This window comes from Juglans microcarpa x Juglans regia, chromosome 1S, assembly GCF_004785595.1.
Source record: "Juglans microcarpa x Juglans regia isolate MS1-56 chromosome 1S, Jm3101_v1.0, whole genome shotgun sequence".
Taxonomy (NCBI): domain Eukaryota; kingdom Viridiplantae; phylum Streptophyta; class Magnoliopsida; order Fagales; family Juglandaceae; genus Juglans; species Juglans microcarpa x Juglans regia.
In genome coordinates this window covers 4,552,733-4,696,911 of record NC_054595.1, presented here as the reverse complement: position 1 = coordinate 4,696,911, position 144,179 = coordinate 4,552,733, and the positions used below count along the sequence as shown (strand labels likewise).

Here is a 144,179-nt window from a genome sequence, read left to right as displayed (position 1 = left end):
TTTTTTCTAAGCTCGCAATATTTATTTTCTACTGCTAGGTGAAAATGCTATGGCCGTTGGATCGTGAAGACAAGGCAATGGACTTCTTAACAATCATTTCAAGACAAAATGCAATAACTATAATCACCCGGGCCCATGGTCATGAAACTACAACTTCACTCCCGGATTGTATAAAATCTGTCACTTTGTGCAACTCCCTCTTAGCAGGAAAGGGCATGAAACATTTATTTGTTTTTAAGATTGAATTCTTTTTCTTTTTATGTAGTGCTGCATTAGTTAAGAAGTAGTGTTTGTCGAAGTCTCCCTACCCTTTAATTATGTATTTCTATATCCCTTAATTATAATATATCGAAGTTGCTAGGGAAAAAAAAGATATGGCCGCAATAGTTGATTATTCAACGGTTATGTTTGTGGTCAATTCCATCCGATTAATAATTGTGATGAAATTTCGGGAAACTTTACTAACACATATACACTTTTCCATCGTTAAATTGTCAAATATTTTTAATAGAAGATCTATATTAAAAACCCACTTGTTTTTTAGCCGAGTTTTTTCACTGCATAATAGTGATCATTACTGTGTTAAGACACAAACTCCAAAAGCAAACCATAAAATGAGATTTGGTGTTTGAAAAAAAAAAAAAATTATATTTATCATCTCTACACATCACACACCATACATAATTTTTTATATATTTTTTTTTTCTTATCAAATATATTGTATGTGGATTATGAGTAAAAAAAACCCAATTAGTTTAGAAATAATAAAATAAAAATATGTGTGGTGTGTGGTGTGTGAGGATGATAAGTAGTTAAGCTCCAATTATAATAATTAGATAAAAAAGTTAAAAATTTGAAATTAAAAAGTGTTTGTGTTTGTAATATTTAAATATTGATATGAAATGAAATGAGATAGAAATATCTCTATCTAAATCGAGAGGGCCTCGTTTGTTTTTACAAACCATTTCATTTCTTTTTATCTAATTATTACAACTTTTCTAAACTTCTACATAAAATATAATAAATAATTTAATTTATTCAAATCTCAAAATAAAAATAATATTAAAAAATAATATTTTAATAATATTTTATTCAACTTTCAACTTTTATCTCATCTCATCTACGTAAACAAATGAGACCGAGCTACATCTTCTTCAAAAAAAAAAAAAAAACTTTAAATTGAAATCAAAATTCAACATATAAAATTAGGGAGTGGGGATTTTTCCAAAAATATTCCAATTGGAGCAAGAAAGGAAGAGGAAACTAGAGAATTGATCCAAGATCCAAACATATTGGCAAACTGAGATCAGCAATATTTGAATAGCTAAGGTTGTATACAGGTCCTATATAGTACTTGATGCTCTGAAATGACCTGTCATGGCGTGTAATTTGATGGAGAAATCCACTGCTTCCTCATCCGATCCTCTAAATTCTCAGCTAAGATCAAAAGACAGTTTTGAGGACACATATCCAATACACACAATGGTACCTGTACACCGCGTGCATGGAGCTCAAGCATTCATAATGTACGTACGAGTAGATAAGTTGGATCTAAAAGATTTGACATTATAGGGTAATGTTGTATATAATCTTAAAATGTATAATCAGCGTATATTTATTTGAAAAAAAAAAGAATTATTAATAAAAAATAAGTTTCTATATGAATTTCATATTTATTCAGGCGTGCATTTTTCCAACCTAGCTTATAGAGGAGAAAAAAGAACAAAAAAGAAAAAAAAAAGTAAGAGTTTATATATATATATATATATATATATATATATATATTATAAAATATACATGGAATAATTATGATGAGTTTGTTGTAAGAGTTCATTGCGAATTTATATTATTTATTTATTTTGTTGAGAACGTGTGGTCTTTGTTTAGAGATATAATTTATATATGCACCGCACTAATTAAGGCATCGTTTGGATTGAGATATGAAATGAGATAATTTGCGAATAATAGTGAGATTTATGAGTTGAGATAATTTTTTAAAATTTTGTATGTTTGGAATGGAAGTGATATGAGGTAGTTTTAAATTGTTGGAGAGGAGATAGATGTGGGTCCCACAGATGATTGCATAATATTTGTAATGATTTTGTTTTATTTATAACTATATTTATTTGTTGGAAAAATTGAAGGCATGAGCTGTGTTTTTGTCGTATTGTTGATTTGAAAGAACAACTGAACTTTTTTTTTCCTTTTTTACTGGTCTTATGAAAAGTTACTATTTGAAATTTTGTCATCTTGCAAAAGCATCAAAAACCTTTTTCAAATCAGCACGCAATGACCATTTGGATAAGAATTTATTTTTTCGTACTGAGTGACTCCTCAATCCAAACCACACCTAAGTATGTATCGTAGAGATTCGAACTCGCTAATTAATGACCGTAAACATAAGAAGTAAAGATGAGTTGAGATTAGAAAATTAAATAAAATATTATTAGAATATGTTTTTTTAATATTATTTTTATTTTAGAATTTGAAAAAGTTGAATTATTTATTTTATTTTATATGAGAATTTGATAAAATTGTAATGATTAGATGAAATGAAATAAGTTGAGAAGTGTTGTAAAAACAAACGAGACCGCAAAATATCTCATTTTGTTTATATTTCATTACGCGTAATGGTGTGATATTATTTATTAAATGAACTTACTATTATAAAAATAAGGACATATTTGATGTTTAATAAATAATATAATACAAACACAATGAGATAAGATTAATACGAGAGTATAATATATAATATAACTTAATTTTTAATGTATGAGGCGTTACGACAATTTATCTTTCAATAAATCTTGCTTGCCGTACATAATCTTACAAAATGGGTGCTAATTAAGATAGGGAGAAATGATATTTGCAGTTGTGAGTGTGCAAGTGCCGTGCAATCGCTTTGAAAAAATGAATAAATATGGGACCCACTTGAAAAGAAATTAATTTTTTAACAGTAAACCCCACTCTTTTTCAAAACGACTGTGCGATATTTGCACATTCCACGACTGTATGTAGCATTACTGTTAAGATAGGTATTGCATATTATCTGCCAATGACAACAATACTCTTATGAGTTATGTGTTCAAACGATGAGTTTGATTAATAATAATTTTTCAGCAATTTTTTCAAATACTTTTAATTTTCAATCCAAAAATCATTTATACTCTAAAAAAAATAGATCACTCAAATCTCTTCGCCTATTCTTTTATAATATATAAAAATCCAAAACAATTTAATGTTTTGAGTTTACCGACCTACTTATAAACAACTCAATAATCAATATATAAAATATATAACGTAAACACCACGTAATCTCTTAAAAATAAAGTGAGTAAATATGAAATTTATATATAAAAAATTAATTTTTAATAATGGATCTCACTTATTTTTAAAATAATTACACGATATTTATATACTTTACGATTGTATATAATATTACTCAATTTATTTTACTTATTCACTCTTACAAAACTCTTCGCACGCATAAAGTGACAATATTGACGTGCAATGCTAACAATGCATTTTTTTATTTTTACAATGTTATAGTGTACACGTTTTGCATATTTTTTTTTAAAAAAAAAGTAAAGTCTGTCATTAAAAAAATAAAGAGAATGTGCATAACTTAGATATTCTAAGACTATAAACATCAATTTTCTTTTTACAAAGGGTTCAATTTAAAACATCACTATTATCACAAGATTTATTCAAATTTTTTAAACTAAAGGTACCAATATGAAAAATGACAAAATTATAGAGACGTGAACTGTAATTTAACCACACGCCAAAAGATTTGGCAGTTTTTTAATTAATTTTCAACGGAAGTTTTCTTGGGAAAGAAATAAACGAATAAACCAAATAGGTGGGCCACCTTTGGGAGGAATATTCTTTTGATCCTCTCTTTATACCGTCCCCTTGGAAGCTCTGTGTCCACCTCATGTCCACGTGGTATTGCTTTCGCCGTTCGATTTATCTGTTCTGTCCGGCCGGGTCAACGGTTCAACCAGTTTATGAATAAAAAACAGAATCAGATTATTATTTTTTTGATGTCCGGTTTAAGGGACAACTTGACATTGTAGATGCCATAGCAATCAACGATTTTGAATATTTATTTTTAAGATTAGTTTATAAATTCATGTATTTTATGCAATCTCTTGGATGATGTAAGCCATATAATATTATTAATTAGTTTCATTTTACTATTTATTATTCTTCTAATTATCTTTTTTTATCATTAATAGATTTGACATTAAATTATTAAAAAATTACTTGTCTAGCGAAGGAAAGAAATATAAAAGAGGACAGCCGAAAAATTTGTTTGAGCTAGGGTTGTAATCAGTCTGGTTCAATCTGATTTTGAACATATTTTAGAACTAAACGTATATATGCTTATTTTGAAAATTTAAGAATCAATACAAACCGACTCATCACCAAAATCGAAATTCAATTTTTTTGATTTTGGTATGATTTTTCCAGTTTATTGCTTACACGTGTGACACTACATAAGTTTAGTATTATAATTTTTTGACACTAAACTTAATTGTTAGAATTTAGTATTTATTATTAACGTACAACTAATAATTCATTAGTATCTAATTATACTAGTATAGTATAAGTGGTGTCTAACTTATTAGTGAGATTAATAGACTTGAATAATAAGATTAAAATAGTATATAATTAATGTCCAATTATACCATTATAGTATAAGTAGTGTATAACTTATATAAGATGTTATATTGATTTTATGTTATAAGATTAATATGTTTGAATAATAATATTAAAATTTTATGTTATATTAATTAGCGGTTTAGTATATAATATATATAATATAATGTAACAAATTATATATAATATAAAACAATTAATATATATCCCGGTCCGGTTCGGTTCAAACTGATTTTCAAAATATGAAAACTGGTACCGAATCGATTTAGGACCGGTTACAAAACAGACGGTCTAGTCTGAATCGGTTCAATTGATTTTTCAATTTTTTTTACTCTCCTAATTTGGGCCCACTGTCAAAACAAGTGGCTTTTCAGAGTCCAATTGGTATACAAAGTAATTGCCCTGTGAAGTCACAATTATGAAAATGGACATTGTAGTTAGGAGTAATGATCTATACAATTTTCAAATAGATGAGTTTCACACAGTCTTTTTGTAAAAAAATTGGACCTACCATGAAAAAATGTAAAAACAAATATTTTTTTTTGTAGGATCCATTTTTTTTAACGAAGGGCAATGCCTGCACACTTTAAGCTTGTACCTAATATTACTCTGATAGTTGGTAGTTTTTTGGTATGTGTTGGGATTAGACAGCTAGGATTGTTGGGATTACATTTGAGGTTTAGAACTCCAATGATGCCACAAATATGGCTTTGAGATTGATAATATCGCGGTAGGGCATGAGTCTTACGCGCCGGTTTTGAGTAGGTTTTGAAGATTGCCGGCCAGTGATTCTAGGAGTTCGGCGCATGTGAGCTATTGGTGGCAGTAAAGTGATCAATTGGGCTTGTTCCAACCCATGGACAAAAAAGAATTTTTTTTTTTTTAAAAAAAAACTTTTATATAAATGGATTTTGGGCCTAAACTAATTTCCCTAATCTTTGATATATTTTCAAAACGGCATCGTTTTGTTTGATACGTATTATTCACCCCCTCGACTTCCCACTCTCACTCTCAGACTCACTCAGCTCTCTCTCTCTCTCTTTCTCTCGTCACAACCCAACCATGGCTCTTAGTCCCTCTCACTCGTCGTGTTTGCCTCACGCTGTCATCGTAACCGAGTCCATTTCTCTCTCTTACGACTTCGCAGCTGTAAGTATCCCAAGAACCCATTAACTTTTAGATCTCGAATTGGAATATGTAGGATTGGGTTCATGAATGGATTTGGAGGATGAGGTTGTGATTTGTGTGCTGTGGAGATGTTTGTGTGATTTAGATGATGATTTTTGTTTATGAAATTTTTGTATAATCATTGTAAATCTAGGATTTCAATCCGAAACCCAAAATTAGTTTAGGGGTTCGGATTGAACCCTTAGATGATTTTAGGTGTCGAATTCGAAATCCTAAATTAGTTTAGGGGTTTCAATTTTGAAACTCTTAATTTAATTTAGCAATCTATTTTGGGGAACCCCCAGACTTTATTTAGGGGTTTCAATATTGAAACCCCAAATATGTTTTGAAATTTAATTTAGGGGTTTAAATATTGAAACCTCAATCTATTTTGTGTTGTGATTTTTGCATAATGCCATCATGAATATTAGGTTTGTGTCAGTCAATGGGAATGGACAGTTCGGGAAATCCAACCACTATCCTTAGTGCTAGCTCTCTTGACCTTACGGACCCCTCTACCACTACCCTACCCCTAACCCTACCCCTAATCCTACACCTATGGGCCCATCAAGTAAGAAATTAGTTTCCATTTTGTGGTCTCACTTTACCAAAATACAGGGTGGTGACTCTAATAACCGTCAAACTAAGTGTAACTACTGTAGTAAAGTGTATGAATGTCACTATAGCAGACATTGTATGTCCTAATTGAAAGTCCTCTTAGAAGAACAATGTAAAAAGACTCTAATTATATGTTTTTTTTTTATATAAAAAAAAAAGAGTCAATCTAGACTTGAGATTGGACTTAAAAAAATGACGGATGGGAGTAGTGGGAGGGTAACATTGAAAGGGTATACTAAGTATGATCTGGAGGAGTGTAGGAGATAGCTAGCTTGTATGGTAGTAGAAGACAAGCTACCCTTTTGGTTTGTGGAGTGCGTAGGGTTTGAAGCATACTCTAAGTACTTGGAACCTAAGTTTGAGACTCCTTCTCTCCATACAGTGGCGAAGGATATTATGAAATTATATGGTGTAAATAGAGAATTATTGAGAATGCTATGGCCATTTCGCTATTTATTTTTCAAAAGGAATGCACGACACTTGTACAATCCATACTGTATCTAACATTACTCATGATATATAAAATATTGTATATGCCACATGTGTGTGTGTGTGTGTGGATACTATGTTTATCATGTCAATTAGTTCAATTCACTAGGTTTCATCAATGTTCTTCAGTTAGTCAACCAATGCATAAAAAAATGCAACATATTATAATCCTTATCTCATCTCAAAAAATGTACAGAAACTAGAAACTGAAAAAAAGATATAAATGTGTATAGTTATTATTTTTTTAGATCACAGTAACAAAGGAGGGCAATGGGGCTGCTCCCCCCACTACCCAACCCCGCCTTCGCCACGGCGGGGTGGTGGCCCCGTTCGCCAAATGCGGGTGGTGGGGCGATCAACCCATATCCAGCCATCCTAAGGGGCGGGGGACGGAGCGGGCATGGCCACTCTGCATATCCCCTGCCCTGCATGTGTGTATATATATATATATATATATATATATATAATCTTATACATTAAACAAAACGATGTCGTTTTGTTTAATACGTATTATTCACCCCTCTCTCACTCTCAAACTCACTCACTCATCTCTCTCTCTCTCTCTCTCTCTCTCTCTCTCTCTCTCTCTCTCTCCCTCTCTCTTATCACGACCCACCCACGACTCTCAGTCCCACTCACTTGTCGTTGTCACCTCACGTCGTATGATCCAAAGGAGTGTAGGAGACACCTAACTCGTATAGTAGTAGAAGACGAGCTACTATTTCGATTTGTGGAGGGTGAAGGATTCCAAGTATATTTTAAGTACTTGGAACCTAGGTTTGAGATTCTTTCTTGCCACACAATAGTAAAAGATAGTATGAAACTATACGGTGTGCATAGAGAATTGTTGAGAAACCAATTGAGCCCCTCGATTGGTTTGCCTCATGACCGACACATGGACATTAGTCCAAAATTTTAATTATATATATTTGACGGCACATTTGTTGATTCCAATTGGCAATTAAACAAAAAAATTTTCAAGTTTTACAAATTGCCAATCATAAGGGTGAGACTATTGAGAATACCTTGGAGATCGCAATAGATGAGCAGGGGTTGGAGATGGTTGTGACAGTAACGGTTGATAATGCCTCTTCTAACGATACAACTTTGGGGTATCTTAAGAATAAGCTTAGAAATGATAATAAGACAATCATGGGTGGTGATTGTCTACATGTGAGATGTGCTACACATATTCTAAATCTTATTGTGACCGATGGTTTGAAAGATGTGCATGATTTGGTTGCAAGGGTGAGAACTGTGGTAGGGTTTGTGAGATCCTCACCGGCATGACTTGATAAATTCAATATTGTTGTAAAGGCAGCTGGTATTGAATGCAAGAAATGGTTGTATATTGATGTTCTAACAAGGTGGAACTCAAACTTCTTGATGTTGGAGACGGCCCAAGAGTTTAAAAAGGCCTTTCAAATATTGGGTTAGGAGGACATACAATATGTCAACCATTTTAGTGATGAGGAGGGATTGGGCAAGCCTAATGATAATGATTAGGTGGTTGTTGGGATTTTTATAGAATTTTCGAGACATTTTTACAAGGTCATAAATTCAATTTCTGGCTCTTTATATGTTACATCCAATGAGTTCTGGTAGCAAGTAAGTTAAATGAAAGAGTAATTGGATGAAATGTGTAGGAGTAACCAAACAATACTGTGGGAAATAGCAATGAGCAGGCGGGCTAAGTATGATATGTATTTGGGGGAATTTGAGTAGGTTAAATATATTCCTATATGTGGCTATTGTTGTTGACCCCCAGTACAAAATTAATGGCATAATGTATGGATTGACATTGGTGAACGGGAAGGCATAGACGAATCATATTGCGGTAAGGGTTAGGAAAATCCTTAAAAAATTATTTGATGAGTTTGTCGCACTTAGAGGTGTAATATTCCAGCGCCTACATCTACTGCATTGCCTCCTCCCAAAATCGGGATAAGGAAAAAGCGTAGGTTAGGCTGGGGGTGAGAGGTTGGGGCAGATTGCGGAGCTTTGTCAGCTTTCAGACACACAATCAGAGTTGGATAGATACTTCGCTGTGGAGATGCACCCATTCATGCATGGGTTTGATATGTTGTCTTGGTGGAAGGTCAATGTTGTCAAGTATCCCATCCTTGGAGACATAGCTCGCAGTATTTTGGTCATCCATATTATCATAGTAGCCTCTAAGTCGGTCTTTAGCATCGGGGGCCCATATTGGATGAATTTTGAAGTTCATTATCTCTTACCACTGTCAATCATTGATTTGTACTCAAAACTAAATCAAAGGGAAGCCAATTCATATTCTGGATGTGGTAGACTTTGAGGAGACAGTGGAGGAGGCGGTGGTTCACAACATGCATTTGGTAAAAGCCTCTTACCTTTGATATTACTATAAAATATTGCTTTCGCTTATAATATATTGTATTAAAAATCAAATTTAATTGAGGCGTAACTTCGACAAATGCCCTTACGTCTACATCGGCCGCAATATGATTTCTCAGTTTGATCCACTATTACTATTAGTTTGTATAATAATTCTCTTATTTATTCTTAGTAATTAGTATGTATATAATGTTTATTGTTTGTAATTCTAATTGGTTTCTTGTAATTTTTTTTTTCCAGTTTTTATAGTCTCATTGTCACATGTCCAATCCCAATGATCCCATCTTCAATCTCAATCTCATATTGGTTTGTAATTTTAATTTTGTAACTTTATCACATATCTATATAATGTTTAGATTGATGATTTTATTTTCTTATTTTGTTTTTTAGGTTTTATAGTCTCACTCTTACACCCTCACTTAGTCACTTGCCCAAGCTCCAACCCTAATCCCAAAATTCCAATGATCTTATTTGCAATCATTGATAGTTTCACTTGATTTGTACTTATAGTTTAAGTTTTTAAATTTTTTACATATCTATACATTGTTTGTAATTCTATTTTGTTTTTCTATTAATGTTTCATATTTTATAATCTCACAGTCTCACTTTCCCACCACCCCTAAATTCCAATCTCAAGACTCAAACTCAAAGTTAGCTTGTTTGTAAAATTGCTAGATACAATTTCTTATTTTGTAATATTATTTTATAATTTATAATATTTCTAGATTAATTTTTAATAATTTTAGATTAATTTATATTATTGTAAGGAAAATTCTATTTGCAGTCCCTATTTTGGGCACTCCCTATGCACGCCCTACATGGCTAGTTAGTGAAACAAATCGTTTCATTTAGACGGAAAACGAGTAACAGCGCCAATAAAAAATCACGTTGAGCGCCAATGAGAGATCCCTTCCCCCTTCCTCTGAAACCTCTTCCTTCCAAGTTTGTTCCCTCCCTCCATACCTCTTGAGATTCGGCCCCTTCCTCCTGAGCTTCATCCGTCCCCTTTCTCCCAAGCCCTAACTTCATGGAAACCTCCTATGAAGACATCCAGAAACCTCTAGAAGCTTCAAGCATGGAAAAGATTCAAAGCCTAACTCATACAAAATATTTTTTGAGTCATGTATATTTATTAAGTTCAAACTTTCAGCTTTCTGCAACATTAAAATAATCGTTTGACTCTTCACAATTTCAGTTGCATTACATTCGGGAGCTAGAGTATTTTCAAACAAATACCCTGATTCCCAATGCAATCTAATAATTGATTTAAACATTATGTTGAAATCTCTATTCAACGTCTCAGTTGCATATACTCTAAATTTCATTAATGAGTTTTCCAAGTATAAATCTTTCGGCAAGAGTTTGATAGGTATACAAATGTCCAAGCGATCAAATGATGTGAAGAAAATAATTCAGTAGAGCTTGCATTGATTCTGTTTCCATCTCCTTATGGAGATCCCCAACATGTAAAGCTTTGTCCCATGTACAACTCTTCCAGTCGAGATAAACCCAGGAAAAATACTATGGAACACATTAGACCAGCCTCGAACCCTATGCCATCATATGCTAAAAAAATCCAAATAGAATTGATAGTAGTGGAGGAGAAGATCATGTCGACGATGGTGGACAGAGCTCGAAGTAGATGGATTTTGGGAATACTCGAAACAGACACGACAATGAGAGAGTGGTCGAACTGATGCACGAGGAAGCCAACGCTTGCTTGAATGGAAGACGATGGTGGAAGAGGTTGACGGCAATGGAGGACACACCACTGCTACTTTGTTAAATTGAAGAGAGGAGAGAGAGCAATGTTTTAGTACATTTGAGGAAGAAAAGAATCGCAATCTTGAAGGAAGATGGAATCAGGGAAATTAATGTAATTTAAGGAAATTCTTAGAGTAAGTTACATAAATTTCTAGGAGTGCACGAGCAGTCCCCATTCTGCCGAGAATGGAGACTGTACGTAGACAGACTCTTATTGTAATAGCTTAGAATACATAGATTTTTATATTTTATGCTTTAGACAAACTTTGTTTAATTTTTTGTTATATATGTAAATTGTAACATATATATTTTTTTAAAGATTTATTGTTTTAAAATATGGGTCCAAAATGGTCCAGAAAGAGGTTATGTGCCATTTTTAGGCCATGGGCCCATTTACCCTAGACCAAGAGTCCAAATCCGCCCTTGTCACCCGGGCAGGGGACCCCCCAGGGTGGGGGGCCGGATCCCGGGAGGGAACCTCAGCCCCCACCAAGACGTGGGGGGGGGGGGGGGTGGTGGTGCGGGATGCGGCACCCTTAGCCCCGGGGGGTGTCGGTAGCAAATCCAGCACCCTGCCCCCAGACTTCCCATTAGCTCCATACTTAGCATGATATTAATCTGCAACAAAATTACTTTCCCTGTATAAATGCTGCATAGTAACAATAAAAAAAAACTCATAAAAACTCCAAAATTGCTACCCTTCATGAGCAATTAAAACATTCAAGGTGGAGAGAACATTTTGGTAATCCAATGTATAACCATTGCAGCATCTGTCTCAATCACTACGTCAGGCATACCATCAAGTATAGAGTATAACAAAGTTTGATGCAAGACAGAGAAAAACCAAACATGACCATCTACCTAAAATGATTCCTTAAATCTCCGTGTGTGTGTGTGTATATATATATATATATATATATATAGTCATAGTCTTTATGTTATTATTTTTTGGAGATGTCTAGGTTTGGACCCTTCTTTCTGGGCCAAACCATAATTAAATCTTATCCTATTTTTGGTCATCCATTCAATTCGTAACAACTGCAGAAATGACTTGAATGTTACATTAATCATGCCTGTTAGCATCAGATCAGTTTGACAATTTATTTGCTGAAAATTATATTATTTAACACACAATCTTATACATAATGAAGAAATCTAGAGATGAGCAAGCACCAGCAAGTCTGTCCAAATACAGTACAAGCATTAATTGCCAAGTCTCAGCTTTGAGACATCTAAGTTGAAATATAGAATGCAGCCAGCTGTGAAGAAGACAAACAAACACAAGTCTTTGGGATTAGATTGACCTCACGGAATATTGTGTTGACTGTTGAATTTTTCCCCCCGAGAAGAGTGGATACTAAGGTCTCCTTTCCTTTTACACAAATTTTCATCTCATCTCGTTATTTAAATTTTTTTTTAAATTTTTACATAAAATAAAATAAATAATTTAATTTTAAAATAAAAATAATATTAAAAAAATATATTCTAATAATATTTTATTCAATTTTTAACTTTTATCTTATCAATTCATTTACGAAAACAAATAGAATATATATAAATTAACCATCAGATTTAGTAAATTTTACTTCTGCAAATAACTCGGAAATTCTGGTACTGAGTCAGACAAAGGAATATATATTGTCTTATGAGAAGTGATATTATTATTGGAATTATTTTTTTCCCCACAATTTTCTTCTGATGAGGCTGAATATATTGAAAATCAGCATTCTGGTTGCTTTGGCAAGTAATTCAAGTCAAGAAGGGAGGCCACATCTGCATGCTGTCAGACATATTTCTTGCAGGAGTAGAACTTCCAGGAAGCTGGTGGCCTGTAGAAGTTGATCAAGTTAAGTTGGATTAATTTATAACATGCTGAGTACTTCTGAGCCTTTGCCATATCTCCATATGCATGCCATTTACATTAACTATTATGTGTAGAAATCAAAGATTCTAAAGTACTACTTACTGGATCATACAACCACGTGAGAAGATAATATTTTGACCATGAATTCCGAGGAAGAACATCATATCATGCATGTGGAATATATAATTTCATGAAATTAGTTGCATGTTTCTATATACCCAAGAAGAATAGATCATGACTAGACTTTCAAAGTGAATTTAATATTGCAAATATCTTTAAGATTGAGCAATATTGCTTCTAACTAATTACGTTAACGCGTGAGTCGACTCATGTGTTGCTATGGCGTATATGAGTTTTATAATGCGCCGCTGCATGTATTCAAGTTTTAGAATGCATGCCACGCGGGCCCGCCGCTTCGATAGCTAGACTTGATCATCATCAACTTAATTGTATCTTTCATATCTACTGATCTCCTCATGATCCCATGTCGACGTGCGTGCATGAGGCCATGCGTTGATCGATACACAGGCTCATCAGCTGTATGTTTAGCTTGCGTGCTAGCTGCTAAATTAAGGGGATGTTGGAGACAATTTTTGTAGAGCTCGTTTATTGGTTGTGACCTCTACTTGAACTACTACAAAAAACATCCCTTTTTGGTGATTCCTTTCTCGGCTTAGGTAATTATAAACATGGCCCTAGAGTTAGGACCCAATTAATGTAAGTGCTTTTTTTTTTTTTTTTTTTTTCATGCTCTACGTTGACTTGAATGTGGTTTAGGATCCATATATCTTTCTTGCTTATTTGATTTTTAATTCTGATCCATAAATCAGTATTTGCCTCTCTATTCATGATGTGTTGAGCTGATCAATAATCAAAATTTGTTAGCATTTGTTTGATATCAGTGATTAGCATCCTTGTGCTATTCTATTTAACTTTAGTACTGTTTTTCATAGCTTGGACCACTTGTAGAGCATCACCCTCTAGAATTACTTTCCTTAGTTCCAGCTCAGTACCAAAAGTTGTTGCTTGAAGAGCATAAAAAGTCTCTGATAGAAGAGGATAAGGATATAAATTCTCTTTTCATTCTCATTGTTGCCAACACTCTCCCCTCCCAGTCACGTATTATGATCCCAACTCAACCTTACACTGAATTTTATCAATTGCTGCATCCCAATTAATCTTTAGTACTTCTTTGTCTCGTAGATGTTGCTGCATTTGTAGAATTCTTTTGATCCAAAGATTTGAGATCAAGCAAGGTTTGTTTTGTTTGCTGCACCATAGAACTTGGATGAGTGAAACAAATCCATTCATTCTCTTCCATAATCTCCGAGCAACCATTGCTATCTCTTCCATTTCGTCATTTCCAAATATCTCAAACATGGCTTCTTGAGTTTCCATAAATGTCTTCTATGTGATTTTGCTCTTTTGTAATTTTTTTGAACATTATCCCCAAACATCTTTTACTGAGATACATCCACAAAGAGCATGTTCGAACTTCATCTTGACAGATGAGTCAATTTGGAGTTTCTACCACCTTATCTTGAAAAGGTTTGAGTTAGTAGGAATAGCATCAAAACAGGCTCTCCACAAGAATATTTCTTCTGCATTTCTTATTCTCAGTTTCCATATCTTTGACTAGTTCTCTTTCTTTCTACTACTGCTTGATGGTTGCCCCTTTAATCGATCTTGTAATTCTCCTTGTAGGTGGTAAGCACTTCTTACTGAAAATCAACCATTTGCAATACATCTCCAGATCAATTTGTCAGGACTATTACAATGACTTACTGGAGTTTTTCTTATAACGCCAGCTTTAGAACTTGAGAAAACTTCTTCTACCATTAAAATGTTCCATTGTTTTGCATATGTATCAATGAGATAAGCTACTTTTTCTTCTTCATTTAATATCCTCACTGCACTTTGAAATATGAAAGATGTTGGTTGGGGAAGCCACTTATCTTTCCAAATATTCAAAATTTTCTCCATTCCCAAATCTCCATATGGTATCTTCTTCAATTAAGGTCCGGTTTATATTCGCAACCCATCTCAATTTATCTCAACTTATCTCACTACTATTCATTATTATTCATTAATTTTAACTCACAAATCTCACTACTATTCATAATCCATCTCACTATTAATCACAACTCATATTCAAATCCAAACGACACTTAAGTGTTTTGCTGCCAGAATGGTACTTCTCCATACAAAATAAGAGAAGAAATGTGTAACACCCAGGCCTAAACCAGGCCCAAGCCCGCAGATAAGCCTAGCCCCCTCGCGAAAACGACGTCGTTTTGAGGTGAGATTTCCTCCTTCCTTCCCAAGTCTTCCTCCTACCCGTCACTCCCTTCTCCCTATTTCTCTCCCCATTTAAGCCACTCCTCCACTGATTCTCTCTAGTTTCCCTCTTCCTCTCGGTTTCGTCTTTGCCCAACAGTCCTCTCGCAAAACGTCTAAGCCACTGCACCACCATATATAGTGCCGATTGCACCACCATGGAGACCACCGTAAGCCTCAAACGTCACTTACAGCAAGCTGAGTTACATCAAGCCAAAAGCAGGCCAGCCCCACGTAAACATTGTCGCCACGTTCAGGTTGCACAACTATCCAACCAGTCTCCGTCGTGAACCCCAAACCACCACAGTTGAGCCCCACATCCCAGCTTCCAAATTAAAATCATTGTGGAAAAATCCCCGTTGTGCGCCACGACCTTGCACCACCACTACCCACCCTCTGTAAACCACCACAAAAACTTTTGTTTCACCACACGAAAACAGAGCAAACACCTCCACTGCCGCTGTTCCTACGTGAGTTTCCCAACCACCACGAAGGTGCACCGTTCAGCTATGGCCACCACTGCCTCGAGCCGCTATTAATTTCTGAAAAGCAAGCCTCCCCCACGTCGCCCAGCTACTGCCGTTCCTCCTCTGTGTTGCACGATGTGAGCTCCTTCGGTAAGACTTTTTCTTCTCTCTACGCGAGACACTCTCTCCCTCTGTCTTTCTCTCTCTCTCAGAAGTCCCTCCACGGTTGAACCCAGCCGCGCCGCTGTCAATATTCACCTAGACCGCCACCACACATAGCTCTCTGGATAAGGATCCTCTCTGCTGAGTGGAGTTTTCGTTTGCAAAATGGGAAGTATATTCTTGAAGTCTCCCATGAAGGGTGAGCTTTGAATTGATATTACATTTATGCTCCTAATATTCGAGGTGGGATTGGACTGACATGAGCTTTGTTTAGTACTAGGCTTGATTTTTTTTTTTTTTTTAAAAGAATCACATTTTATTCATAAAAGAGGATATATAAATTTGACTTAAAAAAGTTAATTACAAATGTTAATAGCTCTCCAGCACACTACCGTGACTGATATAGTCTAGTCCAGATGACATATCTCTAAAGATCTAAGTCTAAGGAATCCGTCGTGCACATCTCTGTTCCCGACAGAGAAATAGTAACCAGGTGATAAAACCCATATCCCGACTAAGCGGAGTAGGGTACACCAACCCCATACACTGTCAAAGCAGAGAGGGGACATCACACCGTTCAGACCAAGGTCCGAATGGACAAAATCTTTGAATTTTTTATTTTTTTTTAAAAAAGATAAACAGGATACGAAATAAATTACAAAGGAAAAACCACTGAAACAACAGAAAAGGACAATGCTCCAAGCAGTTGCGGTGGCGCTAGGAGAAAACCGTCGACCGATCTTGGAGGTTCCTGACTCACAGGCCCCAGTGGCGCCAATCGTGGCGACGGCAGAGTCCTCCTGGCGGCGCGAGAAAGCCACTCACCGAATGCATTCGCTAACTTTGGGCCGCGCATGCAAGCAACTCGCCTCTCTGTTTGGCGTCGCCTTTGGTAAATTTGAAGATCGGCGACTGGGCAACGCCATGGAGAGGTGCGTGCTCATCTATAGTCGTCGAACATTCCAGATCCGCGATTCTTTCTTATTTAGCCTGCAAAACACAACAAACACAAAAACGGAGCACTACACAGAAGGAACGAGGGGAGAGAGGGAGGGAGGGGGAAGGAGCCGAAGCTCCCACTCCCTCGAGACAGAATTGTAACGAGGGTTTAGAGGGAGACAGGTTCGAGAAGGAGACGGGTTCGAGAGGTTTCATACTAGGCTTGATTTTAAATTGGAGTTGGGTTTTGTTAAATAATTATGAAGTTAGAAATGTATGTTATTGGGCTGGATATCATGGATATATTGTGTATATTTTAGGTTGAGATCACGTGTTTGCTTGGAATAATATGATCGCAAGATTTAATTGTGTAATTGTTTGGAAAAATTATATAAAAATCAAAGTATTTGGGAGGTGACGATATTTTAGAGTTCTGAAGATTTTTAGACAATAAGAAAATTTAGATTTTTATATCTTAAGTTTTAATTACGAAGTATGTGCTCAATTGAAAATTCACATAAGTTACGTGACTATTTTATAGGTGATGATTGATATTCCACAGGCACTGTTGTGAGGAAATTTAAAGAAGTTCAAGAGTCAGATAAGTGGGGTTTCTATTCTAGACTTTACATAAAAGAAATGAACTAGTGTTGATTTTGCAAAAATATGTATGTTTTGTTATTAAAAGAAATTTGAAACAACCTAAATTATTTTTTTTGTATTACTCATGAAATCTATACAAAAGATAAAAGTATTTCTGTCATGACTAATGTAGACATGAGTAATATTTTTGGCATTCTATTTTTGAACTGTGCAAAAAGAACTAATATGAAATCTGAAAATTCGTACATAATTATGTGAAGATGCTCTTGATTTATTTTTATTATGTGAAAATAATATGATTCTGTTCAGTACTCTGTTTTGATATGATGTGGCATCTAAAACCTTTGATATGACATTTTGATTTTGTATTTGGCTCTATTTATGCTTTGCTCTAACCTTGCTACTAGTGTAAAACTGTGGCATCTGTTTGGGTTAGTACCAACTTTTCTGTCTCTGAGTGCACCCACTTTATAAACAAAGTAATTTTCTGTGTGTTTTTTCCTGTGTGCACACTCAGGGCTCTGAGAATGATAAGGAGAAGATTCACTTCTATCTCTGTCCTGTTTGACCACTGGAGATAGCACAACCATATTGCTGGGGTTAAACATGGTCTTTGTTATGATATGATACTTTGATATGATATGATATGATATGATATGATATGATGATGTTCAGTTATGCTATACCAAAGGATTTTTGAATATGAACATTTTGAACTGTCGCTCTGATATTTTGATAACATGTTTTTTGTTCTACATTTTGAAACTAAAATGTTTTGTTCTGCACTCAGAACTCTGTGAAAAGACTCATATTTACATACTAGTATATGTACTTTGCCTACTAAGTTATTGATAACTCACCCCTTATCTCAGATTCTCCACAATATTTTCAGATGTTTTTTATATTTCAATTGATGTTCAAGAATATGAAGCTTGGGTAAGACTATGTGAGTATAGTGGATTAAGTGCAAAGACTTTGATTACTAGTTGATGTGAAACAATGACTATATGTTTTATAGAGAATTTTGGAATATATATAATATGTGGTTGGAAAATGATTTTAGGTGACAAGAGTTTACTTCCTGGACTTCCAGGGGCGCTACAAACTGGAAGACACAGAGAGAAAGTGAATACAGTTTTAAGAAGATTCTTGCATGACTTGAAACAAAATGCTCTGGAGCGCATAAGATGGACATTGATGCTGCTGCTTATAGCATGTCCAAGGCGACCCTCAATACCTACAAAAGAATCCTTGCCAAGAGGTATCCTCACATGCGTATCAACTGCGTCCATCCTGGCTATGTGAAGACAGACTTCAACTGGAATACGGGGTGATACTGTAGAAGAGGGGGCTAGCAGCCCAGTTATGCTGGTTCTTTTACCTAACGGTGGCCCTACCGGATGCTACTTTGATCAAACCCAAGTGGCCGAGTTTTGATTTACCTTTTCTCCCCTTTCAGCAAGTCACGACTTAACCATTATTGCTACCTCTGCAAACTTTTACTTTGTGCTTCAAAGTTGAGGTCTTGGCTAAGAATTTCCTTTATTTTTCTCAACTTGGAAGATAAAAAATAACTGTGTTTATGTCAGTGTTGGACAACAAACGTATGTTCATGCAAAAGAAAGTTTGATTCAATTATTTAGCTTGGCCAACCTCAACGTGAGCTCTATCCCGACTTCGGTTCATGCAAGGCTCGATTTTCCATGAAAGACACGTACTGCTTAGATTATTTGATCTCGACTCGGCACATTTCTGAAGAGCAACAGAAACTGTGGAACCTCATGTCATTTTTTTTTTTCTTCTACTTTTCCTCTGTTTTCTCGGAAACCAAGCAAATGAATTTATTCCTTTGATTGCGTTATCATACAAAGTAATACAATATGGTCTAAGGAGACCGTTGGTAATATTGATATTCAGAACCCAGATGAGATAGGGATGAGGCTTCACAGTTCACGTGAAGCACTCATTGGTTCAAGTACCTTCCAAACATCTGACCCAAGTTCTGGCCGGTTTTTTCGGATTCGGTCACAACACCTCAATCCCAAGCGAGCCAACTTCTGAGCAAGCCCAATTGGCCAGTCTCCGGCCGAAGAATCTAAGAGGGTTTTCAGTTTCCCAGCCTCCAAGGCGGATTTCACCTCATTTGCTATTGAGAAGGGCGATTTCTTAGTCAACAACTGTAATAAGATGATTCCATATGAGTAAACATCTGACTTCATTGTTAACACTCGTGTCTCAAGGAACTCAGGATCTATGTAGGGCAAAGTGCCCTTTACATCAGTTATATGATAGAGGGTTGTGTTGCTTGAATTTCTATCTTGTTGTAACAAACGGGAGATTCCGAAGTCGCTGAGCTTACTAACATAGTTGGTATCGAGGAGGATATTGGAAGGCTTCAAATCACCATGTACTATGCCGTGAGGCTTGTTGTTCTGAAGATACAGGAGGACAGAACACAATTCTATGGCGATTCTTATTCGAGTTTGCCATGATAATGGAGGACTGTTGTCCTTGCATTTGAGTCGATCTTCAAGATTTCCATTCGGAAGAAACTCATAGATGAGCGCATAAATTTCCGGGCAATATCCAAAGAGTTTCACAAGATTGGGGTGCCTCAGCTGACTCAATACACGAACCTGATAAAAAGCCAGCTTGTAAAACAGAATGCCAAAATTATCATCCAACTTAATCACATTCTTCCAGGTATAATTTGTGTAGTTTGTGTTTTTCCTTATGTAGCGGAGAAAATGTTGGTTACTCACAGCCACAGGGATGTCTATCAGTTTGTGGTCTCTAAATCTTTCAATAGTATACAAATAATGGTGTACTTGTATTATATCTAGCATAATATGATTACATGAAGCAACCTTCACTTCTATATTGCCTAGTGAATACTGCTTCATGTTCAAGTATGCAGAAGAAACTTTCATGCAGCTAAGCCAGATACGTTGGTAAATATATTAAGATGAGTGAATAATTAGACACTCACCAAGTAAACACACATCTACATGATTCAAAATGATTTGAGCTACATGCAGTCATAACTATCAAGAAAGTTAAAAAAAAAAAAAAAAAAAAAGCATGCAGTCGTATCAAGAAGTTAAATGCCCAAAAATATGTACCAATTGAACTGAAGCAAACAGAGTAGGAGATTCAATAAAATTTATATTTTTCTCTAGCTCAGTTATTGATCCAGATCATAATAAAGTATGCAACCTATCAGAAAAGCTAGAAAACCAACCAAGGTCCATTTTTATTGACATCATAGCCATATATGTAACTATAAGACCAAGTCAACTGATTTTCAAATAAATATGCAAACCTCCATTTGGAATTCTGAGGTGCCTTGTACGCCAATAGATTCCAGCCTCTTTATGGCAACCTTGGTATGACACAGGAGTCCTTTATAAACGTTCCCATATCCTCCTTGTCCAATTTTCAGGGACTCATCGAAGTTTTGAGTGGCTTCTTCAATCTCATGGCGCAAGAACTCGGAGAACATTTGCATCTGTCTACTTGAGGCCTCTCCTTGCTTTCTTCTCAGCCCTTCAGCTTCTTTTAGTGCGTTATCTAGCTCCAAATGCAACTGATCGCTCTGATTTTGTAACTCTTCTATTTGTCTGTTCAATGATATTTCCCGTTCTTGAGAAATTTGGAGTTCTTCCCTGAGTTGGTCTCTCTCATTCTTCACCTTTTTAAGTTCTTCTCTCTCTTTTGCCAGCACTTCCTCAATATCTTTTCTTTGCGTCATCTCGTCTTGGACCTGTTGATAGGATTACTAGCAACTTGCATAAGATTTTGGACTTTTTCAAATTATTATACTTATTGTTCAATTATAGTGAATACCATTGCACGTGCAAGGTGTGCAGTGTGTTGAACATTCTACTCTGAATCTTTTTTCATTAGTTGATTCTTATCTGCCTTATTTAGGTCAGGAATGAGAAAAAGAAAAAGAGAAAGAAATGAACTTTGTAGTACGTCTCAAATACTACAAAGTTCAAATACTTCAAAGTTTTACCCTGCGTATAGCCTCAATTCTATCTTTTTCTGCTTTCCGACGTCTGGATGCTTCATTTTCGGACTCTTCCATCGCTTGTTGAAGTTGCTCATAAAGAGAATTGTCAAAACTTCTGTCCTGATAGTATTCAGTAAACATTGAAATTTTATATTCAGCTTTTTTGTATTTTTTGTTCATTTGATTATTTCAGATAAATAATCCTAAAGAGGAAGTAAAATCGCTTCTAATATATATATATATATATATATATATATATATATATATCTATGTGCACATACTTTAAAACTGAGACCACCATTAGAAGAGCATCCAGCTATGCTACTTGTACAAGAAATCACACTCGGACTTTGCTTCAGTGATGGAGATGCCCATTCCACTGAAGAAGAGGATCTTGAAAAACCCGAAACCAGAGAGAGGGCTTTCAAATCCAGACCATTTTCATTCCCTTCAGTCCATGAAGCCAGAGTTACATTAACCCCTCCTCTGGACGAACTTCTTGACAAGCCATCCCCTTCGTCAGAACTCCCTTCTGCATCCAACCTTTTTTTAAGAGATGGAAGCTCTTCACTACCTTCTGTGAAAGGAATTTCCACCATTCTCATTCCACTACCGTCCCTATTGTGCCCTACTGTAAGAGATCGTTCTGGTAAGTAGTTTGATTGCCCAGTTTTAATGCTGTCCCTCTGCCCAATAGTAACTGATCGTGATCTCAGTTGGTTTGGTTGTCCAGTATCAGTCTCTTCGCTTGCTTCCCTAGTTTGATATGGCACTTGCATTAGTAATATGGAAGAGTTTGGGGCAAGTTTACACGCACACAAAGACACGATCATCAGAATTAGCACGACAGCCAAACGTATTTCAACAATGTCAAGCATTCTGCTGCCATAAATATCAGGCAGAAATATTTCAAATAGCTTAGAAAGCTTCTCCTTCAGGAATTTACATATTTATAAAGAAGACATACATGACCAATGTATGCATGCACATCATCGTTGCAAAAATGGGGCAAACAAAAACTCTGTAATTAACCAAAATTGTGTGCAGACCTGGTGAAGATGAGGCGGTCTTTGCAGATAAATAGTATATGACAGAAGGCAGGTGCTTTTTGGCGCACATATTTTGCTTTAGTAGACTTGATCTCCATCATGTTTCTGCAATGGAGCAGTAGCAAAGCAATTTCAATCCTAAGGTGAACGAAAAACTTTTACTTCTGTAAACCATTGAGTGATGTTAAATTGGTGAATATGCTGATATGGAAACAGTTCTAATATGGTTTGTACCTCTTATAGAACTTCTCTGCTGCTGCTCCCATGACAAGCTTCCTGATCCCATAACTATTAATGCACTCTACAATTCCCTTCTCAATACTGTCCATTTCAAAGGGTTGTTTCTGTGCTGGTACCTAGGTTTCAAAAACCAGAATGCCAAAATAAATAAGAAAAATCAGCAGTTGCTTCAATCCAGCATCTGAAGAAGAATTCTTCCAATCGGTTGAACTGTCAATGAAAAACTTGGAAGCTTTTAACTATTAGATAACCTAAATTTGGATGCTTATACCCTGTTATATATATCATTTAATATCGTCTATTCGAGATTTTCGGGTAGTGTAAACCCTATATGAGCATTCGATGGCATGTCTTTTTTTCTTCATGTTGTATAATCTAATTCAGGTAAGAGATTAGAAAAGATCTCAATTTGTAAAATATTTAAAGTTTTCACGGCTAGAACTAAACACCTTTTAGGTGCCTGCAGGCAAAAGAAGAGAAGAGAAAAGCGTCGTTCCTAAGATAGATTTCATCAAGAGTTCTGTTTTAGAAAACAAGTTCTTTAAAAAAACACACACAGAAAGAAAAAAGTAACGAAAAAGAACTTAATAAAAGAGACAAAGAAGAAGGATTTATACCCACCCCCTTTTGGCGACAGAATTGAACGTATTCATCCAGGATGCCATGCATTTTTTGCTTTTCAGTTTCCCGGTATTCCCTCACTATGCTTTCCTGCAGTGAGCTTGCTGGAGCTCTTCCGCCCACTGCAACCCAGAAAAATTCAGATAAATTCCACTTTAAGATACTGAAAAGTAAGCTGGGAAAGCCAAATTCTTCAACTCAGAAGCACAATTTCCGTAATCGTCACCATTTTGTTAACTGGGTAATGCAATCGATTGTTTAGCAACCAATTTCTCCTAAACCACCAAATGATCAGAAAACAGGTCTCCTCAACTGTGGTCGATTCTTAGATTTCCTTATAAAAATCCAATTTTTACAACATCGAAAACTGAATTCCCTTCAAAACTTACAAGGTTTATATATATATATATTATATATATACACATATACTCTATAGAAATATTTATTTCTTCTCATAAAAAGCCTAATAGGAGGAGTGGATAACTCTTTATAAAAATTAGGATGAGTTTGTTCCTAAGCCGCACTTCTCAACATACCCGAATTTGAGAGTTTCGAATAGGAAACAGATAGAGACATAGAAGTTATATTGCTGTGTAGAGTTTTTAGGCAGTGGATTCCATAAAGCGCGTATACAGACAAAAACACCCAAACACATGCCTGAAAGGCTGTACGTGTGTACAAAGCACGTATTGAAGAAAAATTATTTTTGCATGTCGATGAAAAGGGCACTTCCTTCAAAGAGAGAGCATGATTTAATTTGTAACAAAATTTAACGTTGATCCAAATCAAATTTTGACATGTTACAAAGAACCAACATGGCAGAAAGACTCTGTATTTAAGACTTACTGCCAAAGGGGATCAGCTGTGCAGGCTGATGAATGTGAAGGATGCAAATCTTCTTCCCTCCAGAGTTCTGTATTGCCCATCGAAGGGTTGATATCCACTCTTTTGCATCTTTAATTCCCAGAGCAACGAATATCGTATCCTCTGAACTCTCTTGTCTACTTGCCATACTTCTGGGAACCCCAATAAAACTCTACAAATTAAGCCAATATTATCTACAGGTAATGGAAAACTCAAACTCGAGAAAATCTCATTCGAACAATATTGTTAGATGCAGCTTCCTGAATCCTTCCAGTCTTGGGAACTTGTTCTTCAGAAGTTAGAACACACACTCCCAACTCCTTCAGCTTTTCTCTATTTAAAACTTTTTGCCAACAAATAGTATCTTCAACCTTCCGAATAGAATCAAAGAATCAAGTCCAGCACACAAGACGGAAGAGAGAGAGAGAGAGAGAGAGAGAGAGAGAAGAATTGGTAAAAGCCTTTGCTGCTTCTTTGAAGTTTCTGCAATCTTCACAGGCATAAATGGAAGTAAAAGGAATGTCTTGTTTGGTATCCGGAGACTCTGGACCCGATAGTTGCGCGGGAGTTGATAATCTTCACATCTATTTTTTTTTTTCTTATTAATTATACACAATTTTTTAAAAAGCTTTTTGAAAGAAGCCACTTCAATTAAAAAAATAAAAAATTAGTTCCATAAAGTTACTTTCCATTTTTATTATTAATAAGTGAGAAATTTAAATAATATATGTCCTTATATATATTGGAATTATTAAATGAAAAATAATATATCTAATTTTTTATTTAAATTGAAAAATTAAATAATTCATTTTTACTTAAGACTAGTAGTCTTTAATTTTTCTAATATGTGTTTGTTCTTTTTCTCAACTTGCATCGTTTTATTTTGGAACTTATAACAAATTTATATATGTTATTGAACTGTAAAAGTTAAAACTTAAATGAGTCTATTTGTTATGATCATGGATTCTAAGGATGCTACCCGCATGGTGCGGTCCACTGCTCCCCGCAAACCCAATGGGTCTATAAATTATTTTTGAGTTTAAATTTTTTTTTAGATCCAAATTACAATATAAGTTAAATTATAAATTAAAATTTATATATTCAAAAAAAATATAAATTCATTAGAGTTGTATTTTGAATTGTCTTGATCTCCTAAGACAACTTTTATATAAGAGGTCAAGGCAATACAATAGGCATAGTTAAGCAATATGAGACTAAATATTAACATGAACTCAATTTCAAATTTTTAACAAATTGTGTATATATATATATTTATATAATATTTATATAAATATTAAAAATATCCCTAATTGATTCTTTGATATATATAATATATAAATTATTCTTGGTTTCTTTGCATATGGCATGTCTATGACATGCATTTGGTTTACTTATTAAAAAGAATGAACAAAAAAAGGAGAGGCATATGTCACCATATAATCAACTTCTTGCACTGTAGTAAAAAACATTTAACTTCGTCTGTTTTTTAAACTCATTTCAACTCATCATTATAATTTTTTTTTAAATTTCAATATAAAATATAATAAATAATTCAATTTTTTCAAATTTTAAAATAATAACAATATTAAAAAATAATATTTTATCATCTCAACTTAATTCAACTCAACTTAATTTAATATTCAAGCACAGTCGAAATGTCGCTGTAATAAGCCTTTGCCGTCCTCTTTTCGCTCGGATGTAAATGTCGCATCTCAAATAAAAGTTTGAATGTCTAGAAATACATTAAATACAAGGAGAGACTTTAACCAATGAAAGTTTGTGTGGATCCAATTATCAATAATTTGGAGATAACATTTGATATTCCACCTTGTCGAGTAGTATATATTGCGACTTCCAAACATGTATTTATGTTGAGTCATGACGCGATAACGCGTAGGAAAATTATAATGAATTAAATTAAACAAAATAAATTTAAGGTCACATCACACTGACTTGGGACAACACGACTTTGTTAGTTAATACAGAACATGTAAGAGCCATATGCAAGTAAGTTTAAAATAATTTTTTATTTGTTGGGTTTATTAGAAATTTTATGTGATTTGATGTGATATCTTATATTATAAAATTCTATTTACTGTAAAAATCTAATCTTGGGCATATGACATACATACCCAAGAAGCATTTCCTTCTCCACAAGAAGTTATATTATAATTAATTAATTAATGTGTTCTACATTTATATATATATATATATATTATTTTTCTTATAGATCTGCTTGTTTATTACAGACAACAGTTAGTTAATAATCAAGTACTACATAAGCAGGAAATGAGGTAGACAAGGATAATTAAAAAAAAAAAAGAAAAAAAAAAAGGGAAAAATAGGAATTAAGTCATTGACTCGTTGATCTCATGAGAGAAACCTTATAATTAGTTAAGACAGCAATGTTGTGACTATGATGTTCTTGTTTCTTGTTCAAACGTAGTCAGGAATATTCGGCTCATGACGTTCATGATCCAAAGAAAAACTTCAAGTGGTTTTGATTGGAGAGAAGGACGGAGTTTGGAACTGTTTGAATTTATTTATAATTTATATCAATGACAAATGTTACAACCTCAAATCAACATCTTATAATAAATTATTTAAACTAATAAAACTGTCTGAAAATCGCTACAACTAACTATAAAATCTATAATCCAACATCTCTGTCTATACTTTAATGAACTTTGTTACGTGTAATTTTTATACACCACACATCAAATTTTTTCTATTATTTTTTTTAAAATTAATTGAATTATTCTACTCATCATCTATATATTACATATTTAATAAAAATAAAAAATAAAAAAATATGATGTATAAAAATAATAAATAAAATGTTTCTATTTTAATTTATCTTATCCATATTTCCACATCTTCCACTTCTAGCTTACTGTCCACATATTATGAAATTACGTGGGTAGTAAGCCAGCTGTAGAAGTATCGACGAAAAGTCATTCAGTTTTAATGCAGCATAAGCCAGACGAAGAAACTGAGAAGACCTAGCATGCAGAAATCTATTTATCTAACAAACACGTGTACCAATAAATACAATGAATTCGTTCAATTAATGATGAGTATGACAAGGTGGGGGCTGCCGATCTTCCATTTGTCAGATGTTCGCGTTTCTCTGGACAAGGCATTCATTGGTAGACTGGAAAAATACTTGTTATGGTCATTCACGCTATGGCATTAATTTGAATATTCGTTGTATTTATTTTTAATTTTCTTCATCTTCAATCACATCGATCTATTTATCATATTCTAAACGAATTCATAAGCCTAACACTGAAATAAAAAGCCATTTAATATGCGATATATTAGCTGATGTTAATTTAAAATGAATAATAACATATCTTATTGATTATATGTTGAAGAGAGAGGGATTTTTTATTTTTTATTTTTATTTTTGGAACTTGGGTATTCTCAAAGTTTTTGGTTGTTACGAGCTCTTCCCATAACATGCTTAAAAGAGTATGAACTTGGGGCACATTTCATTACCTCTAAAAAAAGAGACAAGATTTTCCACTCACAAGTATCAACTTGTATTGTAACTATGGTTTCTAAAGTCCTTTATCAAGAATGAAGATTAGCAATCAACTAGCTAATAATTTAAGTGTTTTGCTTAATGTCTAAAAATTCTCGGAAATCTAAAATATCGTCACCTCTCAAATACTATAATTTTTATATAATTTTTCCAAACAATTACACGATTAGATCTTGGGATCATATTATTCCTTATATATATTATAACTTATAGAAAAGTGTCAATGTCAATGCATTGATCTCTAAACTTTGAGAAAACTCTTCCAAAAGCTCTTTATGCAAAGAGTCAAGGTAAACATAACCACTAAAAGTCAGGTGATGTTTAATTCTCTATAAAATCTAATGAACTTTACGATTTCATCGAGTATAAAAGAAAAAAAATAAGAAAAATGTATGAGTTGATCATAAAATAAACTTAATATGCTTGCATTTTGACATGACACCTTAGTGTTTCCATCCTTGATTAGCAAAGGAATTGGTCCCATTTTTCGAAACATGTCAAATTTGGACATCTTTGCCTATCCACGGCCTTGTTTCTTACTCATAGATACTAAATTGACCAAAATCAAGCCACAAATTGTCAATACTATGTATGTGTAAAAATCAAGTACCTGCAGAGCACACCATATTATTGCAGTCTTGTATTTAGAACAATTATGATCTGCTACGTTATAAGGCCTTAGTAAAATCTTGTATTTTTACAAAAGCATCATCTACTTGTACAATCCAGCTATTCTAGAAACTTAGTTTCAAATATCACATCGGGTGGTTGGGTCGAGTCATCTGATGAGGAGTCAATATCATCTCTCAGTGTCGGGCCATTACTTGGCGGTGATTGCAAATCTTGTATAATTAGCATGTGCACTAATATTCCCCTAAATCTTCCTGCTCATCTACGCACTCCTTTTCTTATACCTTGCACCATATCTGTCTTGGTAGAGAAACCACTTTTTGTGATACTGTAATTTGCTACAGTCACAAAATCATTACATCTATATGACTGCAGAGAATTCTATACTATGGTATTTATGTTAAAAAATATATTTAAAGCATGAGACTGACATGCTTAAACAAGTGGATCGACAGTTCTCAACTTCTACACTCTCCAAGTTGTGCTCAACAACATAGAATGAGGTCACATATATTAAAATTAACACCTATTTTAATGAACATGTATACCTCTTTCTTTAACAAGTATGAACCTTCCCTTAATGTTATAACAATGCATGTAGAATAGTAGGCCTGGAATTTCCTCCACAGTTTACAGATTTTAGATATTTTAGATATTTTGCTCAATATTTTGATTGGTTTTCTAGTTTATTTTATATGATATTGATGTGTTAAATGGATTTAACTATATTCTAAGTGAAAATGTAGTTTAAACAAACTGTTAGATGCGGCTAAAAAATCAAGTACCTATGGATTTTTTATCCAAGGTCAAAGGGGATGGTAGTGCCCCAACTCCAATGTTTGAACTATAAACTTTGGAATGTCCGTGTAAACCTAAGCTTCTAAATTCTGTAATGGATTTCTATACTCAAGCAACCCATTAATTGAATAATTAGGGTTATCTTTCAAAAGTCTCTTGTGAAAATGGGAGTGTGGAATCGAAGTAAATTTTTATACTAAAGTTTCAAATTTCTATAAATATGCATGGGTTATCTTTCAAAAAGCAGTGATGAAAATCTTTGTATTTTGCATCAAATATGGACATAATGGGGATATGGAATCGAAGGACACCATAGTAATGAAACCAAAAATTAGAATAGGTTCAATGCTTCAGTCTTTACATTTCAAAACATTAGTGCCCGAAAAAATTTCAATCTTTAGATCATTGATATTGGACTCATCAAAAGAGTGCCATATTTAAAATTTGATGAATTTGTATTTAAAATCACTGTATTGAATTCAGCATATACTAAAATCTTTAATTTTAAATTACAGTACATTTAAATTCATCTCTAAATTTAAAGTCTAACTTTTCATACTCTAGAATTATTATTTTATTTACTTAAATTATTTTTTTTTAATTTTGAAGCACAATATATTTAAGTTGACAAATAATAATTTAAGTATTAAATTAAATTATTAATTAATATATAATTAATGTAATTATAAAATATATAAAAAGGTAAATTAAAATATTATTATTAAAAAATAATATTATATTATTATTTTAATTAATCCAATACTTAATTTATCATGGAGTTAGATTATTAAATTGAGGAAAACCCATTCCTTCAGTGACTCGTCTCTCTCCTTTCTCTCTCTTCCCCGAAACCCTAACTTTTGCTCGCAGCTCGATTCATCGTCGCCGGTGACTAGGCCGACGGTTTCCGTCACAGCTAAATCCCCTTGGATCTAGTACTCTCTCTCTCTCTCTCTCTCTCTCTCACTGGAGTCCATAATACATTATTACACCGTTTTGCGCTAGAACAGGTCTGGGTTTTTAACTGGTTGATAGAAATCTCGGTGGCCATGTTTCCCTTTTAGATTGTTTTTCACAGATCTGGGTTTTTTTTTTTTTTTGGTTTGTTCTGTACATGTGTATGCAAGTTTCACCCATTTCTCTCAACTTTTTAATAACATGTGGGTCAGATCCTACCCAATGTGCTCATTCAAATTCTACAACTGGAAAACCTATTCTACCATGTAGATCTGTTCTTCATGGATCTCTTTTAACTAGTTCAAAATATTTTCTAACATCGCTTTTGAAATTATCGTATAACTTTATTCAGTAATAAATCTGGAAACTTGCTTGAATTTTAAAAATATGCATCAGAAATAAATTAACTAATAAACAAAGAAGTAAAAAAAAAAATGAGGGAGAAAGAAAAGAAAGTGAATAAATAAAACGCAGTCGACCAGATAAACCAAGAATATGAATATATAAAAAACCGTTTCTTGAATTTATGGAGATTATTCCAGCATGCTGTTCTTGGCTATATATCTCCCACTTTCTAGGCCAATAAGGTCGCATTTACTTTTAATCTTAGGATGAGTTGAATTTTTTTTTTTTTTATGAATAGTAATAAATTGAAATTGTTGAATGAATTTGGTGGAACTTACTTAAGATGAGTTTAAAATATATTTAAATATTAAGATGAGTTTAAATATATTTATGAGAAGTTATAAAATAAATAAATTTTACCATTATTTTATACTGTTTACCTAACAGTAAAAATAGAAATTTTCTCTTCTGACGGCAAACACAGCAAACATACTTAGCCTCGTTTGTTTTCAAGAAACATCTCATCTCACCTCACCTTATCATTATAATTTTATCAAATTTCTACATAAAATAAAATAAACAATTTAATTTTTTCAAATTTTAAAATAAAAATAATATTAAAAAATATATTCTAATAATATTTTATTCAACTTTTTAATTTTAATTTCAACTCATCCAACCCTCGTGGACCAAGGACATTCTCTCTTTCTCTTTATTTGGCTCTAAAAAGTAACCGAACTCTCTCTTCATTTTTCTTCTCTCTCAAAAAAAATAATGACCCATTGACCTTCTTTATTTCTTTCTCTTTCTTTATTTGGCTCCAAAAAGTAACCAAACTCTCTCTTCATTTTTCTTCTCTCTCAAAAAAAGTAATGACCTATTGACACTCTTTATTTCTCTCTTTTTCTTTAATCTGTGGAACTCATTGACATTCTTTATTTCTCTTTCTCTTTATTTGACTCCAAAAAATAACCGAACTCTCTCTTCATTTTTCTTCTCTCTCAAAAAAAGTAATGAGCCATTGACACTCTTTATTTCTCTCTCTTTCTCTTTAATACGTGGAACTCACTAACACTCTTTATTTTTCTCACTTCTTTTTATTTGCCTGACACACTCTCTCTCTTTCTCTTTAATTTGTTGGACCTATTGACTAATTGACTCTCTCTCTCTTAGTTCCACGTAAAAATTTGCACAGTTTCCCACATATCTAGCAGTTAATAAATTGCACTGTCTACATCCTACTCTTTTGAGCACAACATTGTAAATAGAATAATTTTATATACAATAATCTCGTGTAATCCTTTTGAAAAAAAAAAAAATTTATTATTAAAAAATTATTTTTTTATATAAATTTTATATTTTATTTATTTTTTTTTTAAAATAATTACATAATTAATAATTGTACATATATTTTCTCTTATATAAATGATACTGCCTTAATGGAAATGCTTTTTTCTAAGGTCTTCGTAGCAAACTAGCACAAACTAGTAGTAAAGACAATTAAATATTTTTTTTTCATAATTGTGAGTATCCAGACTAGCTTGCGTGCACCTCGACTAATCTCATAGATCTTTGAAGTTAACGATTAGATAAACCTCTAGTGACTCTAAAGAGATTTAAATTGGTGATTATTGGAAAGCAAACTCAAAATTGGACCAGTTGAGCTACCCTTAGCTGGTTTCAAGTGTCAGTCAAAACACCAGAATATGATGAGCATCCACACACATGGTTTTGCTTTAATGAAGAAATCAAGATGAAAAAATTACTTACCTGGAGGGATACGAGTATATTTGACTGAGCTTGGCCATAAGTGTCATGAAAGTGGACAGCAAGCTTATCAACTGGGACAAAACCCATAACAGCTTCAAGCATTGGAATGACAGTACCTGGAAAGATAAAAACACACAAGACAACACCACATAAAGTCCCTTTTAATAAAAATACGAAAGAACTCATAATACTCAAGTTAACATAACTCCAAAATGAATAAGGCTTAGCAATATATGCTCAATTCAAAATGTCCACTAATTTCAAATACATATCAAGACAGCTGACATGTCAGCTGCTTGCTTCAGACATGACTAGCTCCCATTTGGATAGTGAGATGAGATGAGATAATTTTAGATAAAAATTAAAAATTGAATAAAATATTGTTATAATATTATTTTTTAAATATTATTATTATTTTAAGATTTGAAAAAGTTGAATTGTTTATTGTATTTTGTATGTGAATTAAAAAAAATTGTAATGATGAGATGAGATAAATTGAGATGGTTTCTCAATCCAAACGGGACTAAATAATTACATTTGACTGATAAGCATTATGGAATAAGGCTGCTTGAATTAGTGAATTCCATTGATTTGATACCATTGTTACATTGTAAGAGCATATCAAAATTGTAAGGATTCAACATGATGGCTCACGAATTTTATCTCTAACTTAGGTACATCATCAACATTCTTGTGAGGAAAGGTTTAATTTGATGACTTTCCTACAGCCTAACAGTTGCCAATTTCAATCACCAACCAATTGCTTCAAGCATGAGAGGTGCACAAGGTCTCACGATTCATATTGATGTTCACATTCTCAACATTTTAATGTTTCCATTCTTTGCTCCACCTCCCTCCCCTGTACATTAACTTTGTTTGTTTTCATAGATAAGATGAATTGAGATTAAAATTAAAAATTGAATAAAATATTGTTAGAATATATTTTTTTAATATTTTTTATTTATTTTGAGATTTGAAAATTTTTAATTGTTTATTTTGTTTTGTATAGAAATTTAAAAAAGTTGTAATGATTAGATGAGATAAGATGAGTTGAGAGGAATTGTAAAAACAAACGAAATTAAATTTCAAAGATCTCCAATTCCCTGATAAACCACTCAAATTTCAATGGTCTTTGGTCTCTACTAAATCCTTTCAAGCAAGGTAGGTTTTTCCAGGTTCTCTAGCTGTTTTCCCTAACGTTCTTACCTCTCCTCCCACCTTCCCTCCTTTCCCTCCAACCAAATAATTTTCAGAGCTGCTTCAGCCAATTTCCCCACTCGCACTCAAAACCTCCACCCTACGTCTTCTCCCTTAGCTCTTCAGCTCCATTCATCCAAACCAAGACCTCTTGAGGTCAGATTTATTTATTTGCACCCAACTCTCATATCTGAACCTTTAATAAAACAAAAACAAGTGCATTGTGCATACAAGTCGTAACACCCAAATCTGATATGGAACATGAACACAAACACAAAAAAACTATAAAAGGGAAGGTAGTTTAGAGATTACCTGGGGTACCAACGCCGATTGTATCGCCAAGTGATATTTCAGAGCAACCCATATCATAAAGTTCTCTAGCCACATATGCTACTTTAGCTGGAGCTACCATTCCTTCCATTGGACACCCCACAACACATGATATATATATATATATATATATATATATCTAAAAACATAAGAAAGTATGCCATTTGTCACATTATTAACCAAAGATTTGTTTTGATATTACTTTTAGAAAAACAAAGGCATTGAGAGGAAATTGGTACAGAGAACTACGTAAAGTTTCTTTAAACTAAGAAACTTTAAAGAAAACAAAAGACTTAGCTAATAGAAAGTTTGTTTGACATTGGTACAGGCAACCACAAAAAGTTTGAAGGGAGTGATACTCTAAGATCAAGACCTTTACTACTTAGACCAACCCCTTCACCACAAGTTATAATGCGCGAGAGAATTTGATGCAGCATTTTTTTTATCTGTTGTTGAATATATAACATGTTCTTATTTATAGAAATGAAATTAAGAAAAGAATGAAAATACAAATATTTAACGATATAATAAAATAAATATGACAGGGAATAAATCATATTACCATAGGTGAAAACCGAACTAGTTGGTTTTTTATTTGTATAAAATTGACCTAAGCGACCGATTAAGGGGAAACAATCGATAGGATCGGTTCCGATTGGTCTCCAATTGATTCGGTGGTTTCTAGTTAATCTTGGGTGGCGCGATGAAAATCTAAGAGAGTGAGACTGTGAGAGAGCGCTGAAGCTTGAGAGAGAGAGAGAGAGGGGATGGTCAAACTGAATGGAAGCTGGTGGAGTATGACTGACGTGTGATTGTGACGTGAGAAAGTGAGATAGGTTGGCGGATAGAGTTGCATGAGAGACGGCATGAAATGAGACTTTGAGAGAATTAAATAAAGAAGAGGTGCGGGGAAGATTAGGTTAAACCCTAACCCAAAGCGCTGTTGTTTAACTCACTTAACTTAAATGACGTCATTTTATATAAGAATAAAATAAAAATATATATATATATTATTTTAGTCGGTTTGTCAGTTTGAACAATTGGAACCAAACCGCCAACCTACATCAATTTCTAACATTTTTTACCACTAGCCAACCGGTTCTTTATTAGTTTCGGTCGGTTTTGATCGGTGACGATCAGTCCGGTCAGTTTCTGTATAGTTTTACTATACATATGCTAAAATATTATAAACATATTCTATTATAAATATGGTAATATTCTAATATCGTATAACCATAGATAACAAAACACTCAGTTGTATGTAAAGACTTGCCTCGTACCTTCTCTCCAAAAATGTTATTTACGTTGAATGAAGTGGTAGTTCTTCTTTTAATAAAAAGAAAATGGACGTTATTTGCCTTTTATATTTTGGCATTTTGCCTTCTCTCAATAAAAAGAAGGCAAGTCTTTACATACAACCGAGTGTCCTCATGCCTCACAATAATATTAAATTTTTATATAAAATATAATAAATAATTTATTATTTTTAAATTTCATAATAATATTAAAAAATAATATTTTAATAATATTTTATTCAATTATTAACTTTTAACTTTTATCTAAAATCATCTTATTTCATCTCACTATTCGAACGGAGTCTTAGGCTGCATTTGGATATTAGGCTGAGCTCAGTTGAGTTGAGTTCTTTATGAATAGTAATGAGTTGAGTAGTGGAAGAAGTTATGTGAGGTTCATCTAAACTGAGTTTAAAGTGTGTTTGAATGTTAAGATGAGTTTGGTACTTTTTATGATAAATTGAAAAAAATTGTGGGTCTCACATATAAAGATGTATTAAGTTAAAAAAAATTGTGAGTCTTACGTATAAGAATGTTTTGAGTTAAGATGATCTTAGTAATTTGAGAGTTGAGTATTTGGATGTTAGACTCGACTTAAAATTAGACTAAATTCAATTGAGCTCAGCTGAATTTGGAAACCAAACGCAGCCTTAGACTTTTATTTACAATATTCATTTTGTTAGTTTTCTTTTAAATTTCAAATCTCATAATTTTTAACATACCAATATCTGACATGTAAAGAAATAAATTTTTTTAAAAATATATTTAGCACTTTATTTTCTTCTATTTTAATTACATATATTTTTTTTAAAAAAAATCACAAATTCCACCCTCCATTTTTTTCTTGTTCTATATTAAAATATCGATAGGCTTTTATATGTAAAAGGCAATTATGTATAAAAATGTAACTCGAAATCATTTCTTTTTTTATTTTCCTTTTAACAAAATCCTGGCCCACCCTAAGATTCGTCTTTGATTGCTACATTCTCTCAGCCACATGTTTCTCTTTCTTTCCAATCTGGTTTGAGGATAAGGTGAGGTCAGCATTATTTAAAGTTAATAATATAATTGATGAATAACGGTAAAATAATTTAAATTAAGTATTTTTAAGTATAAAAGAATAAAAATTAAATAAAAAATATTATAAAAATATTATTTTTGTTTAAAAATTTAAAAAAATTATATTATTTTTTATTTAAAAATTTTAAAAAATTATAATAATTAATATAAAAATATTTATATTTAAATTATGTTAAGAAAATAGGTAGGGATAACAATTTAAAAATATTTCCAAACAACCAGTCAAAACCCCAGCTTGAAAGAAGAGCCAAATCTCTGGGCCCTTGCCGTGTAGCTCTGGATTCGTCCCCCGTTGGCCGAAATAGAGAAGGAATCCAAAACCCCGGATTTTGTGTCAAAAGCCTAGCCTTGGTTTGTGTGCAATCGCGGTACCTTTGTCTGTTAGATTTAAAAACTTGTGGAACAAATTCTTATTTTGGTAAAAAAATAATTATAGCTTGGATTTTGTTTGATTGGTAAATTTTATTCAGGGTGACTCGGTATTGTTTGTTTTAGGCTTCATATGGTTATACAATTAAGATGAAATAGAATGAAATTTTTTATTAAAAATTAAATAAAATATTATTTTAATATAATTTTTATTTTGAGATTTAAAAAAATTAAATTATTTATTATATTTTATATAAAAATTTAAAAAATTTATAATAATTATATGAAATGAGATGAAATGAAATAAAATACTTTTAATATTTTTCTTGTTTTGGAGAGAGTTGAGGGGAGGGTATGTGAACTGATGAGTCATGAGGTTTGGAAAGTGGGAAGCAAAGCTGAAAATTTCGGTAAGAGCGGTGCTACTCTGCCGCTTGAGTAGCACCGCTCGTTTCTATCGCTCGTTATTTTTTTTTTTTTATAGTTTTTTAATATATTTAAATATTTTTAAAAAATAAAAAAATATAATAATATACTTGAAATCATTTTTTTAATTATTAAGTAAAAAAAATATAATTTTTTTTTTTTTATAACGGTACATTAAAGTGATACACTTTAGACGACATACAAGCTTTCTCCTTTCGGTAATTTTTTATAATGAGTTCTTAAAATATATATATATATATATATATATATTTTTTTTTTTTTAAGATTAGAGGGGTTTGATCAGCCACGCAATTCTCTTGTTCTGTCGGCAGTGGGCTTCTTTGTCCTATTATCTGCCATGATGCTCTCATCGTTTTATTCTATCGCTTCATTTTACTGTTGTGATTTTTTATTTTTATTTTTTTAATAATTAAAGATATATTTTTTAATAATATTGTGATTTTTTTATTTTTTAAAAAATATTTAAAAGTATTAAAAAATACATATATGAAAAAGTGAAAAACCTAAAAAAAAAAAAAAAAAAAATTACTAATCCTATAACTGACGAGCTATCCAACGGAAGCTAAGACTGCGTTTTTTGTATTCATGTGTTATCATCATTACATGCCATCCGCAGTAAGAAGGAATTGAAGCAAGTCCTTCAAAGGAATCATAGATAATATGAGAATGAGGCGGTAGAATATCTCACTATTATTTATTATTTTATTATTATTTTTTATCTATTTTTTATAATTATTTAATATTTTATTCTTATTTTTTTATTATTTTTTTACTATTATTTATAAAATATCGAAGAATATCTCACTATTCAAACGCAACAGAATAACACCTTTGTTTTGTTTATTATGTCTTTACTTGTGCGCTGAATGTTTTGAATTGGGAAGTTTACAGAGCAATAATGCTTTATTTTAATTTCGTATTATTTTGTTACCTATCATTACAAATTATTTTGTTTTTCCTTTGTTCTTATTTCATTAATTGTACTGGAACAGTGCAGAAGTTGCTGCTTATTTTAATATATATTTTGTTTTTACGTCTAGAATATATGGTGGTGGTCACCATATATTCAAGGATTGGTCACCACCAGCCACCAAAAAAAAAAAAAAAAAAAAAAAATTCTATTGCTCTAAAAAAATGAGCGGAATAGGTACTCATGAGGCATCAGAGTAGTATGGTGAATATTTCAAAATTGTGGGACTCGGTTGTTTTGGGAATTTTGCTTCAATTCAAATGAGACCCTTACGTGTTGTCATCAAATAATAGCATGGTGATTGCCATAATTCCTAAAGGAATAGGAATACCCGGCCATCCCGCAAACCAAATGTACCCTTATCCTATATTTGGATGTCAAAATCACCACAATTCGTCTCAAATTAATCATTAATGAAAATCCACTAGCTATTTTTTCAACTTATTATAAAAAGTTAAACCCATCTCAACCCACTTCATACATTTAAATACATATTTCAATATATTTATATTCAAACACATCTCGATGGAATTCAAAAAATACTACTATTTGGATGCTGAGGTGACTCAATATCCAAACGCAACCTAAGTGTTGAAGGAATATGTTCCTCAATATTATATATCTATAAAGATATATATGGCCTTGCATAAGTCTTATTATTGAAAATCTCAATTTTTTGTATTCTTCTTTGATGGTTACTATCTAAATTTGTCTTACTTGCTGAGCATGTAGGAAGCTAGAGAGATCTCATTGACTCAGGTTCAAGCTTTTTCTAAGCCTGTGATTGTCAAGTGCAAAGAGGTGAATAACTTAGCGAGGCTATGATTTGTCTCTTTTTTCTTAATAGATGCTACAAATTATTGCTATTTTTTCACCAATTTCTCTATATTTGATTCGTTGCTCATGGAACTGATTGGAAGACTCCACGATTTGTGACTGCTCGCTTTTCTTTTCAGGCTATCAGAAAACGTCTCAGCGCCATCAATGAATCTCGTGCTCAAAAGCGGAAGGTGATGAACTGAGTTTCTCAGCTATTATTGGCTTTCAGGAAACAATATACTTTAGCCCGTTTTCCTACTTGCATGCTTCCAAACGAATGTGTATTTTTAGTGTGATATCTCACTGGGTGATCAGGTTTTTCAGATTTTGAAATATTGTAATGAAATTTAAGATCATATGATGTTCTTCCTCTGCAGGCTGGTCAGGTTTATGATGTGCCTCGTTCTGGTTAGAATAATATTACTCGACATCCTAACTTTTATCATCTTTTTATTATTTTATGATGTAACATTAGGTAATTGAAAATTATATATTATATTTTATTTATAAATCTATCATCTAATACTACATCATAAAATGATGAAAATATGATAAAAATTAAGATGATAAATAAATTTTCTTCTGGTTCACGTGAGTTAACTAAACATGGCATCTTTCCTGAACAAAGAGCATGCGCTGAAGACTTTCGGAAGAAATGGATTGAGGTATACGTCATCTGTTCTCTCTCAACAACTTGCCTGTACTTTAATATTTGATAAAATTTGTCTTTTTTATTTTTGAGGATTATGTATGTTTATTCACATCAACCGGGAGATGTGTACTATATTTTTATTCCATCATCAATTTTTTCTTTATTTTGCTGTGTACTTGGGCTATGCATATTCATTAGATTTATAAAACTTTTATTTTACTTACAATTATTTTTAGTTAACTAACCAAGGGAGGGGCTATGGTTCAACATGGGTTAGCTAATAGGCGTACGTTGTCCTATTCACCATTGTATAAGCTTCTTTGGGTTCCAGTGGACTTGTCAAGGGTTACAAGTCATGCAACAACGTGTTCCAATATTACTTACGCGTTTTATTTATGTTTTATCTCAAGGTACTTTGATAGGCTTTTATTACCCGGCCTAGGGGTTGACTCAAGTGGTAAAGGTCTTGGACTTGAGGTATACTCTCTCTAGATCTAAAGTTCAAATCTTCTTGGGTGCAAACAATCTCTAAGAGTCATTAGACTGAGAGAATTTCTCTTTGAATTACATGAAGTGCACTTGTGAGAAACTCATTTCCGAGAGTTTATGCACTCCCGAGATTAGTCAGGACGTTGTTCCTGAACATCTGGTGTCAATATAGCAAAAACTTTGATAGGTTGTTATTATACTCCTTACGATATTCTTAGAATGGATGGAATACTTTGTAATACAAAACTAAGTAAATTGCAGCTGTTCAACTCCATCATTGAGCTTGAAATTTATGAAAAATAAGTCCAGTGTTAGAAATTCTTTTAGGCAAGTAGTGAAGGGACCATGATGCACTTGCCACTTTTAAATATTATGGTGATTCATAATAGTCTCTATGTTACTCTCTGTCACATTACTAGCAAAAATAAATACTGTAGAGAGTGTGCTTCTAATCAAACTATGGTTAAGAATTTTTGTTGAAGTTATTTTGCTCTCTTCATTTTCTCTTCGTACACTTTTATCTTTTTTATGTTGGTATCCATGTTTCTTTGATCTTTGATCTTTGAAGTTGGTATCCATGTTTCTTTGAATGATATTTACTAGAAAAAATTAAGAAATATGTTATGAATATTTAAATGATATTTACTAGATTTCTTATAAGACTGAATAATTATATTATGAAATGAAACATATTTTAAGAATTGGGATTTTTTATGACTTATTTAAAATAGCCCAAGAATTCTACTGGATTATAATATATTATTAGTATTTAAGTAATTTAAATATCAGGATTTATTAATTATGGTATTAAACAAAAGATTTATTTGACTATCTTTTAGATTGTGAATTTAATTAAATAGGATATTAGTACATATTGTTTCTAAACAAATTTAGTGATAGTTAATACAGCGTATAAGTGACGAGCTACGAAGTAAGATTCAAGAAGAAGCGCAGCGAGGTAAGTAATTTGATCACAAATTAAAATCATCACAGTTTAACTTATATAAATTATTATTAGCACCAATTCTTTGACAACCATTTTTTATATATCACTCATGTCATATACAAACATGTCATCCAACATAACATATGATCATGTCATTCCGCATAATGTTCAGATTCAGAAATTATAATTATATATGTATTATGCCATGCATCTCATGTGCATAAGACACGTAAACTATCTTAAGTTCAAGTACAAGATCAGATTAGATCTGTTAATCAAATGGTCATTTAGATGCATGGTACCAATGCAATTCAGATTAGGGTGGATGTGCAAGCCATGGACTCAAGCGTGATCCACCATAATATGCCAGAATACTATCAGCGGCTCCTATCGCAACTGCAAGACCTGGGGTCGGTGCACAACCTCGCACACAAGGTTAAGTGTATTGGCCAGTCATATCAGTCAGTTACGTCAGATCAATCAGTTAATTCAGATAAATCATTCATGCATAACATAAACTTCAGTATGAGCAGTCATGAATTTTAAACTCTCAGCATGAAAACTTTTATGAAAACATTATCTTTATTATGTTTACGTTGTGATGGATTTCTTAGTGAGTCTTCGACTCATTTTAGTTTGTCTTCATGTTTTTAACCACCAAAGTGAGGATAATGAACAGGAGCAGGCAGGCCAAGATTAGAATGAGCAGTTGATTTAGTTTCAGACATTCTAAAATAAAATTACTTTTATGACATAAATTTTACTCAATTTATTCATTTAATATTTTTGAAAGACATTTTATTCGACATTTTTTTCTACAAAATAAATTCTAGTTTTAGTTATTAACTATGAGATCTTTTGCCGGGTTTATTTTATGAAAAACACGTAACACTCATAGCCTATAGGAAATGGGTGTTACATGAATGTAAAGGGGTTGAATGAGATCAACAAACGCCTTAGAAGTAGATCTTCATTGAGACAATGGAAAGTAGACATTATATGTTTGCAGGAAACGAAGCTAGAGTTTATCACAAGAAGAACTATACAAAGTATTTGGACCTGTCAGTATGTAAGATGGTTTTACTTACCTTCACAGGGGGTTCTGGGGGATATTTTGGTGATGTGGGACAAGAGAGTAGTGGAGAACATAAATGAATTTGTGGGAGAATACTCGATGGGGTGTTCCTTTAAAAATTCTATAGATGGTTTTGCATGGGCTTTTACAGGGGTTTATGGCCCTAACTTAGATTGCGAGCGACGATTGCTTTGGGATGAATTGGCAAGCATATGTACTTGGTGGGAGGTCCCTTAGTGTATTGGTGGAGATTTTAATATGACAAGATTTCCTAGCAAAAAGTAGGGGCATGAGAGACAAAACTGTGCAATGGTGGAATTCTCAAATCTAATATTTGAGTTAGACCTTATGGACTTACCTCTCATGGGTGGAGAGTATATTTGGTCTAATAATCAAGTTTGGTCAAGGCTGGACGGATTCCTTATATCTCCTTCATGAGAAATGCAATTTCTAGATTCTTGTCAGAAAAGACTTCCTTGAGTTTGCTCTGATCACTTTCCCATAATGCTAGATTGTGGAGGAATTCCAGGGGTAGAAGACCATTCAAATTCGAGAATATGTGGCTAAATACGGGAGGGTTTGTGGAATTGGTGAGACAATGTTAGAATTCTTATCAACTAAAGGGTACTCCGAGCAAAGTATTGGCTGGAAAATTGAAGGCTTTGAAAATGGATTTAAAGAAATGAAATGAACAGGTATTTGATAATGTAACCTTACAAAAAAAGAATCTAATACATGAACTACAAAGTTTGGAGGGTGTTGAAGTGGAGAACGAACGCAAAGGACAAGTTGAAGTTGATTATTTTTCTCTCTAATAGGCTCCGCGAAGATGGGATGAACTATACAAATTGAGTTACTTCTTAAGTGAACCAAAGACAAAGGACCCAACACGCACTTCTCCAATTCCAAAGACCTGAACCAACCCAACAAAAGAGAAACTATCCCCATCGGCCCATAAACTCACACCAGTACAGATGAAGGAAAAAAGGAAAATGGTGTTTCTTATGACTGATTAAAAATGCAAGGTCATAATTATCATGTAAACCAAAGACAAAACCATAAGGGTATAAGTATTTCGAGATCTTAATTAGCTTTTTGCAGGTTTTTGAAAAATTCTCTATAAATCTTGTTTGAAGATGCTTGATTGATTTATTGTAAAATAAAAATTGCTGTTAAACAAGTCATAATTAAGTACTCTATTGAGCTTTATATTACTGCAAAAGACACCTGGCATTTGACAATCACTGATCAGCAAACAATTTTTTTTGTTTAGCAGCCAACTAGCTAGCTCCACCTCCGTCGATAACACTTGATAATAATGTTTTAAGGAGTGGTCCACTTTTTTTACAAAGATCTGTGTTAGAGCATATCTATTTGAGGCATGTACAAATCATTTCTTTATAAATATTATCCAAAAATATTTATTCAAACAACTCATAGTTCAATGGAGTTTTAGAATAGACTCTCACCTACAAATACCACTCAAACATCCATATTCCTGCAAAAATACTTGACAATTAATCAAATCACACAACATTTAACAATTTATAGCCAAGCTCCAACTTGGCTGATAATCCTTTCAAGTGCCTCATGTTGGATCCCTTAATGATTCGAGTAGCTCCAAGACACGAGTCCCAAGATCTGGTCTCCTTTTTCTGTAATTGTCAGAACACATCAGTGCCAATTCAGCCAAAGATTGAGCAACCTCCAATGGCCAACGTCCAGCCGAAGGATCCAAAAGGGATTCAAAATTGCCTGCAAGTAAGGCAGAGTTGACTTCATCTACTATAGAGTAGGGTGGTGATTTCCCTGTCAACAATTGCAGTAAAATGATTCCAAAGGAGTAAACATCTGACTTCACAGTAAGAACTCCTCTTTGAAGAAATTCAGGATCTAAGTAAGGCAAAGTTCCCTTTGGGACAGTGTTATGACTCAGTGTTACACTGTCACTTGAACTTCGATCGCGGCTTAACACACGGCAAATTCCAAAGTCACTAAGTTTACATACATAGTTGGAATCAAGGAGAATATTGGCTGGTTTCAAATCTCCATGCACTATGGTGCGAGGTCGAGTACTGGAATGAAGATACACGAGGACAGAGCATAGCTCTATGGCGATCCGTAGTCGAGTTTGCCATGACAATGGAGGACTGTTGTCCTTGCATTTGAGTCGATCTTCAAGACTTCCATTAGGAAGATATTCATAGATGAGTGCAAAAGCTTCGGGGCAAGATCCAATGAGTTTCACAAGATTGGGGTGCCTCAACTGACCCAATACATTAACCTGATATATATATATATATATATATATATATATATATATGTATACAACCAATATTAAATTTAAGATCAAATTATTCAACCAAAATTTTTGACATCAAAATACTATCATTGATACTTTTTCAAAACTTTTTTTTATTGAAAATGTCTCCAAACATGCTAACTTATTTAAGTAAAATATTTTTCTGATCTAAACAACTCTTGTGTTTTTCAATTAATGCATATACAAACCTCCATTTGGAACTCTTGGGAGCCTTGGGAGCCATGAGAATGTAACATCTTTATAGCTACCTCAGTTTGGAGGCGACCTATATAAATGTTACCATATCCTCCTTGTCCAATTTTCTGGGATTCATGAAATCCTTGAGTAACTTCTGCAATTTTAGAAAGGGAGAATTCAGGTAGCTCGAGCATGTGTCCATTTGAGTCCTCTTCTTTTTTCTTTAGCCCTTCAGCTTCTTTCAGTGCATGATCACGCTCCATCTGCAATTCATCCCTTTCTTTCTGTAACTCTGCAAGTTGGCTCTTTAATGATGTTTCCTGTTCTTTGGAAATCCATAGTTCTTCTATGTAGTTGTCTCTCTGATTCTCTGCATCTTGGGCCTATTGATCAGATTATTAGCAATTTCTGTAAGATTTAAAAAGCTTACAATTTTATTGTTTTCAAGCATATACGTTAAATACATGTAGAAAACTCTAAACATAAGTCCCATATTCCTACACACTACTTAAAAATATATAATTTTACTCTTTTGCCCTCATATTTTCACGAAATACGAGGGTATTAGTCATGTAAAATGCACTGTTTTTTTGCAAAACGTGTAATGAAGAGTATAAAGAAAACCCCCATGAATTCAAAGCGTTGAAGAAGTTTACTTATAAGTAGCAGAACTCGTAGCTAAAAAGCTTACTCTTCGTATAGCGTCAATCATATATCCCTCTGCTCTTTGACGCACGAGTGCCTCTTTTTTTAAAGCTGCCATCGCTTGTTGAAGCTGCTCTTCTAAGCTCCGCTCCTGCTATGATCCATATAACCTTTAATTTCAAAGCCTTGTCGTGTTTTATACCCATTTGATTATTGATTGATTCAGATGAATAATACAAATGAGAAATGTTAAACAATTTGCAAACACAAATAGAATGTAACAGAATGCTTTGCACATACCACAACATTGTGAGCTCCATTAGAAGAAGTTGATATGTTACTTGAACTGGAAATCAACCTCGGACTTTGTTGCACAACTGAAGGAGCGAGATCCAGAGTAGAAGAGCTTCTTGAATAATCCAAAGCTGCCGGCGGAGAGATTGAGCAGCTATACTGCAATGCTTTGCCATTTCTATCATTCCATCCATTTAGAGTTATTTCAACCGGTCTTGTGGGAGAGCGTGCTGAGTAACTAGAATCCCCAGGACTCGCTGGAGATGAAAGCTCTTTAGAACGTTCCGGGAAAGAAGCAATTAGAGCAGCCAGAGGAGTGCTCCTATTGCGCCCAACCGTAACAGACCGTAATTTGGGGAAGTCTGAGCATTCAATTAAGGGACTGCCGACCCTGTTGTTGTACCCCGAAGGACCAGACCGTGATCTATTTAGGTTTGATTGTCCAGTTTCAGTGTCTGTTGCACTTGCTTCCCTATTTTGGCACGCTACTTCCATCAGGAGAATGATGATGATCACATAGAAAGAAAGGATTTTGAAGTGTTTGAGATGGGGATGAAAGTTAAATAAAATATTATTTTTTAATATTATTATTATTTTAGTAATTGAAAAATATGAATTGTTTATTATATTTTATATGAAAATTTAAAAAATTTATAATAATGAAATACTTTTTGTATCCAAAAGGAGTTAAGGCTGCATTTAAACGTTGAACTCTTTATACATAATAATGAGTTGAGATGGTAGAGTAAATTCTGTGAGATTCACTTAAAATGAGTTTAAATGTGTTTTGATATTAAGATAAGTTTAGATGTATTTATGAGAAGTTGAAAAAAATTGTGAAACTCCCATATAAAAAGGTTTTGAGTTGAGATGAATTTAACAATTTGAGAGTTATGTGTTTGAATGCTAGACTTAACTTAAAAAGATGAATTTAGATGTATTATGACACATAGAAAGAGGAAGAGGAAGATTTCGAAGTGTTTGCCATAGCGTTTACATATCAACTTTTAAACTTTCTTCAACTTTGAAAAACATAAAGCATGATCCAAGAGTAATAAAGTATCATATTTGCAAAAGAATATGTATAGACCACATCATTAAAAATTGAGGCAGAACTACAAAACAGAAAGGTAGCAAAAGAATGACATATTTGCAAGTGTAATTGACAAAAGTTTGGAAGCTGCAAACCTGGTAAATATGAGGTGGCCCTTGCAAATGACTTGTACTTGACACGAGAGAGGTGCAGTTTTACACACATACTTCGCTTTCTTAGACCCCACTTCCACTTTTCTGCAAAATGGAGCAGTAATTAAGCTATATATCAATCCAAATGTCAAAAGCATGCACATGATCATGCTGAATAAACCAGAGAGAGACATTTCAGCCTCTACAAAATCCTCAAAATTCTCAGGCAGCAAGTTTTCACATCACACCAGAAGTGTGTTTAGTATGAGGTAATTTACAGATAGACCTAAATCTTTGCATATTCCAAAAAATAAGAAAATATTTTAACCAGAAAGAAATTACATACAAATAAACTTACAAACTGATATGACTTAATATAATACGTCAGATTGTAAAGTTATTTTTATTATAAAGTAGATATAACGAATTCTATAAAACCACATCATTTTATGGGTTTGTCTTGTATAATCTTTTTATTTCTGTAACAATTTTTTAAAGAGAGAAAGAGAAAGACACAGAAAGAGTATCCAGTACAATATTTGACAATATTCTTAAATATTACCTTTTATAGTGATTGGCCGATGTTGATCCTATGACAAGCTTCCTGATCCCATATTTAGAGATGAGTTTTACGATTCCCTCCCTAATAGAGTTCATTTCAATGGTTTGCGTTTGTGCCTGTACCTATATTATTTTGAAACACCACAGAAAAAAGGTCAGAAAACTGATCAGCACTCCTCACTGTTCCAATCCAGACGATCGAGAAGGATTAAAGATGCACATGAGAAGAATTTATACCCCCTTTTGTTGGCAGAAAACAAAGTATTCCTCCATGATTGCATGCATACTTTGTGTACCACTTTCCAGGCGTTCTCTGACCTTCCTTTCCGTCATTAAGCTTCGCACTGATCAAGTACATGAAGAGAAGACGACGACTCAAATAACTCCAAAACTACTTCATAAATAATAAATACATGTGGACTCCAACGTGCTGCATGTTAATTCGGTTAAGGATCATCAAGTTTTTTCAGAGATAGATAAAACTATATAACTTGCCTAAAGGGAACAGCTTTGCAGGCTTGTGAACATGAATGATGCAAATCCTGCTTCCTCGGACGTTGTTCTCTATGGCCCAAGACAGGATTGATTTGCAGTCTTTCACATCTTTTCCCACCGCAACGTAGGTGATCATATCCTGATCAGCCATGAAATTTCCTCAAGTGATCTTATGCCTACTACTCGCCATATACATATATACACACACACATATATATATATATATATATATATATATGCACTTCATTTTTTGTGAAAAGCACAAAAGTCCGACATGCAGCCAGAAATCATGTAAAATTATTACATTTCAAAGACTTTTGTAGTTCAAATTAGTCTGAACACATTTTCTACTTAACGCATGGACTTGTTTGGATTAAAAAAACATTCTCAATTTATTTTATCTTATCTAAAAATTATAATTTTTCCATATTTTCAAACAAAATATAATAGACAATTCAACGTTTTCAAATCTAAAAATAAAAATAATGTTAAAATATAATATTCTAATAATATTTTATTCAACTTTAATTCTCATCATCTCATTTCATCTTATCTCAATTTAACTCAATTCATTATTCAAACCTCACAATTTTGCTTAGTAAGAACTTGTGTGTTAAGTACTTGTGCCAAGATACATTTTTCTTAAAAATAATTTTTATACCCATAAAATAACTATACATAGATATATAAAATGTTTAGTTGCTGGAGTGGGTTTATCTCATTCCAAACTAATCAATATTGACGAGACTCATTATGTTTTTAATTTTATATAAAAAGTTAAAGTTCATCTCAATCTATTTCATATATTTAAACGTATATCTCAACTTATTTACATTTAAATACATTTTAATGAGATGTATAAAATATTATTATTTATATAATATAAATTCAGATAATTTGATGTCACCTCGATATCAATATATATATAAAAATAAAAATAAAAAAAGACAATCAAAGACCAAACCGAAGAAGCTACATGTGTGCGTAGACTCTGAAATCGTCAAAGTCCGGTGATTATCTAGCTGTATGTATGCATGCATGTGCTCTTACAGTCAGCTTTTGATTGATAATTGCAACTACCCAACCCGTGTCCCGCCCGCGTAATATTTTTTTATAGGAAAATAATTTGCATAATATTTAAGATCAACAGTTGAGTAGAATAACTCATAAAATTTAAGTAAAATTTTGATAATGATTTGAATTGAGTTGAATTGAGTTGAAATAAAAGTTAAAAGTTAAATAAAATATTGTTAGAATATTATTTTTTAATAATATTATTATTTTAAAATTTAAAAAAAAATTAAATTATTAATTATATTTTGTGTGAAAATTTAAGAAAATTGTAATGATTAGACGAGATAAATTAAGATAAGTTAAAAACTATTTTTATATCCAAATCATCTTTTTTAATATTACTCATTCTAAAATTTTATTATTATTATTATATAAATGCAGCTAGCTAGCTGGCTTGGCAGGAAAGTTCTCAACATTCAAACATGTTAGTGAAGTCAGATATGACAATTGCACTTTTATCTAGCAATTAGTGTTGATCCTGTCCCTGATCGGGCTTCTAGTCTCTCCACAAATTTATATATTTTGTCGTATTCATTACATAATATATTACAAGTAGGAATCTCATTGCATTAAAAATACAAGGTTGAAGGACTCGGCAAGTCATCCTTTTTTAGGAGCCAATATGGAAAGCACGGTTGATGAGCATTTAAATGATTGCCTCTTAAACGACCATTATTCTCCATTGTGTTTTTAGAAAGAGAAGTTCTGACTTCTCTCTAAAAAAGTCAAATTCGTTTTATAGGTCTTGCCATTCACTTTCCTCTCTATTTCCTTTTCATTTTCCTTTTTCATTTCTCCTAACTCTCTGTATATATGCTTTCGTGAAAGTATTTTTTTTCTCTCTTTCATCGGTTCAGTTTTTCTCATATCTATTGTACTCCGGCCACTATTAATTGACACGTGCTCCACCACGCCACTCTACAGCTGCCTATCTACTAGAACGACGTGAAACTACAACAAAAATGTTTGTGCGTGGCCCTCCGTTCATGGGCTTCACGTGCCGTCGCTCCCTCACAATTTTGCCTGCTATAGTTTTTTTTAATAATATTTTATTAATTATTATAAAAATAATTTTTATTTTATTTTGGGTTAATAATTTTATTTTATCACATTAAAAGATAAAAATAATAATAATTAGAATGATGATAAACAAAAAAATATTTTATATTCCGTATAATATTTTTCATTTTCTCAAACTACTTAAGATATTAAGATTTGAAAATTTAGACAAACATGCAAATCGGAGAGAAAAAAAGAAAGTAAGATACACTATTTACCATTACTATAGCTTGCAACATGATATATATATATATATATATACACATATATATATATATATATTTATTAGGTAATTTTTGTTCACGGACTCTAATTTGTTATTAGTTTTTTTTTTTTTTTTTTTATAAGAAGTTGTTATTAGTTGAAAAGACATGAAGCGTTAAAAACAGTAAATTATAAAGCTATCTTCAAGAGGAATGAACAGCTTAATTTTAGTAAATTACTAAGTAGTAGAATTTGAGAATAAGCGTGGCATGAAAGAATGTGCCCTTCACCAGTGTGGTGCCTACAAACCTCCAGCGGCATATTGGAACACTTCATTATCTAAAAAAATATTTTTTTAGAGTTTTGAGAGAGAGAGATAAGAGATAAAAAAATTGAATAACAATATTATATATTAAAATATTATTAAAATATAACTTTTATATATAATTTTTATTTTAAAATTTGAAAAAATTGAATTTTTTTGTGTGTTTTTTTAAAATAAGACTTGGTTATGGATAATCGGTTACAATTTGTATTGATCATGTCCTGATCGGGCTTCTAGACTCCTTTTTCTGGTAGATGCTTTGTCCCCTATGCAATATTGGAGGCCCTTAAGCCAGGTAGTAAGTTGAGGCCCAGTGGGCTTTGTGAAGTAGGAAAAATTTCCTTACAGTTAGAATATTGTTTTTTAATATTCTTATTATTTTGAGATTTAAAAAAGCTGAATTGTTTATTATATTTTGTGTGAGAATTTAAAAAAATTGTAATAATGAGATGATATGAGATGAAACCATTTCTATATCCAAACAGGACCTAATTAAGCCATGGGGTAGCTTTCTATTTTGCAAGAGAATTAACTTTCCTTGACATAGTGCAAACCACATGTAAACCACATGTATCTGTTCATCCATTGATGTATATTTGGAAATCCTGAAATTCCAATACCTTTCAGTTTGGACAAGAACAATAGAATATACATAGTAGAAATGTTTTAGTCATAATGAGATTTCATAAAGGTAAACTCACAAGTTGATATGGTTTGATGTGGTACATCTAATTGTAGAATAAATGCAACAACACACATAAAGTCATACCAGTTTATAAATTTACTTTTTTAAAATCTTTTTATAGATGCAATACGTTTCATTCCTCAAATGGTTTAAATATTTGCGGAGGAAGATGTTTGATTTTGGGGGCCGAATTAATATCAAGATAATTATGTGTTTGAGTGCATTATATATGTGTGTATTTGTTTATATATATATATATATATATATATATATATATATACACACACACAAAGAATGCTATCACTAGGTACAAAAAAATATTTTTATCAAAATATTGCAATATGAATTAAACCAAAATCGTTTCACAAAACTTCTTAAGGAAGAAAAAAATGAATTGTTTGAAGGGATTCAAGGAAGGATATAAGAATGACGAGTCTCATGTGGCATTTTTCATGACCACTGGACTGTTATAGTTGCGACCTCGATTCGTGCCACAGTTACTATAATCACGATTAACATCACAATTGAAGTAGTTAAAATATACAGTGATACTATGACAATTTTGATATATGACAAGAATTCCAAATATCATGACAAAACCAAACACATAAATATTTGGTTTCATTGCATTCGAGATGTCATTGTGCAAGATGAGGTAATCTTATAACATATCTTCAGATGATAGTTGATCATCTTACAAAGGCTACTAGTAGAACTATAAACGTATTTTAGGAGTTGGAGACTTAATTAGATTTTATATATGTTGTATTAAGGATACCTTATTGACTTTATTGTACATTTAACACTATTAGTATCTATTGTATAAATGAGATTATTATTTTTATCTCATAAAATAAGTTAATTGAAACTAAGTTAAATGTTACGGGATAAATTCCCCCAATCCAAATGGGCATCTTAGGCCCAGCCCAAAGGGCCATAATCAAAAAGTAAAAAGGAGATAAGGGGGGACAAGAAAAAGCCCGTGTCAGAGAAAAAAAAGAAATGCGACAAAAAATTGAGAAAAATGAGAAAGAGGACAAAACAAGTCAGATACGCAAGGGGATGAAATGATATAAAGTTGAATTTCTCACCAACCGCTAATGGAGCTTAATAAAAAGGGGACTTTAGAACGGCCAAAGGAAGATTACGAAAACACATAAGTCATCTTCAACTTGAGAATAGAGCTCCAACTTTTGCTTCAAATGAGGATTACGAGAACACATCCATATTCCTGCAAGAATAGACTCTCACCTACAACTCATAGAACATTTAATTATTTATAGCCAAGTTCCAACTTGGCTGGTAAGCCTTTCAAGTATCTCCTACTGGATCCCTTAATGATTCAAGTAGCTCCAAGACACCTGTCTCAAGATTTGGTCTCCTTTTTTTTGTTATTGTTAGAATAGATTAGTGCCAATTTAGCCAAACATAGAGCAACCTCAAATGGCCAACATCCAGTCGAAGGATCCAAAAGGGATGCAAAATTGCCTGCAAGTAAGGCAGAGTTGACTTCATCTACTATAGAGTAGGGTGGTGATTTCCCTGTCAACAATTGCAATAAAATGATTCCAAAGTAGTAAACATCTGACTTCACAGTAAGAACTCCTCTTTGAAGAAATTCAGGATCCTTCACAGTAAGAACTTCTGTTTGAAGAAATTCAGGATCTGAGTAAGGCATAGTTCCCTTTGTGATAGTGTTATGACCCAGTGTTACACTGTCACTTGAACTTTGACCGTGACTTTATAAATGAAGTGAGTAAATGTGATATCAATATGAAAAATTAATTTTTTAATGATGGACTCCACTCTTTTATAAATGAAGTGCGCGGTGCTTACACAGCCCATGACTGCATCTAGTATTACTAAAAAAACAGTCAGAAGAAAAGAAAAGAAAATCAGTGCATATGAAGCAAGAATGGAGAAATGCATATTCAAGTGTGAAAAGCTTGTAATAATATACTCAACTCAAAGGTGTTCAAGCGTACTGGAGATTTTTACTCAAAAGTGTGACTGTGAGGATGTTGACCAGTCCCATGTATTATATTGTTATGGGTACTATGCAAAATACTAGCCTGGAGATCTTATATTTTAGTAACCATCGATGATTTAGGGAAACCTTTAATTATTTTTTTTGTTGATAGATTTCTTTCTGGGGGACACTAGGCAGATATATGTGGCATATCTTAGATGATCCTATTTTGAATGATGGATCATGATTAACTACTAGGTGCTCAGGCCGAGCAGCTGCTCAGCTTGAGCACCCAATCTGTAGGTAGAGAAAGGTTACCCTCGTGCATGGCCATAGAATAGTTGTGACCAAGGAGACTTGGTCGAGCAAGCTTAGGCTGAGCATGGCTACCTGCATTCGTGCATCGCGGGATGGTTGCCTACTTAAATGGCTAAGCAAGGGGTGGCCGAGCGGGCTCAAGGATACCCTGCCGATGACAAAGATTGCCGATTGGGCTAGTGATGGCCGTTAGTGGCCTCCCCTATCCACATACGCCACAAGAAAGGCTCCTTTGGGTGCACAACAATATGCACCCGTTGCCCGCTGTGTGAGTGGTCTCGACCACTTGCAATCCTGTGCATGTGGTCGCATGGCAGAGGCTGCCTTTGTGGGGGGTGGTCGGGGACCACTCTGTTGGAAACATATGACACTGGCTCCCTTGTTGGGCCATAGCTGAGTCGTGGCAAGTAGTCTTGACCACGTGCAATCCCGTGCACATTGTCGAATGGTGGAGGCCTCATCCCGGTGGGGTATTTGGGACCACCCAGTCGAAGACAGATTACATCTGTAGTCTGCATGGTGGCCGTTGGCTCCCCTGTTGGGCCATAGCTAGGTTGTGGCCGAGTAGTCTTGACCACTTGCAACCCCGTGCATGTGGTCACATGGCAGAGGTTGCCTCCACAAGGGGGTAGTCGAGGACCACTGCAAAGGCAACAGAAGGCGCCGACGGCCCATGTAGCATTTAAGTGTACAGTACACCCATGGTTTGTGCCCATGGTGAGAAGGTGTTTTCATGTGTGTAATGTTGGGTGCATGTGTGCGTTTAAGTGTGTTATGCACCTAGTTGTATGGGCAAGTAAGGTATTCCCATTTTAACAGTGCTATGAAAGCAATACAATAATGGAGAAATCTTATCTGATCATTGGTAGTCGATTTCGGAAGCCAGGAAATCCTCCAAATTTATGTGTAGGAAATAAATCGAATCCCATAGACGATGCAAAATGTTACTGCCAAAAATCACACAACATGCTAGAATATGAGAAGGAACTATTCCCTGCCCGTAGTGGCGTTTCGGGCATCAATCGGAGTGGTTTGGAGCCTTCTTTAGCGGTCCAGAGTGTTGTACTGTGACCGTACGTACATCCATAACAGTGAATAAGAAAGTAAATGCAAGAAATATCAATGGAGATGGAGCTATAGATTTACGTGGTTCGCACTGAGCCTACATCCACTAGTCATTTAGAGGGTAAATCCACTATAATATATTTTTTACAGTCTCTCATTTCTCTCTGTACGATGGAGTCGGAGAATTATTTTATGGAGACGATTCTTGTCTTTGGAGCTCTCGTCGTGAGGTTGAAGAAGGTAAAGAAGTCTCCTCCTTATCCAGTCTGATCCCTTTTTATCCTGGCCTTAGGAGTGATGAAGAATTTTATTTCACTCCTCACTTGCATGCCTCACTTGCTTTTCTCCCTTTCACCTTTTTCTTTTCTTTTATGTCACCTCTCTATTTTCCCTATAACAGATCCTTTTTCCTTGTCCCCTCAATGTCTCATCTTTGTCACTTCTTCCTCTCTCCTTCTTTTGTTTTCTAATAGTAGCCATTTGATGGGGCTAAGCTTGTTTATTTGAGCTTTTATCCCCTTCAATGACAGTTTGTTAGGCATCCGAGTTGGGGTTTTCTTCACTTTGCTTTTCGTTATCTTTCACATATCATTCTTTTTAAAGCTTATCATTTTTCTGATTGATTTATTTATTATGTATATAAATTTTGGTTTCGAACATAGGAAGCCCAATCAAAACAACAAAGAAGCATTGCTAAAATCCATTTTGACTAATGTGGAATCTCTCATCCGTGGAGCTAAAAAGGAAATTAAATAACGATATACTCACAACTCTTTTACAACCTACTAATATAATAGTGCAACGCCATTAAAAGTACTAAAATTTTCTTGATTTATAAGCTACAATAGTTGTAAAAGAGTTGTAAGTATATCATTGCTCAAAACAACACTAGGGAAGCGGTTGCTCCATCATGTATTTTTGCTTTGCTATAACTCTTGTGCCTAAAGATACAATACTCTTGTCATAGAATTGGTTCTAAAAGAGATGGCCAGGAGTCCTGTAAAAAAGATGAAAATAGCTATGTCTGATTGATTTATGATCTCCTCATGACCATCCATTCATAAAATTTGCATCATCGTCAGATGAGAATGATGTGGGAAGCTTGATGATCTAATTGGGGTGAGTTTTTTTGTCACGTTTTTCTATATACTCATTGTTTTTTGGAAGCAAAAAGTATTACTGCTTGTGGGTATTTGGATTGTAATGTGCGGTTTACATATGGACGTAACAATCTGATTATAAGTATCATTCCTCGCATATCCAATGATTTTGCATTTTTAATGGATAGTTCTTTTGTAGATTATATGGATGTGGCTTTTGTTGTTGTTTACATGTTTTTTTAAAGTAAGTATATGGCTCAACAGAGACCAAATTAAAGCTCAATGGCATCTCTATTTTAGTAAATATATGCTGCATATGATATAACGAGCCACCTGTGCCAGCTGCTTGATATATATAGATGCGGCATTTGGTTTGGTCTATTGTGTTATACATTAACATTTCAATGGCTGATTCAGAACTTCAGGCCGTATACAGGGGAAGATGAGGTAGCACCAACTTGCTGGCTTAGTCATCTCTACGCTGCTTGGCTATGTGAGTTGGAGGTTTATTTCTTCTCAGCCTTTTAGTTTCAATCATTTGTTAGATTATGAAAAATTCTCTATTTTTGTTTGAAGATTTCAGGCTTATCATATAGCAATACTATCCAAAAATATTTTGGAAAAGAAAAAGATTATTCAAACAACTCATAGCTCAATGGAGTTTTCGAATAGACTACTCTCACCTACAAATACCACTCAAACATCCATATTCCTGCAAAAATACTTGACAATTAATCAAATCACACAACATTTAATTCTTTATAGCCAAGCTCCAACTTGCCTGATAATCCTTTCAAGTACCTCCTACTGGATCCCTTAATGATTCGAGTAGCTCCAAGACACCTGTCCCAAGATCTGGTCTCCTTTTTCTGTTATTGTCAGAACACATCAGTGCCAATTCAGCCAAAGATTGAGCAATCTCAACTGGCCAACTTCCAGCTGAAGGATCCAAAAGGGATTCAAAATTGCCTGCATGTAAGGCAGAGTTGACTTCATCTACAATAGAGTAGGGTGGTGATTTCCCTGTCAACAATTGCAGTAAAATGATTCCAAAGGAGTAAACATCTGACTTCACAGTAAGAACTCCTCTTTGAAGAAATTCAGGATCTAAGTAAGGCAAAGTTCCCTTTGGGACAGTGTTATGACTCAGTGTTACACTATCACTTGAACTTTGATCGCGGCTTAACACACGGCAAATTCCAAAGTCACTAAGTTTACATACATAGTTGGAATCAAGGAGAATATTGGCTGGTTTCAAATCTCCATGGACTATGGTGCGAGGGCGAGTACTGGAATGAAGATACCCGAGGACGGAGCATAACTCTATGGCGATCCGTAGTCGAGTTTGCCATGACAATGGAGGACTGTTGTCCTTGCATTTGAGTCGATCTTCAAGACTTCCATTAGGAAGATATTCATAGATGAGTGCAAAAGCTTCGGGGCAAGATCCAATGAGTCTCACAAGATTGGGGTGCCTCAACTGACCCAATACATTAACCTGATATATATATATGTATACAACCAATATTAAATTTAAGATCAAATTATTCAACCAAAATTTTTGAGATCAAAATACTACCATTGATACTTTTTCAAAACTTTCTTATTGAAAATGTCTCCAAACATGCTAACTTATTTAAGTAAAATATTTTTCTGATCTAAACAGCTCTAGTGTTTTTCAATTAATGCATATACAAACCTCCATTTGGAACTCTTGGGAGCCTTGGGAGCCATGAGAATGCAACTTCTTTATAGCTACCTCAGTTTGTAGGCGACCTTTATAAATGTTGCCATATCCTCCTTGTCCAATTTTCTGGGATTCACGAAATCCTTGAGTAGCTTCTGCAATTTTAGAAAGTGAGAATTCAGGCAGCTCGAGAATGTGTCCATTTGAGTCCTGTTCTTTTCTCTTTAGCCCTTCAGCTTCTTTCAGTGCAAGATCACGCTCCATCTGCAATTCATCCCTTTCTTTCTGTAACTCTGCAAGTTGGCTCTTTAGTGATGTTTCCTGTTCTTTGGAAATCCATAGTTCTTCTATGTATTTATCTCTCTGATTCTCTGCATCTTGGGCCTATTGATCAGATTATTAGCAATTTCTGTAAGATTTAAAAAGCTTACAATTGTATTGTTTTCAAGAATATCTGGTGAATGCATGTATTATTCATGTAAAATGCACTATTTTTTTTTGCAAAACGTGTAATGAAGAGTGTAAAGAAAACCCCCATGAATTCAAAGCGTTGATGAAGTTTACTTATAAGTAGCAGAACTCGTAACTAAAAAGCTTACTCTTCGTATAGCGTCAATCATATATCCCTCTGCTCTTTGACGCACGAGTGCCTCTTTTTTTAAAGCTGCCATCGCTTGTTGAAGCTGCTCTTCTAAGCTCTGCTCCTGCTATGATCCATAAAACCTTTAATTTCAAAGCTATGTCGTGTTTTATACCCATTTGATTATTGATTGATTCAGATGAATAATGCCAATGAGAAATGTTAATTAAACATGTTTTAAACATTTAAACATGTTTTGGCATACAAATTTGCAAACACAACATAGAATGTAACAGATCAACGCTTTGCACATACCACAACATTGTGAGCTCCAATAGAAGAAGGTGATCTGTTACTTGAACTGGGAATCAACCTCGGACTTTGTTGCACAACTGAAGGAGCGAGATCCAGAGTAGAGGTGCTTCTTGAATAATCCAAAGCCGCTGGCGGAGAGAGTGAGCAGCTGTACTGCAATGCTTTGCCATTTCTATCATTCCATCCATTTAGAGTTATTTCAACCGGTCTTGTGGGAGAGCTTGCTGAGTAACTAGAATCCCCAGGACTAGTTGGAGATGAAAGCTCTTTAGAACGTTCCGGGAAAGGAGCAATTAGAGCAGCCAGAGTAGAGCTCCTATTGCGCCCAACCGTAACAGACCGTAATTTGGGGAAGTCTGAGCATTCAATTACGGGACTGCCGACCCTGTTGTTGTACCCCGAAGGACCAGACCGTGATCTATTTAGGTTTGATTGTCCAGTTTCAGTGTCTGCTGCACTTGCTTCCCTATTTTGGCACATAGAAGAGGATTTTGAAGTGTTTGCGGTAGTGTTTACACATCTACTTTAGTGTATTTTCTTAATAGAGACGCAAGTTTTTGTCCAAATTTTCCCATCCCCATTTATATTTGCTAGTGTGCTTTCACTTGTTTCATATTAACATAACTTAATTTAACAATTATTTATGTGCTGTTTGGATGATGAGTTGATCAAATGTGATGAGTTGAGATAAAAGTTAAAAGTTGAATAAAATATTTTTAGAATATTATTTTTTAATATTGTTATTGTTTTGAGACTTGAAAAAGTTGAATTGAAAATTTGAAAAAATAGTAATGATAAGATGAGATAAAATACTTCTTATATCCAAACGAACGAAGAGTGACATTGTTTTGCTGTAAAAATTACAGATATGGATTAAAAAAAAAAAAAAGTATTTTTTGGGTATAATTTTTTGCAGCCACGAATTAATAAAAAAGTAGTTAAAAAAAAAAACAAAACAAAAACAAAATGCTCGAGAGTCTAGACCATATTGGTATCATGTGGTGAATAACATTACTGTATAGACCACCTCATTAAAAACTGAGGCAGAACTACAAAACAGAAAGGTAGCAAATGAATTACATATTTAAGCTGCAAACCTGGTAAATATGAGGTGGCCCTTGCAAATGACTTGTACTTGACACGAGAGAGGTGCAGTTTTACACACATACTTCGCTTTCTTAGACCCCACTTCCACTTTTCTGCAAAATGGAGCAGTAATTAAGCTATATATCAATCCAAATGTCAAAAGCATGCACATGATCATGCTGAATAAACCAGAGAGAGACATTTCAGCCTCTACAAAATCCTCAAAATTCTCAGGCAGCAAGTTTTCACATCACATCAGAAGTGTGTTTAGTATGGGGTAATTTACAGATAGACTTAAATCTTTGCATATTTCAAAAAATAGGAAAATATTTTAGCCAAAGGAATTACACACAAATAAACCCTTAAACTGATATGGTTTGATACGATACGTCAGATTGTAAAGTTATTTTTATTATAAAATAGATCTAACGAATTCTATGAAGCAATATCAATTTGTAGGTTTGTTTTATATAATTTTTTTATATCTGTAACAGTTCTCTAGAAAGAGAAAAAGAAAGACACAAAAAAGAGTACCCCAGTACTACATGAATATTTGACAATATTCTTAAATATTACCTTTTATAGTGATTGGCCGATGTTGATCCTATGACAAGCTTCCTGATCCCATATTTAGAGATGAGTTTTAGGATTCCCTCCCTAATAGAGTTCATTTCAATGGTTTGCGTTTGTACCTGTACCTATATTATTTTGAAAACACCATAGAAAAGAGGTCAGAAAACTCAGCACTTAGATGTTCCAATCCAGACGAGAAGAATTAAAGATGCACATGAGAAGAATTTATACCCCCTTTTGTTGGCAGAAAATAAAGTATTCCGTCATGATTGCATGCATAGTTTCCAGGCGTTCTCTGACGACCTTCCTTTCCGTCATCAAGCTTCGCACTGAAGTACATGGAGAGAAGACGACGACTCAAATAACACCAAAACTACTTCATAAATAAATACATGTGCTTTGGAGAGAAGACAATCGACGGTCATGTGGACTCCAAGTCCAACGTGCATGTTAATTCGGTTTATGATCATCAAGTTTTTTCAAAGATAGATATAAATAACTTGCCTAAAGGGAACAGCTTTGCAGGCTTGTGAACATGAATGATGCAAATCCTGCTTCCTACGTTGTTCTCTAAAGCCCAAGACAGGATTGATTTGCAGTCTTTCACATCTTTTCCCACCGCAACGTATGTCATGATCATATCCTGATCAGCCATGGAATTTCCTCAAGTGATCTTATGCCGACTACTCGCCATATACATACATATATATATATATATATATGCACTTCATTTTTTGTGAAAAACACAAAAGTCCGACATGCAGCCAGAAATCATGTAAAATTATTACATTTCAAAGACTTTTGTAGTTCAAATTAGTCTGAACACATTTTCTACTTAACTACAAAAGCTCTCAAGTAATATTTAACACATGGACTCGTTTGGATTAAAAAACATTCCTAATTCATTTCAACTTATCTAATTTGTACACATTTTTAAAATTTTCAAATAAAATATAATAAACATGAATTCAATTTTTTCAAATTCAAAAATCAAAAATAATATTAAAAAATAATATTATAATAATATTTTATTTAATTTTTAATTTTCATGTCATCTCAACTTAACTCAATCCAACTCAACTTACTATCCAAACCTTACAGTTTTACAAAACTAAAAACTTGTGTTAATTAGTACTTGTGCCAACACATATACATTTTTCTCAAAAATAATTTTTATTTCCACAAAATAACTAATACATATATAAAATGCTGGTTGCTGGAGTGAGTTTAACTCATTTTAAACTAATTATTAATGAGATTCATTATGTTTTCAATTTTATATAAAAAGTTAAAACTCATCTCAATTTATTTCATACATTTAAATTATACATATCTCAAATTATTTATATTCAAACACATTTTAATAAAATTTATAAAATATTATTATTCATATATAAACTCGAAATGACCTCAACACCAAAAATACATATATATATATATATATATATATATATATACGCGAAAAAAAAATAACAATCAAAGACCAAACCGAAGAAACTGCATGCGTGCGTAGACTCTGAAATCGTCAAAGTCGTGTATGTGCTATTACAGTCAGCTTTTGATTGATACTTGAAACTACCCATCAATTCGCGTCCCGCCCGTGTCATATTTTTTTTATAGGAAAATAATTTGTATAATTTGTCAATCTTAAATAATAAATTAACAAATCTACGATATATATAAATAAAAAAAAAATATACATTCTAATAATAAATTTTAATTTAAAAATATATAAAATTTAAAAAATTCTACTCAATAATCTTACACTACTAAAAGAAAAATAAAATAAAAGAGTTAATGTGTGGTTAACCTGCTGAGTAAAATAACTCATAAAATTTACTCATTATAAATGTATTTGTGATTATTATTATTATTATATAAATGCACCTAGCTACTAGCTAGCTGGCTTCGCAGGAAAATTCTCAACATTCAAACATGTTTGGTGAGTCAGATATAACAATTGCATTTTTATCTAGCAATTAGTGTTGATCCTGTCCCTGATCGGGATTTATTCTAGTCTTTCCACAAATTTAAATATTTTATCGTATTCATGACATGATATATTACAAGTGGGAATCTCAAAAAAAAAAAAAAAGACCAAGGTTGAAGGTCAAGTCATCCTCTTCTAGGAGCCAAAATGGAAAGCACGGTTGATGAGCATTTAAATGATTCCCTCTTAAAAAATTCACCCAATTTTTAATTCTCAAGTGTTTTCTTCTATATTAGTGTTATATATGTTTACAATTTTACTTAGGCACATTTGTATACAGAAACGATTTATGTCTTCTTATTTTATCTAATTTAATCATTACAATTTTTTCAAATTTTCACATAAAATATAATAAACAATTCAAATTTTTCAAATTCTAAAACAATAATAATATTAAAAAATAATATTCTAACAATATTTTATTTAACTTTCATCTAAAACAATCTCATATTATCTCACTATTCAAATGAAGTAGGGGTCGTTTGGATTCAGAAACCATCCCATCTCATCTCATCTCATCATTACAACTTTTCTAAACTTTCACACAAAATATAATAAATAATTTAACATTTTCAAATCTCAAAACAATAATAATATTAAAAAATAATATTTTCTTCAACTTTCAATTTTCATCTACAAGCATCTCTCTCACTATCCAAACCACACCTAGACTTTTATTTACAATGTTCATTTTGTTAGTTTTCTTTTAAATTTTAAATCTCATAATTTTCAACATATTAATATATGACATGTAGAGAAATAATTTTTTTTAAGTGCATTTTCCTTTCTTCTATTTTAATTAAAGATATTTAAAAAAAATCATAAATTCCACTCTCCATTTTTTTCTTGTTCTCTATTAAAATATTTATAGGCTTTTAATTTTATATGTAAAAGGCAATTATGTATAAAAATGTAACTCGAAATCATTCCTTCTTTTATTTTCCTTTTAAGAAAATCCTTGCCCCACCCAAAGTTTCGTCTTTGATTGTAGCATTCTAATTTCTCTCAATCGCATGTTTCCCTTTCTTTTCGTAACTGGTTTGGATAGTGAGATGAAATGAAAATTTTGTAAAAAAAATAATAAGATAGTTTGTTAATAATAGTGAGATAGTTTGAGTTAAGTATTTTTTAGGTTTTAGAAAAAGAAAGAGAACAAGTTGAATAAAAAAATATTATAAAATTAAAATATAATTTTATAATATTATTGTTTGAGAATTTGAAAAAATTGTATTATTTTTTATTTTTTATTTGAAAGTTTTATAAAGTTGTAATGATTAGTATTAAAATATTTGTATTTGAATTATATTTAGAAAGGAAATGAAATGAGATGCTTATGGTCAAGCGGGAAATGATCCTGCTCGCTTAGGGCGGACTTTCCTGGCAGATCTTCTTGCTCTTCTATGTTGTTGTTGTCCCAGGCCCCCACAGCTCTTTCTGGGTAGATCTCTTTGCCCTTTCTCTGTAGTTGTTGTCCTCGGCCTTCTCTGCATGGCTTTTACCAAGCAGATCTCCTTGCTCTTCATTATTGTTGTTGTCTCGGGCCTAATTCTCTCCTCATTCTCGCTCTTTTGTTTATGGAGCTTTACTCGTTTTCACCCTTTTACTTATGTAGCTCGCTCATTCTCACCCTTTTTGCTTATGAGAGTCGTCTTCGAAGCCATTTCTATCCGTTGTCTTCACCTCCTCCAATAATTTCTCATACCTCTCCACAGCCGGTAAGTAGTTTCGAGCGGCTCCAAGGCGATGAATATCACCCTACGACTCAATTAGTTGCCTCATTACATCCCTGATGATTTTTAGATGTAACCTCGGGCGTTATCGACACTTCGCAGTGATGGAGATATCTGTCTGCCACTTTTATGGAATATGATTTGATTGAGCTCAGTTGTGATGAGTTGCCTTGGGTTATACCCGACTCCCTGCTGCTCTACGGTCTCACATTGTAACTTGTTCCTTGTAGATCTGAGGCTTTGTGTTGCAACTTGTTCCTTGTAACTCTATGGCTTTATGTTGTAACTTGTTCCTTGTACCTCTGCGGCTTTATTTTATAACTTGTTCGTTGTAACTCTGCGACTTTATGTTGTAACTTATTCCTTGTACCTCTGTGGCTTTATATTGTAACTTGTTCCTTACACCTTTGTGGCTTTATGTTGTAACTTGTTTCTTATAATTCTACGACTTTATGTTGTAACTCTCAACGATTAATAATATTACTCTTTTGTTGATTATATCCGGCCTTTTTTCTTTTTTTTGCATCATTTTCCGTTGTTCTTCTTTTCTCTCTTTTTTTTGTTGGTCGGCTTGGGGTAAGCTTGGCCGTGAGGAATCGCCACACAGGACCTTTGCGGTGTACCCCACCAGTGGCTGGCCTTTGTTTGACGACCCCACCAGCAGGCAGTCTTCTTGTTCGTGCCCTTTTTCGTCGGCCGTTGCCATGTAACCATTCACCCCAGGGCCTTAACGACTTTGTTTGATGAGATTGGTGTTTTGTACATTCTTCTTCAGCATAGATTTGCTCTTTGGGTAGCTGTGGGGTTGGTCCCGCTCTTCGCCGTGGGGAGTCAAGATGGTCTTAGGCTCGACTTGCCTCTTCGGCCCACGGGGAGGTAAATTGTCTGACCTGTTTGGAATTGTGTCTGTCTTCCTCCACTAGCATAAATTTGTATCCGTCTCATTCAAGAAAAAAAAATGTTATCATTATTTTGCTTTTGATCACAGAAGTTAATGTCACAAACTTGGGTCCCTCTGTTTATGCCATACAGTGCTTTTTGTTTTATGCCTCTCCCTTACTACTTGTGTTGCTGAAGTCCGTGTCAATGATGATCGTGTTTTTTACTTCATTATTCGGGTGGTCCATGAACTCGGCCCGCTCTCTGTCCAGTAGAGGTTGGAATGACTCATGCCAAACTACCTCTTTCTTTCCCGGGAGGTAATTCAGACAGCAACATGGCTGGTCCGCTCCTTCACCGCAATGGGGGTCGGGGTAAGTATTTGAGCAGTCTCGGGACTGGACTCGCTCTCCTTCGCAAGAGGAACAAATCTGCCTTGGGCTCATCTCATCAAATCTCCTAGGAGCGGAGGGCTGGTGCCCCGCCCCGCACCATGCGAGTAGAACCCCTACCGCCTAGCAGTGACAGCTAGGCGTGCCACCTAGCACAAATTTGAATTTTTTTTTTTAAATTTTTTTCATTTTTTAACATATTTAAATATTTTTAAAAAATAAAAAAATACATCAATACACTAAAAGTTATTTTCTTAATCATTAAGTAAAAAAAATTTAAATACACGAGCGGTCAAAATGAAGAGCCAAACTAACATTTTCCATATATAAATATATATATATATATATATCTTTTCTTCTAACATGAAAGAACTTCATATCAATGCATAGTTGATGATTTAAAACTAATTGGAATATTTGCTAGGATTTTTTAATTTGTATAATTAATTATTAGTTGAGATTCGTTATTTAGATCATATATTTTAGAAAACAATTTAACTCATTGTTATTAATAATTTTGGATATATGGATTCATTCGATCCCCTCAGTTAGTAAGATTGCCACGTGGATTATTTAAAAAATAGAATTCTTATTAAAATAAATTATAGCAAAATATAATTGTAAAAATAGATTTTTAAAATTTGGAAAAAATGCATTTTGTACCATTGAATTACAACCATTATTTCAATAAGTTGTACCTTAAACCATCAAATCTGTTTATTTAATGAGAAATGCTTTAGATACAAAGATCACATCTCATAAAAGTAAATTTATAAATTGACGTATCTTGATGTAGTACTTGATAGATTTATTTTTATAAGAATCTCTTTACGTAATTGTAACATTTTTCTAATTTATTTGCACCCAAACTGCTCAGTCTAAATCTGTGACACGGCGGCTGGAACTGAAGTGGTACTTGGGAAGTCAACTGAAGAGATCTAACCCTAAGTGTATTCGGGTGTCGTGGGCCTTGTCGTGGGCTATTGAAGAGGAATGGGCGTTCTATGTGTTTCCGAAAAAAAGAAAGGCAAAGGAGATGGGCTCAAGAAAATGGGCATTGGGCTCATGCTGTGGGCCAGACTATGTTATTTTATGATTGTTATTTGCATTACTTTTGTAAGGGCTCGTGGCCCAGTTATGTAGGGACTTTACAGTAAATTGCTTGTTAAGGTATATCAGTGTCATGAGCGGACTTGACCTACTATCTGGAATATTCTACTGTTCATTGTTCCTGTGGAGGTACTTTCCCTCGAAGAAAGTGTAGCTAATGTCACTATGAGGAAATACAGATTACTATCTCTATCCATTCCATAATTCGCTACATTCTACTAGACTCTATTACAAGTGGTATCACAGAGCCCAAGGTCCTGCAAATTTTCAAAGCCATGGTAGAGGGCACCCGTTTGAAAGATCTTCAAGATGGCTTCTCCTCCTTCAAGAAATCCACGGAATCACACATAAAGAACACTGAGTCGCAGTTTAGAGCCTTTGGCATTGAGCTTCTGGCAGTATGTAAGCAGATGGACTCCATGATGCAACAATTTGCTGCATTAGCGTCATATCTACAAAAGGGAAATGCTATTAACTCAGGCAGTAGTAACAACAATGGGGGCAATAATGATCAACAAGTGGTACCTCATTCGGGCGACATCCAGCCTAGATCTGTGAGGCTTGAGTTTCCTGTATTTGGTGGGGATGATCCACATGGATGGCTGTATAAGGTGAACCAGTTTTTCACATTCCACAATACATTACCACAGCATCGTTTGAGGTTAGTTTCTTTTCACATGACTGGAAAGGCTCTGGTATGGTTTCAAGACCTTGATGAATCAGGGGTTTTAAAGGGATGGGATGAGTTTGTTAAGACCCTCTTAATACGTTTTGGCCCTAGTAGTTATGATAATCCGATGGAGCAGCTCACTAGGCTCCGACAGGTTGGTACTGTGAAGGAATACAAGTCTGCCTTTGAAATTCTTTCTAACAGATTGAGGGGTTTGTCTGAGAGTTACAAACTGAGTTGTTTTCTTAGTGGCTTACGGGATGATATACGTTTGACTGTTAGGATGTTTAGCCCTACCACTTTAATTATAGCCTATGGACTTGCCAAAATTCAAGAGGAAAATGTTGCCCTCCATAAAAAGCCAAACAACCGACCCGTTTACTCCCAAACCACTGAACCAGCAACCATTAAATACCAGCCACCACAAAACCATTCCAAATTTGAACCAAATCAACCTTACAACAAAGCTATAGTACCAGTCCAGAAAATCAGTCAGAATCAAATGAAAATAAGAAGAGATAAGGGTTTGTGTTATCATTGTGATTCTAAATGGCACCCTGGACATCGTTGCAATAGCCCTAAGCTTTATTTGATTGAAGAGGTGGATGAGGATAGTAGCAAGTTGTTGGAGGATACGGGCCAAGGTGCTTACCAAGAGGTTAAAAGGGACCTATGCAATGAAGAAAAGGCCTCGGAAATCTCTCTACATGCGCTCATTGGGTCATTGGGCCCTAAGACTATAAGGGTAAAAGGAAGAATTGGCAATCAATGGGTTGTTATACTTATTGATTCAGGAAGTACCCACAACTTCCTAGATCCAGCTATAATGTCTCGGGTTCCTCTCACAGTAATGGAGGATGACAAAGTTCGAGTTAAAGTTACAAATGGGGAGTTGATAGATAGTGAAGGTAAAGTGAAGGAAGTACATGTGGGCATTCAAGGTTCAATGTTTATGATGGATTTGTATGTCCTAGTGCTTGCTGGCTGTGACATGGTTCTTGGAGTACACTGGTTGAAAAGCTTGGGGTTAATTCTTTGGAACTTTAAAGAGTTAACCATGCAGTTTAATTACCAGCATACGGAAGTGCAGTTAAGAGGACTAACGGGCCAAACATGGATTGAAGAAGGTTTTATAAACAAGTGCAATAGCATGGAGAAAAAGGGGATAATGTTACAATTTATTGAAAACTCAGACAATTACCAAACCAGCCAGATTCTCGAACATATACAACACCTCCTTACCAATTACTCAAATATTTTTGCTACCCCCAAAGGCCTACCCACCACCCGCTCCCACGACCACACCATTACCTTACAACCAAGCACTAATCCCATTTCTGTTCGGCCTTATTGTTATCCCTATTTTCAAAAAGATGAAATTGAGAAAATTGTGAAGGAGTTGCTGGATTCAGGGGTGATTCGCCCTAGCCAAAGCCCCTATTCCTCTCCTGTTTTGTTGGCAAGAAATACGGATGGCACATGGCGATTGTGTGTGGATTATCGAGCTTTAAACAATGCTACGGTTAAGGATAAATATCCTATACCAGTGGTAGAGGAACTGCTGGATGAGTTGCATGGAGCCAAGGTTTTCTCTAAACTTGACTTGAGGTCGGGTTATCATCAAATAAGAGTTAAACCTGATGACATTCCCAAGACTGCCTTCCAGACTCACGAGGGACACTACGAGTTCTTGGTTATGCCCTTCGGCTTAACCAATGCACCCTCAACTTTTCAAAGTCTAATGAATCAGGTCACTTTTGACACCTTAAGACAGCATAAGTTGTTTGCTAAGCTGAGCAAATGCAGCTTTGGATGTGAGGAATTATCCTACCTAGGTCATTTAATTTATGGTCATGGAGTAAGGGCTGACCCCGAAAAGCTTAAGGCTATGCTGGATTGGCCTAAACCACGGTCTGTCAAGGATCTCAGAGGTTTTTTGGGCCTCACGGGGTATTATAGGAGATTTATCAAAGGGTACGGTGCCATAGCTGCAAGGCTAACGGACCTTCTAAAAAAGGAGCAGTTTAAGTGGGACGATGACGCACAAGTTGCATTTGATAAACTAAAAATGGCAGTGACCCAGCCCCCTGTTTTAGCATTACCAGATTTTCAATGCCCCTTTGCGATAGAGTGTGATGCCCCGGGTGAGACCATTGGTACTGTTTTAATGTAGGGTGGGAGACCCATAGCTTTTTTCAGCAAGGCCTTGAAAGGTCGGGCAATGGGAATGTCAACATACGAGAAGGAACTTTTTGCACAAGTCTCAGCCGTGCAAAAATGGAGACCCTATCTATTGGGTCAGGCCTTTGTGATCAGAACCGACCATCAAAGTCTCAAATTCCTACTTGATCAAAGGATTGGTACAACAATGCAACAAAAGTGGATTTCAAAATTGTTGGGCTATGACTTTGTGGTCGAGTTTAAAAGGGGAAGGGAAAATGTCGTAGCGGATGCTTTGTCTAGAAAGGGTGGAGATACTGAAATTACATTGTCAGTTATTTCCTCGCCCAGTTGGGATTGGATTAATGAGATTAAGGGGTTATATGGGGCGGATTTAAAGTTGCAGGAGTTATGGAGTAAGCACCAAGCTAATGAGCTGTTGAGCCCATATGTAGTAAAAAATGGTTTGATGCTCTACAAAAACAGGTTGTATATTCCTGCAAACCAAGGATTTATTAAGAAGTTGCTGGAATTAATTCATAGCAGTCCTATGGGGAGAGGGGGGCATATGGGGTTTGACAAAACTTTACACAGGTTAAAAAGAGATTTTTATTGGCCTGGACAGAAGGCAGATGTAAAGGCATTTCTGAAGGAGTGTGATACGTGTCAAGTGATGAAAGTAGATAACACTCGCCCTAGTGGCCTTTTACAACCTTTACCTATTCCCTCAAAACCATGGGCCGACATTACAATGGATTTTATTGATAGTCTGCCTAGTTTTGGTAGGTTCAATGCTTTGTGGGTCATCATGGATAGGCTTACCAAATATGCACATTTTGTGCTTATTTGTCATCCATACACCGCTAAGGATGTGGCCCAGTTGTTCCTAAAACATGTATTTAAGTTACATGGCATGCCCAGTTCTATAATCTCTGACCGAGATCCCACTTTCACAAGCAAGTTTTGGAAAGAGATTTTCTATCTACAGGGAGTTCAATTGGCCTTTAGCACTGCATACCACCCCCAAACGGATGGCTTGACAGAGGCCGTTAACAAATGGGTGGAGAACTACCTATGATGTTATGTGGGGAACAGACCCAAAGATTAGGCTAAGTGGATTGAGTTAGCCGAGTGGTGTTACAACTAGAGTATGCATGCATCTATAAAGTGTACCCCCTTTGAGGCACTGTATGGGTATAAACCACCCAAGTTAACAAGCTATGTGTCAGGAACAGCAAAGTTAGAAGAGGTAGAAGTCACCTTGAAGACACGGGAGCAATTATGGAACCTGTTGAGGCAAAATCTTGTGAGAGCACAAGAAAGGATGAGGAAATATGCAGATATGAACAGAAAGAGCAAACTTACCAAATCGGTGACTGGGTATTTTTGAAGTTGCATCCCTACAGACAGTCTACTATTAGTCATCGACAAAACCTTAAGCTGTCGCCTAGGTTCTATGGGCCGTATCAGGTGGAGCAACGGATTGGCGAGGTTGCATATCGATTGAAGCTCCCTTCCACTGCGCAGATACATAACGTCTTCCATGTATCCTAACTCAAACCCAAACTCAGTCAAGGGGTGATTCCGTTAGTATCACTACCTCCTGTAGACAGTCACGGGGTCATTAAGGCTAAACCTGAAGAAGTGTTGAACCGAAGACTAAGGAAGGTGAAGAACAAACCTGTGGTGGAAATCCTGGTCCAATGGCACGGCCAGTCTGTGGAGGAAGCAACATGGGAGGTGCACTGTCGACTTTGTGAAGATTTTCCCCACCTTGTGGGCAAGGTTTTCTGAAGGGAGAGGGAGTTGTGACACGGCGGCTGGAACTGAAGTGGTACTTGGGAAGTCAACTAAAGAGATCTAACCCTAAGTATATTCGGGTGTCGTGGGCCTTGTCGTGGGCTGTTGAAAAGGAATGGACGTCCTATGTGTTTCCGAATAAAAGAAAGGCAAAGGAGATGGGCTCAAGAAAAGGGGCATTGGGCTCATGCTGTGGGCCAGACTATGTTATTTTATGATTGTTATTTGCATTACTTTTGTAAGGGCTCGTGGCCCAGTTATGTAGGGACTTTACAGTAAATTGCTTGTTAGGATATATCAGTGTCATGAGCGGACTTGACCTACCATCTGGAATATTCTACTATTCATTGTTCCTGTGGAGGTACTTTCCCTCGAAGAAAGTGTAGCTAATGTCACTGTGAGGAAATACAGATTACTATTTCTATCCATTCTATAATTCACTACATTCTACTATACTCTATTACAAAATCCAGCATGCATGCCAATTTCGATAAGAGAGAGCTTGAGGAGTGAGAGAGGTAAAAGAGAGAGAAAGCTTAATAAGAGAGAGGTGATGAGAGAGAGAGAGAGTTTGAAGAGAGAGAGACGTAGACGAGAGAAAGCTAATAAGAGAGAAGCATCTGACATTTAAAAAAAATAAAAAATAAAGTGTGTGTAATGTGCATCGAAACAGTTACGGATCCCTAACAAAGCTCTTATTTAAAATTTTGCATGCCACACTTTCCTCCATCGGTGTAAATCTAACCATTAACGTTAATAAAAATCCGACGTGCGAAACAATCAATGGATCAAATCCATGAGTACTCGATTAGTTATAAATTAAATTATAGTACTTTGTGATGTAAATTACTTCTTGAATAATATTGAATATAGTTATGAGTTATATAAATTTTGAAGAACTTTTTTAAAAACGAGTTGAGCACTTTATGATCAAATTCTTTTTAAAAAAAGTGAGTAAATATAAAATTCATATAAAAAGAATTAATTTTTTAATAATAAATTTTACCTTTTACATAAAAAAATATGCTACATTTACATAACTTATAACTTTATTTAACATTATTCGTATGGAGAAGTAGTCCGAAACGCAAGCTGTCCTAAACAGCGCATCGATCCTTGGACACTCATCTGATTAGTTTTTTTAAATAATATTAATAATAATTTACAAAGTTCTGGACTAAAAAAAAATCCAAAGACCAAACCGAAGAAACCGTGTGCGTGGACTATGAAACCGTCAAAGTCCGGTGATTAGCGCGTACGTGCTATTACTCCTAAAAAAATTAGAGAAGCTAATTAAATTCTGTACATTCTTTTTAGAAAAATAATAGATAAATTTTAGAGAAGCTAATTTAGGCCTTGCTTGTTTTCAAGAAACTTCTGATCTCATCTCACCTCATCATTATAATTTTTTCAAATCTTCACACAAAATAAAATAAACAATTCAATTTTTTTAAATTTTAAAATAAAAATAATATTAAAAAATATATTCTAATAATATTTTATTTAACTTTTTAATTTTAATCTCAACTCATCTCATCTCATCTCATCTCTAAAAATAAACAAACCCTTAAGTATTTTTTAATAATCATTGTTAAAATATGAAGAGAAAAGAGAGAATTACCCACAAAGGCTACCAGCAGCTTAGAAAGAAAGATGTGCATATGCGACAGTGTCAACATGAATCAGAATCTCAAGAAGGAAATGGGAATCACAAAAGATCAGAAAGAAAAAGAAATGGAAGAACCTTCCAGAATAGACAGCTAATTTTCTTTCTTTTTTTTGTTGCTTTCTGTTACGCATTTGTACAGCTTGCTATAAGCAATTATGTCCACTAAGGTAGGATTGGTTAGAATATTCTCTTTGTAAACGTTGTATTGGCATATACTCAGAGGAGGAATGAGAAAAAGTAACATTTTCTTGATTTCTTCTCCACCACTTTTTTGTTTGCAGTCTGCAAGTTTTTCTTTTATGGTACCAAAACAATGGCTCAAAACCATCCTCCAAACAAAGTGTCAATCAAAACCAATCCCTCGATACATGCTACAAAAAATCATGCCTTTTTCAGTATTTAAAATCGTCGCAAATATTTTCAATAATTACACTAATTTCGACGATTTTAGTCTGTCATAAATGTTGAAAAATTGACGGAAATTACTCTCCCGTTTACCATTAAAATTGCTGAGAAAAGTTATTTCCGGCGATATTTATTGTCGCAAAAGATTATTAAATCGCGCAAATAACTCATTATTTTTCTCAGCATTTTAAATTATCGTCGTTATTAATTATTTCCAGCGGGTAAGATTCGCAGCAAAAGAATATTTGCAGCGGCGATTTAATTTTGCCGCAAATATGTTTCTGCTATAAAAAATTATTTCCGGCGAATTTTACTCGCCGGAAAAAGTGTTTCAGAAGATAAATAAAAAAATGCACAAAACATAATACAAAAGTGCAAGGATCCTAAAGAGACCTAACACTTCATGAGAGGTGCAAGGATCCTGTGATATACAGCCTCCTACCATACTTCCTCGTCATAAATATTGTATAGGACTTATGCAAAAGAAGGGTTTGCATCATCCTCTTCTAATTAAACTACTCAAAAAATGATAGCTAATTAGTTGTCATGTATACTGTGTAGACTGTAGAGTAAGCTATCAGCAATTAACATTAGCGCAAAAGAACTGTTACCTCAGAAACTTGACAGTTGCTTACATACGACTTCCAAAGTTGAGGTTCCAATACAAGAATGCCACCCTGCTTAAGAAAAGAACATTTTCTGAATAGATGGTTCAATAGACCTTACATGACAAGGTGGAAGTACCATAAAATCAGAATTACCCTCGGATAAAACAAAATGCAGCTACACTCGAAAAACTCATGAATATGTTTAGCCAAAACAAGAACTTTGCAAAATGTTACACGGAATACTGAGGTGAGGCAGATATATCACTGCCAAATGATTGGGGAGAGAAGCAAATAGAAGGAAGAGGGGTGTGTAAAAGTAACACAAATCATATTACCAAAAGTTTTTGTCAGAGCTGCATCGATTTTTTTTTCCAGTAACTTTTTCTCTACGTTTCTTCTATATTGGCAAGTATTTTAGTTACAGAACAGTTCACATCGTTTCACTACCTTATAGGGTTCAGTCGTAAATCAAGAAATCCCTACCAAAACAAAAATATAAGATGAGTCAGGTCCAAATAATTAGTGTGATGATCTTGTAATTCAACCAAGTTAGACAAAAGTATATTCATGATATGAGATCACTCCCAAAAATAAATGGAGGACATAAAGTAATTGCTTAAAAGCATCCAAGTAATATCTACTTTTGTTATCTAATTTGATCTTTTAACCCCCAGGCCGCAGCTTATAACTTGGATAATTCATAAATCTGACAAGCTAGCACTAACCATGGAAGATATCACTTTTTTCATTTTCTGCATGAATGGAAGTAACCATCTCCTGCCAAAGTGTATTGCTTATTTCAACTCATAATTCATACAAGGTTCAAGTCAAAAGAAAAGGAAAAATAAAACTGAATTATTAGTTACAAGCATTGAACTATGTCCAGAATGAACTATTATGCTAATGTACTTTTCATTTTTCACCTTCTTTCCAGGTAAGTGTGCTGTTGCTGGTAGAAGTTTCTAAGAACACATATATGAAATTCTATATATAAATTAACCAAGAGGCAATGAATGAGTGTGTGTGTGTGTGTGTGTGTGTGTGTGTTCAGCAGCTGTTTAACATGCTAGTCAAAGCTTCCTCTTGATGCTTTATACCATAAAAGTAGTAGCATACCTGGAATGCAATTACAGGATGTGGAACAGTTCGATTTAACAGCATAACTATGATTTCCTTGATATGTATAAGAACATTTACATGTCCATTTGTTTATGCCAGAAGTATCAGAAAGTTCGTCTGCAGCCAAATATTCAACCTGAGACAAAATCTTCGTAGCTTTATCAGAGGAGCAGAATGGGGAGCAGTGGAAGAAGTTTCACCAAATCTTGGAGTTGCTGGAAAGATCAAAGAATTCATGTGGAGAGTCCTTAATGCTATCTTACCTACAAAAAACAGCCTTTTGAGGAAACAGGTTGTGTCAAGTGCTTCTTGTCCAATCTGCAATATGGAGGAAGATTTTGTATGTGATGTTTTCAAAAACATTGTCCAGCTGCAGTGGATGTGTGGGGTGAGGTTGGAAGTCCAGTGAGGGAATGGAGTAGGAATTATGGGGATTTTGAGGGTTTTTGGTCTGATCTTTATAATAGACTGTGTTGGGGAAATACACAATAATATAATAAAAATTACAATTAAAATAAAATTAAGACAAAGCCAGTTTGGACTGAGGCACGGAAATATCGCTCTCTTTAAGGAGATTCAAGCCCTCTGCGGTGTATAAAGTCTCAAATTAACCGGTGCAATAGAAATCTTCTTAACTTGACTCCTCTAGGATACAACAGCCCAACTGATCCTCGTATGACTCAAGCCTACTCTGCACAAGTGGTTGAGCACATAGCTCCGCTCAAAAGAACACCTCTCTTTTATCTAGAAATACTCTCAAAAAATATATACATACATTATCTTTATCTTTTTCAAAAAAAAAAAAAAATATGTATATATATATATGTATATACTAACTTCGTACGTACCGAAAAGAAAAAGTACTACCCTTGAATCACACCCACTCACTGGATGCCAACCTCCATTCAATTTAAAACAATTCAAAATACACTCGTAATTGTGCAAAGAAATGGTGAATAAAGTAACGTATTTCCAAGAAACGGCACAATGAACAATCAGCCACTACCAAATTAAAAAGAAAAAACCAACGGCTGAAACTTATGGACCATTAACAAAGAGCCGGTAAGAAATTAACTGAAAGTATTGAAAGGCACAAAGCCAGACTAGTGGCAAAAGGATATACATAGCAAGAAGGATTGGATTATCATGAAACATTCATTCCTATTGCAAAAATGGTGACTGTTCGTACTTTGCTGGCTGTGGCAGCAGCTAAGGGCTGGTTTTTGCAACAATTTGATGTAAATAATGCATTTTTACACGATGATTTGGAAGAGGAGGTATACATGGAGATGCCACAAGGATATTCTATGGAAGGTCAGTCAAAGGTTTTCAAGCTTAAGAAGAGCCTGTATGGATTAAAACAAGCTTCACGGCAATGGAACTCCAAGCTATATGATTTCATTACTAAACCAGGATTCCAACAATCTAAGGCAGACTATAGTTTGTTCACAAAAGCCACCAAAGGTTCCTTCACTGCAATTTTGGTTTATGTGGACGACATCGTAGTAGCTGGAAATGATATAAACATCATCTCCTCACTCAAAAGATCTCTCAATGACAATTTTAAAATCAAAGATCTGGGGGTGTTGAAGTACTTTCTTGGTATAGAGGTAGCAAGATCAGAGAAAGGGGTCTATATTTGCCAAAGAAAATATGCATTGGACATATTGGCAAATTCTGGAACAATTGGATCTAAGCCAACAAAAATACCTCTTGATCAAAACTTCATGCTTTCGAAGGATGAAGGAGAGACTATACTTGATCCTTCTATTTACAGGAGACTTATTGAAAGATTACTATATTTGACCATAACCAGACCTAACATTTCATATGTAGTCCAATTGTTGAGTCAAAATTTATGCAAACTCCTAGGCTGCCACACCTGAATGCTGCTCACAAAGTATTAAGATACATTAAAGGAGCACCAGGGCAAGGACTAGTTTATCCCTCGACATCTAGCATGAAACTTAGAGCTTATAGTGATTCAGACTAGGGGGCATGCCCAGATACAAGATTTGCAAATAAAACACCCTCAAGCAACTAAGTTGTTTTGTGATAATAAAGTTGCATTACACATTGCAACAAATCCGGTCTTCCATGAGAGGACCAAGCACATAGAACGTGGCTGTCACTTAATTCGTGATAAGGTTCAAGATGGGAGTATTGTGGCTGAACATGTAAGTAGTGCTGATCAAGTTGCTGACATTTTAACAAAGTCCTTATATTCTGCTAATCTTTTCTCTCATTTATCCAAGATGAAAATATCTACTCTCCACCTTGTGGGGGGCTGTTGAAATATGAAGAGAAAAAGAAAGAATTACCAACAAAGGCTACCAGCAGCTTAGAAAGAAAGATGTGCATATGCAGCAGTGTCAACATGAATCAGAATCTCAAGAAGGAAATGGGAATCACAAGGATCAGAAAGAAAAGGAAATGGAATAACCTTCCAGAATAGACAGCCAATTTTCTTTCTTTTTTTGTTGCTTTCTGTTACGCATTTGTACAGCTTGCTATAAGCAATTTTGTCCACTGGTGTAGGATTGGTTAGAATATTCTCTTTGTAAACATTGTATTGGCATATACTCAGAGGAGGAATGAGAAAAAGTAACATTTTCTTCTCCACCACTTTTTTGTTTATTTCTTTTTCTCTCATTTGCAGTCTGCAAGTTTTTCTTTTAATCATAAATTTATTTTTTTAAGAAGACTTTGCAAAATTTACATATCTTAAAATTATACTTAAAATTAAATCTTTTTATATACAGAACGTCCCAACTTATATTAAAAAGGAGCATGTACTGATGGCGTGTCTCCTAGTATATTTGAATTTTTTTTATAAATATTTTTTAACATCTTTAATCATTTAAAAAAAAATACACAAATTAACTAATAGTCACTTTTTTAATCATTAAAAAAAATTAAAATACCGAAACGGTAATTTTTGTTGGAAATATTTTCAAAATAATATATTTATTATTAATATTATTTTTTGAATTTATTTGGGAGCAATAATTTGGAAATGGAGAATTTATGGAAAGTTTATAAACTATGAATTATCATTATAATCAATTGGGTCTACACAACGACATTAAGCAATCAATGGCTCAATGATATTGAGTAACACCATTATTGATCCTCATGGTGAGGATTCGAATCACCCTTTTTACAAATGAGAATTTTAGTGATTTATTAAGATGATGGATCCCAAGGCACAGTCTGCAAAATAAAATGCAAAAGGTGCAGCAGTTGGGACTCAAACTTGGGCAAGCTAGATGGAGGGAAGCAACGTGATCGTTGGACTGGGTCCAATAATTGTGTCACTTGGTAATAGGCACAATAAATATACATGTTGGCTGTTCGGATCAAATTTTAGAAAAATAAAAAGTTGCAACTTTTTATCCACATCCTTTGCCTCTCTATAAATAGACCTATTGGCCTACGAATTTAAACATAGAATGACAAGAGTTCAGAAGACAATTTCAAAATTCTCTCTCTCCTAAAAGTTTTCATTTCTTCAAAACTTGTTATTAGGATCTGTTTATTCTGTAAAGAACATATTTCTAATCTCTTAGTTAAATAGCAAAATCTAAAGGTATTCGGAGTCTAATTTTGTATGTGTATAACGCAGTTAGACAAACAGACTTGTTCTGGACTTCATTGTATCTTAGAGGCAAATTTACTTGTAACTCATGTGCATACCGTTATTGGTGGGGGCGAATAGTATCTTATGAAAAGTAACATTATAACTCGCCTTCAAGCAAACTTTTCTCTCAGTATTTTCTCTTTTACAGCCCATTTGCAGCAACAATTTTGAACAAAGTCAAGTATATCATATTTTCTTGTAAAAAATTGATCAACATCCAAACATGCATGTCTGTCAAGTCAGATGTGATAATTACACAATTCTCAAGCCATTTTCAAAGTCTTTCAACGAATTTAAACATTTTTTTTTTAGTTCTTGACATAATATATTGCCAAAGTGAGAGAATAATGAAGAAAAGGTTCATGAATTTGAAAGGGTCAGCAAGTCATCCTTTTTCAAGAGCCAAAAAAAAAAAATCGAAAGCATGGTTCATGATGATATAAGATCAGTTTAGTAGTACTCCAAGAGTTGGTAGTCTAATCAAAAAGAAAAAAGAAAAAGGAGGAAAGTCCCAAGTTCCTCCCACATATATATTATACTCAATTCAAATAAATATAAGAGCATTTACATGATTGCCTCTTAAAAAATTCACCCAAATTTAATTCAAAGCGTTTTCTTCTATTTTAATTACACATTTTTTTTTTAAAAAAATCATACATTCCACTCTTTTTTTTTTCTTGCTCTATTCAAATATTTTTTCAGTATATAGTTGTTATAGCATGTTTAATTCAAGATAAAACGTCTAATTATTTAGAAGAAGTTTTTACATATAAAGAGAAATGTTTTGATTATAAAGAAGTAAGTTTTTTGTAAATTTTTCTTAAGTACATTTAACATTTTCTATTTGGGAATCCTGAAATTGCTAGAACTTTCCTTTTGGGCAAGAACAAAATTATATAATTCTTGATGGAAAAATTAGTTTTATTGTAAAATAAATCTAACAGGTCATATAAAATCACGTCAGTTTGTAAATCATTTTTATAATTTTTTTTGTTTTTTTGAAGACATAGTAGTACTTTTCATTTAAATGATTGAGATATTATTTAAATCATCTTCTACAGCTAGCCCCCTTGAGCACAGAAGCTTTCATCAATCCAATATCATGATATGACTATATTGCTCTTTACTAAAAGGTTAATAAATATTAAAATTGTGTTGAAATCGTGTGCTTGAGAGCAGAAGTTGATATTTTACTTCAAGTACTGCATGCATGAAATTTTTTTGGTGCATACTGATCATTTGAAGAATAATTGTTGAAATACAAGATGCAGGGAAAGATGTTTCAGATGCTTGCTCCAAAAGGAAACTTTATTTTTCTTGACAGTTGATACAGTCTCTATCTCTTTCCTTCTTTAAAGATTCTTGTAGGAGGTCAACAGTCATGGTTCTCATGATTAACTTTGCAAGTTCGGGAGGGAGAGCATGTCAACCACCTGCTCCACAAGGCAAGACAGTTAGGTTGTCTTTTTTACTAATAATGTTACATATAGTCGTGAAATATGTAAGTGTTACGCAATATTTTTAAAAAAGAGTGAGATCTATTATTAAAAAAATATTTTTTTTCATATGAGTAATGTATTTACTCTTTTTTTTAAAAAAAAGATTGTACGGTGCTTGCACATTACACAACTGTAAATATTATTTCTTTTTTTTTATTTCTCATTTCTTTTTCAGATATGTGTGATTTGTATCATTCTTTTGGATATTTGTTTTTCGGGCCTTTGGACTTTTGGTTTTGGATTGGCAGAGGTTGGACAGTAGGGCCACCTGTTTGGCGGGAGCTAATGGTGAAGGGATTAAGGCAAAAGGCTGGGCCGGGATGGATAAAAGATGACCAACCCGCCCGGGTGAGTGCTGGAGCCGGGTAAGGGTTTATACCATGGATTACACTTTGTATATGAAGTGGACTTCATATGACTTTATAGTTGGCCAGCCATAGGTTACATGGAGGAGGCTAGATCTTTAGCCCCTGCTCTCGTTGTTTGGCTTGACACAAAAGTAATGGAAAATCTAAATATATCTCATAAATATACAAGTTCTCTCTAATCCCAGCATTTAGGTTATAGAATATGTAAATGCTGCTCTGATTTTAACCATTTAGCACACTTCACCGTCGATAAGAACATAATCCAAATAACACCATGCTCTTAGAATAACTGTAATTGATCCAATTTACCACTTGAGGTAAACGTTTCCGTTGTGTATTTAATGGTTATGCTCTGTTTTAGAATTGTTTGCTTGATTGTTGTGATTAATTTTGAGATGTTGACTTTATGTCTTATGAGAGCATTCTCATCTCATTCTCGATAACATTTTTTATAATTTAGCTAAAAAGTATTTTTCTTAAAATTTTTTCTTAAATTTTACTTATCTTTTAAAAACCTTCTACGTCTCATTCTTTATCATTTCTCTATTCTATTAAAATAATAATTTTTTATTATTTATTTATTACTTTTTCTCGCACTTCTATTTACAAACTTAACTACTCAATATATTTTTCTTATATTTTGAACAACAATTTTAAACAAAAATTTATTTATTTATTTATTTATTTGTGTGGATATGATAATATTTTTAAAATTAATTTTTTTATATTTTCGTAATTAATTAAATTATTATTTAAAACTATAACAAATATAAGTATGAGAGAATGTGTAGATGATTGAAAAAAAGAATTTATTTTATATATTAAAATAAAATATTGATAAAAAAAATGATTTAGGAAATGAATAGTGATTCCCTATATTTAGAAAACCACTATTCATCCCATAAGCCTTTTCCCTATAATAGGGATTTGGATGTAGGGGTATTTTGACCAAAACCGTAAAATAAACATCAAATTACAGGAAAAGTAGTGCTTTGAGGCATCGAATGTGAATGCTCTGATGCTTTGTCCAGCTGGCAAATATGGAGTGTTACAAGTGTGATATCTCAAAGAATTGGAAATTGGATCGGATATTTGAGATCCCTAACTCAGTCTTTGTTTTGACAAAAACTTTGCAATTATTGGCAATTGATTCTAAATGTTTTAGGAAGAAGTCATCTGCTTGTTTAAAATGAGGTTATGACAAAGGACTGGTGCCTTTGCTGGTTGTTCAGGTGCAAGATATCAGTTCATGTGATGAAAAGACAAAGGTGTTTGAAGGAATTGTGGCTGAAAGACCCCATTTCGCTGTGTTTGCTTGCTCTGTGCTAGTGCCCATGCAATGTGTTTGATTACTTTTCGTACATCTCTCTCCACACCTCATGCCACGTGCTACAGTTTGTTTTTCTTCTTTCTCTTTTCCCTCCTTTTCTATCACTAAAGCCTAAAGCTGACTTCTAAGAAAAGATTTCCAGACAACTTTGTGATATGATACAGCAAATTAGTGCCAAAAATGTGGGTTCGAGGGAAGCATCGAGGGTCTCCTTTTTTAAAAGTTTTTCTATTACTTATAAATTTCATGCTTTCCGTGCAGTTGATATTAAGGTTGCGTTTGGATAGTTAGATATTCTATAAATACTAGTGAAAAAATAAAAAATAATAATAATAAAATATTGAATATTAATAAAAAAATAAGTATAAAATAATAATAAAATATTATCAAAATATTTGAGAATAAAATATAAAATGTAAAAATTACGTACCCATGCCTGGCCCATGACAAGAGTGTAAAGCCCACCTTTGCTCCTTCCTATATGGATCGAAGTAGGTGGCCCTCTTTTTCTAAGCTTTGGTTTGACATTTTCACCTTACCGACGCTCTTTGTATCACTTCTTTTACCAGCAATTATTAGATAATTTCATGGCAGTTTTAATAATAATATTGACAATGATAGCAATACCTAACAGCCACAAACATGAATTTGATATCTATAAGCTCAGTTGCTTTCAAGTTTGCCCAAAATGAGAAATGATAGTTACAGTCGTAAATGTACAAATATCATGCAATCATTTTTAAAAAAAAATGAATAAATACAAGACCCACATGAAAAAAAATAATTTTTTAATAGTAAACTCTACTCTTTTTCAAAACGGATTGAATATCGCTTACACATTCTACAACTGTATGTAACATTACTTATTTAATATTTTTTTTCATGACTAAAACATTTCTCTTTCTCCTTTGTAAAAAATTCCTATTGAAGAGTGAGTGAGACTTGGGTATATTGGGACTTTGGGTTTCACAAATTTTCTCGCTACTCGATTTTATATTCTATAATTTTATTAGTGAATTTCTTTGCGATCGTTTGCGCCAATAAATATAAATAAAAGTATCTGAAATCTCTATTTCTCACAACAAATTATTCAAAATTAGAAGATGAATTATACAATTAGTTTCTAGAAAGTGAAGTTAAAGAGATTATACATTGTCCATTCAATAAAGGTTTTAAGGTGGGATCCACTTGTGATTCATATCCTCTATCAACTAGTATTAACATCCAAGAGACAAATGCAGTGAATAATACAAGAAAGTGGGCCCTCCTTGTAATGTCACTAGCCTAGCCTTTTCAAAAGGAAGATTAGAGATAATATTTTATTAAAAAATAAAAAATAAAAAAAAATGGATATTAAACTTCTATTCTCTCAGCAAATGATTGGGTGGCTTGATTTATATTTACTTATTATTTGACAATTCATTCATCATTTATTATTTTATTACTCTCTCTCTCTAATCACATCTATTAACCTTGTCTTATTAGGAAGATTGTGACACTAATCAGGTCTTGAATTTCAATGCTATCATTCAATCTCATTCATTTGTCAATCATATGATGTGATTAGCATATCTCCCACAAAGCCCTTGGATTAATGAAACATGAAGCTTTGTTGTTGAAATACCCATACCCATATATGCAACCTTAGCCACTTACCAAAAGACCCCATCCCTTTCAAGATTGGGATTATATAAATTGGATTTAAACTCATTGAAAGTTAACAAAAAATAACATATGATTGATAAAATAAGACAGTCTTATAGATGAGTCATTCTATTTGCAAACCGATATTACTTCATATTACTAACATAATAAGATTTAATTTTATAAAAAAATTTAAAATTATATTATCTTACAAATTAAGGTATCGTTTATTTTTATAGATGAAATGAAATAAGTTGAGATTAAAATTAAAAATTAAATAAAATATTATTAGAATATATTTTTTTAATATTATTTTGATTTTAAAATTTAAAAAATTTAAATTATTTATTTTATTTTATATAAAAATTTTAAAAAATTAAATTAAAATGATTAAACATATAAAATGGAGAAGCTTTAAAACAAACTACGTTTAAATTTTTATATTAATGGTAGAGCTCCATCTTTTCAATGTTTCTTGGCCAACACATTGCCATCCATACAAGTACACTTTCACTTGACATGACCTTAAAATTTTATTTTTTTGTTTATCATTTTTTTTTATAGAAGTCATGGGCTTTCAAAAGAGGAAGCATCCAATAAAAAAAAAGGGTGGTTGGAATAGGAGAAGTGTAGCCTAACATCTATTCATAGTAAAAAAGTTAACCTAAGTTGCGATAAGGTATAAATAAGACTTGATTTCATCACAAGTTTCATGATTATTTCCACTTCCTTAATTAAACAATTAGCTTTAAAATAAAAGGCCAAAGTAATAGCTACCCATCTTCTTTCGGATAAACATTGCATAACCTCCTCAAACTAGCATCCCAACCATAAAAAAATACTTTTTTTTATTAATTTCTCTTTTTTTTTTTTTTTTTGCTTGTTTAAAATGTGTAGTCCATATATATATATATATTTAAATAGTAAATTTAGAATTCAAATAAAAAAATTATTTTTTAAGTGACTCATTTTTTTTAAAAAATGAATACGCAGAAACTATACAATCCAAATTAAATGGTAAATAATATTATAACACGACGGTTGGTGACAATATTATAAAGTCACAAGTACCAACAAACCATATTGCACCTACAGTATTACATAAGAAGTTGGATTATTGTGATTTACTGTCATATTCATATAAAAAAAAAAAAAAAAACTACCCTCGAAATAATTGACTATCTTCCCACAAAAATAATATATTTTTATATAAATTATGCGAAAAATATCAGCAAACAAATATAATCATGAAACTTGAAATCTAAGCCCTAAAAAATGTGCTTTATAAAATTTTTAAGTGGGTCCAATTCACATTGGTGGAAATTAAAGTTGGTGGATATATAATCATAGTCGAACTAGAAAATAAATTATCTTTATTTTCATTTATTATTATTATTATTTAATATATCTTTGAGGGGAAGCAAGGAAAAAGCTGGTTCAACGACTTGGCATGCACAGAAATAGAGAAACACATGAGCTCTGATCTTTCTCTCTCGCATTGGTTATACTGTTAAGAGGAAAGTACAAAGTGAATGAGACAGCAAAGAGCATGAAATTATAAACTCTCATGATATGTCATTATCCAAATAATTTGCACCCTAATGTGAGCATGCACTACTTAAGCAATATATTTGGTGCTATGTTTTTGTATTTGTGGCCCCTTGTTTGGTAGCCTTGCATTACCCCCCCATTTTTACTTTAGAGTAATAATTTATACAAATTTTAAATAAATAAGTCTAAGGCAGTCTCCTTTAATACTAGATACAGTCATAGATTATGTAAATACCGCACACTCCTTTAGAAAAAAAGTAGGGTTCACGATTAAGAAATTAATTTTTTCATGTGAATATCATATTTATTCATTTTTTTCAAAAAGAATGCGTTACGCTTACGCACTCTATGACTGCAAATATCATTACTTATAAAAAAATAGACCCATCAATAAAAAAAATATAAAATATTATTTTCTTTTTTAGCAAGATCTAATTTTTTTTATAAAAGGCATGTACAATACTTATTTATTGGAAACTTACACCTAACATTACTTTGTTGGGCATATTCTGATAACAAGTTTTTGTCCGACTTTGGAGATGAGTTTGGCTCCAAATTAGATAATAATTTCTAGATATACTAGGAATATTTGTGTAATTTTTTATATAGTTTATATGTTCACCTAAAAGAGAAATTAACATCGCTAGCATATTCCCAAATTCTAATAAACAAAGTATTATGTTTACACAAAAATTTTACGTACAAATGATTACATATTGATGTGACTTAATATAATATATTTGATCTACTTTATAATAAAAAGAATTTTATAATATGATGGATTACATTAAGACATATCAATATGTAAATTTTTTTGTATAAGACTTTTGTGTAGAGTGAATATTTCTCAATTCGAATACAACAAATTAAGATTTAAATGGGTGAACAAATATATAGCTGTTAAACAATTATGGGAGTCGATTATAATTACCCATTAACACTATTTTTGTCATGTAGATATAAAATAAAAACAAAATAAAAAAGCATTGTTTTTTTGTCATACCATAGGACATGATGCATCGAAAGTGGGGGGGGGACCTATTGTCTCATGTTGGCTCTCTCAATCGATTGAAAAATAAAATAAAAAATAAAAAATAAAAAGGACAAAAAGTCTCTATTGGAGTTGGTCCCATTTTGTACACCCATCGACTAATACTACTGAGAAAAGTCGTTGAATTTGCAAAAATTTTATTTTTTAATTTTTTTCAAATATTTTTTTTAAACTCCTTAATCATTTTTTAAAAAGAAAAAAAAACCACAAACTAATCAAAAAATATTTTCTTAACCATTAAATAAAAAAAAAATTACAGTGTATATATATATATATTTATATAATGTTACTAACTCACTCTTAAATTAATTAATATCCTTTAGAATTTACTATTCCAGTTATATCGTGAAACTGGAGGATATAAAAACACATACACATGTAATTATAATCACATTTTTTTTTATATATTAATTAAGTGGTAAGTACTTTCTAAATATATTAAACCAAACAAAATAGAGAAAAAAACCAAATATTCAAAAGAAATAATAGGGGATAGGAGAGGGGGATGAGGTAGAACTGTGGCACAAAATATTCATGTAGTAAAAATAGATGAAATATTAATTGTTATCCTTTTAATTATCATATTTTTATCATTTCTAATGTAACATTAAATAATTGACATATAAGTTAAAAAATAATAAATAATTTTTTCAATGCGAAATACTATCACGATACAATAATAAAAAAAATTATTGTTAGTGGCCAATTACACTACGTGTAGAATACTGATCGACAACAACAACTTCGATGACATCCTTTTTTGGGGTGTGTTCGTAAATATGGGGATCAACAAAAACAGATTGCGCCTAGCACCCATCCCGTTGAAGGGATTTTTAGGAGAGGCGGTGCAACCCATGGGCTCGATCGCCTTACCAATGCCGACAAGGTCCGGCCCTTGCACATCCACCACGATGATGGATTTCTTGATGGTTAAGACCTGATAATCGTACAACATCATTATTGAGCAATCAACGTTAAACGTCCTCAGGGCCATTTCCACCACTTACCACCTAAAAATGAAATTCTCCACAGAAGCAGGAATAGGGAAAATTCGAGGCAAGCAAGTGCTCGTCGGGGAATGTTATGTGCAAAAATTCAGGGACAAAGAAAAAGATGTGAGGATGGCCTCATATCTAGCACTAAGTGGTACATTTCCACCTTCCCTACCAGAAGTGGTAGTACATGAGGGTGAAACAAGAAACAAAGATGCCATGAAGCAAGGTGAGGCCGATGAGCCCCTCGAAATGATCACCATTGATCCAGCTCACCCTGAAGCCACATTAAAGATCAAGATTAAAATAAAGGGCGAAGAAATGTGACAGTTGAAACAACTCCTCGTTGAACATTAGGATATCTTTGCCTGATTCATGAGGATATGCCCAAGATCGACGAAGAAGTCATAGAACACTGATTAAGTGTCAACCTAGAGGTATGGCCGATCAAGCAAAAGAAGATAAGCTTTAGTACCAAGAAGTATGCAGCCATTGCAAAGGAAGTCGATCGACTCCTAGCAGCCAGATTCATTAGAGAAGCCCACAACCCTAAATAGATCTCGAACTTAGTACTCATGAAAAAACCAAACGAAAATTGGCGGATATTAGTGGACTTCACCAATCTCAACAAAGCCTATCGAATGATAGCTTTCCCATACCCAAAATAGACTTAATTATAGACTCCACCGCAAGACACAAAATGTTAAGTTTCAATTATGCATATTCAGGATATAATCAAATCTGGATGAGCCAAGTCAACCAAGAAAAAATAGCATTCATAACCGACCGAGGGTTGTATTGTTACAAAGTCATGCCCTTTCAGTTTGAAGAATGCGGGAGCAACATACCAAAAATTGGTAAACATGATATTTAAGGAACAGAGTGGGCAAAATATGAAAGTATATGTTGACGACTTACTGGTCAAAAGTAAAAAACCAAAACAACATGTAGAAGACTTGAGGGAAGCCTTTAAAATATTATGACAGTACAAAATAAAACTCAATTTGATGAAGTGCGCATTCGGGGTACAATCAGACAAGTTCCTAGGCTTCATGGTATCGAAAAAAAGAATTGAAGCTAATCCAAAGAAAGTGCGGGCTATCATGGAGATGGAGTCGCCAAGGAACCTGAACGAAATGCAGAAGCTAGCTTGAAAAATCGCGACGCTCAACAGGTTCGTGTCTAAGTCGACAGACAGATGCCTACCATTTTTTCGAGTCTTATGGAGAACGTTAACTTGGGATGGCGAGTGTGACAAAAAGTTTGCGCAACTATAAGAATACATGGCACATCCTCCACTGTTAAGTCAGACCAAGCAGGGAGAACCTCTACTCTTGTACCTGTCAGTTACACCAGACGCCATATCCACCGCCCTGATATGTGAAGAGGGAAAAACACTGAGACCAGTATACTACATCAGTCGAGCATTGAAAGGGGCTGAAACTAGGTATCCCCAAATCAAAATGATAGCATTCTTAGTAGTAATAACCGCACGTCAACTGTGACCTTACTTTCAAGCGCACCACAAAAAAGTGGTGACGACAAATCCCAAACAAAAGATACTGCAACGACTAAATATCTTTGATGCCTAAGTCAAACAAATTATTCAACTCATATACCAAATAGAGATACCATTCACTTTCTTGACTATTGCATCTCTTCTCATATATATAGAGTTTGGGAGAGGTTTTCTCTCATTTTTCGTAACAACCTTATCTCTTATTTGAGTCAGGTTAATAATATGAATCTTCCTCCTTATCTGATCTTGTATGATCAGGGACACATCTGAATTTACCATACTGATGTAGAATCTGTTGGATCTCTTTCCTACAGGTGACGTATGGATCCTGAATGGGTGGCCCACATGATGCTCGAGCCTTTCATGGTTCTTTCCTTCGGGTTCGGGGGCCTTTAGGCTGCATAGGTGGGCTTTAAGGCCTAGGAAAGACTTTGATCTCTCCAATTATGATTAATAAAATAATTAATGAAAATATTCATTAAAAATTAATAAATAATCTTTTCAATGGGATACTACATCACGACACAATAGTTAAAAAGATTATGATCAATAAAATAATTAATGACAATATTCATAATAGTAACCATCGAGTTTCTTGTGAAAATTGGAAGGTAAATTCAGGATTTTTTTTTTCAAAATCAAAACTTCATAAATTCAACAATTGTGGGAAGCTCCAACTCCAATCTACTGTGAAGGATGTGCCATAAACTAATTTAAATAAAATGAGAGAGAATTAGGTGAGTTAATACCTCCATTGGATCATCATAAGCTTATCCCCAAATCTAACTTGCAAACACTTCACAAAAAAGTCACAATTTGTGAACTAACCACAATCAAGAGCATCTTGATACCACACTAATGCTTCCCCTTCCATATGGTATGATGCCAACAAGAGTCTATGACAAGGAGGAGTCTGATTAAACTCAAAGTACTGGGTGACTTTGAAAACCCACAGAGCTAATTATTCCCATCAAAATGTGAAAAATCCAGTTGTACTCCCCTAGGGACAAAGCTTCTATCTTCATGTCCAATTACTCTAAAATCTCTAAATTCATCATTAACAGAAGTAGACCATCTATTCTCTAATAAAGATCGGATCATATCTGTCAATTGATCTGACATTTCAGTAATTCCATAAATGGCTTGTTGATGATCTTCCAACTACTTATGCACCACTTGTTGCTGCTTTTGCACCCCTTCCTGCTGTGAACTCAAAGTTGTTGCACGTGTTTCTGTCATTAGAGGATCAGTCCTCCCTGATACTAACTTGTAAGGGGCAAACAAGAAAATAAAAGAAAGACTATGGAAACTTCCAGAATGATCAAGATAGAGAAGTAGCAAAATTCAAGAATCATTTACTTCAATTCTTGATTGAGAGTTTTCGAGGAACTCTGAACCTCCACATGAATTTCTTCTACAAACACTTTGATGCTTTGATCTGCATGTAAGGGTCCTTATATACATGAGTTGTGCTACACATAAGTCCCACACATTGCACACCACTTAAAAAATATGTAATTTTACTCTTTTATCCTCATGTTTCATATTTCATATTTCATGAAATATGATGGTAAAAGAATAAATTCACATATTTTTAAGTGGTATGCAAGAATGTGAGACTTATGTATAAAATTTTTCTATATACATTATGGAACCCAAAACACACCGTTACAATTAAAGGAAACACAAACTATTACACATAAAACACACCCACTATGCCCATTCACATAACATAAAACAAACCGTTTCATTTATTCTCTCAACACACCGTTTTACTAATTTACTACATTCCTTCACTTCCTTCAGCAATCTTGTTATCTTCCGTCTCTTCACATAACAAACTTTGAGGGGAGTGATCAGTAGCGGCACTCTTATAACTAATCCATGCAGATGATGATCGTATTCAATCCCTAATTTAGTTCCATTTCAAAATCCAACATGAATATATCCAATATTCCAAACTGAATATAAGATGGTGATTCTCATATTTTTTAAAAGAGAGAAATTATTTTATTTATTTATAAAATATAGGACCTAGAGTAGATTGATTCTTTCTAATATCATCCATATATTATTAGATCGAAGACATTTATTTCTTTATTTTGATTCTTACTCCCAAAATATATAAATTCATATTTGGAAGAGATGGATGGATCCAATATCAGCATTTATAGCCAATCTAAGTAGAGATGGAAGAGATGGCGGAGGCTTGAAGGAGAAGAGGGATTGGGGAGAGGGGGGGCGAGGAAGAGGGCTCGAGGGAAACAAATGAGGAGAAAACGTAACGCGAGAGTTTTAAATTTTATTAGGTTTTCTGGTGATTTTCATTCGCCGCTAATAAGCTTTAATTGCCAAATATTTTTTTACGGCGACAATGTTTGCCGCAAATATCCTCAATTGCAGTGAGATTTTCTAATCGACGAAATTTTAACACCGCTATAATTAAAAATTATTTGTTGCGGCAAAAAAAATCGCCGCAAAAAGTGCAGTGTAAATTCTCTTCCTCATTTTCCCAACTTCACACTGGAGATTGAGCGGCGACTTGAAAATCACCAGAAATAAGAAATATTTGCAACGATTTCTTTTGCAACGATTTTAAAATCGCTGAGAAAGACCTAATTTCTTGTAGTGGGAATAATATTTAGAATTAATAATATGCAGTGATTAATTTTTAAAGAAAAGAAGTCCTACATTCCCAACCATTAAGTGACGTAACGACACTCCTAAATTACTCTTTTGGTCACAAAAATATAATATTTGTGAAAAATCTTTAAGATACCAACTGTAAATATTATATAGATTAAGAAATTCTATTTATAATTCCGTTTGTTGATATATAAAATCGAATTACTAATATAGAAGTATGCATCATGTTATTAGCATAAAATTATATTTATCTTTTTCTTTATTATTATTAGAAAATTTTTATTATCAAGCCAGTATGTAGAGCATACGTAATAAAGTACTTACCTGGCATAAGTTGATTTAAAAAAAATTAAAATTTGAATATTACAAACTAGATCTTATCATTTAAATTATGTGGATGATGTACTCTACCTATTGACTTGAAAAGATATGAGAATATAATATCTCTTACTATTATTATCTCATGATAAATAGTATGTTTACATAATGACTTACAAGTAACAAAATAACAAATTACAGATACCTTGTAAATTCATTCGCATAATATTTTGTCTAGCATGTCTATGTTTTACTATATGGTTCATTCCACCATACCCCAATTAGGATTTATTTAGAGCCCTTCAAACAAGAGGCAAATTTGAATTCAAAAATCAAATATTATTAGTGTCATAATGGCATGGGTGAAAGAGTAATGGCAAAGTTGCTTCAAATTAGCTTTGTAATCCAACCAAGACACTTAAAGTAAAGCCATGAAACCTTTTGCCTTGCTAAACTAGCAAAAAGTCATCAATGAATGGATAGTTTCAATGAATTTTAGGTTATATTTGGATATTAAGAATATATCATATGATCTGTGAATAATAATAAAATATTAGTGAATAATTTATGAATAGTAGTCAAATAGTATGAGAATATTTGAGAATAATTATGTTTCTAAATAGATCATTAATATTATTAAAATGAAAGAAATTGAATTCATAAAAAGAAATTATTTGTACAAGCCCCAAAAGACAAATTTCACATAGGCTTTTGTAAAAATGTAGACTCCACCTTAAAAAAGTGTAAAAAAAAATTATTTAAACATATCGATATGTATGTGTTTAAATAAAATGAAAGAAATTGAATTCATAAAGAAAAATTATTTGTACAAGCTCCAAATAGACAAATCTCACGTAGGCTTTTGTAAAAATATAGACTCCACCTTAAAAAATTGTAAAAAAAAATTATTAAAACATATCAATATGTATGTATTTAAATAAAATGATAAAAATAGTAAATTACATATATTTTTTTTTTTTTTGGACTGTTAGTAAATTACATATTAGTGTGTAGAGAATTTTTCTTTCATAAAATGTCTACACAAAACTTATATATTTAAAATTTATACCTAATATTAGTCGATCATAAATGCGTGATGTTTACATTGTTGTCTATAATATTCCTTTGAATGTGTATTATATGTGTGGTTTGACTGTATATACCATGTTTTTTTACATGCAAAAGCTGTCCTCAATCCGTGTCTGATTTTTCAACTCTCACAGACTTTCTAAGATCCGCACGCGCCAATTCTCGGATCGTTTTCTTTTGCCACCAGCAGAAAGTGCCAAGAATGAGAGAGGATTTCACACGCAAATAGGGAGAGAAATTCAGAAAGTGGTGGTGAATTTGATGATGACGGAAGATGGAACTGCAGCAAAACAAAATGCGGACTGCCCAAACTTTCCTTACGAACAAAGCCCTCTCTCTCTCTCTCACACACACAAAAAATAGTGGGCCCCAGCAATCCTACCCCAACTGTCACGTATTCTTCTACTGCAGCCAACAACATCGTAATTCTTTCTCCTCTCCCTTTCAGTACCTCACCACCACTTTCCTCAGTCTTTAATGGCTGCCCCATTTGAGAAAGTCTGCATAAAAAAATAAAGGGTCGGTGCAAGATAAGCATCTGAGCCTCTCTTTTTGCCTGTCACAAAGATGCCCACATGGTAAAAGTCTTTGTTTTTGGTAGAAGTTGCTGAAAAAATCATCTGCGTGTGTATAGGAAGCTTAATATTTTGGAAATCTTTAGTGGTGAAACTGGGGTTCTCTTTCGGTGCCTGAAGCTTCGACATTTGGTGGAGTTTTTGGGAGAAGCTTTGGATTCCGACTTTGCAAATTGGAGGATTTGAGCGTTTCAAGCTTATGGAGATCATTGGAATTTTTACTTTTCCATTCTGTATTGTTCTTTTAGCGGCTTAAGCATTTGCAATGAATCTTAAATTAGTTTTTGTAGAGCAAAAGTAAACAAATTTCCAGAATCAATCCAATTGTGCTTAAGTCCCCAAAGTTGGATTGAACTGACGGTTATGAGATTTGGGTTTCTCAGTTTCAGATAAAGGCTTTTGTCTCCCTGAAGGTTTTGATCACTTTTCTTCCGCAGAATTGTTCATCGATCAGTCTTTTCCATTAAATTTGATGGTGAATATTGTTGACCTGTGACCAGGTTGGGATTGCTAATGGTAGAGGGGATAAAGTTATCTCAAATGGTCTTTTCTTTGAAGGGAAGAGCAGATAAATGGGAAGTTTGAGCGTTTGTAAAGTATGTGAGGAGCTGTTTAAGGCTTATGGTTGAAAAAAGAAGGCTTTGATACCTTGCCATCCAAAGCAAGCCTTAGTGCCTTGCGCTTTACTCAGTTGAAAGCGTGAGGAGTTGAAATTGGAATCTGCTTGTTTTTCTCTGGGAGATTTATCCGACTGCAATTGCTATTCATTGGCATACTGAATTTAAAAGCTCTATATTTGAGGTACTTCTTTTATGCATGGCATTTCTTAATAATCACTGTTGTCTTCAATCATTATACTGAAAATGGAAACTGACTAGAGTTTGTATGATCATTTTGCATCTCATCAATGGAAACCAAAATTCTTGTAGTTGTACCTTGATTTGCATGTCCAATATAGTATTTCTGTTCGAGTCCAGTGTAAAGTAAACGTAACAGAAAATGTGACCCTAGTGTCATGAGAAAGGGATTTTTTTATATCGGTTTAACATACTTTAACTGTTTTATTTTTTATCTCACTTTTCTGATCATCAGGTTTAATGTGGCCATTACCAGTGTGTAATTTTGATTAAAGACGAAATAAAATTCAAGGATCACTCGGTCATTATGGGGAAAAGGTCCCAAAGACTCCCATTGCGGTATAGAAAAGATCAGTCAGGCTGTATGTGGGGCTTGATCAGTATCTTTGACTTCCGCCAGGGTCGCTCAACTCAAAGGTTGCTTTCAGATAAGAGTCGTGGGAGCAGGCATGTCACCGGTAAGAACTTGGTTCATTAAGAACTGAAAGATAGATATATACAAATATGTGTATGGAATGTGTTTGGTTCAACAAAATGCTACTTGTAACATACAAGGCCTTTTCTAATACTACCGGTTAAAAAACTTATTTGGACTGACATGAATTGGTAAGTAGCTGTGTTCACGTGTGGTGTCTGGGTCTGTGTATTATAGGTATATTGCAGGAGCATATGTTATTTGTCAAACATGTCATCAATTTACATTGTTTTCATTTTGAATCGGGATTATAGGTTAATAAGTAGGAGATTCCCATGAAACTCATTGAAAGGGTATTAATTCTTGCAATTGTTGGAATTTGTTCTTCTTTCTGCAGACACTGGATATTCAAGTAACAAGTTTGAGGTGTTGACCATCTTGGATGGAAATAATCAAGGCACCCTTGTAAGTCTTGTCATTTTTGCCCCGAATCCAAATTGAATGTGAACTTAGTAACTTTAATGTGGAACTTTCTTGCGAAATTAAGTTATTGGTATGCACATAAATTTGATAGTATTAAATTGTAAATGTTCCAGGATGGTAAAGAGAGTACAACAGCAGTAGGTAAGCCTAGTGTGAAGAAACTAATGGAAGAGGAGATGTTCAGTGAGCAGGACCTGAAGAAGAAGAATAGCAATGCTGAAGTAGAACCAAAACCTAGCAAATTGGGACATGAGAGCAACATAAAGACCAAGCACAAAAGAACAAAAAAGACTCGCAAGAAAAGCTGTGATATGGACAACCATGACTTGGATGCTTCGAAAAACTTGGAATCAGAATGCTCTTGTAATGAGTATGTGGGGAAACAATCAATAGAAAATAATCGCATAGATGATATAATGGAAGAGTTCTGCCGCTGGATCCATCAGAAGAGTTTAAGTTCCATGGAGCATGATCAGGATGATGAAGTTCAAATGCCATCAAACCAGAAGCAGTTTGATTTTGACGGATTGAGGGAGGAAATAAAGGACCTTATAAATCAGAAGTCTGTTAATGTGAAACATCACAAAGAAAATGGGAAAACCCACCACGCCAAAGGAGTTGTTGGTGGTCTTGAGGTTTTAAGTTCAGATGAGGAATTGTTTCAGAAACTGATGCAAGACCCAAACTCGCTGATGGCGAAATATGTTCTAAACTTAAAGGACACTCAGATAGAGAAAGGCAAAGAACCCAAGTCAGTTCCTGAATCCAACTTGTCAGATCTGGAGCTTGGTGGCTTAAGACAAGCTAAGGATGGTGTCAATCATAAGCAGCAGCGTAACTTTTTCGGGAGAAAAGTCAAGTCTCAGAAAAGAAGCCTGTCAAAACAAAATGGGAATTCTGAAGCTTCAAATAGAATTGTTATTTTGAAGCCTGGACCGGCAGGCTTTCAAAATTCCAAAACTGAATTTGGTGTTGGCTCATCACCAGAACCGCATTGCATTGTTGGAGATAAAGGGTCAACTGAGAGAGTTGGTGCACTCTTTTTTCTTGCTGAAATTAAAAGAAAGTTGAAAAGTGCCATGGGAAAGGAATGGAGTGGAATCTCTACAATTTCTGTTTCTAATAATTTTCCTCATGATCTGAGAGATAGTAACACGGAAATTGATAAAGAAAACACTGGGAAAAGTTCTCCAAGTATAGATCATTTCTATACAGAAAGAATTGGTGGGCCTGCTGTTGGCATTAACAAAGGAGGCGAGACTGGCAAACTGAAAGATCCTGAAATAAGCATGGAACATGAAACTGATGGTCATCCCAAGCAAAGGGTATCTAATATCTATGTTGAAGCCAAGAAACATCTATCTGAACTGCTGAGCAATGAGGATGAAGGTGTAGATTTTTCAAGCAAACAGGTTCATAGAACCCTTGGTAGGATTCTCTCTCTTCCTGAGTACAACTTGACTCCCATTGGCAGTCCTGGAAGGAACTGGGAGGATAAATTCGTAACTTCTCAGATGAGGATTTCTGCCTCTGCTAAACTTCAGGAGGTCAATTCAAACACATGGTCTCCCAAAAGAGAAAACATTGTCAGCCATCTAGATCAGGCAACACAAAACTTGGAGAGTCAGTCGTCCATTTCTGACAGCCCTGTTAATAGAGTACTAGCTCTTAGCTCAAAACCAAGTCCCTCAGAAGATCATTTTTATGGTAATGGAGAGGAAGGAGCCTTTGTTTCCATTAGTGATGAGATGAGTCCTGAAGGTATTATTTTATAAATTCTCCAATATACCCTGATTAGCGTTTTCATATATTTCAAGCTTGTTTCTGGATTCTTCAATGCTTAGTCTTTTATTCTATTTCTGCAGGTGCTGTAGTGATTGGGAAATCGACTGACGTTGTAGTTCAGGGAGAGATCAGTGTAATGTATGCTCTGCCTGATTCAAGTAGCTCTTTGGATACCAGAGATGATCGAAATGCTGAAACATCTGAAATTTGTGATGATACAGAATATTGTGAAAGCTTGAAACAGGTGATATATCATAGGTCCTATTCTTTGCCTAGGAATTGTATGCATGAATTTTGGTCTCCTAAAATTGTAGGCATGGATTTTAAATTCCTATGAAGTTGTTGAGATCCAATCTTCGTTTATTCTACCCGAGTCTATAAGTACTAAAGAACTCAAAATGCTCAAAACTAGGGGATACTTGCCCAGCTAAAAGTTCTTCGTAATTCTAAAGCTCTATGACTCATTGCTGCCACCAGTGGCACTAGCACCACATTGGCAGATATCACCACCTTTCTCACTACTGGCACCACTACTATCGTCACAGGCATTGCCACGGTGATTGTCACCACCACAACCACTGTGTCTTCAGCATCAATCATGTTTGTCTTAACAACTATTGTTGTTCTTTTCGCAGGAATCATATGAGAAGAAGCAAGTGTCATCTCCTCCATTAGTATCCCCTTACAACTCTGTAATCAACCAGAAAGCTGAAAATCTTGAAAGTGCTGTTGATATACCAGAGCGGCCAAGTCCTGTATCTGTTCTTGAGCCTCTATTTACAGAGGATGACATCAGCCCTACAAAGTCTACATCCCCATCTGGTAGGCATTCATTTTTGAGATTTTAATGACTTGAAACAATTTACTTTTCATTTTGGATAATACGCTAATATCAATTCATTCACAATTCTTCAGTCAAGCTACCACTGCAACAGATTCAATTTGAAGAACACAACTCTTCCACTGCAAGTCAAGTTAACTGTGCAAAATCATGCATGGATGACAAGGAAGTCATATTTGAATACGTAAAAGCAGTGCTGCAAGCGTCTGGATTGAACTGGGATGAGTTCTGTGTGAAGTGCCTTGCTTCAGACCAGCTTCTTGACCCATCATTGTTTGATGAGGTAGAGTGCTTTCCCAACCATCTTGGGTATAACTGGAGGCTCCTTTTTGATTGCACTAATGAAGTTCTCCTGGAGGTTTGTCAGCGCCATTTTGGCTGCTGCCCCTGGGTATCGTTCATAAAGCCTAGCATAAGGCCAGTTCCAAACATGAAAAATATTATTCATGAGGTCTGCGAAGGAGTACATTGGCATTTCCTTCCTCTGCCGCTGCCTCATACTTTGGACCAAATTGTCAGAAAAGACATGGGAAGAATGGGAACATGGATGGATCTTCATTTTGACGTTGATACTATTGGCGTTGAAATGGGTGAAGCTATTCTTGAAGACTTAATGGAAGACATCATATTAGGCTGTGAAAATGAAAATCAAGCGAGTGAGTATACTTCCGTTCTAACTGAGTTGGAAAATGGAAACAGCATCAGCTTGTAGAAGACAAATCAACTTATTTGCATCCATGCCATACATTGACCCACACTGTGTTGAGATGGTCAGAAAGCAAGTCGTTTCAACTTTCTTGTCCATCTGGGAAAAGAGATGGCATTCATAGATTTGGGAGGGACCTTTGGACATTCTTGGTATGATTTGACTTGGCTTTTCTTGACTTTTCCACAGAAATCCTGTAGATATCTTACAATCTTCAACGTTTTATAACTATCATTGAAGAGCCTTCATAGATGAAAATCATAATTCGAAGGATCCTTCAGGGGTGAGGATCAGAAAATCCAGTTTGCAAACTGCGGCCTACAAGAATACAAATATGCCTGCTTTCTGTGGCGATTTTTAAGTGATACAAGAGTGAAATTTGGATAAAGTTTGCATCTAACCCAGTAACAATATAGGTGTACTGGTTGTAGATTTGTAGCATTTGATGGGTGTTTTTGAGTTTGTTTGATTCCATTCATTCTTCTTTGTGCTCAGTTGTCTTTATTTTCAGATGTGTTTCTTTCTTTCTTTTCCTCTGTTTTGCTGCTGTAATTACCAAGGTATTGTGATTTGTAACTAAATGAGTGTGTAGCATAAAACAAGGTGAAGTGACTACAAATTAGGAGTGCTGTGTTCACCATTCACCACACAAACTGAGTGTTATGCAATGGATTGCTGGAAATAATACATCAAAATATGAAATGGTTGTTCCAGCTGGTTTTGGTTATTATGCACACCCAGAATTTTTCTGGTTGCTCATCTGTGTTGGATATTATCATTTACTTATGTCATCAATAAATAAGCAAACATGAAAGACATTGAGAAGTCTGGATCTGATCTCATAAATATTGAGGAGCCAATGATATTTAAGGCTCGTTTGGATACAGAAATAGTCTTATATCATCTCATCTTATCTCATCTCATGATTACAATTTTTTTAAATTCTCGTACAGAATATAATAAAAAATTTAACTTTTTCAAATCTCAAAATAATAATAATATTAAAAAATAATATTTTAACAGTATTTTATTCAACTTTTATCTAAACTTATTTCGTATCACTGTCCAAATAGTGTCTTTTAGCATTGCTCTAAATTTCTCCAAATAGCGTTGGGAAACCTATCAATCTTATGGAACTCCTCGAAAGCAGAAAGATAGGTACTTCAACTGCACAGCTAGTAGTGTCTCTCCAAGAAAGTTTCAGATATTTTATAAACTTGTCACAGCGCATTTTGGAGATATTCAATTCAAAACAATATATGTAATTATCTAAATATTTTCATTTGAAAATCTTGTAAATATGATTAAAAAATGTTTTAAAAGTCTAAACCATTTTATACTATCCAAATCAAGAAAAAAAAAATAGAAATTCATATTTGTGAATCCAATTTTTTATGGAATGTCATTATGCAATAATATGATATGAGTTAAAGTTAAAAATTGAATAAAATATTGTTAGAATATATTTTTTTAATATTATTTTTATTTTGAAATTTGAAAAAATTGAATTGTTTATTTTATTTTGGATGAGAATTTGAAAAAATTATAATGATTAAATGAAATGAGATAAGTTATAAAAATAAATGAGACCTAATGACATACATTATGAAAACTAACAGAAATAAAGATTGATAAAATCAAAATGAAAATAATGACATGCATTAAGAAAACTAACAGAAATAAAGATTTGTAATTTAATTAGATACACTATTCTTCATTTGTATAAGTTTTACTTAATGGCATATATTATTTCATTTTCATTGAATAATAATTCTAGTAGAGTGAATTAAAGGGCTTCAAAAAAGTAATTTTTATTAAATAATAATAAAATGAGAAAGTAGCTTATGTGGTTTCATACGAATGAAGTTTCATGCTTTGAAAATTATATAATGAACACAAAGATGATTGGTAAACTTTTAAACAGTGTTCCCTAGTTAAAGGTAAAAACAGTTCCCTTGAATGTAAAAATCATTAAAATGGAGCACAGCTCAATAGCTTCCAGAATTATATTGCTAGACATGCACCGAGCAAAAGCATCCCTGGTGAGTATTCTACACAGAATTGATTTGTAGAGTCAAGTCCTAATAAACAGTATACAAAATAGAAAAAACCCTAGAAGATTCGACATAGACATCTGGAAATTATTATTTCCGAGTTTTTTTTGCCTGTAAAAATGCAGTTCCAGAAGCAGCTGCTCTCTTCTTGTCAAATGCCCTTGTTCTGCTGTCTAAATCCTCTTCACTGTCATCTTCATTTTCACCTCCATCTCTCGCAGGAGTGGATGATCCCTTGGCACTTTTGGCAGCTTTTCTTTTCCCTATGTTTAACTTGGCATGTAGTTTCCTTTCAAGTGGGTCGTTTGAAGGTCCAACTTTGGACTGACGCAAAATTTTTGCACCCAATCCAAGTCTACATGAAAATGTACAGAGTTGTGGCAAACAGCATACAATGACCCAATAATAGCAACAACAGACAGTAAATATGGTTATACAAACCTATTAGGTCGAGCCTGTAATTCTACTTCTGTTTGTTCATCTTCCGCACCTTTTGTCATATTATCAACCCATTGTTCCGCCTGCATATCAATAGATTGCCATGCACAAAGAAAGTTACATCCCGAGCATAGACTGGAGAAATGGCAATAACAGCACAGTGGAAATTTGCATTTAATTCTATAGGCATTACAGCCAATCCAAATGCTCCAATAGCCTACATAAATGCCATGGCTTTATGGATTCTCAATGTAGATCATTTCAGCTGACACACACGTAGACCAGCTACCTAAACATCAAATATGAAATAATAAGAGAGCTGATAACTTAGAGTACTTTGTATTTGAGTATCTCGGGTATTTTGTTTCCACCAAGGGTGGTGGCTCAATGGTCTTTGGGTTAACCTTAAACTATTAGTATTAGCTGCCTAAGGATTCATTGAATTTCCTAGTAGGGGTGGCGTCTAAGCTATGGCTCAAACCTGATTTGAATGAGCGTCTGCAACTTCCCGCCATCTAGGCCCCTCCTATTTGATTCTCGGCGGATAGGGTGCTACTATGGTCACACCCAAGTAAGGAAGCCACCTCTGGTTGCCCCCCTCTTGCCCTCTTCATTCAGCAAAAAAAGAAAAACTGGTGTATTCTGTTAGGCTAGTGTTTGAAAACTAAACAGGAGAACCAGTTAGAAAACAAGGAGACCTGATAAGAAACCATCCAATCATGCAAAATGCGAAGAGATGTGCCGGAAATATACACACTAACACCACTTGCCAGTCTCTTAGGAATTTGAAAAACTACAGCATTTCTCAAGTGATTATATCTTTTTTTATTGACACCGGGTGTCCGAGAATAATATCCCAATTAATCCCAGGGTGCACAGGCCTTCAGCAAGGAGTTTCCCACAAGTGCACCTAGGATAATTCAAGATGAAAATCTCCCCGTCCGATGGCCCCTAGAGATTCTTTGCATCCAAGAGGATTCAAATCTTAGACCTTGGAGGGAGCATACCACCAAGACTAAGGTTTTTACCACTTGAGCCAACCCCTAGGGGTTTCAAGTGATTATATTAAACATTACACATTTTCTCTGGATACTTGATATGAGTTTATAGTACATTCGTACAACTCTCTAAGAGTTCTACGTATATACAACACAGATAAAATCATGAGGAAAGGAAGGAAAAACAGCTGGTGTCTTTCAGTGGTCACTTTGGAAGTGCATCAGTCCCACATTAGAATGTTTACAACAATGCAATTAAAAGTAAAACCATGAATCAATTATGCTATAAATAACATCACATGTTCACCTTCACAGATCAAAATAAGGAATAATTACCAATTTCAATCCCTTATCTCGTTTAACAATTTGAGGAAGGCCAGTTTTTCGCGGTGTCTCTGTAGTTCCCATTGCACCTTCTTGGCCAGCCTAAACAATTAATGTTCACGGTCACATTCTACAGATTCATATCCATAAAACAAATAATTTAGAGTGAGATAAATTTATTTAATAACAAAACTCTAGAGATTAGTTAGTAAAAAATTTAGTCTTTTATTTGTCTAGATTCATATATTGTGTGTGTATATGATAAAATTATTTTTTATTTAGGGAAAAGCTCCTACCGGTTGAGTGATTTCACAACTTTTACACCAGCCACTAAGGATCTGCCACGTAAGAAACTTAGCAAATTATACTTTACACCCAACTTCAGCAGATCACACTTTTCGATCTCTTCCCCCCTCTTTCTCTCTCTCTCCTACCCCCACCCCGTTGCCTAGAAGCGCCCCCCCCCTCCCCCTCCCCCTCCCCCTCAAATCTGCTAGAAGCTCAATATTCGCTTTCTCTTCGAGTTCAAGGCCCCGAATCCACTGTGCCCTTGGAGGTGATTTCTCTCCCTTTGAATACCGTCAGTTATTCTTATTATTACCCATTTGGTGATTCTTAATATCTCTTTTGGTTTCTAGAGACTTTTTTGGCTTAAAGTTTTAGTTTTAGTTTTTGGTAATACTGGAGTGTGCTGCTCGTGTAAAAATGATTTTGTCGTTTGTCATACTTTCTCGTGCATTACGTCTCTCCCTTTCCCCCCACTCGGCTTGTGATAATCTGAAGGTATGGTGATGCTGTAATGATGGTGGACTATAATTGTTGATGTAATTTTAGATTAATATGAAGGTATGTTAATATTAATTGGTGGACTATAATTTTAGATTATAGATGGTGAAGAAAAAGTTACAAGGTTCGTAAGCCAATATCTTTTGGAAGGCTAAAACTTGGAACTTGTGTTTGCACATGATTTCAATGAGGAGGAGAAAGGTTTCTGAAGAGCCTCTTTCCTATACTAGAATCTTATGTTGACAACTTTCCCATTTGCTGGATTAACTTGCAAAAACCTACTTTGTTGTTAACTTGCAAACAGATCTTATCCTAAACCTTGCGATTCTCTCCGTACACCTTGCGATTCCCATGGGTGAACAGTGAAGCGAGAAACCCTAACTCAACCAACCCACCGCCACCCCTCACCCGTCATCAATCAGAGTGTGATATCTCACCTCTGTCACAGACGAGGCCGGCGGACCCCGGCGTCCACGTTGAGGGCCGTCCGACGTCGATCCTTGCCGGCAAACTTGGTTTTTTCACTTCATCTCTGTCAAAGGTGTTGTATTGTCGCCGTGCACTTTCAACTCCACCACAAACTTGGACGACGGACTCCGGTGCATCCATTGTGAGGCATCCGACGTCGGTCCTTTGCCGACAACTAGGAGTATCCTACTGTTTTTTCGTTACTTCCTCCGTTACTTCACGCAACCTGAGCCTTTGCATTAGCCATCGTTACAGACATGTTCGACGGACTCCGACGACCCCATTGTGGGGTCTCCAACGCCGGTCATCCTCCGGCGACTGGAAGTTTCCCTTATCTCAATTGAGGGGTTCTGTTTTTACCAACCTAATGCGCCTTTGGGCTCTGTTTTTTCCCAACCTAATAACTCCAACCACCTTCGCGCACTACTTTTATTCAACAGAATGGTGCATTTCAGCGTGGGATGCCCCTGCATCTGAGGTCGAAGGGTTCATCAGTATGGGTCATCTGGTGCACTTTTGGGTGGAATCGAAGGCTTTTGAGCTTTTGTCAGAATCATGGAGATCGTCATTAAAAATTGTGGAGAGGAGTAGAAGGGTGTGGAGATTTGTAGTGATGGGTCGCAGTAGTCTAGAATGGTTGATGGCTACGATGGAAGCAGTATTACAAGCGAGAAAAAATTTGGACTTCACAAAACACTTGCATGAAGGCAGCAAAACATTCATGGCTTAAAGAAGCTCCAATAAGCATGGTAGGTTTTTAATTGTCACCGAATATGTTGGAGGAGGCCGACGGAGTGTTGTAGCCATTCCTAAAGTGTATGAAGGTCTGGGTTGGGAGAAATTTGCTGCGGAATTATGCAGAGCTGCAGATATGCTTTTTGCTGATGGGTCAAAGAAGGAAAACCAAAAGAAGAATGAGAATATCAACTTGAAAGTGAATCATAAAGACCCAAGTACATCCACGATGGCGAGACGATGATATGCGGCAGCTCTGAAGACCGGTCATGATTCGGGGGTTCATAGTGAGGGGAATGATGTAAGTGGTTTGCAGATCATGCCTCATAACCAGTTTGTTGTGATGCATAATTCTTTAAAGGAGATGGAAACCCAACTTGTCGAATTGAACGCAGCGATAGCTTTTTTGTCTATGAAAATATACCTGCTTTCAACTGGAGGCAACATGGTTGTAAAGAAAAAGACTAAGATAGGCTCGAATCCTTTAAACTCAAATAAAGGAAAAAGGAAAATTAGATTCGGCCCTATTCCTATAACTAGATCTAGAAGAGTATGGCGGGTCAAAAGGAAGTCTAGGTTATTTGAAGTGGGTTCTACGTCGGGTATCGGCGTAGAGACATCTATAATAGAATGTCATTCACCTTGTGTGACTTCTGTACCCAAAGAAACTATGGCTCCCTCATTGGAGTTGAAGGAAAATGATGTCATACCATTGGTGAAGGGACCCGCTGAAGTTGCACATAAAGGGTCACCAGAGGTGAAGGGACTTGATGTCATACCATTGGAGATAACCAATGGAGTTGCTGAGGAGGTATGAGATTTGAACATGGATTTGGCGTTGGTGTCTTGCCTAGAGTCGGGAGTGCAGCTGGATACTGTGTTTGGGGATACTATAGCTCCCTTGGTCTCTCATCCTCCAATAGCAGATTGAATTCTGCCTAAAGTTAACGAGATTCAACAGTTCGTGGGAATTTCACATGGAGGATGTGAAGACCAATTTAAAGAATTAATTATTGCGATCGAGGCAAGCCACTCGCTTGAAACCAAATCAAGTTTCAAGAAAAGCAAGGAGTTACAGCGTCTTTTTTCTACAATCAACTACGACGCTAAGGGTGATAGCTCAACTAGAGGAAAGTCTAAAAGGAGGGCATTGTGAAGACGGGAAACAAGAGGTTGGGGTGGGGTTTTTGGTCAGAATTTTAGTTCTACATGAAACAAGAGGTTGGGGTCGGACTTGGTGTATTTTGGGTTGTTTTTCATGGACTTTTTGGGTTAATAGGGGTTTTCTATTATGGGCAAAGTGTTCTCTTGTATACATCAGTGTACTTGGTTACTCCTTTTGATATATATATAATATTTTTACTTAAAAAAAAAAACTTGCAAACGCTTCTGGTTTGAATTTTTCTCATAGTTTTCTGCTAACAAGAAGCATCAGAACAGTTTCTATCAAAATGTTTAAAGGTCTTTTCAAGTTTTGTATTGAGCTATCTATACTACACTTAATTTGATTGTCTAGTTGGGGATCCTCTCTTGGTTAAACCATATTTTACCAACCCAGAAACAGAGATGAGTAAAATTAATGTGTATATGCTGATGCACCTTAACTTATCATTGAGTTTTTAACGTTTTCTTCTTTTATAAATTTCCATGAAGATGGTGTGCAGTTTGTAGTGTTGTCATTTGCTAAAAGTGAAATTTTTCATGATATCAGGTTGAGTGAATGATGAGTACTTCAAGAGATGATGTTGAGATTTTAGATTATTGTAATTCTAGCGCCAATGAAGTTGAGATGATTGAAGAGGATGGTGAGGTTGAACAAGAAAAGAACATGCCCAGGGTAAATAATACCATGTAATCTTCATATGTGGAGCCGTATGAGGAGCTACAGTTTGAAGATCTAGAGGATGCACATAGTTGCTATAAAGCCTTCTGCAAACGAACTGGTTTTAGCATTCGAACAAACCATACTTGGTTGACAAACATAGACAAATCATTAATTGGGGTAGAGTATGTGTGTTCGAGAGAAGAATTCCGTCACTATGGGGAAATAGATAGAGGACTTTTGTAGCCATGGAATTGGAACTTTCAGTTTATTGAACACTCAGTTTTGTAGCCATGGAATTGGAACATTCAGGTTATGTTTTCTGCCTTCTTGATTTTCAAACAGAGACTCTTTAAGACTATGATATCCATGTTGTTTTTGTTGGAAATTATTGTGGTCCATAACTTTCTGTACTTCCAGTGTTTGATGATGCATCTTCAAACGCATAAATATTTATTTATGGTGCAGGGCCAATTTTCCAACCACTTTTAACTTCTTGTTGGCAAACTAGTTTGTTCGCTTCAGATGTAGATAATACAACTCTCCAAGAAAATGGGTGTGCACTTCCTGCACCACCTCCTTTACTTCCCTTAGATGCAAATTTTGGGAGATATTAATTGGCATGTACGATAGACAGCGGACAATCTACAAAAAGATGCATTAAAATACCAGACAATGTCACAACCTATAAAAAAGTATACTGAAATTTTCAAAGAGAATAAGACTTAAACTATATTCAAGAAACGTGAACACCACCCACTTAGGTTGAAACCGAGTGCTTGCAAGCTACATAACATTACTCTTAAAGAAGATTTAACACTTTTAATCAGGACCTCTATGGCGCAACCTACACTTTTAAATAATTCTATTAGGCATTTCATTCTCTCATATAACAATAGAAAAACCATATACTCTGCGTCCCAAAAAAAAAAAAAATACATGCAGTGATAGAAATGGTGGGGCTACACTTTTAAAACCATATACTCTGCATCCCGACATTACAATTTTTTTTAATACATATCAAGTTCCATGTACAGGAACTGGTCTAAGAATTACAAGAGCATTAACCACATTTTTGTTGGTTGCCAAGAAAGTACGAGAAACGATAAAACCTTTTTTACACGAGCAGCACACTCCAATATTACCAAAAACGAAAACTAAAACTTTAATCCCAAAAATTTCTCCGGAAACCAAAAGAGACATTAAGGCCCTGTTTTTGAAACACGTCGTAACTTATCTCATTTCATTGTTATAACTTTATCAAATTCTTATATAAAATATAATAAATAATTTAATTTTTTTAAATCTTAAAATAATAATAATATTAAAAATAATTTTTTAATAATATTTTATTTAATTCATATAAAACCATGTAAACTCATTTCTAATCCAAATGGGTAATAATAAGAATAACAGACAGTATTCAAAGGGAGAGAAATCACCTCTAAGGGCACAGTGGATTCGGGGCCTTGAACTCGAAGAGAAAGCGAATGTTGAGCTTCTAGCAGATTTGAGAGAGAGAGAGAGAGAGAGGGGGGGGCGGGGGCTTCCAGGCAACGGGGGTGGTGGTAGGAAGAAGACTCGGGTCACAGAAGTAGAGGAGCAAGGAAATTTTCAATCGCAAAATTGTTAATCGCGACGGTGAGGATAGAGAGAGTGACAGTGAGAGAAAGGAGAGAAACGGACTCACGGCAACGGCTTGAGAGAGAGAGAGAGGGGGAAGAGAGAGAAATGGACTCAGCCGAGGAGTTGAGAGAAAGGGTAGACAGAGAAACGGACGGAAGCAAAGAGTGTTGATTTTGTATCATGTATGCAGATCCACTGTAAGTATAATAGATTATTAACGTGTCAAACTCCAATAGGAGAGTGTAAAACACTGAAGAGCACCGCGACCGGTTTGAAGATTCTCTCAATCCGAATCGGCCTAATGGCGCTTTGCACGTTCCATTGCTGGCTGTATGTGTTTAACGCGAAGAGAAGGATATCTTTGGTGAGTGGGATGTGTTATAAAATTTTCATCTCATTTTATTTTATTATTATAATATTTTAAAATTTTTATATAAAATATAATAAATAATTTTATTTTTTTAAATATCAAAATAATAATAATATTAAAAAATAATATTTTAAACTTTCATCTAAAATAAAAAATTATCATCTCACTATCTAAGCATACCCTAAAGCTTGGTTTGAATAACAGATGAGATACAAATTCTCTCAATCCAAACAGTCAGTAGGATGTTTTTATTTCATCTCTGCATTTTCAACATTCGTTTACGTTTTAAAATTAATAACTAATATAAATAGTAAAAAGTTGAGTGAACAGTTTAAAAACTGACATAAACAATACAATGAGCAGTACAAAACTGACATAAACAGTATAATGAACCGTACAAAACTGACATAAACAGTGCAAAAGTTGACATAAACAGTAAAAAGTTAAGTAAACAGTGCACATTTCTTTTTTTCTTATCCTATTTCGAGATCATTCTTCATCCATGTTCACGCATCTTCCCCACTGTCGAAATCCACCATTTTAATTTTTTGTGAGAATGTAGAGTAATTTTGATTAAAAAAATATATTTTGAGAAATAAATTTATTTATGGTATATTTTTAATTAATTATAAATATTACTTTTTATTAATATATTCATAACTATTATTCAATAATTATAAAATGATTTTCAATCATTAATGAGACTCACACCTTTACCAAATTCTAAAAAGTAAAAACTATCTCATCTCATTATCTAAACACATATTTTTTTACAAATCATCTCATCTTAACTTAAAAATCTCACTATTATTCAAAAGAAAAAGTCTTGGTAGCAACCACTGTTTTGCTGCATCCAAAATGCACACATTACGTGTCAAAACGAGAGCAGCCATTGAGAGCTGAGATGATGAGAGAGAGCTCGACGAGAGAGAGAGCTGATGAGAGATAGGGAGCTGCTGATGAGAGAGAGAGTCCGAGATGAGAGAGAGAGTCGATGAGAAAGAGATCGAGATGAGAGAGAGAGTCCGAGATGAGAGAGGGAGACCGAGATTAGAGAGAGTCGATGAGAGAGAAAGACAGATGAGAGAGAGACGGTATGAGAGAGAGGAAGAAAGAAATGGGAAAGTCTGGTGCGTGCGTTTTGCACCAAAAAAAAAACTAAAGGAGCAGAAACAACCACGTAGTGTGTGCAGTGTGTGCAATGTAGCTACAGTGACTACTCTGTAGCAATACTCTATTCAAAATATCTCATCTCATCTCATCTGAACTACGAAACTAAACTAAGCGTAAGAAATTGAGGCCGTGTCAGACCTTTAGAAAGTTGCCTGCATTCTTTTTTTTTAAATAAAAGCAAAAAACAAACTTGGCACCTTGTAATTTTACAATTTCATAAAAATAATATAAAAATGGCGTAATTTGATGTAAGATGTCAAATTATAAAAATCTATTTAATGTAAAATAAAAAACATATTTCAAAATATTTAAATTATAATTGACATTCAAATATTTTTCGTCTGAAAATTAATTCAAATATTCATCACATATTTTGTTTACGCTTCACCATATATACTATTAGCAAGTAAAAAATATTTAGGAGTAGATGAGTTATGATAGCATGCAGGATAGGCTTCTGCTGGCAATGAATTAATATAAAGCATACAAGCTATCATCTTATAAATCCAATTAACTTTCTAGTAGTCAATTTGTTATGATTACAAGAGTTAAAAAGTTTGTTTAAATTAGTATCTAATAATCTTAAAATTTTTAAATTAATGGTTAGATTTTTAACAATTAGTATTAGAGTAGAGATCACGTCACAAGTTTAAGTTATGGCGAGGGCAACATATAGACTAGATTAAAATGTATTTGTATTATATATGGGCATAATGTTAAATCATTGAATACTGAAAGATGAGTAAAATCGTAAAAAAAAAAAACAGGCTATCACGAAGTTAGTGTCGATACAATAGGCCGCCATGGATGTCGGATTCTGAAGCGTGGTGTAATGTTATGATCATGAGGGTTAAATGTTTAATCCAAATTAGTATCCAACAGCCTTAGAACTTTTGAATCAATTGTTAGGTCTTTAACACAATTTTGCAAACATCTAGTGCGCATATTCAAAATCGCTGATTTTAACGCAAACAATCTAATGCATTTGTTTGTGGGTGAAAGACTCTGAGGATCTATGAAAGTATCTACACAAAATTATATACATGAATTTAAGGTCTTTGAAGGCCCTAAAAACAGAAAAAGAAGAGGGAAAGAGGAAAAACACCTTGACTTTTGAGATTCTCAATGCAGTAGAAGAAAAAGATAATGTATAAAGTATGGGAGGTTTATTTATGGCGTTTTTGAAACCAAATCTTCTTTACAAATGAGAAAAAATAACCAGAATAAATATAAAGGTTTCTCTGAATTTCACCGTTGTTTTGTGCCAAATCGATGAAACCATTATCTTTTTATTTCTCCGTTATGACATCATATGTGATTTGAAAATAAATAAAAATATCACAAGTATAAAATAGTTTTTGAGTCCAAAACAATTACTTTAAAGAGTTGTAAAATGGTTAAAACTCAGAGAATTATGAAAGACGTTTTAATAATTAAAAAGCTAAAAGTTTATATATATATATATATATATATATATATATTTATATAACCTCCTCTCACTATAAATCAGTAATATGAGAAGGAAGATGGTCAAACTATATGAGTAATTAAAAGCCTCGTATCATGGGGTGAAAGGGTTTTATATCCCTTTCTCTTTCCTATAGTGGAGGTATGTTTTGTATCCTAGTAGTAAGTGGATAGGAGAGTCCTCTTAATCTAACTTTTATAAAAAGAGGTTTTAGAGCTTAATCTCCACATGATTGACATAAAAACCCACTCAATCCAACTTTTGCAATAACACCTTTAGAATGTGTTTGTCAACCCAAATACACTATGAAAACACTTATAAATGACATGGATCAAATCTTTTGCAAGTTTTAAGAGATGATATATAGAACCCTTGTAGAGAAAACCCACATTTCTAGAGGTTTTTTTTCATTTTTTAGCTCTACTACACAATACATTACATCTTAGGGGAGGCTTAAAAAATGAGATGAGATAAGATGAGAATTTTGTAAATAGTAGTAAGATGGTTTGTGAATAATAGTGAAATAGTTTGAGTTAAGTATTTATTGGGTTTTGAGAAAATAGAGAAAAAAATGTGAATAAAAAATATTATAAAATTAAAATATTGTTAGAATAAATTTTTTAATATAATTTTTATTCTGGAACTTGAAAATATTGAATTATTTTTTGTGTTTTGTTCAGAAGTTTTCGAAAAATTGTAATGATTAGTTTGAAAGTGTTTTTATTTGAGTAATGTTTGGGAAGGAAATGTGTTTTTGTTTAAGTGATGTTTGAGAAGGAAATGAGATGAGATGAGATAAGTGATGTTTAAGGATACCCCTCATTTTAAAACATAATTGTGAAATATGTTGTGAAAAGTATTGTGTATTTATCATTTTTCTTTTATTAATATCCTCCTACTACCTGCGTAGAAAAAGAAAATTCTCCTACTACCTCATGGTCTGACATTTAATGATTTAAAATTATTTGTTATGTTTTATTTATGTGCCAATCATTTAAGTCATACCAAAGAATGTTGAGAGGCTCTGTTGAATGTGGTTTTTTTTTTTTTTTTTTTTGCTTGGACAATTTTTTTGGACAAGATTTTGACCATAGATAACTTATTGAAATCCCGAGTGTGGTGGAATGGTGTTGTATATGCAAAAATATTGGCGTGAATGTGGATCGTTTTCTATTGCATTGAATTCCAGAAATCACAATTGTTGAAGATGATTCCAATATGTATTCTATGGTGCCCATGGAATGAGCGAAATAATCGAACTTTTGAAGAGTGCTCATAGGAGGAAATTAGAATATTCTTTGCATTAGAAATAATAAAATTACTACTTTATAACAACTTGTTTACAACTATGTAATAAAATAATATTATTTTAAATTTTATTTTCACATTTACTTTTTATTTGATGGGTTTAAATATAATAAAAATATTTATTATATTTAAAATTGTATATAAATTATGAATAAGTTGTAAGCCTATCCTAAAGCACCATTTGAGAGTTGTGGTCTAATTATTTATAGTTGACCATGCGATGTGTTCTATGATCACATGGTACAACTGGGAGCATTTAGTGAGCACACGCATTCACTATAAATTTTGAGATTTGGTAAAAAATGTATGTCAACAAGTTTAGATCAGCTCACTAACACAAATCGTAACCTCTGACACTTAAATAGCAAGTGGAGACGAGACATTGTGTCCCTTAATGCTTATATATCATATAGAGATGGTTGACACAAATATATGTTGTCTTAGCTTAGTTAAGATGAGGTTTTTGTCATTTGTTAAGACCGTACATGGATAGCTCACAATCTGTGTAGTCTATGTTTAGCCAGATGCGAGATCCTCTTTGATGTTTTGGATAGCGAGCAAATAGAGTGACTCGGTTTAGTCGTTGAGATAGCAACTAGATTAAGATCTATATGGTGTATTAAGATTAGACATACACTCTTTTTCGAACAGAAAACTCCATCATAGCATGTATTTCATACTACATGTGCTTTTACAACCGAAGGTATAGGTGACCAAATGGTTCTCTACTTCCTCACCATGTGAGCCCTGTAGGTCATAATTCATCATGATCTTAATTTATTTATGCTTTTAGGAGACCTTCGACCATGTCATGAGGTTAAAATTTTAGTGTCTGCTACTTTTGCATGTTGTCTATGACCATGAATGATATGGCCTAAAGAGATATTGCTAGAAAATCGACTTGATTAAAACTGAATGATATAAGGGTGAATGGAAGACTATTTGATAACACATCAATATTGTGTTTACTCAGTGCCGACAAGTATGTTACTTCTTAGAAGTTGTGACATAACTGTGGCTACATCATATTTTATGAAGATTGAGTATTGCTCTGAGTTATTCAGACTCGAAAGGAATTAGAGATGCTTAATCTGATGTGACCAAATGAGTTGGAGCGTAACGAGACATTTTTGGTGATGTTGCTAACCTGATCTTCTCTTAGAGAAATTTGGTATAGTGCTTCTATTTTTTCTTTTACAGGTGTGCTCGGTGGTCGCACAACCTATTTGCTATTATAAATAATATTGAAAACATGTTGAGAGATATATGCATGTGACTTTACCCACTATGTGTGAGTAATAGATGTAATAAAAAGTGGGGATGCCCATAGTGGGCACTCTTCTCCTTTCCTTTCCTTGGCTAGGGGTTATGAAGTGGCTTAATAGTCACTTTATGAACCTTGATAGCTTGTGAGCCAAATGTTACAGATGGAGGGGCTATATAGATAGCCCATTTAAAGTGGTGAGCTTCTGTTCTAAAAAGTGAAAATCTCTCTCAAATGTGTCTTTTTATTCCCGACATTTAGGCTATGGAATATTTGGATGTTACTCTGATTTTTTACCATGTAGCATACTCCACTATCGAGGAGGATGATTTCACAATGATTGAGAAGTCTATGAAACAACTGCACCTGATCTATGATTTACTAGTTGAGGTAGACGTTTCTGCTATATACTTTGATCTAGTTTTTCTAACATCAGTCATCCAAGCAAAATCGCAATGCTTCTTGCAAAGAAGAATTATGGTTGTGGTGGAGCTGCAGTTGGATATCTTTAATATATAGAGTCTCTCTATTTTACTTGAAAATAAATAGAATAATGATACATCTACAATTTTTTAATAATTATTTTATAACCCATTTTACAATCAACAAATATAATTAGAGAAATATTATAGTCATAAAGAGATTACACAAAAATAAATTTATAAACTAATGTGGCATGATATGGTACGTTAGAATATAAAATTATTTTTATTGTAAAATAAATCTAACGTACCATATCATGACACGCCAATTTGTAGATTTACTTTTCAATTTCCCTGTAGTTATAGCAGTTCTCATACAATTATATGACATTATTGAAAATGAATTTTAATCTTACAAAACTGCCCACCATTTTATGTAAAATAGTTGTACACTGATCATGTGGTAGATCCTCCATTTTGTCATTGCAGAAGATACATTTACCATCCACATCAATCTGTCTTCTTCTTAAGTTTTCAAATGTTGAAAGTTTATTCCTTAACTTTGTTGGGAATCTTCAACTTCCATAGAGTAGACCATAATGAGTTTTGGCTTCTAGCATTCAAGATTTCTCTTATGCTCTCACCTTTGTTAGCTTTAAAGAATCAATAGGCACTTTGGACACTAAATTTGCCACTATTTTCCTGGTCCCAAATCTATTTATCTTCAACATCACTTGGGCTTGGACTAAAACTAACGTGGCATGATATGATATATTAGAATATAAAATTACTTTTATTGTAAAGTAAATCTAACGTACTATATCATGTCACGTCAATTTATAGATTTATTTTTTAATTTCTTTGTGACTATAGCACTTCCCATACAATTATGTCACTTCATTGAAAATGAATTTTAATCATACAAAACTAGCCACCATTTTATGTAAAATGGTTGTATACTGATCATTTTCCAAATGTATAATGTTCATTTTAGGATTGTTCATCCAGGCCGGTTTTTTTCCTGGCTAGGTTCGAAACTCGGAAAACCAAATTCTAGTTTCGACTGGGAACCCGAGTTGCAAAACCCGGGTACACCCGATCTAGGTATCGGGTTTTAAACCCAGAACCTCTTTCTTTTAGTTTGAATATTTTGATTGATGGGTTTTCTTTTATCCCATATTTCACAAATTATAGGCAGGACATATGTGAAATCAGACTACTGCATCAAGAACACCGTCTGCATCAAGATCAAACTATTGCATACTGGTTCTGAACGCCACGTAACATCATCTTCAAGGCTGGTTCTGAATCCCATGTAATATCAGAAAAAGTAAAAAAGTAACATAATCTTTATTGGAACATTTCAAACTTCCAAAGATGAAGGAACTAAAGATCATGAAGATAAAGTTGTTAGCCGAGTATCATGCAACAACAGAGAAGCAACGACAACGTGATTCTAGGCAATTTGAAAATCTTTCAAATTTGAATTATCATGCAGCAGAAGAGGAGCAACGACAACGTGATTCTGAGCAATTTTAAATTTGAATTGTATTCTTTTGAAATCCCGCAACACATGTGCGGGTCGTTATACAATCTGTATTATTTATAGTTTATAATGAACAAATGAAAATAACAGTGAAAAAATCTTTTCAGCCTATCTATTGTTTAAACTTTACATAGTATCAGAGCCATTCGACTAACGTCCCTCACACTCCTCTTTCACAATGTCTGCCTCTCCTAACTCCTCTACCTCTGACTTGCAAGCCACCTAACTTCATTTGTTCAATCCCTCCTCCTCTCTTAATATTTCTAAGCTCAGTTGATAGAATTTTCTTGCATGGAAGGCAACTATGCTTCCATATCTAAAAGGCTAAAAAGTCTATGGCTACGTTGATGGAACCTTCAAACCTCTGCCCAAACAACTCACTGCTGCCGATGGCACCACTTTTGTCAACCCCCTATTTGACATTTGGGAAACTCAGGATAATTTAATCCTCAGCTATCTCACCGCCTCGCTCACTAACAAGGTTCTGGCGCAAGTCGCTCACTGTACCACCTCCATTGCGCTTTGGATGGCTCTCACATCTGCTTTTGCTTCCCAATCTTGGGCTCAAGCAATCCATATACGCTCTTAACAATCCTCTGCATGAAAGACAACTCAAACAACCGCTGAATATTTTATGCATATTAAGAAGCTCACCGATGATCTTGCCTTTGCTGGTCAGCCCTTGAATTGTGATGATATCATCACATATCTTCTTGCGAGTTTGGGGCCCGAATATGATTCCCTAGTCACCATTATTGGTGCTCGTGATGCTTCCCTCACTCTCGAGGAAGTCTTATCTATGTTGCTTACATGTAAGGCTCGAATTTAGCATCACTCTCAGTCCATTTCTTCTGCTTCCCCTTCGGTTAATGTTGCAACAAAACATCAAGGTTTCTCCTTTCATCGTGGACGTGGTAATCCACGAGGCAAGGGGCATGGCAATACTCCTTTTCGAGGATTTGCACGTGGAATTCCTTCTTCCTACAATCCCAACAACCTTTGGTGCCAATTATGTGAGAAGCTTGGACATACCGCCTCGAGATGCTTCAATAGGTTTGATCCGAACTTTTTAACACCACCACCTGGCACAAATGCTCAAGCCAATCTCTCCACAAATCCAAACCAGATATCTGGTGATCAAGAGTGCCATGTTGATACTGAAACAACTCATCACTTGACCAACAATTTCAACAATCTCAACATTCGTGGTGAAGAGTATGTGGGTATTGATCAAATCCAAGTTGGTGATGGTTCAAGTTTGCATATAACTCACACTGGCATTACTATTTTACCTTTACATTCTAAATCTTTTGTTCTAGATCAAATTCTTGTTGTTCCCTAAATTATCAAAAATCTTATATTTGTCCAAAAATTTACTTGAGATAATTCTGTTTATTTTGAGTTCTATAACAATTTTTTTTTTTCCAGATCAAAGATTACTCGGGGAACATCCTACATTAAGGCCAATAGTAAAGATGAACTATATTGCTTCTCCAAGCCTCTTCAGCAAGCTGTCTCTTCTGCATTCGTTGGTGTCTGCATTTCTTTTTCTAATTGGCATTGTCGTTTTGGGCATGCCTCTTTTCGTACTGTCAATCACATTTTAAAATCCAATAATCTTCCTGTTGGTTTGAATAATAAAAGATCTATTTGTCCTGATTGTGAGTTAGCCAAAAGCCATAATTTACCTTTTTTGGCCTCTCTTCATCGTGCAAATCAGCCTTTAGAGTTGATTTATTCTGATTTCTAGGGGCCCAGTTTTTTTATTTCCACTCATGGATCTCGATATTATGTCTATTTTTTGGATGATCACATTAAATTTATTTAGTTTTTTCTCTTAAAAAATAAATCTAATGTTGAAACCATTTTTTTACAATTCTAAACATATGTTGAACGCCATTTTGATAGAAAAATTAAAGCCATCCAAATCGATTAGGGTGGTGAATTTAGACGTTTACATAATTATTTTAAAACATGTGGCATTCAACATTGTTTAGCATGTCCTTATACGCATGTACAAATGGGCTCTGTTGAACGATGTCATCGTCAGATAGTTGAAATGGGTCTAACAAATGGGCTCTGTTTAATGGCGTCATTGTTAGATAGTTGAAATGGGTCTAGCTCTGCTAGCTCATTCCAATCTACCTAAGTCTTATTGGGAAGATGCTTTTCAAACAACAACATATATAACTAATAGGCTGCCCACAAAAATTTTACAACATCATCTCCTTTCGAAAATGCTTACAATAAAAAACCTAATTATACATTCATGCGCACTTTCAGATGTGCATGTTGGCCTAATTTGTGATCTTTTAGCAAACATAAAATTGACTTTCGTCCAAAACTTTTATATTTATTGGCTATAGCCTCTCACATCAGGGCTACAGATGTCTGGATTTATCCATAGGAAAAATCTGTGTCACGTCATGTTATATTTGATTAATCTTATTTTCCTTATCAGGCTCGTGACACCACTCCATCCATTGCTCCAAACACGGCTTCTTTACCCATAACATTACAATCCACACAACCACATACACTTTCTTTGCCTGCAGGTGAACTACTATGTGATCGTGCAACCACACAACAAGATTCTGATCAGCATTCACCTACTCCTCTCATCACGAACAGAGTCCAATCAAGCGATGTGCACGCTCTAGCTCCACATCCTACTTCTGAAGCACCAGATGTCCACGCTAATCTCTACCAATCTCCTGTTAGCCCACCTACTCATACTACACCAGATGTCCACATTGATCTCTACCAAGCTCCTATTAGATCATAGACAAATTCATTAAAATCGAAGACTCCATTCGTGGGCATGATAAAATATTCGCTGCCAAGGGCCCTTCTTGTTGAGTCTGGCTCCATCACCGAGCCATCTTGCTTCACAGAGGCTTCAAAGGTTTCTGTTTGGAAGGAGGCCATGAATACAGAGTTCAATGCTTTAATATCTAATGGTACGTGGGATCTTGTATCTACATAAAACTCTTATAATCTTGTTGGCAATAAATGGGTATACCGAATTAAACATTGTGCGGATGGAAGCATAAAATAATATAAAGCCCGGCTAATAGCCAAGGGCTATCATCAGCAAGAAGGTATCAACTTTACTGATACTTTCAGCCCCATCATCAAGCCAAGTACTGTTCGACTCGTGCTTTCACTTGTTGTCACTCATCGATGACCTATTCGTCAGTTAGACATTCAAAATGCCTTCCTCCATGTCATTCTTAAGGAGGAAGTGTATGTACAACAACCATAGAGCTTCATTCATCCGGATTTTCTGGATCATGTGTGTCGACTTAAAAAAAGTCTGTATGGTCTTCGTCAAGCTCCAAGAGCTTGGTTTTCTCGTCTCACAGAAAAATTACGATCTTATGGATTTCAGGGATCGAACGCTGATACCTCTTTGTACACTCTTCGTGATGGTGAGCTGCATTTGCTTGTGTTGATATATGTTGACGATACGTTCCATCATTTTTCCGGACAGGACCGAACAGAACACCCAAAGGAACTGGACCGGACAGATAGCTCGGTCTGGCTTTATTTTTTTATTTTTTTAAACAATTAATAAAAAAATTTATTTAAAATACTAAATTAAATTAAATGACTTATTAATGTGGATTATGTAACAAACTCAATAAAAAATATTTTATATGGTCAATGATAATAAATTAGATGAAAATTATATTATTAATTTATATAATTACTATATAATTAACTAATTGATATTATATATTAGTTAATTCATAGAATATTAACAAGTGTTAATAACATATTTAAAATTTTATATTGTTAATAGTGATATGTTAGTTGAAGATATATATATATATAATATTGTTAATTTATAGAATATTAACAAGTATTAATAATATATTTAAAATTTTATATTGTTAATTGTACAATTATTATATATAAAATATATATAATTTTTTTTTTCATTCGGTCTGGTCCGGTCCGAAAAAACCTTGGATTATGGACCGAGGACCGAACTCTTCGGTCCTCTAAAATGTGGACCGGACTAGACCGGTCTAAGTCTCGGTCCTGACCAAAATGGTCGGTCCGTTCGGTCCGACCGGACCATTTATCACCCCTAGTTACAGGTTCGAATTCAGGTGCTATTACTAGACTCATTACTCAGTTATCCCTTGATTTTCCAGTTAAAGATCTCGGCACCTTATCTTTTTTTCTTGGGGTCGAAACTATTCAAGATGACAATGATCTTATTCTCACTCAACAAAAATATATAGTTGATCTTTTATACAAAGTAAAGCTTGATAAAATTAAAGTATGTGTAACACCAATGTCTACAACTTGCAAACTTTCAAATTATGAGGGCTGCGAATTTGAAGATCTACATTTGTATCGAAGCATGGTTGGTGCTCTCCACTATTTGAGTTTTACACGGACGGACATAGCCTTTAGTGTCCATTGTGTGAGTAAGTTTATGTATCAGCCTTGGGTTCCACATTGACAAGTCGTGAAAAGGATCCTCCGATTCCTCAAAGACACAATTTCATATGACCTGCGGATTAAGAATCAATCTAATCACTCTCTTCATGACTATAGTGATGCGGATTGGGCGGGGGATAATGATGATTGATGTAGTGTTGATGCCTATTGTGTTTTTCATGGCAAAAATCTCATCTCTTGAAGCTGCAAACAGCAGCAGACAGTGGCTCGGAGTAGTATTGAATCGGAGTACAAATCATAATCCAAAATGGTAGCAGAAATTCAATGGCTCTAGTCATTATTGTCCACTATATTTTTTCCATTGCATAAATGTCTGACAATCTGGTGTGAAAATATAGGAGCAACATATTTGTCTTCGAATCTCATTTTTCGTGCACGCACAAAACATATTGAAATTGATTTTCACTATATTCATGATCAAGTTCTCTAGAATAAGCTTCAAGTGTCCTTTTTATCTACACGAGATCAACTAGCAGATTTACTAACGAAACCGTTGGCTACTGCTCGATTTCATCTATTAAGAAGCACCCTTCAGGTGTAGGAGCTGCCCTTTTGGTTGAGGGGCGTATTGGAACATTTTAAACTTCCGAAGATAAAGAAACTGAAGATCATGTAGATAAAATTGTTAGCTGAGTATCATGCAATAACAGAGGAGTAACGACAACGTGATTTTGGGTAATTTTAAAATCTTTCAAATTTGAATTATCATGCAACAAAAGAGGAGCAACGACAACGTGATTCTAGGCAATTTTAAATTTAAATGGTATTCTTTTGAAATCCTGCAACATATGTATGGGTTGTTATACAATCTGTATTATTTGTAGTTTACAATGAACAAATAAAAATAACAGTGAGCAAATCTTTTTAGCCTATCTATTTTAACTTTACAATCTTCAACCAACCCCACACTTTAGAAAAGTACGGATTAAATAAGAAAAAGTACATAAGTAGCGAGAAAGAAAAACTTGGTTATGAGAACAAGACGAATTGGTTCCTAGTGTCAATCAATCAAGATTTGCCATCAAGAGAGGGAAGAGCCTTTACTTTCGGTTATTAGGCCGGACTTATCATTCGCACAATTCCAAGAACACTGCCTGTAGCATGCGTGCGAGCGAGTACCTTGAAGCATACTTGGATTTAGATGTGGCAATATGTGACACGACTTGTTAACCAAACAAAAATACGACACGATAATAACGGATTTGGATTTAGTCCTAACAGGTTTGGGTCAAAACGGGTTGATAACGGGTCAACCCGTTTTGACCCGTTAAGAAAGTTAAAGTTATAATTATACTTTTATATATAAAAGTAAAATTATTGAGATTTTAATTTCGATATTTTTATTGTTTAGATTGTAATTTTGGACTTATAGTTAGTTTTATATATATATTTTTTATAAATATTGTGATTTTAACATTTATATAAAATTATGCTAAACTTAATAAGTTTAAATAGGTTAATTTCGAGTTTGTTCAACCCATTTACATAAACGGGTTAAAACGGGTTGGGTAATGTTGTGTTAACATAGTTCGTAGTATTCACTAACGGGTCAAAACGAGTTGACATGACACGACCCGTTATATTAATGGATTGTGTTAGGGTTTGAAATTTTGACACGATAAGCTTAACAGGTCGTATTTGGATTGACCCATATAGTATAATATACATGGTTTAACACAACACGAATACGACCCGTTAACACGATTTGACACTCCTACTTGGAGCTAGTCTTGATCAATGTGTGCATGGCATACAGATGCTCCTCTATTATATAGTCGTACGTAGGGTACTGTTTGAGGTGACCCAACGCTAGCTTAAAATCCGTAAATTAAAATATAGCCATTTGTTGGTTCTCTACCTTCGATGGGCTTCCATGGCTGCACTCTTCACCAAAATCCTGACGGTTGGAAGCTCGTGGAGCATGGATGAGCCTCTTAGAGATTTGAAGAAAAGTGAGGTTTTGTCCCTGCCGAGAGATGATCTTAAATAATAATATAAAAAAACAAAAGCCGGGTTCTCGAATTCATTAGGGTTCCGGCTCAAGTTTAATCCTAGCTAACCCGGTCCGGGTTCCGGCCTAGGTTTGAGACTAGGGGTGCTACTCGTATGGTGCGGGGCAAGGGCACCCGCCCCCGCAATTTGCCCCTGGCCGCTCGCCCATGTGAGGTAGTCCGCCCACCCATGCGGGGGCGGAGCGGATGGGGGTGGTGTAGCTGGTGGCAGGGCTCCGCTGTCCACTCCTATTTGAAACCCGGGTTCCAAATAAACAGTCCAAGTTTATTTAATAGGTATTTTAATCCTCTCGTAATTAGTCAAACTAATTAGATTAGGTTAGATATTGGGTGTACCATGTAGTAAAAGAGTTTTGCTACACAACCTCCATCACACTCTACACTTTACATTTTTTTAAATTTTTTAATATATTTTTTAAATTTCTTTTGAGTTTATTTTTTTAAAATTATTTCAAATTTTCTAGTCATTATTTATATAATAAATATTTGATAAAAGAAAAAAATAATAAAAATTAAAAAAAATATAGAATATGGAGTGTAAAGAGGTTGTGAAGATTTATTTGTAATAAAATGTTCAAAATTTCTGTCCTAGTTGGACCGTGTTATGTTAACCATGGAAATTCCAAAATCTTGTCAATTGATTTTAAATAAAATAAAATAATATTATATAAATATCTTATTAGATGTATTCTATATATTGATTTAAAAAAAAATTCTAATTATAAGTTGGTATACAAAATAATAAATATGCATTTCATTTAACTGACATAATAAGATTTGATTTATTAATTATTTTATATTTTTAAAATTAAATATATGCTAATAATATTTTATTAAAAAAGCTGAGATTTCACCGGATCGCCCTCCTTCCCATCAAAGCACCGGAAGAAACAGAGGCATCATCGTCATCGGCAGCAACAACCAGAAGGGAAAAAGCTAAACAGTCAAAGCCCTCGACTCCACTGTAGACCTTTCTTCTCCTTTGCAAACCTAATTAGCTCTCTAGAATCTCCATTCCCATCTCTCTTTGAACCCTAAATTTCTGAGAGTTTCGTTTTCCACGGTTTTGTTTTTTTCCCTCTCTCGAATTCCCATTCAGTCCCGACTATCCCCTTTCTACGAGATTTCCATAAAAAACCTAGCTTGAAAGAAGAACCAAATCTGTGGGCCCTTGCTGTGTAGCTCGGGATTCGTCCCCCGTTGGCAGGAATCGGAATTCGTTCAAAACCCTAGCTTCGGTTTGTGTGCGAATCATGGTACGTTTTTCTGTTAGATTTGAAAACTTGTAGTGCAAATTCTTATTTTGGTAAAAAAATAATTATAGCTTGGATTTTGTTTGATTGGTAAATTTTATTCAGGGTGACTCGGTATTGTTTGTTTTGTTTTTAGTACTTTTCCGTTGCTTGTTTTGGAGGGGGTGGGGAGGAGGGTATGTGAACTGATATGAGCTACTTGAGTTATGAGGTTTGTGAAGGAAGATGAAAATTTAGGTAATTTTCGATGAGTTCTTACATTTTTTTTTTTCAAGATTATAGGGGTTTGATCAGTCACGCAATTCTATTGTGCTGTCGGTAGTGTGTTGGAATTTTGAATAATAGAAGCTCCAAACTCTAGGCCGTGCTTAGTTTGAGTCTTGAAAGTTGTAAACTTTTAAGCTGGGTGGTTAACTTTTTGTTCATGAAATTGAGATTGGCAAGCATAAGAACTAGGGGATCAATGCTAGTATTTAGAATTTCCTTGATGTTATATGCTCATGATATTATCGTTAGCAACACCAAACTATTACTTTAGCATATTAGAAATTCAGAATTTTATGTAGATGTAAGCGATTTCATTATGATTGTAAACTTCAGTAATTCATAAATTTTTGGTTATACTTGATATGCACCAAAGGCGAAATTCCCGGTTCATGTTGTGAAGAGAGCGCAATGTTTCACTTTTTGTATTTGTTGAGAATTAAATTGCCAGAAACTAGAGGTCAAAATTGTATGTTTCCCTTCAAAACACAATTTGACATTCAATCTTAAACTTGAGCAACTTTAATGGTACATTGAAGTAACAAATAGCAGACAAAAAAGTTCCTGCACGCATGCTTATCTTGTTCATGTGACTGGATTACTTAGCTCTATGTTTTTTCTTACATCATTTTCTTTACTTTCATATTGTAGAAATAATTCTGACAGTCTGATACCTATAAAAAAAAATCTGACAGTCTGATGGTCACATTCATAAATGTTTGTGGTTTGACTGACATGGTCAGAAAAACTTGGCTCTTAGATAATGGAATTTTCAAGTTTCAACTTATAAACTTATATTCTATAGAAGTTAGATAGGAGCTCGTTAACTCATTGACTAATTCTGGTGGTCACAGGTTCAAATCACATTGTGTAGCGTTCAAACTTTGTTCCCTAAGTTGTTAATTCTTTGGCATATTACTTGACTAGAGCAAATAGGTGATAAACTCACCTATCTAAAAGAAAAAAGGTGATAAATTCACTTTGTTCGACTGATTTGGTAAGCATTGTTTGGTTAAAAGCAGCTTCACAGCTTCTAATAGTGGCTTGATGCTGGGAGCAGTATGCCGGTGATTGTTGGGAGAAATGCAAAGGTATCATGCTGCCAGCTGCACTAGTGCAGTTAGTAACAGTGCATTAGGTGGGCCATTAGCTAGGGATACTGCCCGTGCTGATTCTTCTCCATTGTCAGCTAACTTTGCCCTGAATTCTCGGTAAGTGGTTTCCTGATGGATCAGACGTCTTTCACTCTTTCTGCAGATAATAAGCCCCTGTGCCTCCTACCTCACCTGATAATGTTTCTTCCCATTATCATAGCCTTCTCAGTGCATGATATGATGACGTGCTGTTTAATGTTTACTAAGTGGTTGATCATATTCGGAGAGTACACCATAAGTGTTTCATGCCTGCTCGTATGTTGTCATAATTTGTTGGATTGTAATAAAATCTAGCTTTTTATTTGTTTGGAAATGATGGCATCATATATTATGATGCATTTATCCATGGTAATGGCAATTGTAATTTTAAAATTCCTTGCTTTCATAGTTAGCGCACAATAAGCAGTGCAATGCGGGAGATCAGTGGACATTAAAGCGGGAGTCCTTTTATTTTTATTTTTATTTTATAACTAACATTGAAGCAGGAGCTAGTTCTCTAGACTATTCATGTGTTATCATTGCCTATGGATTATCTGTGCCAAATGATAATTTGCCTTCTACTGTGCTTCCAATAATTAAGAAGATTCACTTATAAAAAAAAAAAAATTAATAAGATGACATAAAAAGTAAAAAGAAGAAACTTATTGTACACAAAAAAGAAGAGAAAACCCCTCGAACAAAGCCTAAAATTTATAAGAAAAAATAAAGAATCTAAACCATCATGTCGAACAGAAAGTCTAGGAATAAAGGTATGACCTTAATAGGAGATGCTTGACACCTCACCAATTTAACTTTTGTCTTCTGCCATGGCTTCGGCTAAGGTATAATGTGTATACACATTATATTCTATAAATTTTATGCTTTGCTAGACTTATTTCTGACTAGCAACTATCTCAACCTTTTGAGTATCAACCAGGAAATCTCAAACAGTAAAATATATTTTTTTAATTGGCACCGGGTGTCCGAGAACAGCGTCTCAAACAGTAAATACTTAATCTAAAAACTCCCGAATTGTCTGATGCAACATAGACTCCTGCTTTTTCCTCTTCAAGAAAACATATTCCTATTCTCTTCATCATTATTTGCATTTTCTAGAATCCCTTTTCAACCCTGATTTTGTGAAGGCTATGTTGGTTAAAAAATTTGTTTATTTCTAAAGTTTGTTTTTTTGATAAGTAAGAAAGACACTTTTATTCATCGAATGAAATAGGTGAAGCCCATGTACACAAGAAGTATACAAAAGAAACAACTAATTACATTCTAGAACCAGAAAACGAAAATGTATTTATCGAATTATGCTAGTAAAAAAGTCATCAACTTATCAAAAAAAAAGTCATCAAATTATCATTCATATTTTGTGCAGGCAGAAATATCAATAATGATGTTGCTAAGACTAGATTGGTAAAAGAAAAGTAGTTTATTTCTAAAGTTTTGTGTTGAAATTTTGAAATTGTACAAAATAAAAAGAAACAATAGTCATCAAATTATCATTGATATTTTGTACAGGCGGCCATCTCAACAAACTCCGTACAAGTTGAAGTGTGATAAAGAACCTCTAAATTCCCGGTAACTCCTGCAACAGAATAGCACCTTTGTTTTGTTTATTATATGTCTTTACTTGTCCACTGAATGTTTTGAATTGGGAAGTTTACAGAGCAATGCTATATTTCAATTTCGTATTATTTTGTTACCTATCATAAAAATGATTTTGTTTTTCCTTTGTTCTCATTTCATTAATTGGACTAGAACAGTGCCGAAGTTGCTGCTTATTTTGATATTTTGTTTTTACGTCTAGAATATAAGGTGCTAAAGTACTTCATTTTATCATTTTTGACACTATTAACCTCAGAATTGGGCCACCTGACTTTCACCCCCAAACTACAACTTGTCCTGAGGAGACTCTCACCAGAGACTATGTACAATCTGGTTACAGGGAGACCATTGAAGGAATTGAGGTACTCTTTTATTTTTTTACCAACATTTTATTTTAGAACTCAAAAAGGCATAGCCCAAGTACATGAGATTGAAGACTTAACCTAGTAAAGTCTATAGAAGCTGGCCAAAGAAACAAAGTATTAAACAAATTATTATTATTTTTTTTATTTTTTTTAAAAAAAAAACAGGTTTTAAGTTCTTCTATCATCGCCTCTTGGTACTCAAAATTTCTATCATTCCTTTATCTCCAAATGCACCACACTAGATAGACATGGACCATCTTCTATATTGCTGTGATTTATGTGTTGCCATATAATCCACTCCAGCTTGCAAGGAGATCAACCTACCTTTTGGCATTGGCCAAGCTAACCCAACCGTATCAAATTAATCATTCTGCAACACATCTAATTTTTCGTTGCCATATGCACCATGCTACTCTTTCATTATGCACTTAAAATCAATTTTAGAAGGATTTGGGGTGCCTTTTTATTGTGGAAGTAGTAAATTTAATTAGTTTTCCAAGAGGGAGCGTGTCTATATGTGGATGCTATTACTACATTTGAAATGCATTTTTTGTCTGGCTCGTCATCTATTTTAAGTCAAATTGATGCTTTCAATCATTACTCGAGAAGAATGTGTTTTTCACATGTATACAAATAAAGTACTTTCCTGTTATTATTATTTTTTTCAAACCCCAGACATGCAATAATTTTTTTTTTTTGCACTATTTTATGAAAGATAATTGAGGAACATGCAATGATTATGTTGCCCTTGTCCTGTGTCTGGAACTAAGCCCATGTTTGGGTACACCGAAAAATGTCTCATTCTGAGATGTTTTTATCCTTTTTAGATGTTTCACTCCCAAAAATAGAATATACAAAACTATCTCCATCACAATCATTTTTACTGCTTCCTTGAACATTTTTTCACATGTTCAGTTAAAAACTCAAGCTTAAATATAAAATTGAAAAGAAACTAAAAATTTGTGGATTGGTGGGTGGTGGTCACTTGGGTGGCCCGTTTCTGGCTGACGATGGGCACTTCTGAGGGTGGCCCAGATTTGGGCCTGAAATGATGGTAGCCTGTAAATAAAAGTTTTTAATATTTTTTAATTTTTTAGAAGAAACTCTTAGAATAATAATAAAAAAATTCTGCAAAAACATTTCTAATTTATCTATCCAAAGTCAAATAGGACACACAATTTTCACAAAAAAACCCATGAAACATCATCTTCAATCATTTTTCCATCCCAATAAAAAACTTTCCAACTTTTTTTCCTCCAAACATGGCTTAAGTTTGTTGCAATGAAGAATCCAGTCTTGAAACTGTGGATCCTGCATGCTTCTCTTGCTGTACATACTACATACTTCATATTTTGTGTCCAATAAGTTGTAGAGATATTACAATGGACTGTTTTATTGGGAGGTAAATGCTTGTTTGCTAATAGATGGCTCAAACAGTCTTGGTTCATTTACTAACCTTTAGACTGGCATATTACCAATTTTGGCTATATTAAACTTATGCTCTCTCTCTCTCTCTCGTAGTTGGAAAAATATTTCATTACAGTTCAGTATGGACAAGTTTTGAAATGATACAGAATAAGCATATGCTTAGGGTGTGTTTGGTTCGCGAAATAGGGTGTTGAAATTGACTTGATATATTCATTTGTTTTGTCTAAAATGCCCATTTCATAAGAATGACCATTCTTCACCAAAAAAAAAAAAAAGAAAAAAAAAAGAATGGCTATTGCTCTAAAAAATGAGAGGAATAGGTACTCATGGGGTATTGGAGTAGTAAATTTTCAAAGAAGCCCTTTTTTTCAATTTTTTTTTTTAAATTATATTCCTTGGGTGGCCTTCCACCCGCAACGACCATAGAGAGTGGTTGCTTCACCCTCTGAATGAGTTCTGGGGGTGGCGCATGTGCAACCTCCAGCGTGTACATACGGAATCAACCCCATGGCCATTTTTTAGAATATCTTTAAGGTTTAAAAAATAAAAATAATGGTTTGTAAGGAAAAAATTGTGGGACTTGGTTGTTTTGGGAATTTTGCTTCAATTCAAATGAGACCCTTATGTGCTGTCATCAAATAATAGCATGGCGATTTTCATTCCTAAAGGAATAGGAATACCCATACCGTGAACCAAATGTACCCTTATGCTATGTTTGCATGTCAAGATCACCACAATCCATATCAAACCAATCATTGATGGGAATCTACTACCTTTTCAACTTCTCATAAAAATTTAAACCCATCTCAACCTACTTCATACATTCAAATACATATTTCAACCTATTTACATTCAAACACATCTTGATGGAACTCACAAAACACTACTATTCATAGATTAACTCAGATAATCTGAGATCACCTCAGCATCCAAACGCAGCCTTAGTGTTGAAGGAATATGTTCCTCAATGTTATATATCTATAAAGATATATATGGCCTTGCATGAGTCTTATTATTGAAAATCTCAATTTTTTGTATTCTTCTTTGATGGTCATTATCTAAATTTGTCTTACTTGCTGAGTATGGTAGGAAGCTAGAGAGATCTCATTGACTCAGGTTCAAGCTTTTTCTAAGCCTGTGATTGTCAAGTGCAAAGAGGTGAATAACTTAGCGAGGCTATGATCAGTCTCTTTTTTCTTACTAGATGCTACAAATTATTGCTATTTTTTGACCACTTTCTCTATATTTGATTCATTGCTCATGGAATTGATTGGAAGACTCCACAAATTGTGACTGCTGGCTTTTCTTTCCAGGCTATCAGAAAACGTCTCAGGGCCATCAATGAATCTCGTGCTCAAAAGCGGAAGGTGATGAACTGAGTTTCTCAACTATTATTGGCTTTCAGGAAACAATATATTTTAGCCAGTTTTCCTACTTGCATGCTTCCAAATGAATGTGTATTTTTAGTGTGATATCTCACTGGGTGGGGTTCTTCAGATTTTGAAATCGTGTAATGAAATTTAAAATTATATGATGTTCTTCCTCTGCAGGCTGGTCAGGTTTATGATGTGCCTCTTTCTGGTTCACAGTTAACTAAACCGGGCATCTTTCCTGAACAAAGAGCATGCGGTGAAGACTTTCGGAAGAAATGGATTGAGGTAGTCATCTGTTCTCTCTCAACAACTTGCCTGTACTTTAATATTTGATAAAATTTGTGTCTTTTTATTTTTATTTTTGAGGATTATGTATGTTATTCACATCAACTGGGAGATGTGTACTAGATTTTTATTCCATCAATTTTTTCTTTTGCTGTGTACTTGGGTTACGCATATTCATTAGATTTATAAAATTTTTATTTTACTTCCAATTTTTTTTAGTTAACTAACCAAGGGAGGGGCTATGGTTCAACATGGGTTAGCTGATAGGCATACGTTGTCCAATTTACTATTGTATAAGCTTGTTTGGGTTCCAGTGGACTTGTCAAGGGTTACAAGTCATGTAACAACGTGTTGCAATATTACTTACGTGTTTTATTCATGTTTTATCTCAAGGTACTTTGATAGGCTTTTATTACCCGTAGGGGTTGGCTCAAGTGGTAAAGGCCTTGGGCTTGGGGGTATACTCCCCCTAGGTCTAAGGTTCAAATCCCCTTGGGTACAAACTATCTCTAGTGGTGATCGGACTGGGGGACTTTCCCATTGAATTACCTGAGGTGCATTTGCGGAAAACTCCTTGCTGAGGACTTGTGCACCCCCGGGATTAGTCGGGACGCTGTTCCTGGACACACGGTGCCAATAAAAAAAAACTTTGATAGGCTGTTATTATACTTCTTACAATATTTTTAGAATGGAATACTTTGTAATACAAAAGTAAGTAAATTGCAGCTGTTCAACTCCATCATTAAGCTTGAAATTTATGAAAAATAAGTCCTGTGTTAGAAATGCTCTTAGGCAAGTAGTGAAGGGACCATGATGCACTTGCCACTTTTAGGTATTATGGTGATTCATAATAGTATGTTACTCTCCGTCACATTACTAGCAAACAAAAATACTGAAGAGAGTGTGCTTCTAATCAAACTATGGTTAAGAAAATTTTTATGTTGTGAGGAAAATGTAACTTATTATATGACCTGTTGTTTGTTATGAGAAAGGTGAGATAAGATCTGATATGGGCCATTGAGACAATGGGTGGCTGTAGTAAAGCCTAGATGCATAATCTCCCAGCTTGATTATTGGGATTAGACATTTGTTATACTGTTTTTTCTTGTAGGTGATAGATATTCAAACTTAAATAAAAGTATTAGTGAAATCACTGTTGTAATAGACTTTAACGGCATGAATGTACATGATTTCCTTGTATCTTTAAACACCCATGCGTAGGTGTTGCTCTTGTACATGTCCCATGTACTTGGCTTCGCCTTTCTTTAATAAAATTCGTATTTACCGATAAAAAAAAAAAAAAATTGTGAAATCACTTCCTGTGATAAAGTGTCAATTTATTGCTCTATTGGGCATGCGTGAATGGCGTTTGGATTTTTTATTGACAAAAAATGTGAATTTGTAAGTTTTTTGACTTAATAAATCCTTTCCTTTATTCTGTCATTTAAAAATGAAAAATTCTGTTGAAATTTTTTATATGAATATTTTTTTTGCTTCTCAATGAAATAAAAATATAAAAATTATTGCAGGGCCTGTCACAACCACACAAACAACTACGTTTTTTGGCCGATCATGTTCCTCATGGATTTAGGAGGAAATCTCTCTTTGAAATTCTAATTAGGAATAACGTTCCATTACTGAGAGCAACTTGGTTTATCAAAGTCACTTATCTTAATCAGGTATGGATGCTCAAACAATTGTACTCATGTGTCACCATACCCAAATGTTTGTGGCTATTTTTAATATTGGAAGGTAGCAGATTATGGTTATATTTTGCAGGTCAGGCCTGGTTCTGCAAGTATCTCTTTGGGAGCTCCTGACAAAACTCAGCTATCCCGCTCTGAGATCTGGACAAAAGATGTTATTGATTATATGCAATATCTCCTTGATGATTTTTTCTCAAGAAATAATTCTCATTCTACTTATAGCAGAGATCAATCGCCACAAGTGCCTTATGCTGGGTCGTTACAGCATAGGAGTGATCCAGCATCAGCAGCCCTTGATGGTGAGGAACCTTCCCTGCATTTTAAATGGTGGTACATGGCACGTCTATTGCAATGGCACAATGCAGAAGGGCTACTTCTTCCTTCTCTTATAATTGATTGGGTTCTGAATCAGCTACAGGTAATATTTTTATTATGTCAATTTATATATGGTAGCCTACAAATTGTATGATTCCCATCTTTCTGGTGTGGTATGTTTGGAGAGAAATGAATGATAGAAATTTTCAGGATCTTGAGCACACGATAAAGAGCTTAAAACAATTCTTTTCAAAACTTTTTTCCTTTGGACATCCTCTATATATTTTAATGGGCTTACTTAGGTATTCTTGCTGTATACTTTTTTTTATAAGTATTCTTGCTGTATACTTCATATGGCTTTTGAGTTATTTTCAATAAAATCTTCAATTTCTTGTAAGAAAAATATTTTTTGAATTTGTAATAATTCTCAGATAAAGCACACTAATATTTTCTTAAAGAGGATAATAAAACATGTTTGTTTCCTTTATAAGTTGGCTAGTTTTTCTCGTTAGTTTTGATTTACATATTTGTGGTGTTCAGGAAAAAGATTTGCTTGAGATTTTGCAGTTTCTGTTGCCGATTATATATGGCGTTTTAGAAACTGTTGTTCTATCTCAAACGTATGTACATAGTCTTGCTGGAGTAGCTATCTGTTTCATTCGCGATCCTTCTCCTGGTGGATCAGATCTAGTTGACAATTCTCGAAAGGCATATACAACCTCTGTGCTGGTGGAGATGCTTCGGTATCTTATAGTGGCTGTACCTGATACATTTGTTGCATTGGACTGCTTTCCCTTACAGCCCTATGTGGTATCTTATGCTGTAAGTGATGGGAATTTTATGTCGAAGGTATCTGGGGATGCAGAAAAGTTGAAAAATGGTTACACAGAAGTTTCTTCCATGCGCAAAAGTAATGCTATTGATGCTCAATATCAATCCTTGGCCTTCAATAATGTTGTTTCTTCTATTCAGAATTGTGCAGATACTCTTGCAAAAGCTTCAAGTTCTGGCTATCTGGGTCATAATCTGGCTAAAGCTGTTCAGTCCTTAGATAAATCTCTTGTACATGGAGATGTCAGAGAGGCTTCTAAATTGCTATTCGAAGATCACTGGGATGGTGCTATTGCTAAAAGTTGGGTTGCAGAAGTAAGCCAATGCTTAAGGTCATCATTCAAATGGATTGGGACTGTGAATTTGTCCTTTATTTGTTCTATCTTTTTTCTTTGCGAGTGGGCAACATGTGATTACAGGGATTTTCGGACTGTTGCACCTACTAACATTAAGTTCTCAGGCAGAAAAGACTTTTGTCAGGTATATATTGCAGTACGAATTTTAAAGCTAAAGATAAAAGATTTGCAAAGGTCATCTAGAGGCAAGAGTGGAAGCACCCTTGGTGTTAGTGGCATTGGAGGAGGTTCCTCTCAGCAGAACTCTGCCAGGACATCTGTTGGAAATGTATTTGGAATTAATGACGATTTTAAAAGTATGGGTGGAAGCAGTGTAAATTCAGATATATTTGACAGCCCTGGTTCCTTGCATGATATCATAGTCTGTTGGATTGATCAGCATGAAGTATGCAATGGAGAAGGTTGCAAGCGCCTTCAGCTACTCATAGTGGAACTGATACGTGCTGGCATATTTTTACCCCAAGCATATGTGCGGCAGCTGATAGTAAGTGGAATAATGGATATGAATGGGCCACAGGTTGACCTTGACAGACGGAAGAGACATTACCGAATCTTGAAGCAGTTGCCTGGGCTACTTATGTGTGATGCTTTTGAAGAAACAGGGATTACTGAAGGGCCACATCTTTTGGAGGCCATGCATATTTACTCAAATGAACGTCGCCTTGCACTCCGTGGATTATTTTTTGATCAGCAGAAGAACTCAAAAACTGCAAATATATCAGCTCAGAAGCTGATCAAGGGAAAGGATGGTGCTTCCCCAGCTATGGTTGAACAGAGGAAAGCTGCTCTGTCATCATCCAATGTATTACCTGCTAAAAATGTTAAAAATGAGTTTGACATTGAGGAGCTGAAGGTGGCCATCTCAGTCCTGTTGCAATTCCCAAACAGTTCATCTTCATCCATGGATACAGGAATTGATGAATCTCAAGAGAGTGCCAAGAGGGCTTTTGGGTCACTTGGCAACAGGATGGATCTGATGGAAGGTACACCAGGATGTGAAGAATGTCAAAGGGCAAAGAGACAAAAATTACATGAGGAAAGGAGCTCATGTTTTCAAGTTCATTCACCTCTTCCTTCAGATGATGAAGATACATGGTGGGCAAGGAAGGGCCTAAATCTTTGGAGTCTTTCAAAGTTGATGCTCCACTTAAGTCAATCAAGCAAGTACCCAAAAGTAGGCAGAAGACTGTGCGCAAGACTCAAAGTCTTGCTCAATTAACAGTGGCTGCTAGGATTGAGGGTAGTGAGGGAGCATCAACAAGTCACTTATCTGATAATAGGGTAAGCTGCCCTCATCATAAATCTGTAATGGAAGACGAGACTCCTAAGTCAATTGGTGGAATTAGAACAAACCCTTGTGGAGACATGGTGGCTATTGGAAAAACTTTAAAGAAGCTGCGTTTTGGAGAGAAGAGGACCATTATAGTTTGGTTAATGACTGTTGTTAGGAAGCTTGTTGAAGAGACTGAAAATACTCTGGTCAAGGCTCGTCAGTTTGCTAGGCCTTTCACCCCTGTTGATGATAGGAGCTCTATAGGGTGGAAGCTTGGTGAGGATGAACTATCTGCCATACTGTATTTTATGGATCTTACGAATGATTTAGTTTCAGCAGCCAAATTTCTCCTTTGGTTGTTTCCAAAGGTACTTAGTAGCCCCAAATCTACAATCCATTCTGGTAGGAATGCTTTGATGCTGCCGAGGAATGTGGACAACAAAGTTTGTGAAGTAGGGGAGGCATTTCTTTTGTCGTCCCTCCGAAGGTGGAATCTCACTTCTTTCAGCTAAATCAAATAATTTTATATTTCTGGCAATGATTTTTTCCCTCTTTCCTTCATTGCCTACTGGCTTGGCAATCATTTATCAACATCTTTGAGGTTTGCATTTCTGGGAAGTGGGTGTGTTTGGTTAAGAGAAAATTTGAGAATGTTTGAGAATTTTCTTGAGATGTATTGTTTATTTGGTTTTGTGAAAGTATATAGAAAATTTTGAATAATTTTTTTTTGAAATATGTTTTGTCTTGAGGTTTGTGAAATTGGATGGGCAGGGTTGAAAAGTTGTTTGAATACAAGTTTTTTAGTGCTCTCCTGTATACGCCCTGAGTACTTGGGCTATGTCTTCTTTTCTTATGAATAAAATATCTTGATTAACTATCAAAACATAATCTTTTAGTATAGTTTTTGTTTTGGTTTTTGTAAAAGTTGTTTAGTTTTTGTGTTTTGTAATTTTTACTGAAATCTAGACAAATGATTAGATAAGAAATTTGAAGTAGAATTTTTTTTGGAGATTGGAAGATGTCTGGATTGAAGTTCAGAATCTTTTTAAAAGTTATTGAAAAATTTAAAAAATTCTAACCAAACATCGCCATTATATTTCTGTTATTAATCTCACCAATCTGCAGGTCATGCTTTCCAAGATTTCTTTCGTTAGATTTATGAAGCATTTGTCAAAAAAAAAAAAAAAAAAGATTTAGCAAGCATTTGAAACTTCAGCTAGAACCCATTTTGCTCAAATAAGTTATTTGTTTTTCCACAGAAAGCATTCTCATGGTTGGAAGAACCCATTTTCCTTTCTTCTTTCTCTAAGAACTTTTCTTCCCCTCGATAGCCTAGCTTCTTTGAACTCATCTTATTCAGTTTCTTTTGTTCTAGTTAATTGGTGTTTGTGGCACACACTGATATTAATAATCCAGTATATACTTGTTTAGCAATTTGCATATTATAGAAAATTCTTTTCTCCTATGCATATTTCTTCTGGCTCATCTCTGTGTGTGGCTTATCTTACTTATTTCTGGTGCTGTGATGATGCATGGCTTGTCTTACTTCTCTATATCTTGGTACTGCGAGGATGCAATGAACTTAGCTTGTCATATATTCTTAAATATTAATTTGGTACAGGTATGAGAACATACTCGTTGCAACAGATCTTATTCCTCAAACCTTGTCGGCTACAATGCATCGTGCTGCAGCAGTTATGGCCTCACATGGAAGAGTTTCAGGTTCAGCAGCCCTAGTATATGCTCAATATCTGTTGAAAAAATATGGCAATGTGGGTAGTGTCATAGAATGGGAGAAGAATTTCAAGGCGGCATGTGATAAGAAACTTCTTTCTGAACTTGAAGCTGGACGGTCAGCGGATGGAGAGTTGGGGTTTACACTTGGGGTTCCTGCAGGAGTTGAAGATCTTGATGAGTTTTTCCGTCAAAAGATAGGTGGTGGTGGTCAGTTATCAAGAGTCGGTACGAACATGAGAGATATAGTGCAACGCCATATCGAGGATACCTTTCACTACTTCCTTGGTAAAGATAGAAAGCTTTTTACTGCTAGTCCACCAAAAAGTCCTGTCATTGACAAGTGGGACGACGGGTATCAGGTGGCTCAACAAATAGTTACGGGAATAATGGACTGTTTTAGGCAGACTGGTGGTGCTGCTCAAGAAGGGGATCCATCTTTGGTGTCTTCTGCTGTTTCTGCCATTGTTGGCAATGTTGGACCAACTATAGCGAAAATTCCTGATCTTTCAGGCATTAATAATACAAAATTTTCATCTGCTACAGGGTCGTTGAATTTTGCTAGACACGTTTTGCGCATCCATATAACAAGCCTATGCCTGCTTAAGGAAGCTCTTGGAGAGCGTCAAAGCCGTGCATTTGAGATAGCTCTTGCAACAGAAGCTTCTTCAGTTCTTGCTGGAGTTCTTTCACCTGGAAAGGCATCTCGCACACAGTTTCAATTGTCTGCGGAAGCTCATGATTCTAATACAGACATGTCTAATGAATTTTTGAACAGTTCTACAAAACTACGTGGAAGAGCAACAAAAATCGCAGCTGCTGTTTCTGGACTTGTGATTGGGCTGGTTATTCATGGGGTTACTAGCCTGGAGAGAATGGTGACTGTCCTCCGCTTAAAGGAAGGATTGGATGTAATTCAATTTGTGAGGAATACAAGATCCAGCACAAATGGTAATGCCCGTTCAATTGGGGCTCCAAAGGTGGATAACTCGGTTGAAGTTAAAGTGCATTGGTTTAGGCTGCTTGTTGGAAACTGTAAAACTATTTGTGATGGATTGATTGTAGAACTCTTGGGTGAACCGTGCATGGTGGCTCTTTCACGGATGCAGCGAATGCTTCCTCTTAGCTTAGTCTTTGCACCTGCCTATTCAATATTTGCTTTTCTCATGTGGCGGCCATTCATTGTGAACACAAACCTTGCAAACCGTGAAGACATCAACCAATTATATCAGTCCTTAACAGTGGCCATAGTTGATGCTATAAAACACTTGCCTTTTCGAGATGTATGTTTGAGGGATAGTTGCGGTTTCTATGATCTTGTTGCTGCAGATGCCATTGATGCTGAATTTGCAGCCATGCTAGATTTAAATGGTTCAGATATCCATTTAAAATCCATGGCCTTTGTTCCTCTCCGTGCTAGGCTCTTCCTAAATACCGTCATTGACTGTAAAATGCCAGAGTCACTATTTGTACCGGAGGATGGGAATCGGAGTTCTGGACATGGTGAATCTGAAGTTCAATATTCAGATAAAGAAACAAAGCTTCTGGACAAGCTTGTGCACGCCTTGGATACCCTGCAACCTGCAAAATTACATTGGCAGTGGGTGGAGCTCAGGCTTCTTTTGAATGAACAATCACTCCTTGAAAAACTTGACAGCCATAATATGTCCTTAGTGGATGCTTTACGGTCATCCTCGCCTTCTGGAAAAGCTGCTGCTTCTGAGAATGAGAACTATTTTATTACCATTATCCTCACAAGATTGCTGGTCCGACCTGATGCAGCATCTCTTTTTTCGGAGGTGGTTCATCTTTTTGGACAGTCATTGGAAGATTCAATGTTGCTGCAGGCTAAATGGTTCCTAGGAGGACCAGATGTTCTTTTTGGTCGGAAAACGATCAGACAAAGGCTTATTAGTATTGCTGAGAATGAAGGTTTTTCATCAAAGGCCCAGTTTTGGAAGCCTTGGGGCTGGTGTCATTCGGGTTCTGATTCCAAGAGGGGAGGCAAGAAGTTTGAAGTCACCTCTCTTGAAGAAGGAGAGGTTGTTGAAGAGGGAACAGACTCAAAAAGGTATGGAAAAGGGTCTACTCAAACATTGGACATGGAAGGTTCCAATGTCCGCCAGCAGCAAGTTACTGAGAAGGCTCTCATTGAATTACTTATTCCTTGCATAGATCGAAGCACTGATGAATCACGGAATACCTTTGCAAGTGATCTAATCAAGCAGTTTAATACTATTGACCAACAAATAAATGCAGTTATTCGTGGGGCAAGTAAGCAGGCAGGGACAATACCTTCTGGAATTGAAGGACCAGTAAACAAAAGAAATAATCGCAAAGTTATGAGAGGTGGCAGTCCTGGATTAGCTAGACGTCCTACAGGCACATCGGATTCTGCTCCTCCCTCCCCTGCAGCTTTGCGAGCTTCTATGTCATTGCGCTTACAGTTACTCCTCAGATTTCTTCCCATCATTTGTGCAGATGGGTAATTATACAAGGACTATTTACTCTTCATTTAGTAGCTTCTTGCATTTTTGGCATGCACTACCTGTTGCCTGTATGGTTCATTGCTAGTCCGAATCCTTTCTACTATAATCTGTTCACATATTTTTACTCCTTTGCATTTGTCACTCACCAATTATGTTGTGTTGAATCACTTGTTAAGTTCTTTTGCTCTCTCTTTTTTCCCTCTATTGACAATAATTAGATCTAAATTCTAACCAATACCCTTTTTGTAAGGTTTGCAAAATAGCTATTTTCCTTTTTTATCGATATATTGCTTCAAACGGTTATATTCTTCCTGATCTAACCTTTTTTTTTAGTACAAATTTTTTTATTGAGATAACTACATAGGCATAGCCCAAGTACACAAGAAGTATACAAGTAAGCAAACCTAGTTACAAGTCAGGAACTAGAGAAAGGAAAAAAGAAAATGGTGAGCAGTAACTACATTGAATACACTGGCCGAATCCCAGAGAAAAAAGGTGTTGAAAAAGAAACATCTAAGTTCGTCCACCTAGCGTTCTGTTCTTCAAAACACCAGCCAATCCTCTCAAACCAAATACACCACATAAGAAATAAAGGAATCATGTTCCAAACAGCAGCGGTTTCAAAGTTACCCCTAGGACCTCTCCAACAAGTGAAAAGATCCACCCACCCTCCTAGCCATCACCTTGCCATCTCACAAGCAAAGGCATCATTTTTTTTTTTTTATAGGTAATCAAGAATTTTATTCATAAGAAAATGAGGCATAGCCTAAGTACACAGGAAGCATACATGAGAAGTACCTAACTAGGGTTTACAACCGAAAGTAGAAAAAAGTCATGGACATTTAGACCATTAAAATTAAGGACCCCCACCCATATGAACAAGGTTTTAAAGAAGAGAACTTTAAGCTCATCCATTGTACTCGCAATCCTCGAAGCTTCTATCATTTTGTTCCCGCCAAACGCACCAACACATACATATAGGGGCCATCTTCCATATTGTTGCTACTTGAGGATTGCCTTAGAGTCCTCTCTAGCTTGCTAGAAAATCCACTAGCCTACGAGGCATGGCCCAGGATAATCCAATTCCCACAAAAAAATTCATCCCATAAGATCCTGGCCACCTCACAATGTAGAAGCAGGTGATCTACTGATTCTTCATTCTTTTTATACATGCAACACTAGTTCAACACTGTTACTTGACATTTCCTCAGATTGTCTATAGTAGGAATCTTGTCTAGGGAGGCAAACAAAAAAAAGTTGCTTTCAGAGGAGCTTTCGTCTTCCACATATTCCTCCATGGAAAAGTGTCATGCCCTAGCTAGTTAGAACTTGGTACTTGGTAGAATGATCTAACTGTGAATCTGCCTTTCTTGGAGGGGCTCCAATTGATCTTATTTATGGTGCCTTCAATCACCTTGGCGGATTATAGTAAGGCAAGGAACTTGGTGATAACCTCCCAACTCCCAATCTTGTGCTACCCTAATGAAATCAACATTTCATTGTGGGGAGCCATGAGAGAAGCCAAAGAGATTTGTTATTGAAGCATCCTTTGCCTGTACAAGGTAAAAAATGTCATGGAATGGTTCTTTGTGGCTTTGTTCACCGCACCATTTGTTGTGCCAAAATTTGACTTGAGAACCATCACCTACTTCAATATGTGCATGGCTTAGGAAAATCTCCCACCCTTTTCTAATTTGTTTCCACAAACTTCCCCATATGGTCCACGTACCACATTCGAGCATCATCCTCCCCAAACTTCGAATCTATATGACTTCCATAGGGCCCCCCTTTCTTGTTGGTACCGCTACAACCATTTACCCAACAATGCTTGATTGAGCTTCATCAAATTATAGATCCCCAAGCCAACCCCAGATATTGGTCCGCAAGCAATTTGCCAGTTCACCGGATGGAATTTGAACTTGCCCCCCATCCCACTCCACAGGAAATCCTGTTGTAGCTTCTCAATACGATTGGCTACCTTTGTAGGGAGCAGGAACAAGGACAGAAAATATGTAGGTAGATTAAAGGGTACTTTTGATAAGAGCAAGCCTACCCACTTTAGACGAGTATAACCTCTTCCAAGAAGCCAATCTACGTTCCACCTTTTCAATCACAGCGTTCTAAATCCTCTTCAATTTGAATGAAGCACCCAACGGTAAGCCAAGATATTTCATAGGTAGAGAAGATACCTTACATCCCAGGAAGTGAGCTAGATTCACTGCACTGGGGACAGCCCGCACCAGTACCAATTCAGACTTTGCAAGATTCACTCTCAAACTAGAGACAGCTTCAAAACAAAGAAGAGCCCTCAAAGATTGAATGTGCCCACGAAGGGATCATGTCCCTTCTTCTCTGTGTTTCTATACATTTTTCATTTAGTGATTCCATGAGCTTGATTTGGCAGGTTGACTAATGATGTACTGCTTAGAGTAGTTTTCATGTTCCCTCATTTCTTTTCTGATGGTTGAGATTTCACGTCCCGATTGCTAAATGAATCTTTTCTATTTAACAGTAGGTAAGTATGTGCTTGAAACAATTTTTCCCTCAATGCTTTGCCAATGATGTCAAACAAGTGCCCACTCAATATTATTTCATACACTCAAAGAGAAAAAGAGAGGTTCTCTGTTACTTTTAGGTAGTGGCATAGAGTATTATTGCTGAATTGCTTATATTGCATGATCAAGTCAATTTTGGATTCTTGCTAATGGTTGTGCATAGAAGCTCATTAGTATATCTTTTTAGGAGTAACTCATTAATATTTTAAGAGAATGAAATAGCTGATACACAATCATGGCTAAGTTTCTTATATGAAATTGGCAGGGAACCATCTGGGCGGAATATGAGGCAAATGCTTGCCCCCATAATACTTCGTCTCCTTGGAAATCGAGTTGTGTATGAAGATGCAGACCTTTCATTTTATCAAACACAGAGTTATGCATCCAAGATGGAGGTGGAGTCCCCTGCAGAAGCTTCTTCAGCGGCCTTGGCAGGTTTTTCTGGCAATAGTCTCTTTGATCGGTTACTGTTGGTTTTGCATGGGTTGTTGAGTAGTTGCCAGCCTAGTTGGCTGAGGTCAAAGCCTGACTCCAAGTCAAGCAGTGAATTTACCAAAGAATCTTCTGGATTTGATTGTGAGGTAGCAGAGGCTCTGCAGGTTTGATTCTTTACAGCATACTATTCAATATTATGTGTTTTCTTGACTATATAAACCCTTACCTTCTGAAAAGTGGTAGTACTGGCCTGGGTTTGAATCCAGCTTCATGTTAATCAAGAAACATCTACTTATCACCCCGTCCCAAATAAATATTTAAACATATATAAATAAAATGAAAAAAAGTAGGAAAAAGCCAAAATGTGTTAGTAGATGTGTTGCATGGGTAACGTGACTTAAAGTTGTCTGTAAATTATAAAGTGGTCTTAGAGTGTACACTCGGGGTCCAAGAATAATTACTTTTAAGAAGATACACATTGGAGGTCCAAGTTCCCGTAGATCATCCATCAAATTGTAGTATCGATAATGTATATCATGTGTTACCAGTGATTAACAATATCTCTAATATACTTGAAAAGGCAATAATCCTCAACCCTTAATGGCAAGGATCGGCTTCATATAGTGGGCATACGTAGAAGTTCTCTTCTTTCTTTCTTTCCTTTAATTTTCTCTATCTTCAAATCATTATACTTAGTCCCCCAGGCTTTTCCCCCAATCTTCATTTATTAAAGTTGACCACATTGTCAAGTGGATTAAAATGATCTTTCTGTGTAACATGTTATCAACCAATGCAGAATGACTTGTATCGGATGCAACTGCCTGACACAATTCGGTTGCGAATTCAAACTGCAATGCCAATTCTTCTTCCTTCTGTTCGTTGCTCTGTCTCTTGCCAGCCACCATCTGTTCCTTTTGCTGGCACTGCTTTGCTTCAATCCAGCATCTCCTTACCTGGAGCTCATTCATGCCCTCCTCAGAGGAATACGGGTCTTTTGGCACGAACTGCGACCAACATTTCAATGAAGTTCAAGCCTTCGCTCTTGCAGCTGGATCATGATATGGAAATTGACCCATGGACTCTCTTGGAAGATGGTGCAGTATGTGGGCCATCTTCGAGTAACACTGCTGTGATAGGTAGTGGTGACCATGGTAATCTTCGAGCATCCAGCTGGCTCAAGGGGGCAGTGAGGGTGAGGCGGACAGACCTCACCTACACTGGTGCCATGGATGATGATAGCTGATAACACGATTAGTTCATTCTTAATTTGGCTGGATTATATCAATCCCTCAACAGGTAATTGAAGGTTCTAATTTAGTATGCATAATTGGCATCAAGATTACTATTGCCTTTCTTGCCTTTGATGATGAAAGAAACTGTTGAGAGGGATATTTTTTGCGGTTGTGTGGTTCTTGTGACAGAAGTTGAAGATAATGTTCTCACGCAGCCCATCTGATTGAGTCTCGGGCCTCCCTGACTACTAACCCTTAAATCACCCCCATCCAGACTCTGCATTTTCCGAGTTCAGTTTGGGTGCTTGTGTACATAGAGATATTGTTTCACTTTACCAATTGATCTTAGTAAAATATCTCAAGAATGATCTGTAGCTGTTCCACGCTCATCAATTTTTGGTTTGATCTCTCTCTCTCTCTCTCTCTCTCTCTCTCTCTCACACACACACACACACACACACACGCACGCATGCACGCACCCATGCAGGCAAATGCTCATGCACATCTCCACATGTTATGCATATAAACATATATACGTTTGTATATGTACATGCACATTTACATGCAAACCTATGCGTGAACAATTTTGCTTCATGCGTGTACATTGAAAGTTTACATATTCTCTTCTTCCAGAAAAGGGGGTTCACCTTTCCATTTATGAGTGTGAATGAAAAGGGGGTTCATCTTTGCATTGAAAGTGTTTTTCCCATTGCTAAATACATTAATTTTTTTTTTTTATATGTAATTGAGAATTTTATTGAAAAACGTGAAAGTCATAGCTTAAGGAGACATATACAAGACAAGCCAAATACAAGAAGTTAATTGGTTCTTTTTACCAAAATACCTTTTGTTTTTTTGTTTTGTTTTGTTTTTTTTTGGAGGAAAATGACCTCTTTATTTAAAAAACCCTCAATTTTGGCGGAGGAAAATACCTTTTGTCTTCATGATAATTGTATTAAGTTAGTGTACCTCTGCACCTTTAAATTAAAGGCTAGTTTGGATGTTAGTATAAAAAGTGGGGGAAGAGTTATTGCCCCTTTCTTAATATTTGTGCCTTCTCATAGATATTGACAGCAATAAGTTTAAAAGAGGTAAATCTTGAGTTCTCTCTTGCATTTCTCATATAGCATGATATTTGGAACTGATCTGGTGTAAGGTTTCATTATATTTTGGCAGTTACTTTCTATGCTTTTATTAAAGCTCATAGACATGCCTGGGAAATTTTCTCTCTCCAAAAATTTTCTCTCCGTACACTTTGTGCTTTTCTTGGTTTTTTCTGTTCTTGTTTCTGGAGTTTGGGTCGTCAGTGGTGGTAATTCCTGGTGGTGATTAGCATGTAGTCCAGTTGGGTGTTAAGTTTCAGATTGGTGATTATTGTGTTAGTGTTTTGGATGGTGATGATGGGTATGTGCACAGAGGTCTTCATTGAACAGAAGTTATTTGTGTTTAGTAGGGAGAATGTTAGGTGGTGGAGAATTACTGAGAGTAATTGGCGTGTGGTGAAATACATTTCATTAGAGCATGAAGCTTTGGGGTGGTTGGGCTTGATGGTGAGGGAGTGTGCTGCGTCTTTGGGCTCCTCCGAGTTTCTTACAACTCGTAGAACTGGAAATGCAGTATTAATGATACAGAGGGGTTGCAACAGCAATGGAAGGTACTTCTCCATTTCGGATTTTGGGCATGAAAAGAGGAGAGGTATGTTAGTGGTTCCAGAAGGTAGAAAGGGTGGGGTGGAGGAAATTTGGAGATATTTTGAAGGAGTTCATGGCTCATCCCTCTGTTTCGGGGGTGAGAAACAAAGTGATGGCACTCCCATGGCCATCGCAGGCAGCCAAGCCGAAGGTGCTTAGGGGAGAAGGTGGTGCTCCTTCGTTGATGGTTGATGCCTCAAGGTCGTACAGCGAGGTCCTTCAAGTGCAGAAAGTACGGCAGCAAGAGGTGAGTGGAGTGGTGCCTATAGTGCCAGAGGTCGTGCAGAGGTCGTGCAAAGGCAGTGAGATAGATGAAGAATATTTGTTAAGGGTTCTGAGTAATATGGAGATAAAAGTAGGGCTGTTATTGGAAGAATTAGTTGGTCTTAAACGGTGCGTTAAGGGAAAGAAAGTGAAGGAACTGGGTCAGGTTTCGGAGCAGGGGGAGCTGGGTTTAAGGGAAGGGAATATGGGCTGGGCTGGGTTGGGATGCAGGCTGGGCTGGCGAAGGGAGTAAGGGCCGGGATGCAGGCTGGGCCAGCAAAGGGGCCGGGTCAGGTTGCAGGCCCAAAAAAGGCCTGGAAGGTGTTTCGGGCACCACCCAATATTTCGGGTCAGTGCCTGGCGCATCCTTCCGCGATGCCGGTAAGTGTCGTAACGGCTTCCTTACCGGCACAGAAACCTCCGATCGTCGTCGATGAATATCAGGGTGTGCCAGTTCAGGCACCTCGTCGGGAGGTTATCGAGGAGGGTGAGTTGCCGATTCAGCAAGGGTCTTTAATCACTATTTCTACGTCGTCGTTTTGTGGGTGCCGGTGGAGGAGGCACAGAAGCTGCCGTGTGTGGTGGATGGAGGCACAGGAGCGTTACATGTGCAGTCCCACTCGTCAGAGCATGGGTTCTCCTTACTGAGGGCTCCGACAGTTAACGAGGAGCCTCTGAAACAGTGTTGTCCGTTGCTGGATCGTGGGTTGGTGTTGGTGGATGCTCAGAAACAGTCGTGTGTGGTGGATGGAGGTACAGCAGTGTCTCTTGGGCAGTCT

At 34.8% G+C, this 144,179-nt stretch overlaps 7 protein-coding genes and 5 long non-coding RNA genes across 18 annotated transcripts; 6 read left to right on the top strand and 6 right to left on the bottom strand.

Annotated features, from left to right (window-relative positions):
• Positions 1 to 19,218: 19,218 nt before the first annotated feature.
• Positions 19,219 to 24,590, bottom strand: LOC121247866 (U-box domain-containing protein 33-like). The gene is made up of 8 exons (XM_041146331.1): positions 24,220 to 24,590; positions 23,374 to 23,495; positions 22,747 to 22,868; positions 22,513 to 22,617; positions 21,745 to 22,219; positions 21,467 to 21,583; positions 20,771 to 21,211; positions 19,219 to 20,084 (listed from the first exon to the last, which is right to left on the bottom strand). The coding sequence occupies exons 1-8, from the start codon at positions 24,383 to 24,385 to the stop codon at positions 19,392 to 19,394; spliced, it is 2,241 nt and encodes a 746-aa protein (XP_041002265.1). The 5' UTR covers positions 24,386 to 24,590; the 3' UTR covers positions 19,219 to 19,391.
• An 18,611-nt stretch (positions 24,591 to 43,201) lies between these two features.
• Positions 43,202 to 47,913, bottom strand: LOC121247239 (U-box domain-containing protein 33-like). 4 transcript variants are annotated; one of them, XM_041145618.1, is made up of 9 exons: positions 47,634 to 47,912; positions 47,376 to 47,482; positions 47,140 to 47,261; positions 46,581 to 46,682; positions 45,569 to 45,864; positions 45,399 to 45,505; positions 45,145 to 45,252; positions 44,465 to 44,836; positions 43,202 to 44,237 (listed from the first exon to the last, which is right to left on the bottom strand). In XM_041145618.1, the coding sequence occupies exons 1-9, from the start codon at positions 47,782 to 47,784 to the stop codon at positions 43,542 to 43,544; spliced, it is 2,061 nt and encodes a 686-aa protein (XP_041001552.1). In that variant the 5' UTR covers positions 47,785 to 47,912; the 3' UTR covers positions 43,202 to 43,541. The 4 variants fall into 4 exon arrangements, with proteins under 4 accessions (XP_041001552.1, XP_041001553.1, XP_041001549.1 ...); XM_041145619.1 differs by having other exon boundaries at positions 45,145 to 45,249; positions 47,634 to 47,911; XM_041145615.1 differs by having other exon boundaries at positions 45,399 to 45,864; positions 47,634 to 47,913.
• On the top strand, positions 43,240 to 56,008 carry LOC121247242. The gene is made up of 5 exons (XR_005937239.1): positions 43,240 to 43,251; positions 50,115 to 50,119; positions 51,631 to 51,635; positions 55,300 to 55,451; positions 55,869 to 56,008. It is a non-coding gene; the product is annotated as an uncharacterized LOC121247242 (long non-coding RNA).
• A 12-nt stretch (positions 56,009 to 56,020) lies between these two features.
• LOC121247240 (U-box domain-containing protein 33-like) lies at positions 56,021 to 57,856 on the bottom strand. Its single transcript, XM_041145620.1, has 3 exons — positions 57,719 to 57,856; positions 57,132 to 57,503; positions 56,021 to 56,930 (listed from the first exon to the last, which is right to left on the bottom strand). The coding sequence occupies exons 1-3, from the start codon at positions 57,788 to 57,790 to the stop codon at positions 56,226 to 56,228; spliced, it is 1,149 nt and encodes a 382-aa protein (XP_041001554.1). The 5' UTR covers positions 57,791 to 57,856; the 3' UTR covers positions 56,021 to 56,225.
• A 140-nt stretch (positions 57,857 to 57,996) lies between these two features.
• Positions 57,997 to 60,021, bottom strand: LOC121247241. The gene is made up of 4 exons (XM_041145621.1): positions 59,905 to 60,021; positions 59,677 to 59,798; positions 59,112 to 59,213; positions 57,997 to 58,480 (listed from the first exon to the last, which is right to left on the bottom strand). Exons 1-4 carry the CDS (start codon positions 59,989 to 59,991, stop codon positions 57,997 to 57,999), a joined length of 795 nt encoding a protein of 264 aa, XP_041001555.1. The 5' UTR covers positions 59,992 to 60,021.
• A 13,346-nt stretch (positions 60,022 to 73,367) lies between these two features.
• Positions 73,368 to 74,541, bottom strand: LOC121244920. 2 transcript variants are annotated; one of them, XR_005936506.1, is made up of 3 exons: positions 74,406 to 74,541; positions 74,203 to 74,322; positions 73,368 to 73,565 (listed from the first exon to the last, which is right to left on the bottom strand). It is a non-coding gene; the product is annotated as an uncharacterized LOC121244920 (long non-coding RNA). The 2 variants fall into 2 exon arrangements; XR_005936507.1 differs by having other exon boundaries at positions 74,469 to 74,513.
• On the top strand, positions 74,423 to 86,127 carry LOC121244929. The gene is made up of 3 exons (XR_005936508.1): positions 74,423 to 74,554; positions 82,907 to 82,911; positions 86,116 to 86,127. It is a non-coding gene; the product is annotated as an uncharacterized LOC121244929 (long non-coding RNA).
• A 6,000-nt stretch (positions 86,128 to 92,127) lies between these two features.
• On the top strand, positions 92,128 to 98,227 carry LOC121245803. 3 transcript variants are annotated; one of them, XM_041143673.1, is made up of 8 exons: positions 92,128 to 92,840; positions 92,928 to 93,228; positions 93,520 to 93,742; positions 94,097 to 94,164; positions 94,296 to 95,943; positions 96,027 to 96,211; positions 96,603 to 96,789; positions 96,883 to 98,227. In XM_041143673.1, exons 3-8 carry the CDS (start codon positions 93,592 to 93,594, stop codon positions 97,518 to 97,520), a joined length of 2,877 nt encoding a protein of 958 aa, XP_040999607.1. In that variant the 5' UTR covers positions 92,128 to 92,840; positions 92,928 to 93,228; positions 93,520 to 93,591; the 3' UTR covers positions 97,521 to 98,227. The 3 variants fall into 3 exon arrangements, with proteins under 3 accessions (XP_040999607.1, XP_040999606.1, XP_040999608.1); XM_041143672.1 differs by having other exon boundaries at positions 92,128 to 93,228; XM_041143674.1 differs by having other exon boundaries at positions 92,133 to 93,228; positions 96,048 to 96,211.
• Positions 98,228 to 99,506: 1,279 nt separating this feature from the next.
• On the bottom strand, positions 99,507 to 106,901 carry LOC121247199. The gene is made up of 5 exons (XM_041145564.1): positions 106,711 to 106,901; positions 106,582 to 106,656; positions 101,341 to 101,430; positions 100,010 to 100,089; positions 99,507 to 99,923 (listed from the first exon to the last, which is right to left on the bottom strand). Exons 3-5 carry the CDS (start codon positions 101,410 to 101,412, stop codon positions 99,659 to 99,661), a joined length of 417 nt encoding a protein of 138 aa, XP_041001498.1. The 5' UTR covers positions 101,413 to 101,430; positions 106,582 to 106,656; positions 106,711 to 106,901; the 3' UTR covers positions 99,507 to 99,658.
• On the top strand, positions 101,809 to 105,760 carry LOC121247201. Its single transcript, XR_005937230.1, has 3 exons — positions 101,809 to 102,192; positions 103,652 to 103,654; positions 105,750 to 105,760. It is a non-coding gene; the product is annotated as an uncharacterized LOC121247201 (long non-coding RNA).
• LOC121247200 lies at positions 103,674 to 104,678 on the top strand. The gene is made up of 2 exons (XR_005937229.1): positions 103,674 to 104,489; positions 104,539 to 104,678. It is a non-coding gene; the product is annotated as an uncharacterized LOC121247200 (long non-coding RNA).
• A 14,740-nt stretch (positions 106,902 to 121,641) lies between the features above and the next one.
• On the top strand, positions 121,642 to 141,838 carry LOC121247049 (mediator of RNA polymerase II transcription subunit 12-like). Its single transcript, XM_041145379.1, is given in 14 exon segments — positions 121,642 to 122,060; positions 123,344 to 123,532; positions 124,982 to 125,041; positions 125,325 to 125,430; positions 127,951 to 128,019; positions 128,175 to 128,228; positions 128,412 to 128,519; positions 130,049 to 130,198; positions 130,299 to 130,643; positions 131,081 to 132,836; positions 132,839 to 133,487; positions 134,622 to 137,219; positions 140,044 to 140,377; positions 141,010 to 141,838. Coding segments are annotated over 13 exon segments (6,804 nt in total). The 5' UTR covers positions 121,642 to 122,060; positions 123,344 to 123,404; the 3' UTR covers positions 141,457 to 141,838.
• Positions 141,839 to 144,179: the final 2,341 nt, after the last annotated feature.

What these genes read in the sequence shown, in the direction of transcription:
- LOC121247866 (XM_041146331.1), bottom strand. Translation starts at nt 24,385, where the DNA reads ATGGCAAGTAGACAAGAGAGTTCAGAGGATACGATATTCGTTGCTCTG. An exon ending in GCAGAGAAGTTCTATAAGAG is followed by an intron (nt 22,618 to 22,746) that starts GTACAAACCATA and finishes GCTCCATTGCAG; the next exon opens with AAACATGATGGAGATCAAGT. An exon ending in GAATTGAGGCTATACGCAGG is followed by an intron (nt 21,212 to 21,466) that starts GTAAAACTTTGA and finishes TCCTATCAACAG; the next exon opens with GTCCAAGACGAGATGACGCA.
- LOC121247239 (XM_041145615.1), bottom strand. Translation starts at nt 47,784, where the DNA reads ATGGCTGATCAGGATATGATCACCTACGTTGCGGTGGGAAAAGATGTG. An exon ending in TCGGCCAATCACTATAAAAG is followed by an intron (nt 46,683 to 47,139) that starts GTAATATTTAAG and finishes TCCATTTTGCAG; the next exon opens with AAAAGTGGAAGTGGGGTCTA. An exon ending in TGATTGACGCTATACGAAGA is followed by an intron (nt 44,837 to 45,144) that starts GTAAGCTTTTTA and finishes TCTGATCAATAG; the next exon opens with GCCCAAGATGCAGAGAATCA.
- LOC121247240 (XM_041145620.1), bottom strand. Translation starts at nt 57,790, where the DNA reads ATGGCAGCTTTAAAAAAAGAGGCACTCGTGCGTCAAAGAGCAGAGGGA. An exon ending in TGATTGACGCTATACGAAGA is followed by an intron (nt 57,504 to 57,718) that starts GTAAGCTTTTTA and finishes TCTGATCAATAG; the next exon opens with GCCCAAGATGCAGAGAATCA. An exon ending in CCCAAGAGTTCCAAATGGAG is followed by an intron (nt 56,931 to 57,131) that starts GTTTGTATATGC and finishes TATATATATCAG; the next exon opens with GTTAATGTATTGGGTCAGTT.
- LOC121247241 (XM_041145621.1), bottom strand. Translation starts at nt 59,991, where the DNA reads ATGACGGAAAGGAAGGTCGTCAGAGAACGCCTGGAAACTATGCATGCA. An exon ending in TTTTCTGCCAACAAAAGGGG is followed by an intron (nt 59,799 to 59,904) that starts GTATAAATTCTT and finishes AAAATAATATAG; the next exon opens with GTACAGGTACAAACGCAAAC. An exon ending in GGCCACCTCATATTTACCAG is followed by an intron (nt 58,481 to 59,111) that starts GTTTGCAGCTTA and finishes GTGCCAAAATAG; the next exon opens with GGAAGCAAGTGCAGCAGACA.
- LOC121245803 (XM_041143673.1), top strand. Translation starts at nt 93,592, where the DNA reads ATGGGGAAAAGGTCCCAAAGACTCCCATTGCGGTATAGAAAAGATCAG. An exon ending in GAAATAATCAAGGCACCCTT is followed by an intron (nt 94,165 to 94,295) that starts GTAAGTCTTGTC and finishes TAAATGTTCCAG; the next exon opens with GATGGTAAAGAGAGTACAAC. An exon ending in AAAGTCTACATCCCCATCTG is followed by an intron (nt 96,790 to 96,882) that starts GTAGGCATTCAT and finishes ACAATTCTTCAG; the next exon opens with TCAAGCTACCACTGCAACAG.
- LOC121247199 (XM_041145564.1), bottom strand. Translation starts at nt 101,412, where the DNA reads ATGGGAACTACAGAGACACCGCGAAAAACTGGCCTTCCTCAAATTGTT. An exon ending in GAGATAAGGGATTGAAATTG is followed by an intron (nt 100,090 to 101,340) that starts GTAATTATTCCT and finishes ATTGATATGCAG; the next exon opens with GCGGAACAATGGGTTGATAA. An exon ending in TTACAGGCTCGACCTAATAG is followed by an intron (nt 99,924 to 100,009) that starts GTTTGTATAACC and finishes ATTTTCATGTAG; the next exon opens with ACTTGGATTGGGTGCAAAAA.